Raw genomic sequence first — 144,179 nt, forward strand, 5'->3', positions numbered from 1 at the left:
AAAAAAACCTTGAAAGCAGTCAGAGAAGCAATGTAGAACAAAACAACTTACATGTAGAACAAAAACAACTTGAATGATGCAGATTTCCCTTCAGAAACCATGGAGGCCAGAAGAAAATGTTGCATTTTGCAAGTGATGAAATGAAAAAACTGACAACCCAGAATTCTATGTCCAGTGAAAATATCCTTCAAAAATTAAGGGAAAATCAAGATATTATCAGCTGAAGAAAAACTAAATGAATTTGTCATCAGCAGACTTAAGAGAATGGCTGAAAGAAGTTCTCTAAACAGAAAAGAAATGCAGAAGGAAAGAATCCTAGAATATCAGGAAGAAAGAAAGAACAATAGAAAAAGTAAAAGTTAAAAGTAAATACATTTCCTTCTCCTCTTAAGCTTCTGAATTATGTCTGATGGTTGAGGCAAAAATTATAACACTGTCTGTTGTGACTCTAAATGTATATAGAGGAAGGGCACCTGGGTGGCTCAGTCGGTTAAGCATCTGACTCTTGATCTCAGCTCAGGTCTTGATCTCAGGGTCGTGAGTTCAAGCTCCACATTGGGTTCAACACTGGGTGTGGAGCCTACTTAAAAAAATGTATGTATGTAGAGAAAATATTTAAAAGAATTTATAAGCAGGGGAAGGCAAAAGGATATAAAGGGATTTAAGTTTTCTATACTTCACTTGAACTGATAAAATATTGACATCATTAGACTATAATAAATTATGCATATATAAAGTAATAGCTGGAGCAACCATTAAAAAAGCTACAAAGAGATACACCCCAAATACTATGGTCCTAGGAGAATGTACAGAATGATTTTAAAATAAAAATTAAAGTTAAGGGCACCTGGGTGGCTCAGTCGGTTAAGGTTCAGTCTGCCTTTGGCTCAGGTCATGATCCCAGAGTCCCAGGATCAAGTCCCGCATCGGGCTCCCTGCTGAGCAGGGAGTCTGCTTCTCCCTCTACCCTTCCCCCCTGCCCATGATCTCTCTCTCAAATAAATAAATCTTTAAAAAAAATTAAAGTTAAAAAAACCCTCTATAGATGAATAAAAATAGAATTCCAAAAATTGTTCAAGTAATCCACAAAAAAATCAAGAAAAATAAACAGAAGAATAAGAAATAGAACAAATAGAAAACAAAAAATAATATGGCAGATTTAAGTCCTAATATCAATAATTATATTAAATGTAAATGATCTAATCAAAAATCATGAGATACCACTTTATAATTGTCAGAATGGCCTAGGATCAAGCATTGGTGAGGATGTGGAGAAAAGGGAACCCTCATGCACTGTTGGTGGGAATGTAAATTGGTGCAGCTACTGTGGAAGATAGTATGGAGATTCCTCAAAAAATTAAAAATACAATACCATATGTTCTAGTAATTCTCCTACTGGCTATTTACCTGAGGAAAACAAAACACTCATTCAAAAAGATATATGCACCCCCAATGTTTATTGCATCATTATTTACAATAGCCAAGATATGGAAGCAACCCAAATATTTATTAGTAGATGAATGAATAAGAAGATGTGGTATATACATACAATGGAATATTACTCAGCCATAAAAGAAGAATGAGATCTTGCCATATGCAACAACATGAATGGACCCAGGAAATATTATGCTAAGTGAAATAAGTCAGACAGAGAAAGACAAATACCATATAATTTCACTTATATGTGGAATCTAAAAAAAAAAAAACAAAATAAAAACAGAAACAGAATCATAAATACAGGGAACAAACTAGTGGTTTCCAGAGGAGGAGTTGGAGCCAGGTTGGGGAAATAGGTGAAGGGGACTAAGAGTTACAAACTTCAAGTACAGCATAGGGAATATAGTCAATAATATTGTAATAACATTGTATGGTGACTACACTTATCATGGTGAGCATAGCATAATATACAGAATTGTCAAATCATGATGTTGTAACCTGGAACTAAAAGAACATTGTATGTCAACTATACTTCAATAAATAAATAAAAATAATTCAAAAATGTAAATGATCTAAATCCATCAATTGAAAGAGATTGGCAGGATGGATTAGAAAATATGACCCAACTGAATGCTGTCTATAAGAAACTCACTTAAATATAACTATATTTATATTTCAACCTATTATATAGGTTGAAAGTAAAAAGAAAAAGACGTATCATGCAAACATTAATCAAAAGAAAGCAGAAGTGGCTGTAATAATATCAATAAAGTACACTTCAGAATGAAGAAATATACCCACAATAGGCATATTATGTAATGACAAATGGATTAATCCACCAAAGAGACATAGCAATCTTAGATATGATGAAGGCACCAAACAGTGAGCTACAAAATATGTGAAGCAAAAGGTACTAGAATTAAAAGGAGAAGTAGACAAATCCACAGTTACAGTTGGAGAATCCAATATCCCTCTCTGTACAATTGATAGAACAGCTAGGCGTAGAATCAGCAGGGATATAGAACATCATCAAGCAACAGGATTTAACTGACACTTATAGAACATTTCGCCCAAAAATAGCAGAATACATAGTCTTTTCAATTGCCCGTGGAATATATGCCAAGATAGGGTTATAACCAAATTTCACAATTTAAAAAACTCATTAATCAGACCTATTGGCCCTTTAAATATTTAGATATAACCATTGGGTTTATATTGGAGTTAGTTTATCAAAAGGGAAGATTTAAATTTTATTTTACTTTCATTACGAATTGATGTTGACTGCATCTTATCTGCCACAACCAATAACTCTGTTCTTCCCTTCCCCAATAGGGGGCAGCAACCTGAGACAGGGGAGGCACTCACTGTAAGCAAACCAAAATTATGAAAATCTGGATTTACAAAGATGTTTTCATAAAAGATTGGCCAAAATATTGCTCTACTGGAAGCTCCCCTATTTAAGCCTAAATTCTCTTTCCTGAGTAATACTATGTACATTCTACTTCGTTTATTTATTTGTTTATTTATTCATTCATTCATTCATTCATTCATTTTTTAGAGAGAGAGTGCAAGGCAGCGTGAAGGGGGAGAGAGGCAGAGGGAGAGGGAGAAGACTATCTCAAGCAGGCTTCAGGCTCAGTGTGGAGCCCGAGGCGGGACTCGATCCCACAAACCCTGAGATCATGACCTGAGCCAAAGTCAAGAGTTGGGCACCCAACTGACTGAGCCACCTAGGTGCCCCTGTACATTCTACTTCTATAGGCAATTTCTTACATTAAAGCTCATGTATAGCGGCTGTGATGAAGGTTTGTCATTTACCTTCTCTGGACATGCAAAAAACTCATAAGCACACACCTGATCACCATGGTCACACAGCAGCAAGATGATGGTTGGGCCTTTTACTCAGCAAAGGATGTGGCACATACATCTCATTCCTTCAAGCTCTCAGCCCCTCTCTTGACCAGACTGTTGTGGTTATGAGTGACAGAAAGTGAACTCAAACTTGCATAAGCGAAAGGGAGAAATTTACTGGAAGACTCATAAAGCCAAACTGTTGGCAGGACGTGGCGTCCTGTGGCATCATAGATACCTTTGCTTACCAGATCGTAACAGAGCATCCAGTTTGCTGAATGACTAATATATATATATATATATATTTTTTTTTTTTTTTTTTTTTTAAACAAAACTCCCTGGGCAGCTCATTCCAGGTGTAGACAATGAGGAGTTGGAGCCACCAGTGGACTCAGTAATGTGCGTGAAGTAGTGACTGGCCTAGCACAAGAAATTGCTGATGTTCGCCCGGGAGAATGAAGAGGCCTATCTCTAGGATTGGGTCACACTTAACATTTAACTGCATTCTCTACTCCCTAATGTGGTTTCCTTGTTTTGGGAAAGATAAAACTCCAAACAGGAAGTATCATGTCAATCTAAATAGTGATTTAAATTACGACTACGTATCAAATGAGCTATATCCCAGAAATGTCTTTGGAAAAAAAAATTCCCATCTGGGGAGTTTGCATCAGGATTGAAAAAATGAACAATCAAGACACACACAAGGACCCTTCTCCTTTCTCCCTCGAACAAAGAGAGAAAAAGATAGCCAAATGACTTTTTTTTTTTTCCATTTAATTATGGGAGAAAATTTACCAGTGAGAAGAAAATGCCCTTTGCCCCAGAAAAGAACGTGTCCCTGCACTGGGCATTCTGGGCAACTGCAGAACCAGGCCCAGGCCTCTCAGCGGACTGTTCTGTGGTCAGGACAGGAGAGTAGTCTTTCCACGAAGCAGTCATCCCTCAGATCCGTGCCTGCCCCAATTTCCTCTTCTTTCCTGCTTCTCCATCCCCCTAAGTGTATTTTCTAGGAACATTTCATGAGCCAGGACCAGTGCAGCTGCACTGGCGATTAGCTGCAATAGAAACTCTTCCTCTGGAGGGAGCAAAATAAGTATCTGTCTTTGGTTCTCACCAGGACCCAGCTGGGTGGATCCTTTGGAGCCCATACAGCCTGAGGCACACACTGATGTAATTTTGCCTGTGACATTCAGGCAACACAAGATAAATTTCATCTACTCCTCATCCATTCTCTCTCTCTCTCTCTCTATCACACACACACACAGGCACACTCATGAAAAAGAGAGAATAAGAGCTTGCCCCCCACCCCCCAAACTAGTTTAAGAGGTGAGCTGAACAGCTGTGTGGGGTGTGTTCAGTCCAGATGAACCAGTAAACATCACAGGAATAACAGGTCCCACAAGCATCTCCTCACATAGCCAGTAAATGGAAACTGGTCCCACTCCCACAGAAGAAGAAGACGGTGCCTTGAGTGGGGAAAAATGGTCCTCATGGGCACCGGCTCCATCCACACTAAATGAATCATGAAATTTTATTTAAATGAGTATTAGTTTGGATGGAGCTAAATTATTAGTCGGCCTCACATTCCTGGGTCAAGCCCAGGACCCAGCATGCCCTTCCTCTTATGACGGCTCACATCTGAGCTAACACTTCAGGAAACAAAAGGAAAATCCTGTTTTCTTTTGTAGCTGTCCAAACTAAGAAAAAAAGAAAAAGGTCGAGATGATTTAGAACTGTGTAATATGTTGAGAGTCACTGCCCAATTCTCAAAGAGTCCTTTATTTTTAACAAAGGGGAGTTAGAACATTTCTTTAAAAAGTGACCTCCTCTAATTGATTTAAAATACCCTTCAGATTCAAATTGGAAATTGAGTGTATGCTCAACATGGCTAATGGTATTGGTTCAGTTGGGCAACCATCTGTGGATCCATACTTCACATCTTGCCTCACATTCATTTCATGTGGGTTCACATGTAAAAAAAAACAAACACAAAAACATTAAAAGAAATTGTGAGAGAAATGTTTTTTTATAACCTTCCAGTGGGCAAAGAATATGAGGAATTAAAGGATAAACAAATGACTTTTAAATACATAAAAAGATATTCAAATTCATCCATAATAAGAGAAAGGCAACTGAAACTATATGGAGAAGTGATAGAAGTCTATAAATCCTGTGTTCCATTCTACCCTGGAAATCTTATAAATATTGGCAAAGGTTATTATGCTGGCTTTTCATAGAACATTCCATGGGATGTGGCCTACACCACTTTATTTGGTTATTCAAGGAAAGATTGACTTCAGATGGCTGAGGGCCTTGATTGCAATTTAGATTGTAATTGCAAAACAGGAGAACATATTCCTACTAAATTAATGTTCTATAGAATAAAAATTAAGAATAGTTTTCTAGTATCTTTTTACATTGTATTACTAAGCTAAAATGCAGGCTAAAAAACAGCATATAGAATATACCAATTTTGTGTATATATATATATATATATTTTTTTTTTTTAAGATTTTATTTATTTATTTGACAGAGAGAGACAGAGACAGTGAGAGAGGGAGCACAAGCAGGGGGAGTGGGAGACGGAGAAGCAGGCTTCCCGCGGAGCAGGGAGCCCGATGTGGAGCTCGATCCCAGGACCCTGGGATCATGACCTGAGCTGAAGGCAGATGCTTAACAACTGAGCCACCCAGGCGCCCCCCAATTTTGTATATTTTGTATGCCAAGGAAAAAATTGGAAGAACATAGACCAAAATGTTAATGGTAGTCATCTCTTATCTAGTAAAATTATAGTTGATTTTTAAAATACTTTTCCTGTTATTCTTTTGTATTTCTTTTTCCCAATATTTCTGCAATGAGCACATGTACATTACTTGTATAAAAAAAAATATGCACATTAATTAAAAAAAAAAACTCTCTCCCAGGAAAGAGTGCATGATACATTTCTCCAAGCCAAGACTCAAACAGATTTCTAACAACCACATGGAATAACTTAAAAAGAATGGAGGAAGTGTCTTTATGTTGATTAATTTAAGTGAGAACTTTCTCAACTTGTTTGTCAACTTAGGAGATTAATATAGGATAGAACCACTACAACAAGAAATTAATATAAGATGTAGTGAAATAGTTTCTCAAATCATTAATGTTGACTTCCTAAAAAATCTTTGTAGCACCCGTAAAAGGGACCCTGTGGTTTTAAACAGCTCTTGAACTCGCTCTCTGAGAAATTTAATCTGTAGGCCTGTGTTTAAACGCACAGAATATTATTATGTAACTAAGCAGCTGGGAACATTAATTGTGATTAAAAATAAAAAGGGAAAACACACAGTACACCAAGGCAGGACTGTTTAATGAGAAAAGGGTAACTTGAAAGAAAACAGTATTTGTACAGGGTAATGAAAAATCAACCCACAGACTTATCAAATAAGAATAAGACATTGTATCTCATATTTGACTCAAAAGGTACTGCTTATCCAAAGAAATGATTACGCTGGAATTAATGCAAATACTATCCATGAGCATATACACAGAATACATGTATTATGGACCATTTGCAAAGTGTTTATTTTCAGATTTCACTCCCATTCTTAAAAGCCAAACACCTGTGTCTGTGATTTCTCTTTCCTTCCTCACACCCTCCTTTGCAGGGGTACCCAACAACCTCGTTTCTTGAACGCCATGGGCACTGCCTAAGCCACCACACCTTCGACATGCATTTCCAGTTCAGCCTGCACGTACGAGCCCCAATGTGTTCACATTTCCTCAGAGCCCAGCATCCCGCCTCATACTACAGCGTGTTCATTCAGATACAAAGATGCATGGAGCAGCATCAGGTTTTATGGGAGGTTCTGGGGATGAATAGAAAGATGAATAAAACATTGTCATGGGCTCAAAGAACTTGGGCTGAGCGAGGGACCGACATACCAATAGTTACAAGCCGGTTGGCTTTGGTGGAGAAAGGAGGGGCATGCTTGTGAAGCCAGCCTCAGATTGGTGACCACTTGTTATGGACCCACAGTCCACAAATTCTCCAGCAAACATGAGTGCTTAGAGAGTAAGCGAGTAACATGGATGCATGCATCAGGCTGGCTGTTGGAGCTCCTGCTGGGGCTGAGGTCAGATGGAGAGTACACATTCTGTCCAAAGTCACTCAAGGTCTCCTTTTTCAGATGCCATGCCTGCAAAATAAAATCTACCTGCAGGCCTCATTGGGTTCAGGCCGCCAGTGTATAATATTGACACATCATTTAATGTTTAGTACATGTAAATCCTTGTTCTAGGCACTTTACCTGTGTTAATTCATGTACTCCTCACGACCGTTGAGATTGATATTACGATTTTGCCCATTTTATAAACGGACCGACTGAGGCACTGGAGAGATCCTGTCCCTTGCTGAGATTTTTTTTTTTTTTGAGAGTGCATAAAATTCTTTATTTAGAACAATAAAGTATATGTATATATAATGTAATTTCAAATTCAACCTGTATAAAAAGGGGTCAGGACATATACCTAGTTTAAAAAGTACACATACAGTATATACACATACACATCACATTTTACAACCTTTTTTATTTAATTACACTTCAGTCATGGGGCGCCTGGGTGGCTCAGTTGGTTAAGCGACTGCCTTCGGCTCAGGTCATGATCCTGGAGTCCCGGGATCGAGTCCCGCATCGGGCTCCCTGCTCAGCGGGGAGTCTGCTTCTCCCTCTGACCCTCCTCCCTCTCATGCTCTCTGTCTGTCATTCTCTCTCTCAATAAATAAATATCTTAAAAAAAAAATGTTTAATTACACTTCAGTCATAATAAACTAGAATAGTGTTGACATACATTTACATTACAATATGCAAACTCCAATCTATAACTGAACTAGCAATATATCTATGCATCCATTCAAATGTCTGAATACTTTTCAAGTCCATCAATTTAAAAAATAGTGACAAGTGGACACTATAATCACACATTAATCCTTAGAATATAGAATAGGATATTCTTATTGAAAATTCTTGAGTCTTATAACTGAGAAATCAAGTAATTGAAAATACTATGGTTTTTAGGTTAAACAATTATCTTAATTTTATTTTTAAAAATAACATCATAAGGATGTAGTTGGAGATGGCAGTTATAAATTTACAGTGCTTAGGAAACATTTTAGGATTATGAATCCTAAAACAATTTAGGATCCTGTCCCTTGCTGAGGTTGCACAGCTAGTCGGGTGGTGGAGTTGACGCCAGCCAGTCTCCAGAGCCCACACCCTTAAAAGAAGTGAAGGCACTCTACTGCTCTGTATCTGAACTTTTAACATTTCTTTATTCAGCTTAGCATACAAATGAGTTACATAGTTAATGTTTTAGTGTGCCAAATATTCTTCCATTTTGTTGAACAAACTCTTTTATCTGGGGTATACAGTTTTGATGGAAAAATTCATGTCCATCTATCCATTGTTTCATAAACATAATCACATTCCCTGCTTATCACCATCTTTCTGATCTGAAGGATCCTAATATTGTGTTCCTCAGATGAGAAAGCAGGCCCAGGAAGGGTCTGGTGCTTAATGGATTCCCTCTCTTCAACTCCTTGCCCTCCTTCTGACCCACTGCAAATACCCTTCCCAAGTCTGGGGATTAGTGCTTTCTTCTCAGTCCTCCTTACAGGTACAAACAGGATAATGCTTTCTTTTCAATAACTGCCTGCGTAATGTTTACAACTCTGTGGATCTTTCTGGACAAGGCAATCGGTTATTAGGCCAGTGTCTTCAGAGAAATCCTATTTATGTGAGCTAAAACAAATCCAAGGGCACTCAGGGATTTGGTGAAACGGGCAAAATATAAACTCCCAACTCTTTGATCTTCATTCAAAATGTTTCACTGGACCAGGGGACGTGGCCACATTTTATTCACAGACTTTTCTGAGAACTCTGGACATTACATTCTGTTTTTACTTACGTTAAAGCCAAAATATTAGGAGTCTTGCCATAGGCTATCCATTTTGCCTCCTGGCTTTTGTTCCTACTGCACCCTCAGCCAGGACCTCTCTACATCTACACCCCCTCCCCAAACTCTGGCTCCTACCCAACCTTCCTGACACTCTTCTCATGCCACATCCCCTGACCTCCAAAGTGGTGACGTGTCTCCCCTGTATATATCCCATGCCCGGCACTTAGTATCTATTTTAGTTGCCTATTTATTTCTCTCTCACCTAATTTGTAGTTGGAACTATACTTTTTAACCTTATTTGTACCTAAAATACATACAGTCATACTTACTTCTGAAAAAAGTTGTGCCCTTGAGCTTTTAAAGTTGGCAGTTTATTTTACAATCGCAAGAATGGTAAAAATACCTGGGTTGTGGGCTTTGGCGTTGAACACATGTGGGTTTGGCATCCAACTCCAGTTCTAACGGCTATGTGACCTTGAACTTAACATCTTGAGGCGGTTTCATCCTTTGGAAAGTAAAGACTTCCTTCTCTGTGACGATTAATGCATAAGGGTGCAGAGCTGTCACCTGCCCAAATTCATGCTCAGCTGAGTGTCAGCAGCTATTGTGCTTCTCAAGAGGAATTTAATTTTGTGAAAAGGAGACATTGAATCAAAAAGAGAGGAAGAATGCTGCCAGTTGAGTAGGAATTACTCAATACGTATTTTATGATATGCACTTTACCTACATTGAGATTAATCTGTAATTTATATTCAACATGTTATCTGTTGCTCTCCACCTATTCAATATCGAAATACATCTTAAATGGTCTGAAAATGTATCAGACTCCTTTAAAATGCTCAAATAAGAAGAAATTCAAAAAATGAAAGAGAATGTTGGCACCATCTAAGGGAGTGTCTTTTCTGCCGTGAAGTTAATAGTACAGTAAATGTCACTGCATAAGACCCCATTTTAATCTCTAGAAGACTGGAAACCTCGGCTCATCCAAATTTCTAAGCATCAAATTTAGAACGGCTTAGAGAGTATTTTGAAATTATTTACTTAATAGTAAATTGGTTTCTGAGCCAGTAAAGAATCCAGTAATCCACTTCTTGTTTAAACCCTTCTTTTTAAGACCCTTAGACAGGAACCCAAATGCTTAGTAGCTGATTGCTGCCAGAGTTAACCTGGGAAGATGCAAAGACGATGCTTACTGACAAAGAATGTCTCTAATGAACTCAACTCAGAATCCCAGGAGGAAATGTGTCCCATTTCCTTGTACTTGCCTCTTTTAGATAAGCTAAAAGGCCCTCTAAAGCCACAGAATTAAACAAGAGGATATTCTTTCGGCATCAGTATCAACCGAGACTATACTAACATATACAAGCACACTGCACGTTCACACGGGTATACATTTATTAATCTCTCATTTCTCTACTTGCTCTAAATCAGAAGCCATTCTAGGTGCTGCGGGACCCCAAGATGCATAATACAGTGCAGTTTTGCCCTCAAGCAGCTCCCAGTTTGAGTTTTATTTGCAACAATGTAGTCTTTTAAGCTATCGCTAGTTCACCATTGAAGTGGGCACTAATTCAAACCAAAGTAATTAGGAGAGAGGAGGTGGGGGGACAGAACACCAGAGGCGTGAGTGGGCAGCAGACAGGACCACTGAGAGGGCAGAAGGAAACGGGCATAATCCTGGTCTTGGGAGTCAGACTCGGAGTGCAGATCTGCCAACGAGCAGCAGTGTGCACAGGTGTGGTTTTTGCCGTTAGTATGTATTCGATGCTTGAAAGTTTTTAATTACTAAAACAATCCTTATTTCTTTTTAAAATATCAGATGAGAACACTGATGAAAGTATAGGGCAGAGCTTATCACTGGGAAGCTTAACTAGTATACTAGTTTTTTAAAAATGTAGTATTCCCCCCCTTTTTAAAGATGTTATTTGAGAGAGTGAGCGAGCATGCGTGGGGGAGGGGCAGAGGCCGAGGGAGAAGCAGACTCTGCTGAGCAGGGAGCCCCACGCGGGACTCGATCCCAGGACCCTGAGATCATGACCTGAGCTGAAGGCCGACGCTTAACCGACTGAGCCACCCAGGCGCCCTATAGTAACCCTCAATATGATTTCGGTAATATACTTTACATTAGTACACATTTTGTTAATACAGTTTGGGTCGTGATCAGGATAATGCTAAAGGACAGAGAGTAAAGCAGCGGGCTTTCAAGTCAGCCAGACCTAAAGTCAAATTAGGGTTCTAGCTCTGGACAGCCAGCTAGCTTACCTTAAGGAAGTTATTTTCTCATCATGGGTAAATTGTCAGAGTTGTAAAGGTGAAATGTTTGGGATATGAAGCCCTCACCATAGTGACTGACAGTCCTCAGTATTAACTTCATTCTCCGTGACCCTAAGGAAAGGCACTTCCTAGCTGGACCGGCCCCTCGAGTTGTGGCTGCTCCACGAGCACGCGGGGCTCACCTGAGCTCCCCACCTGGTCTCCAAGGGCGGGGGAAGGGAGGAGACAGTCCCTCTCCCTGCCCCCTGGTGGCTGAAGCTCGGCCTGCAGGCTCCGTGCAGCTGAAACCACAGTCCCTTGGGGGCTCCGACCTGACAGAGAGCACAGCACACTGGGTCCGGGCTGCCGGGGACCACGGGAGTGCCTGTGGCTCACTCTGAGCGGCGTTGTGGCGCCCTCGCCCCCCAGCAATGTCTCATCGATTCTGTGAGCCACGCACACCCAGCCTAAAAATCCGCTTTCTCCTCAAGTAGTCAGCTCCTGTTTTCTGTGAACAAGAACCCTAACCAGTATACTTTTGTAAAACTAATAAAAGAGCAGTGCCATAAAATTATTTTAATAACCTTTTCTCCATGACTGAATATACAATGATAATGGAAGTAACGTATTCTTCCGCTGTAAAGATGGGTGGAATATGTCAAAATCCACCTGTTGAATTTTCTTTAAGTAGTCCTCCAGAGCAACCTGGAAAAGGAGAATAATGGTCATGAGGTCACAGAATGGTTAAGGTTTTTAGAGAAACTAAAGAAAAATTTTAAGTATTAAGGCTATTTTAGTTTCCCTGAGATGGTCTTCTAGGTACTAAGAATTTAAATGAGAATTTTAAAAGGGAGAAAGAAAATAAAGACATCTAAGAAGTTTCTATTAGACCAGTAAAACAGCATCAGAGCTAGTACTAGAAATTTCAAGTCAATTCTGATCATAACTTTTAGAACGTAAATTTATTACAATCTGTTTTACACAAGATGTGTAAAAAATTAGAGAAATTATTGTTTGTCAGGTATTATTACTATATTCTGTAGAAAACAGAAGAGGTGTTTCCATCAAGGACACTGACCACCACCACCACCTCCCCCTGTACGAATGCATTGTGCCCTGAGGACGAGCTTAAGTTGTTTGTTAAAAAAAAATTATTTTGTGGAAAAGTTTAATGGGTCTCCATGTTCTTGTTAGAAAACAATTTGCAACCTGGGAGAACAACCACAGGTCCCTATAAATGTCACCCCACGCTTCCCCCATCACACAAAACTTGATTAAGCTTTCGTGGGGATCGGGGAGTAGGATGGAAAACAGTGGCAATGGACCGTGCTCTTTATTTTATGGTTTTCAGTTATTTTTATTAATTTGTACATTTTAAGTTTATTGCAATAACTTGATTAAACAGAGAAGCCACTTAGTTTTGCACTGCACAATGCTGAGGCACCTCTTGCCTTCTCAGTCCACGTGCACAGCACCCCCTAGTGTCTGCAGGACAAGCTGTGTGATCCCGCAGAGGCCCTGCTCTGGATTCGCTAGAATATCCGGATGAGCCAAAAGACAACAAAAGGGATTGTTATTTTCTCCCAGATTCTTCTCCTACATACACACACAGACAGACAAATGTACGTACAAATTTAGCATCTACATTTTAAACCCTAAACTTAGAGATGTGTACAACAGGAGATCCGTGCACAGCTGCTGTGTGTTGTATTAGCCAAAAACCTGCCAACAATCCAGGTCTTTGACAAAAAAAAAAAAAAAAGCACTAGTCACACAATGAAATGTACTGCAGTGAAATGTGTGACCTAGAAGACATACAGGTATGATCCATTTTTATAAAGCTCAAAACGAAAACTAAACAGTATGTTGTTTAGGAATATATAAAACGGGGAAGAGCCCTTTTGGAATAAAAGCAACAGAATAATAAATTCAAAATTCAGAGAGCTATTTGGGGGAGGCAAGCAGAGGCAGGGGGATGAGATGGGGGAAAGCACACAAGTGTGGTTTGATGGTGACATTCTCGCTCCTGGATTGAGTGGTGAGCTCATGGGTGTTCGTGACATTATGCTTTAACACGTGCACACATATATAGATAGACCATATTCATTTGTACATATCAAATATTAAAACTTTTAGAAGAGAATGAGAAAGAAAAAAACTTTGAAGATATTTTAATATACTTTCACATGTTCTCTCTTTTTTTTGGAAAAAAGAGCTCATGTTATTCATAACGTTCTGTAACATGTGATAAATAGTTAATATTTTGTGATCAACTTTCCATCTCTAAGGATTCTATGTTCATTTTAATAGTTTATAGTATCTACTTATAAGGAATAGTTAATGAAATTAAGGTGCCGGCACATGATAGAATATCATATAGCCATTAAATATTGTATTTATAAATATTTTTAATGATGTCGCTAGATGCTTGATAAGTAGAACAATGACATATAAAGTGTGATTTCAACTATACACAAAAATTCATTGAAAATAAAAAAAGAACAGAATAAGCAGTGGTTATGTCTGGGTCCCGGCATTATAGGTGATTGTTCTCTCCTTCTCATTTTTTTTTTTATATCATCCAAATCTCTGTTCTGAGGATGTAGTTTTTACAACTAGGAGAAAATTCCATTAAAATACAGAAGAAACGTGACCTCCGAATCAGAGCTCAGCTGGACATTCACAAATAAGGATTTGATCCAAAGGAAAGTCTGGCTAATGGTGTGTGTGTACACGTACACACACACACACACACACATAGACCTATGCAGTCTGGTGACTTGTGTACACACACACACACACACACGTACACACACACACGCACACACCCATACAGACCTATGCAGTCTGGTGACTCGTGTACACACACACACACGTACACACACACACACACACACACACACACACCCATACAGACCTATGCAGTCTGGTGACTCCACTCACCTGCCCCAGAAACACAGGCACGGCTGTGACCAAAAGCAGAACGTAACGAACAAAACCCACCAGAAGGGAGGGAAGCAAAAACAAAGTCCCACGCTAAAGAACTGCACTGGGAACCTTACAAAATAGAAAAAGAGATCACACACATCTGTTTCATTAATTCAACAGCCTTCTCTGTTAATCTACTTACCGTCTGAAGAAAAGCAGGAAATGCTCTCACAGGAACACTTTTCTGGAAGGACCTAGCCTACAAAGGAAGACAAAAGGAAACTGGTTTCAAATGTAAATATTTCTGGAAATAAACACTCTGCCTCTAAAAATGATCACAAAGCAACACTACAAGTTTAACAGCACAGCTAGGGCCTCTCTCAAAGGCAAGAAAATAGCTCTCTTGCCAATTAAAATTAATTTCTTAAGCCTAAAGGACTCAGGAAAAAGTACTTTAATAAGAATCCCATTCTTTCTTGCAGACTGGCTTTGGCCTTTTCCAGCTGCCTTATAACATCTTACAACCCTGGCCCTGTAGCTCTGTAGCGAGGGGGGAAGGAAGAAATACTTGCACTCACAAGTCCCGGCACCGCCCTAGCTTAGATGGTGGGCATGTCCTGGTTACGTGAACTTAAGAGCCTCCTAACTGATCTCCTGCCTTCATTCTCAACCTTTTGTTCAGTTCACTCAGGCAGCCAAATGAACGTTCTTAGTCACTATTTTATTTTTACTTTCTTTAACTTAACTCTCTGAGATACACCAAGTCTTATGTCTTCATTTTGGAGTTCCAGGGCCTCCACATCTTGGCTCCAACTTCACCTATTCCACCTAAGTCACTACTACCCTGGACTGTGAAGCCCTGATGCACTCACACTGACGCCCAGCATCCTGCACTCACCACGCCCGCTCTTGTCTCCAGGTCTTCGTTCATACTGCCAGACGTTGCCTCTACTTCCTGACACTTTTACGGCCTGCACTCTGGTTTTACCCTCAGCTGTCTACTAAAATTGCTCTTTTCAAGATCATCCAAGATTTACTTAATCACCATACCCTTCTTTTCAACCTCTCTACAGCATGCAAAACTTTAATATTCCCCTTTCTTAGAATCTTCTCCTCCCTTGGTTTCCAAGAGACTGATTCTTAGTGCACCTACTTCTTTGATCACTAATAAATGGCCCTTCTTCCTAATAAATGGCCCTTATTCCTTTGACCTGAGAGGCGGAGGTGGGCCTCGGGTTCTGCCCTTGGTCCTCATGTCTAGATGTACATTCTCCTTGATACCATCCACACTTAGAGCTTTAACCACAGGTTTTCTATGTGGATGACTCCTAAATCTCTATCTCCAGTTCTGACCTCCCTTCAAAGTCACAATCCAGCCATCTTCAATAGCCTGTCTCCCTAGTGTTCTCGAATCCCCTTAAATTCAGTGATGTCCAACAGCTGGTCCAGAGGCTACTGATCAGCACCAGCACCCCACTGCTTCTTTTCACTGTAGTCTCTGAATGGAACCACCACTACCTAAACTTGAACTCTGCAGCCTTCCCTCTTCCTGATCCTGCCACAACCCAATCTGACATCGAGTCTAGTTGATTCCACCTCTGTTGTGTGTGTGTGTAAATCTATATACACATCTACCGTCTCTACGTCAGATCCTCTTTCTCTCTGTCCTAAATAAGCCTCCTAACTGATCTCCCATTCCCCAGATTTGTCTCAAACACTGCTGGCCAGGTTCTCCCATGTGCAACACGACTGTCCCTGCTCTACTTGATGGTGACAATGAGGAAACATGTCACTTACGATATGCCAGGCACAGTTATGAAGTCTTTATGCTAACCCATTTATCCAAATCACAGCCCTTTGAGTTAGGTACTAATATAACCCTCTTTCCCAGAGGAGGAAACTGAGGCACAGAGGTTAAGATCACATGATTAGTAAATTGCAGAGCTAGGACTGAAAGTGAGGTTCCGGCTCCAGAGTCTGCACTCTCATCTCCCGTGCTCCAGTGCCTCTCCAAAGCCTCCCAAACTCCATACTTCAGTCCTTCAATACTCTTCTCCAAACCTGTTTTCCAGGGCCCTAGTTCACATAACCTACAAACTAGTAGTTTTCAAATGTGGCTGTTTAAAATCATTTGGAAATTTTAATTCCTGGCCCCATCCCAGACTGACTGTATCTCCAGGGGGTGAGGCCTAGGAATCTGTATTTTTCAGGTGCCTTAAGTGTCCATCAACTGGCGACTATTCAGGTTCCAAGGTTCCAACACAGGGCTTTCCTGATTTAATGATTCTGTTGTGTTCTCAGATCTTACCTAAAACTCTGCTAGTTTTAAGTAATTTCTCATCTAAAGTCCCATGTATTTTATCTACACCGTGCTTCAGGAAATTAAAAAAAAGATTAAGATAGACTCTTCGCCTTCAAAAAGCTTACAATCTGATTACCTATTTAATATTTCACAAGTATTTACTGAGTGCCTATAATGTACCAGGCACTTTAGATGCTGAAGAAATACAGCATAGAACCAAAGTCACTTACATTCTATGAGGTGGGGACGCATTAAACAAACTTTTAGTATGTCAGGTAGTAAAAAGTCCTAAGCCAGGTAAAGGGACTAAGGGTGATGGAAAGGGAGGATGTTATTTTATTTTTTTATTTTTTAAAAATATTTTTATTTATTTATTTGACAGAGAGAGACACAGTGAGAGAGGGAACACAAGCAAGGGGCGTGGGAGAGGGAGAAGCAGGCTTCCCACCGAACGGGGAGCCCGACGCGGGGCTCGATCCCAGGACCCTGGGATCATGACTTGAGCCAAAGGCAGATGCTTAATGACTGAGCCACCCAGGTGCCCCGGGAGGATGTTATTTTAGATACAGTGGCCAGGAAAGATCTTTCTGATAAGGTGATATTTAATACTGACTATGGGGTTGGGGTGGAGGAGTTGGGGGGTGGAGAGCATCTTCCAGGCAGATAAACAGCAAGTACAAAGGCCCTGAGATTTGCAGGTAAATGACAAGTCTTTAGGATCCACTGAAGCTCAAAAAAAAAAAAAGGGAGGTGGGATTCACAAGAAGAACCAGGAAGAAATAGCATCATGAGAATCAAGGAATAGTTCCAGGAGAATCGGGAAGGAATAGCATTATTGGAATAAAGGACATAGTTTCAAGAAAGGGGGGGTTGCGTGCGCCTGGCTGGCTCAGTCAGTGGAGCACGTGACTCTTGATCTCAGGGTTGTGAGTTCAAGCCCCACATTGGGTGTAGAGATGGCTTAAAAATCTTAAAAAAAAAGAAAGTGGGGGTGGGGGGAGTCAACAGAAGACAAGTTACAGTTTGAGAAACCATGAAGAACTAACTCTTAGGAATCACCGAAAGTGGTATGCAGGAGAAATCAGGAACCAGTTTAGGTCAGGGAATCAAGGGAAAAAGATTTTAGAAAGTTTCAAGGAGGAAAAAATGTCTGTGGTGTCAAAAGCGGAAAGAGTTAATGTGAATGAGAGTTTTAGGTGCCATTAAACGTGGCAATAAGGAGATTATTTAGTTGTGCTTATCAGAGTAGGCGGGAGGGAAGCGAAATGAGAGCATGATGGACAGTGCCAGGGTGATGCTGGCCTTGAGGGAATGATGAATACGGACCACTTACTCACAAAAGTTTAACTGGGAGGGGGAAATGAGCCACAGAAGGGTCCACAGGCTGCCCAGAAAAGGGGCGAATTATCAGGCCAGCTGCAGACACTGAGACCATGAGCCCCCGGGAAAGGAGCCATCAGCCCTGGCAAGGCAGAGAAACAGCCTGTCCCCTGCGAGCGAGAGCTGGTGGGGGCACAGAGCAGGCAGGGGCTCAGCGAGGAAGCTGAGGAAGGATGTGTTCATCCGCTGAGAAGGAGAAAGTGGGACCATAAAAAACTGGAGAGAGTTCACAATCGTCCCTGAGATAAACCTACTGGGATTTCAGGGAGAAGCGGAATGAAGGCTGGGGACCATAACCACGCTCTAGCAATGGCCACGTCTAGAATGGCTGTCTCCCAAATGGTCCGGCAGAGAGGCTACTTACGTGCTTCAGGTGCAAGTGTGCCTGGCCAGCAATGTCATATATCACATCTCTCACGTTTTTATCCTGGCTCTTCCGTACAAAATCCTCTTGTGAAACCCCGTGCTGTGTGGGAAAATACGTATCACGTTAGGAATCTAAAGGCACACTTTAACTTAGTTCAAGAAAAACAGGTGATAGGATAGTATGTACAGTATAATGCCTGTTCTGCTTTGAACATATACGTAGATGCACGTGTGTGTACACACACACACACACACACACACACACACACTCCTAGAAGAATATGCAACAAGATGTTAATTAACCACCGCTGCAGGTAGAACAAAATTATACAAGCAAGAAAACAAACATATGTATCCCTCAGAGCCCAAAGTGCCTGACTGATAAAATTCTGGCTAACCGGAGCCAAAAGGCAATCAGCATTCATTTCAAAGCAGTTATTTGAATAGATGAAGCAAAGAACCAAGACACCACGGCCCTCCCCGAGTTCCTGAGGTAAATCATGAGAGGAAACAAGTAACAGTCTTACCAGCATACAAATATCCATGGGAAGGAACACCCTTCTTCTGCTTCCATGATAGGGCGTTGCTCTCAAGCAAGTCACAATGCCCTGGGCTTTTCCAATGTGACTTGCAGCATGATCTGCATGAAGATCCTTTACACCTATGATTTCAGAAATTAAGCAACAGGGCTGCTCTTTACTCCTTATATGCACAACAACTCAATAGAAGCAGCTTGGAGAAACCACCTACGCATGGAAAAGCAGGTGCTGATCCTATGTTTTATATCTGAAAAACAGGACTTCTTTGAGCAAAACTGGGCATGAGAACAAGCTGACTGTTTACCAATGAACAGGTTTCCGAACCTCAACTTTTAAATAAAAAAGTCTTCCTCGGACTACAGCACACCGAGAACACATTTGGAATTTTAATCAGCTGTCTTGGAAAACCATCACAAGTCTTCCATTTCTTCTCCTCCATGCAATTTCCATATGACCTCATTTTAAATATACGCCTCACAAACATTCTGCTCTTTGCTCCCTCCTTTCATTGTGTTGGCAAACATGTCACCGGGTGTACAGGCAAAAGAGGCTTGGGAATCTCAATAGGGACTTGTGTTATTCCTTTAGGGTGACATAAAGATATATGACCTTCTTCAAAAGAGAGGCTATTGTCTTTGGTCCAAATAATTTCCTCATTACAATAAGACTTCACCAACTTAAAGTCAGGTGAGGAAAAGTATCAACTAAATTTATTTATTTTTAAGAGGAAAGAAAAAGAAAAATCTCATAAAAACTTTGAGAAATGCAGTGTTATATTTTCTACTCTTTTTTTTTTTTTTTTTTAATGTAGGGAAGTATTATTGACAGGAAGAGTCAGGCCCCAGGCCTTCCAAATTGTAGGAGACACTTAAAAAAGAAAAATCATCTGCAATTACCAGAGTATTAATCACAGTATTCCCATGAGGCAGCTAAAGTACTTTTATGAGAGCCTGAGTATTGTGATTAGTCTGTACTCCAAAGAAAGCTATATATTCCCCTTCTTGTTTAAAAACAAAAAAAAACTTCCTTTATTGGTGGTGCAAAGAAAAACTTCAGTGTTAAACTAATCAGACTGTCAAATAATGAGTCAAGTCTGAAGGGTATTTTCTTTGAAAAAGAGAATTATAAAACAGAAAAAAACTTACCCAGTATTTCTAGTGTTAAGTAAAGAAGAGAGCTCTGTGTGTTTTCAGCGTAATTTTCCAGTTCCTGGATATTACGATATGCTCTGTCATCCAAATTTTTTTCCTACAGTCAAACAAAATGCAAATAAAGTTTGATGAATTGTCAATATTTTATAAAGAAAAGGCACCATTGTTTTTGCCCTAAAGAACTAATAAAGAATAAAAAAATTAGTATATATTGTTTAGTACACAATAAGTTTAAAATTAAAATATTAAAGTCCTACACGTTCAATACTTACAAATCACCCCTCAAAATAATACCTTGGGAATAATGTCAGCGTACAAATCACACAGACATGGGGTTAGTTTAATTTTTCATTCCTTTGAAAGCCCAAGGAATCATGAGAAACAGAACTGAGTTCTCACTTAAGCACCTTAGACATTATCTTCTTAATCCTAAAAACCTCTTCCCAAAAGATAAGGAATTAATGCTTTTTCCACGTGGCAGATGAAGAAACTGAGTCACAGATACATTAAGTAATATGCCCGAGGTCACATAGCTAATAAGTGGTAGGGACAGGATTCAAACCCATATATTTTAACTGTTAAGTCCATGTTCTTAATAAAGAAAAGGTGCCTAGAAGAGGAAAGGAGATCATAACCAGCCCCCACACCCCAAAGAAACCATGTTCAATAAAGTAACAGGGATGATTATGTTACCTGATCACACTATATTCCAGAAACAGAAAAATGTACATCTCAGAGCAAGAACATCTAGCTACTTTTATAATAATACATTTACAAAGACTCTATTGCTAAGGAAACATACTCTTTCCTCTTTTTTTAATCAGAAGAAAATGGCACCAGCAATGATCCCAGGGAAAAAAATTATGTCTTATCTTTTACATTTTTAAAAAACTGAGACTTAATTCACATACCATAAACTATATCCTTTTCAAATGTACAATTCAGTGGTAACGTATATTCACCAAGTTGTACAACCATCACCACGATCTAACCCCGAGATGTCTTCCCCGCCTCAAAAAGAAACCCTGTACCCATGAAGCAGTTACTTCCCATCTCCCCCTTCCCTCATCCCCCAGCAAACCACTCATCTACTTTCTGTCTCCATGGATGTTTATTCTGTACGTTTTATGAAAATGCACTGATACATGGGGCGCCTGGGTGGCTCAGCTGGTTAAGCGTCTGTCTTCGGCTCAGGTCATGATCTCATGGTCCTGGGATCGAGCCCCGCATCGGGCTCCCTGCTCTTCGGGGACTCTGCTTCTCCCTCTGCCCCTCCCCCCTGCTTGTGTGCTCTCTCTCTCTCAAATAAATAAAATCTTTAAAAAACAATGCAGGGATACGATATGTAGTTTTTTGTATCTGGCTCCTTCCGGTTAGCAGGTTTTCAAGGTTCATCTGTGTTGGGAGCATGTATCAGTACCTGTTTTTTTTTTTTTTTTTTTGGTGAAAAAACTTAGATTTAGCCAGCTGGACTCAGTTTAGATGATTCCAATTTTGTTGGCAACATCCAAAGCATCACAGTCAGGAGCCAGCTGAACATGCCTTCTTCTCTCCATCAGGCCCGATCAAGGTGTTGACCCTGGCCAGGTCAATGCAGAGCTTCTTCACAGCCTGTTCGATCTGGTGCTTGTTGGCCTGGACATCCACAAGGAACACAAGTGTGTTGTTGTCTTCTATTTTCTTCACGGCTGACTCAGTAGTCAGGGGGAACTTGACGATGGCATAGTGATCAAGCTTGTTTCTCCTGGGGGCGCTCTTTCGAGGATATCTGGGCTGCCTTGGCAGACACGGTGTCTTGGGTCGTCAGAATGTAGGTGACATGCAGATCTTTTTTGTGACTGTGGACGCCTTTCAGCACCACTTTCTTGGCCTTCAAAGCCTTTGCTTTGGCTTCGGCTTTGGGAGGGGCAGGGGCTTCCTTCTTAGCCTTCAGCACCATCTTCGTAAAAGGGATTTCCAAGGCCAGTACCTGATTCTTTTTAACTGAAGAAATTATTAATAATATTCCATGTATGGATATGCCACATTATGTTTTTATTTACTCATCGATAGACTCTGAGTTGTTCTCACTTTTGGACTGTTATGAATAACGCTGCTATGAACGTCTGTGTGCAAGTTTTGTGTGGACACATGTTTTCGTTTCTCTTGCGTATAAATATAGGAGTGAATTGCTGGGTCAATGGCACCTCTATGTCTAACTTTCTGAAGAACTGCCAAACGGTTTTTCCAAAGTGGCTGCACCATTTCCTATTCCCATCAGCAATGTATGAAGGTCTCTAATTTCTCTGTATCCTCACCAACACTCGTTATTGTTCATTTCTTTTATTACAGCCATCCTAATGAGTGTAAAGGAGTCATTTATTCTGGTTTTGATTTGCATTTCCCTAATGAAAGTCATTTGTAGATCTTCCTTGCAGAAATGTTTACTCAAATCCTTTGCCCAATTTTAAATTGGTTATTTGTCTTTTTATTGTTGAGTTATAAGAGTTGTTTACATATTCTAGATACTTGTTCCTTATCAAATACATAACTTGCAAATATTTTCTCCCATTCCATGGGCTGCCTTTCACTTTCTTGAAATTTTTAATTTTGTTGAAGTCCAATTACCTGTTTTTTCCTTTTATTGCTTAGGCTTTTAGTATCGTATCTAAGAAATCACTGCCTAACCTACAATCCCAAAGATTTATGCCAATGTTTTTTCCTAAGTGTTTTACAGTTTTAACTCTTACATTTAGGTGTTTGACCTATTTGGAATTAGTTTCTGTATATGGTGTTAAATAGGCATCCAAATTCATTTCTTTGCATGTGGATATCCAGTTGTCCTGGCATTATTTGTTGAAAAGGCTATTCTTTCCCCATTGGATTATCTTCACACCCCTGTCAAAAAAATCAATTAACTATAAATATATGGGTTTATTTCTGGACTCTCAATTCTCTGCCATTGATCTATATGTCTATGCCATGCCAATACGCCATAGTCTGATAATTGTAACTTTGGAGCTAATTTTCTTCTTTTTCAAGATTGCTTTAGTGATTCTGGGTCTCTTGCATTTCCATATGGATTTCAGGATCAGCTAGTCAATTTATGCAAAAAGGCAGCTGGAATTTTTATAGGGATTACATCGAATTTAAAGATCAACGTGGGAGACTGACCCCAGTCTTTTACTCTTAAATATCCCTCCCTACAAATGCCAAATGTTATTTTCCATTAAACCAAAAAGTCATCTCTGTCTTTACCTCATAAAAACACAAAACACCTTTGGTGCTTGGGTGTCTCAATCAGTTAGGCCTCTGACTCTTTGTTTTGGCTCAGGTCATGATCTCATGATCTCAGGGTCATGAGATTGAGCCCCCCCCCCCCAACAAGCTCCACACTCAGTGGGGAGTCTGCTTGAGTCTGCTTGAGATTCTCTCCCTCTTCCTCTGCACCGCCCCCCCCACACACGTGCACATGCACTGTCTCTCTAAAATAAATAAATCGTAAAAAAACAAAACAAAACAGAAAACACCTGAAAAATAGATCTTTTTAGTGCCAATTAACTCCGTAGGCCAACTGAGCAATTTTTTTTTAAATGCTGAATCATTATCTCCCATTTTGGCTTGTATTATAATTACTATAGCCTATGGTTATTAATGGGTTGTAGCCAAATAAACTAAACTTAACATTTTCATGACAACAGTATGTGATAAATATCAGGCTGATGAGAACACTGAGCCAACAATGTGTCAGAAAGATTATATAAGTTAGCCCAGGACAGACAGCAATTTGCATGCTTGGTTGGACCTAGAACTCAGTTCTTAGAATGTAGTATAGTACTCCATTCACTAGAACCATCAGACTTTCCTTACTGCCTCTACTATCTGGATAGAGATCCAAATACTAGGTGTACATAAAAGTATGTGCATGACTGGGGCGCCTGGGCGGCTCCGTCGTTAAGCATCTGCCTTCAGCTCAGGTCATGATCCCAGGGTCCTGGGATCGAGCCCCGCATCGGGCTCCTGCTTGGCGGGAAGCCTGCTTCTCCCTCTCCCACTCCTCCTGCTTGTGTTCCCTCTCTCGCTGTGTTTCTGTCAGGTAAATAAATAAAATCTTTAAAAAAAAAAAAAAAATATGTGCACGACTACTCAAGTTTTGATGATATTAAGGAATTATCTGTCATTTTTTAAGGTATGATCATTTATTGTGGGTATGTTTTCTAAAAGCCTTTTTTAAATCTTTTCAAGATACATATACATTTGCAGATTGACTAATATGATATCTGGGGTTGGCTTTAAAATAATCCTGTAGGGTTTAATGAGAGGAGTTGGTAGAATATAGATGAAACAAAAGTAGACATGTGTTCATAGCTAAAGCTGGGTTACAGATACATGAAAGTATATTACACTATTCTTTCTACTTTTGTGTAAGTACGAAAATTTCCATTAAAAAAAAAAACCAAAACCCACAAACCAGTAGCCTGTAGGTGTGCACACATTGCCTCTGCCTGGGTGCTTGTGTTTGCCTGTCTGACTCCAGACACGGGGGCAGGGGGCTGAGGTGGGTGGCACGCAGTGAGGGAGAATGGACAGAATGGCCCAGTCCTCTAAAAGTGTCCTTCCTCCAAAATATAATACACATATTAAGACATTTCCTCCCTGAGGAATTAGCTTACAGATTAAAAAGGAAGAAAACACTTAAGACTTGAGCAATTTCAACTTACTCTTTCATCAATGATTTTCATAAGCCATCTTTTGGTCAGATTATGTCTTTTGACAGTCTAAAAAAACAAGAGTGTTGTAAATTTTTAGAAAGTACTAGAACTGACTTCAGCAGACCTGAATAAAATAAACAAACCAAATACAAAACTAGGTAAGGAAACATTTGTAATAACTCATCACCAGATAAACAGCCATGTTAAAGAAATATCAGGGGAAAAGAAAATGTCCCTAGCAAACATTTCAAAACATTTCCAAGTACAGATGATACATCCAAAACATTTCCACTAGACTTTTTTTCTTATGCTACATGATGCGTCTTGACTTCTATGCTTCTTTACCCCACATAAACGTTTTTCCATAGGATAAAAATTCTACTTAGTGAAAATAACCACTTCACCAAACATGAAAAGAATAACTAAAGGTCTAAAGAAAATAATCCACAGGGCACAGTGTTATCTTAGCCAACAAAGACACTCAGTAGGAAAAAGCACATCTCTCAGATCCTCTCAGATCATGGTCAGCAGTCCCATTCCTCCCAAAGGAAACGAGACTCTGGAGAAATGGGTGATTCCAGAGCCGGGGCAGGGGAGATTCAAGGTGATCCTAGAATATTTTACTGTGCCAGAATATAGAAAGTGCCCCCAAAAGTGATGGGGGTGCACGTTATAAGGACACAGGAGCCAGTTTGAAAGGGCTCCCACTATCCAAATCTGGGCCAGTTTGAACACCAAAATAATTAAGTATAGTAATGAATTATAAACTACTGGAAAAAATAGGAATTCATGAGTTCATAGCAATAATTAATAAACAAATAAATAAACACAGGGGATTGAGAGCTCTTCCTCATGGCAGAATGCCAAGTGCCAACCAGTAATGTTGACGGAGTGCTAGAGTCTGGAAATTATCATTTTGCAATCATCAAAGGTAAAGAGTGAATCAGACAAGAACCATCAATGAATGCTAAGTTTAGGAAGAAACTGATGAGGAGGAAGATACATGCATAGTCTTAAAGTCAATTACTTTGTAAGAGGAATTATAATTATAGACTGGGAAAACCAGGCAACACCTTGACCAGGTAATGAAAATTAACAATGCCAATAAAAGACAGATGGACAAAGTGTGCCTCCAGACATGACACCCTGAGAACATGTTACCTTCACAGTATTCTGGCCAAACACACATAAACCGAATTAGTCATGAGAAAACATCAGACAATACCAAAATGAGGAATACTTTAGAACAGCAGGGGGGAAGGGGCTATATACTCTTCAAAAATGTCAATGTCTTAGAAGACAAAGAGAAGCTATGGAAATGTTCCCGATTAAGCAGGCAAAAGAGACATGACAACTAATACCTGACCCTAGACTGGATCCAATACTGGACGGGGAAAAATACTATCATAGACATTACCAGAGAAACTGACAAACATGGAATATAAATGGAAAATTAGATAGAAGTATTATATCAAAGTTAAATTTACAAAAGTCAATAACTGTTCTGGTTACAGAAGAGCATATCCCTATTCTTAGGAAATACTCATTTAAAGTATTTAGGGATAAAGGGCCATGATGTATATAACTTCCACTCAAGTGATTCAGATAAAAATTATGAGTGTGTAAATGCACACGTTGCATGCACACACACACAGCACACATGCACATGTAAGTGAGCACTGCACAAATCATTAACAAATAGGATAAAATGTTAACAGGTGAATCTGGATATAGCTTATAGAAGTGTTCTTTGTACTATTTTAAATTTTGCAACCTTTCTGAAAGTTTGAAATTATTTCCAAGTAAGTTTTAAAAACATTGTTTCCTTATCAAGTCAACAATGAGGTATGTTTTCATAATAAATAAATATGGTAGTGAAACAAAATTTTAGGACTATCCCATACTCCACCTAAGACTCTAAGATGTCACGATACTAAAATGTAAAAGTTAGCATGCTCATCAACACACATCTATGTGACAAAGGGTGGAAGCAGGGAGCACAGAGCCCATTTTGCTCGGCAGGAACCTAACAGAAGCTCCAAGTGCTGCATGGCCTTGGCTGCAAAGTGCTCTCAGCCCTGCCATTATTACATGGTAGGACTCCCCACAGGTCTCTCCCCAGTCCCAGGAATCAGCCTGGGATTCCTCAGTCATACAGAATCCTCATATTGCTTTATTTTGTACATGTCTAAGTGGAGTGAGGCATATTTGATCTTTGCAACCACCATCAAGCACCATTCCTGGTACATAAAGTACTCAAGAAATATTTAACCACTGAAAGTCAGATTCCTGTTTACTCAAGGCTGAACCCATACTGGCTGCTGTTCCTTGACTGCAAAATATAATTCTTCCGTCTGATTCTGGAGGAAATCAGAGATCAAGGTAAAAAACAAGTATTTAATAAGAAGCTGAAAATCTGCTGAATAAAGTATCAACAATTTTGGAAACAGATGCCAAATAGAATAATAACCTTGGCTATAAACATAAATTCAAACTGCAACTAACATTAATACACGGAGAAATGAAGAAGCCCATACGAAATATATATGTAATCATAGATATGCAACTATTTTGTACCCTAAAAGCACCAATGAATCGCTGTGGCAGAAAAGTGCTCTCTGAACAACACGCTGTCACTCTTTCCCTATCTAATCTTCTAAAAGAACCTGCCCCTCTCCAAAGAACCAATGGAAGGTTTTACTGGACAGTGGCCCAATAAGCATACGCTCCAGCAGAATGGGGAGGAGAGAACATGCAGTGGGGACAACTGCTCTGCACACTACCTGCTTCTTTCAAATATTCATATTAACTTCAACACTGGTCATATCAGAAAGCTGCCCAACAGCAATCATCCAAATTTAAGCGGCTATTAAAATTGGACAAATTGGCACATGTGTAAACATTCTACAATTCAGATACGTCCTCTGGGTTTTTTTTAAAGAGAGGCCAAGAACAAGATAAATTTGTGTTGAAGGAATCTCTGGTCTTCCATGATGTTTCCTGACAAACGCCAGGACCTTCAATGCAAGTCTTAGCATAAACCCCCACTGCACTGATGTTTGTGTATAAAATCATTGTTTTTCTAGGCTTTAGAGAAACTTTTCTTTAAACGGAGTCTCCAAGGTTGAGGTTCTTAAAGTGAGATGAACAGAGGTAAACAACTAATCTAATACTCATAGCTTCCCATCCACTTTTTCTTCTCAGTCCCCAGTTGTGGGGGGCCTGGCTTTCCATCCTTACTGGGGCTCTGTGAAGTCAATCGGGGGCCCAGGAACGGGGTGTGCCTCTGCTGGTGGGCAGACCTGAGAAGAGGTGCAGGTCAGGTCTGTTCGGTGGCTCCGTCACAGAACCTGTCTTTTGGCACTCATGACACTACAGTGGGGACACAGATCATTGACAAAAGACACTTAATTCCCTTCCTTCAGTCATGGTGTAGCACATTTCCAAACTCTGCAGAGCTGTGCATGAAACTATTCGCTAGATCCATCTAGCTACCCAAAGAATTCTCTAGCCCATAGGTTTCCATTCTCTAATGCTTCAAATTCATCAATGAATATGCAACTCTATCAAACTCAACAAGACAGTTTTATATTTGTGTCTGGACAATGGTGAGGGCAAGTCTCCCTTCACCAAAGATCAGTATGTGTTTTTCTACAGCCCACAGTATGGATTGGAGCACTGGAAGAAGGAGGTGCTGGGCAGACAGAACAGACAATTAACCTGCCACTGCTTCAAAATTTGTGGGGCTTAATTTCTACAGCAAATATGTGGAAAATAAATACATCACTTATAACGCAAAGAGACCAAATTCCTTTTTTTTCCTTTAATAAAGAAATTCACTAAAGATCTGTGCAAATTATTAGCAGATGATTTTAAATTCTTTGTCAAAACTAACAGAGCTCTGAACATTACATGATCCTGAGATTATTTTCAGGATAGATTCCCCATCGCCACTAGCCAAACTGTATGCACCAAAAGGTATGCTCAAATAACACTTAAAAATTAAAAGTAGCATTTTGTTTTTACCTTCCATAGCTCGAGGGCCACAGGCTGCTGGGGTGGGTTGTCACAGTATATGTCATCCACTGTTTTTTTCCAAAACGCCATTCTCATCAGTCCAATTGTTTTCTCAGAGACGGAGTCCTTAACCTGTAAACAGCGTTCAAAAACCTTAATAAATGCACTCTTCACAGTCTCAAAATCAGTATCTGTGACTGCATAATCACATAATTCAGCCAAAAACGAAGTTTAGTTCTTTACATTTAATTTTTCCTTGAAGCTATATATCAATTAAATTGTTGTCATTAAGAGTTTCCTAAGTAACCTGCAAATTACTTCCAATATCTTCAAGGTTTGCATTCCAAAATAAGAGATTTCTTCTAGAAATAAATTGTAAGAAAAAAAACGGGGGCGGGGGGACATTTAGATTAAAAGAAATTTGATAGAGGAACCAGTTGCAGTATGTGGAGTTTATCTGAATCCTGATTTGAAGAGAGACAACTGGGAAAAATCTGAACACTGGATGTTTAATGATATTAAGGAGTTATTAAATTTTTAATGTATGACAATGGTATTATAGTTATCTTTTTAATGAGTTATCTTTTAGAGATACATACTGAAATATTTACAGATGAAAAAATTTATCTGAGATGGAGGTGAGGATGGGGTAGGTGGGGATAGAGAAGAAAAATCAAGATTGGCCATAAATTAGTAACTGGTGGAGCTGGGTGATGGGTTTATGGGAATTTATTATAATACACTCTCTAATTCTATATATGTTCAAAGTTTTCCATAATAAAAATTTTTTTTAAAATAAGTGGAAGAGAAGAAAAACAATCTTCATTGGATTAGTGATGGTAAAATTATGTCAAGTGTGGAGATAAACCTAGGAAATAGAACCAGGGGCTTTCTAGAGGAAGCAGGGAAGGAAGTAACATGTATCAAATGTCCAAGAGTGTGAGGCCCTTTACTAGGTTCTGTCCCAGAGATTATCTGATCGCAGTCCTCACCACAAACCCACAGGGTCATTACCAATATACATATTTACAAATAGAGAAATTATGGCTCAAAAAAGTCGTAGTTTATCTCATGCTCTGCATGCTCACAGCTCTTATAATGGAACCAGAAGGGTATGCAAAAGATTATGGGTGAGGGGAGCATCTGACTACAAAGAGGCACATGAGGGAATTTTGGGGGGTTGATAGAATTTTTCTTTTTTCATGACTATGGTGGTGAATGCATCACTCTATGCATGTATGAAACCTACAGAACTGTATACCACAAAAAGTGAATTTTACTGTATGTACACTTAAATAAACTCATTCCTTTACTAAGTAATTTTTTTCTTTTTTTTTTAGAGAGCAAGAGAGAGCACACATGCAAGCAGGGAAGGGGTGGAGGGGGAGGGAGAGAGAGAATCTTAAGCGGACTCCACACTCAGCGAGGAGCCCTACCCAGGCTCGATCCCACAACCCTGATATCATGACAAACATTAAGTTTGTTAGCTAGTTTATTTTTGGAATTGAATTGGTTAAGTCTAAATAGCAGGACAAAGAAATCACCAGCAGAGACCTTATGCCCATCTAAGTTATAACTATTTCTTTATTGTTCAGCATTAAACACATTTTATCACCATTTTTGCAAATAATTTTTTAAGGTATTTTAATACCAGCCTGAGCCAGTTCCACATTGAAGGCCCTCAGTGCAAAAGCAGAGCTTCTGGATTCTGCAGGGAGCAGGAGAGAACATAAATAGCCTTCATAATCTCGTTTCCTATAACAAACAGGCAAAAAAAGACAGTCACTTTTCACTTTCTAAACTGTACACACACACAAAAATGCTGACTAGAATTAACTGGAAAAAAAAAATCGAGGCTTCAATTCAAAATAGGCCTGAAATTTCTTATATTTTATACTTGTTTCCTTAAAATTACAAAAAATGTATCTGCCCCCAATCCCAGACCAGTTAAAAAGAAATAATCTCTATTAATTTATTTGGATTTATATAGTACTTATAATTTTTATTGTTTCAGAATCACTTTGGTTTTAATAAGAATTCAAATGATCTACTGAGGTAGAAATCAAGAAAGCAATACCAGCAAGTACTGGTACGAACTCACAGTTTTTAATACATAGATAAAGACACAGATAAGACATAAAAACAGAAAATAATATGGAGCGTGTGGGTGTGTGTGCCTGGGCGTACACTTATGTGTCCTAGCAGCATCTGCTGAGAGAGCCTAGAAGCAATGATATCCCCCAAGCCCCCAGTATCCGTGAACACACCTAACACCTAGATCTTTGGTTCCTAAGTACCATTCTCCACTGGAAGAAACTAGGGCTCATTGGAGGAGGAACTAAGTCAGGGCTGGGGCAGGGAAAATACAAGATAAGCCAGAAACATCTTCCTGGACAGAAAGTAATGAAATATTCAGAGTGGAGGGACTTGTCAAAATGACAAAGAAACTGGCCTGACAAAGTTCTCACTGACTAAGTCTGGGACAATCTGAGCATCAAAAAAAATAATGATAGGGGCGCGTGGGTGGCTCAGTTGTTAAGCGTCTGCCTTCAGCTCAGGTCATGGTCCTAGGGTCCTGGGATCGAGCCCCACATCGGGCTCAGCTTCTCCCTCTCCCACTCCCCCTGCTTGTGTTCCCTCTCTCACTGTGTCTCTATCAAATAAATAAATAAAATCTTTAAAAAAAAATGATAGTAACAGATTGTAACAGAATGCTGTAAGCCCACACCAATATAAAAGAATGGATGAATAGGAAGAGAAGGAAACTTGACAGAAGTACAATGCCAACTGATAAATCTAGAAGACATGCTGAAAAAATTTTAAATAATCATTGGATAACTATCAAGTAACAATTCAGTCAAAAATCATCAATTAATATCTTAAAATGTTAAATGGGTGAAAGTTTGATAAAAACAGATGTTGACATACCTGTGAAGAATATCCTCACAAAATACATGTTACTAATTAACCTTCTTATTAACTAAATTTACAGGGGAGAAACCCAAAAGATACCTTTTCAACCAAGTAATAAAAGGTTCACACCACAGAAATAGGATAATCAACATCATGTGCTTCCTGAAACGATACTGAGAAAAACACAGCATGGCTTCTGTAATATTCCTGCCAAAAATGTATAAATCACAAGGAACATTAAACCCAACTGAGGAAAATTCTACATAGTAACTGGCCTGTTCTCTTCAAAAACTGTCAAGCTCATGAAAGATAAGGAAAGACTGAGAAATTGTTCAAGGCTGGAGAAGACTAAAGAGATTTGACAAATGTAGCATATGATCCTGGATGCATGAAAATCATAATCGAATAATCAGCAAAATTTGAATGGAGTCTGTGGATTCAATGGTAATACTGGATTGATTTTAATATCCTGATTTTGATGGTTGTACTATAGTTACATGGAAGAGGGCCCTTGTGTGTATTAAAAAATACATACCAAGGGACACCTGGGTGGTTCAGTCGGTTGAGTGACCAACTTTTGCTTTTGGCTCAGGTCATGATCTTGGGGTTGTGGGATCAAGCCCGACGTCAGGCTCTGCACTTGGCAGGAAGTCAGCTTAAGATTCTCTCTCTCTCCCCCTCTCCCCCACTCACACGTGCACTCTCTCTCTCTCTCACTTGCTCGCTCTAAATAAATAAATAAATCTTAAAAAAAATACACACCAACATATTAAGGGGAGGGAATGGGGCATCATGTCTACATCTTATTCTCAAATGGCTCAGAATGTTAACAATGAGGGAATTTGGATGAAAAGTATATTGGAGCTCTGTGTATTATCTCTGTAATTTCTGTCAATTTGAAATTACTTCAAAATAAAAAGTTTAAAACGATATAATCCTTATTATATACATCATAGGATGACTGCCTATCGACAAGGCTACTTTCACGATAATACATTGGAACTTTAATATAACATTATTTCCTATAAAACAGTAATCTAAATAAAGGGGGTCCAACCTCCTTCCATGGAGTTTAGGTACTGAAATTCAGACTACTCCCACATTTCAACTGGTTCACTTTTTTTTTCAGTTTAATTTAATTTTGTTTTTTGAGAGAGAGAGAAAGAATGTGAGCAGGAGGGAGGGGCAGAGGGAGAGAGAGAGAATCCCAAGCAGGCTCCATGCTCAGTGCAGAGCCCGACTTGGGACTTATTCTCACCACCCTGAGATCACCACCTGAGCCGAATTCAAGAGTTGGACGCTCAACTGACTAAACCACCCAGGCACCCCTCAATTGGTTACATTTTGTTGTCTGCCTAACAGAGAACTTAAACCTCTTCTAGTCGCACCCTTCACAATTTCCTCCAACTTCCACATAAACGAAAGGAAGCAATAATGACAAGTAACCCTACTATCACAAAATAGCCCTACTAAAAAAATCTCACCCTAAGTGGTTGCAGCTACAAAATGGACAGTGTGGGCAAAACAGCTCTATAACTTCTACTTTTAAATACATATAGATATATAGATATATTTTAAATTTTAATATAAAAGTCTCTGAACTTCAAAACTGTTTAAAACACTAGGATGTTAATATGAAACAGTGAGAAAATAGTGACTAGGAATAAGACTACAATCTTAATTTCCATTCAAGTAGTTGACAGAAATGATACCGGACACATCTATTTCCTAATTTGCAAAATGAGGCTTGATAACCTGTTTCATATCTCCTAAAAATAATCAATATGTGAAGTACTTCAGGTTTCTTACAGGGAAATGAAAAATGACACACTAGTATGGTAACAACCTTTGGGAAATAAGATACTCTACAGAGAAGGGTTTCCCTGTAAAGTTGTTTTTTTTTTTTAATTTTAATTTAAAATTTTTTAAATTTTGGCTGGAAATTTTTCTAAACAATATTACCAACCTCTTTACACTGAGTAAGATATACTGACTATTTAACCATTTCTTCATCACTCAGGATCATTGTTATAAATACCGATTATGGGTAGACAAGGGTATCTTAAGTAGCCAAACAAGGTCCAGTTATTGGAGAACTGTTCCAGATAGTGAGAAATTCCATACTATGATGGTTTTATACAGCAACAGGGCCAAAAACCTTCCATTCATTCATTCACTGTAACATTTATCCAGTGCCCACTATGCACCAGCAGTGTGCTAGACATTAAGGTATAGATTTCAGTCTGGTAGAGAGAGGCAGATATATGAAAAATAAGCACATCTGGTGTTAGGATTGCTGTGCTAGTTCTAGTTCCATGGACTGTGCCATCAAGGCACAAAAAAGTGGTTCCCCGGTGTGGCTGTGGGAGAATGGAGAACAGGTACACTTTCAGACATCACCACTAGCACCTCCTTACCTCCTTATAGCGCTAATCCCAAGGCCTGAGGCAGCCTTGGGGTTCCTCAAAACCATACCCCCAAGAAACCTAGCTAAATTAGGTTTGAGATAGTCCCAGGAACCTAGCCTCCCAGCAGAGCTCTGCCTGGCTAACCTGAACTTCTGGCCTGGTATCTTTTTTCAGTATTTGGAGGCCTTACATAAGATACATGTCCAAAACAACCCTGCCCAGATCATTTCAGAGGCCAAATCCTGCAAAGATTAATGGACAATCAGAAACTAGAAATTGTAATCTTTCTAAAATCTTTCTAGGGGCACCTGGGTAGCTCAGTTGGTTAAGCTACTGCCTTCGACTCAGGTCATGATCCTGGAGTCCCAGGATCAAGTCCTGCATTGGGCTCCCTGCTCAGCAGGGAGTCTGCTTCTCCCTCTGACCCTCCCCCCTCTCATGTGCTCTCTCTCTTCTCTCTCTCTCTCATTCTCTGTCTCTCAAATAAATAAATAAAATCTTTTAAAAAATAAAATCTTTCTAAACAAAACAAATTTTGGTTTTTATTTAAAAACTACTACAGCAAACAATGAATCATGGAACACTACATCAAAAACTAATGATGTAATGTATGGTGATTAACATAATAATAAAAAAATAATAAAAATAAATAAAAATAAAAACTACTACTGTGCATATGTTATATGCCAGCATTTTTATATACATCGTTGCATTTAATCCTCATAACCAGGCTATAAAGTAGGAGTAGAAATTTACAAATGAGGAAATAGCTGAATCTTAATGTGAGTAACTTTTCCAAGCAATGGACCTAGGATTAATAAACTCAGATCAGGTCTGCCTGCAAAATCCAGGCTTTTTAATAAATCCCTAGAGTCAAAAGCATCCATTCCACTCAAATACCTATATGGACAGTTTAAATATCTGCCCATTTGTAAATATATATTTGAGAAAACTGTCATGTGATACCCTAGAACAGTATGATCATTTTATATACATACTATATATATGTAGTATATATATACACACTATATATGTAGAAATATATACTACATATATGTAGTAATATACATGTAATATATGTAGTATATATACTACATATATATAGTAGTATATATGTAATACAATGATCATACTATTACTTACATATAATAATACATAAGAAATTAGGAAGAGTGAGGGTGCCTGGGGGGCTCAGTCAGTTAAGCGTCTGCCTTCAGCTCAGGTCATGATTCTGGAGTCCCGGGACTGACCAGGGAGTCTGCTTCTCCCTCTCCCTCTGCTCCTCACCTCCTCATGCTCTTTCTCTCGCTCACTCTCTCTCTCAAATAAAATATATAAAATCTTAAAAAGAAAAAGAAAAGAAGGAAGAGTGATTATTCACCTCTAGATAGGGAAGGTAGGCCACTACAGATGTCAAAAATTGCACTAGACAAGTGGATATGGGTGGTAAACATTTTGGCAACTTGTGTCTTTTTATCATCAAAAAATGATAACTTTAAAATATATAAAAATGAATATAACTTTTTAGCAGTTTTGGCTTTTACAAGCTCTTATTGCTCTGATTTCCACTATTGTTATCTTGTTTCAGTTATAAGTAATCAACAAATAGAGTGGGGCAGGAGCATTATTTTTAAAAGTGATAAAAAACAAAATTCTGAAATGCATGGGAATTCTGTTTTGTTACACTACACTGTGCTACAATGAAATTAAAAAAAAATTGGATTTATTAGCCCAATCAAATCCAAGGTAGCTTAATGATCCTCGCACTTCTTAGAAGTTAAGACCAGGTACTTTGAGCATTTCACCACTGTTGTAAATCAAAGGCAGCGGAAGGGCAGCAGGGCCTAAGCCACTGGTCTTTGCAGTCAGGCCCAATTCCAAGGCTGGAGCCTGCCCAGATCCACTGGTCACCTGGTGACCTGATTCATCTAACTCGACTGCACACACGATTAACAGCGACTGCCATGTGCCAAGCCCTTCTGGTGTTACCAGGGTGAACAAAATTGTCATCAGGCCTTGACTTTATGAGACTATTCTACTGATCTCAGGTAAATTCCCTAATCTCTCGAAACCTTCGTATCCTCATCCATTAAATATGATAATAATGGCTTATATTGTACTCACTGTGCCCTTGCTTTGTGCCAGGCATTGTTCTAAACGCCTTAATCCTCAAAACCCTAACTGGTAGGTCTACATTTGTGCGTCACAATTTGTAACGAAGAGTAAGTAAATTACTTGTCCTTTGCATAGTGCCTGACACGTAAGAACTCACTTAGCTAAAAATTACTAGTCGTCTGTCAAATTTTTAAAAGGTGTGCATGCAGTACGTTTAACTAGGTAAAAATTAAGTTTCGGTCAAGGTGACAGACAAAGGAGTTTTGCCACAATTCTGTGACCGGCGTGAAAGTTCCCGTGGCCTCACTCCCCGCCAACCGGAGCGCAGCAAGGCGACGGTCCGCTCGCCCCGGCCGGCCCCGAGTCGCGCCGCGCCCACCCGGGCCCCCTCGGGCCGCTCGCTCACCGCAGCAGCTCCATGCAGTAGCGGTCGGCGCCCGAGGCGCCCGATCCGCTGGCCGCGGCCACGCTCCGCCCGGACCCTGCGGGCCCCGGGAGCCGCCGCGCGCGCGCCCCCAGGCTCCGGGGCGGCCGGCGGCGGCACAGGCCGGCAACGCCGAGCCTCAGCGCACCGCAGGCGGAGCCCAGCACGGACGCCGCCATGACACCGACGCCGCGTGCCCTCCGACCCCGCCACGCCTCCGCAGGTCCACCCGCCCCGCTCTCGGCAGCGGGCAGGCGGCCGGGGTCGCAGCTCGGGGGGGAGCCAGGTGTCGCTGTGGTCCTCTGCATCTGGGCCGTCGCCGCGCTCTTCTGCCTCTTGGGTTCCAGAAAAACCCCGCCTAAATCCGGCGGACCCCGCCCCGGCTCTCCGCCTTCCTTCCAGGTCCTTCTGAAAATGTATTTATCGAGGTAGGAGGATAGAGGATATGTTGTTTGACAGTTTACTAGCTTAACTTAAAACTCTTAAGTATTTATCACGTGGTATGTGAGCCTTCTTTGGTACTCTTACCCGCGGCCTTTCAGGTATTAGAGCTGGGTCTAGTTGCCAAGACCTGCCCTGGTCCAAGCCATCCCTGCCTACATCTGAATCCCAGTGACGCCTGCCTGCAGATTTGCCCGGACTGTTCATGCGGTAACCAGACTGGTTCTTTCTAAAGTGTACATCTCATCATGATCCTTGCTTGCTTGACAATCTTTACTGTGGGTTGGATAACGCCCCTCCATAATATGGCCTCTATTTACTTTTCAGCCTCAATTGACCCTAGCTGTTTGCATTTGTGACTCCACCTCCTTAAACCCGAAGGAGTGTACCCTGTTGCCTGGACCTACGAACTCTAGCCAGTTTACCCCGCTTTAGTTTTACTCCCTGAGACCCCCTCCTCTCTGCAGCCTGTGCAGGACCTCAGTCCCTCCTGCATAATGTTCTCTTTTCCCTCTGGGCTTCTGTCCTTTAGTTCTGACAGACACACACTAGTGTTTTCAGTACCACAATTTAAACCTGATCCGTAAAAGTAAAAAAAAAAAATCACTCATCTACATCTCCAATTCTGATCTCCTGCCCAGCAAGACTTTTCCATCTAGACATCTTGCCATTACTTCAAAGTCTACCTGTCTAAAAACCAAATCAAATTACTGCCCTTCTTATTCTCTTTATTTATCTGAACAGTATTCCCCCTCTCACAACCAGAGGAAACACTTTGGAGTCACCCTTCCCTTTTCCTTCTTCTATCTCTAATGTAGTATAGTTGGTCAGGTCCATTAATTTTTTTTCCTTCGTACTCACATCCATGGCATCATAGCTGATGAGAAACCTGGACTCAGATCCTGGCTCCACTTCCTATCTCTGTGACCTTGGGTGACAGACTTACCTTATCTTGTGCCTCAGATTCCTTCCCTACGAAATGGAAATAATAATAAATCCTACCTCATAAGGTTCTTAGGAGAATTAAATAAGCTAATGCATTTAAGGCACCTAGGCAGTGTCTGGCCCATAAACAGCACTTAACACAAGTCAGCTATGTAGGGAAAATATTACAAAAGACTCTTTAAAAGGAGCAAAAAGGGGTGTTTTGGTGGCTCAGTCCATTAGGTGTCCAACTCTTGATTTTAGCTCAGGTCATGATCTCAGGGTTGTGAGATAGATCCCTGCATTGGGCTCCATGCTGAGTGTGGAGCCTGCTTCAGATTCTCTCTCTCCCTTTCCCTCTGCCCCTTGGCCCCCCATGTGCTCTCTCTCCCTCTCTCTAAAAAACTAAAAGCAAAAAGATTGCTGGGTGTCCTAGTGGGAAGCTAGACATTGTTCAGGTTATTTGATTCTGTGGGGTCTTTGTGCCTTTCATCATCTTTGAGCTATTTTACAATTCCGTAAGTTGCAGGATATTGACAATAATGCAAATAATTCTTGTCCATAAATAAGCAAATTATGCTCACTGTTGATTATTGTTCTATGGATATTGACCAGTTTTGTGTCTGTTAAGCAGATTTACTTAAGCATTCCTAACTGCCTATATAGTATGGTACTTTGATTACTTCTTTGAATTGGTTACAACATCTTACTGGTTCCCACATTAATTAATGAGTTAAATGAAAAAAAACTTTTTTTTTAAGATTTTATTTTTGGGGCTCCTGGGTGGCGCAGTCCGTTAAGCATCTGACTCTTGGTTTCGGTTCAGGTCATGATCTCAGGGTTGTGAGATCGAGCCCTGCATCAGGCTCCACACTGAGCATGGCATCTGCTTGAGATTCTCTCTCCCTCTCCCTCTGCCCCTCCCACTCATGCTCGCTCTCTCTCTCTCTCCCCCCTCTCAAATAAATAAATACATCTTTTTTTTTTTTTAAGATTTTATTTATTTATTTGACAGGGAGAGACACAGAGAGAGAGGGAACACAAGCAGGGTAAGTGGGAGAGGGAGAAGCAGGCTCCCAGCCAAGCAGGGAGCCCGATGCGGGCTGGATCCCAGGACCCTGGGATCATGACCTGAGCCGAAGACAGATGCTTAACGACTGAGCCACCCAGGCGCCCCTAAACAAATAAATCTTAAAAAAAAAAAAAAAGATTTTTAAGTAATCTCTGCACCCAACATGGGGCTCGAACTCACAACCCCAAGATCAAGAGTCTCATGCTCTACTGACTGAGCCAGCTAGGTGCCCTTTAAATGAAATTTTTGACATGTGATCATTTTATATCTGTATGAGAGTCGTGGTTATATAATCTTGTTAAAAATTGTTCTTTAACAACTACCATTAGATATTATTAACTTCTCTTCCATTTTATTCCCAGTACCTAGTTTCACATCTTTCTGATGGACGTATTTCATTTGTTTCCTTATCTCCAAGTCAGTCAGTCTGTATTGAAAAATACCATTTTTCTAGTAATCACAAATTAATGCAAATCTAAGTAATACATACTATGAGCCTATAGATATATAAACCTTAAGGCAGAATTCCAAATAATGGCAATAGAGGAAAAATTAAGGACTTTTAAAGTTATGCTAACACCCTGCCACCAACTAACATTTATAAGAACATCTATTATTTGCTAATCTTGAAATTTTTTTTTTTTAAAGATTTTATTTATTTATTTGATAGAGAGAGAATGAGAGACAGAGAGCATGAGAGAGAGGAGGGTCAGAGGGAGAAGCAGACTCCCCGCCGAGCAGGGAGCCCGATGCGGGACTCGATCCTGGGACTCCAGGATCATGACCTGAGCCGAAGGCAGTCGCTTAACCAACTGAGCCACCCAGGCGCCCCTAATCTTGAAATTTATTTTTTTAGAATTATGAGCACATAAAATATTTCCTTAGTTTAATTACTTTGTATCAAAACCAATATACTTGAAGTATGCCTATACTTTTATTCAGTCAAGGTTACAATCAAGGCAGAAGCTCAATGCTTAACCCCAGAATTAACATTTACAAATAAATGACCACAGAGCACAATTTGTTAACTTGGCCTTTAGCCCTGGCATTTGCTCACTATAGCCTTTCTGAGTATATGGTGATTATAACTGTGCCATCTGTGTAATTATGGATGAAATATAAGAACAGTTCTTTCCAAGCTTTAGCCCAATAAAAATTGTCCTATGGTTGATTGCTATATTTTAAAGAATTATGCCTTATTGTTCCAGAATATTGCTCCCCCTCTCATCAAGAAGTGAGTTTCTTTCCTTATGTTAAGAGTCAGTCGGGCATTTTGGCTTTTACATGACACCTTGAGCATCTAAACGGTCTGAGAGGGTCTACACCAGATCACAGCTGGTTAAATCTCCCAGAATAAGACTACTTCACACACTTTCTCCTCCTTCTCCAAGGCCCTCAGGGATCAACTGACTTCTTAGTCCATTTTGTTTTGTAACATATTTTTCATTTTACACACACACACACACACACACACACACACACATTTGCCTATATTTTCCAGATTTCCTTTAATGATATATATGTAATCATTAAAGAATATATATATATGTCTATATATATATACAATTAAAGTATATAAAGTATACATATGTATGTAGGGGAAAAATCATGCTAAAACCAGTAATTCAGACAGTTACTGTTTACATTTTGGTATTAGCTCTAACCTTTTTTGAACAAACTTTTTGCTTGTTTTTAAATATTGCCTGTACAATATTATTTGAATAGCCAAACATGGTTATAAACATTTATTATGCTATTATTTCATTTATTTTAAAACATTTATTGGAAGTTTACTCTGTTCCTACACGGTAGCAGTTGCCCGAATTCCAGAGTGAGCAAATAGACATGCTTCATGTCCTCAAAGAGCTTATTCTTTAGTAGTAAAGATATTTACCCCAAAATCATCACAAATAAATATGTAATCATAAAATGTGGTAACTGCTATTATGTTAATAAGGATATAAATTCAGCTGCTCAAATAAAGACACAAAGTCACAGTGCTGTAAACAAGGTAAACATCCCTCTGTCACATAGCCATTTGGGTGTAAGCAGTCTCAGATTGCATGAAGATCCCAGAGACTTAGGCCCTCTCAGTCTGGTCATTCTGCTATCTGAGGAGTGTAGCCCTCGCTGGTATATCCAAAATGACTCTCTAGTAGTTCTCTATGGCAGCCAGTAGCAAGGGTGAAAGGATAAGGGGCAAGACGCCCTTCTCTTTAAGGGAGAAGTCATTTTTGTGCCATGGCATATTGCAAAGTATGTGCTTCTTTAAGCATTAACTAATAAACTTGCAGTGAGTCTAATTTCAAATTTCAGAGTGGCGATGAACATAAACAATATATTAGATATCTGCAAAACAATTATGTGGTATGAAAATGTCTGATTTTGTTTGGTGACAGGATCACAGTTACTGCCAATATTTTTGTGCTTCGTTGCCTGTATTCATAATTGAAGAAAATGCTAAATTTTAGTTAGCGTTCACACAACTACAGATGTGATTTTTTTCCCATTCTAGTTCACAGGCTCCAAGAATTCTATCCACAACTTCTTTAGGTTAAGAACCTCCTGCTTGGGGCGCCTGGGTGGCTCAGTCGTTAAGCGTCTGCCTTCGGCTCAGGTCATGATCCCAGGGTCCTGGGATCGAGCCCCGCATCAGGCTCTCCACTCCGCGGGAAGCCTGCTTCTCCCTTCCCCACTCCCCCTGCTTGTGTTTCCTCTCTCACTGTGTCTCTCTCTCTCTGTCAAATAAATAAATAAAATCTTTAAAAAAAAAAAAAAAAAAAACCTCCTGCTTTTGCTCTGCTACCTGCTGTATTTATTATATGGAAGCATCTAAGCACTGTAAGGATAAGTGTTTTTCCTCATTGTAGGGTGTTATGATGTTGCTTTCTTTTTTCCATTAGTTAAAAAAATTTTTTTTGCCCTTGGAGTAAGGGAATGAAACTTTCAAGATCTCAAGACACTATCAATTAAAAGCATCCCTAATGTCTTATTTTTCCACTTTCCCGTTCTTCTTTGTATAACCCGAAGAGCATTGTGTTAACCTGATTTTTAAAGATCTTTTTATGTGTTACGTGTTAAGGGTTTGTTTGGTATCTCACTGAAATGCTGTACGTTGCAGACCAAACTCTGCTTATATCAGGGGGATGGGACCATTGCATCCTTAGCCATTGTCACAAAATCCGTGGCGTGGTAATTTAAAATGTAAAATTGTAACATACATATGTTTGAAACAGAAATGCAAAGCGAAAAGCTGTGAAATGTCTCGTGTCTTTCGTTCTCTGTATTTATGCAACTGATTTATCAGTCTGTTACTGAAGTGTGAGTTTAAGGACTCGTCTCCAGCCAGTTTGCATCTGTAATCCACCAAGATTCTGGCAGCTGCCACCTCAGTCTCTTCTCTGTATTATCAGTTTGGTTTCAATAAACTATCCAGTAATAATGAAGACAAAAAAAAAAAAAAAAAAGAACCTCCTGCTTGGGGCACCTAGGTGGTGCAGTTGGTTGAGCCTCTGACTCATGGTCTTGGCTCAGGTCATGATCTAAGGGTCATGAGCAAGCCCTGTGTGGGGCTTGGTACTGAGTGCAGAGTCTGCTTAGAGTTTCTCTCTCCCTCTCTCTTTGCCCCTCCCCACTATGCACTCTCTCTCTCTCTCAAATAAATAAATAAATCTTAAAAAAAAACAACAACAACAGGGGGTGCCTGGGTGGCTCAGTCGTTAAGTGTCTGCCTTCGGCTCAGGTTATGATCCCAGGGTCCTGGGATCAAGCCCCACATGGGGCTCCCTGCTCCGAGGGAAGCCTGCTTCTCCCTCCCCCACGCCCCCTGCTTGTGTTCCCTCTCTCGCTGTGTCTCTCTCTGTCAAATAAATAAAATCTTTTAAAAAACCAAAACAAAAAAACCTTTTACTTTAAGGGAACACCCCAGAATTTGCACATATCACATCTGCCCATATCCCATTGGTCAGAATTTAGTTTTCTACAAGGGAAGCTGGGAATTCGTTTTTGTTTTTGTTTTTTTTTTAAGATTTTATTTATTTATTTGACGGAGAGACAGAGAGGGAACACAAGCAGGGGGAGCGGCAGGCAGAGGGAGTGTGAGAGGGAGAAGCAGGCTCCCCGCCGAGCAGGGAGCCCGATGTGGGGCTCGATCCCAGGACCCTAGGATCATGACCTGAGCCGAAGGCAGCTGCTTAACCAACTGAGCCACCCAGGCGCCCCTGGGAATTAGTTTTTATTCTAGTCGGCCATGTGCCCAGTTAGAAATCAGGGGTCCTATTATTATTGAAAATGAGGAGAGTGGATATTGGGGTGCCACTAACAAAAAAAGAACCTTACACTATGAAAGAATTTAACAGGGAGTCTTAATCCAGATTATGGAGTCAGGAAAATATCTCTGAGAAAGTGACAGTTAAGCTGAGATCTGAAATGTAATTAATAATAATAATAGTGACGACACTTGTTACTTTCTGAGTGCTTACCAAGTGCCGGGCATTCTTCTCGTTTGCTACCAGTATTCATTCAATCTCACAACAACCATACTCACTTTAGGGTGACTGTTGAGTTTTTAGCGCTGAAAGTCCTGCCTCCCCGGAAACCCCTCAGTCTGGGGCAAACTGGATGGTTGTCACTGTGTTGGTACTGTTGTTACCATCCCGATTTTGTAGAAAAGGAAACCAAGGCATGAAAAAGTTAAGTTGCCCCAAATTACTCAGCCAGTAACTGGCAGAGGCAAGATTTCCATCTAGGAAGGCTGCTGCAGAATCTACCTGCTTCACTACTGTATTAGTTTGCTAGGGCAGCAATAATAAAGTACCACAGACGGGGGAGGGGGATTCTTAAACAACAGAAATTTATTTTCTTACACTTCTAGAGGCTAGATGTCCAAGATCAAAGTCTCAGCAGGGTTGATTTCTTCAGAGGCGTCTCTCCCTTGACTGGTAAATGGCCCCCTTCTCCCTGTGTCTTTACATGCTCTGTCCTCTGTGTCTGTGTCCTAATATTATCTTTTATAAGGACATCAGTCATTGGATTAGGACCCACCCGAATGACCTCATTTTACCTTAATTACGTCTTTGAAAACCCTATCTCTAAATAACAGTCTCATTCTGAGGTACTGGAGGTTAGGGCTTCAAGATATGAATTTGGGGCGAACACAATCCGAGCCCATAACCACTGTTACAGTCTGCTACCAGGCACAGGTATGTGGGGGGATGGGGGTAGTGTTCCACGAGAAAGAACTGCATGTGCACACACCCTGAATCAGTAAGGGTCTAGTGCATTCAGAGAGCGAAAGCCTGCGTAGCTGGCATTTACTGAATGTGCAGGAGGGTAGGCCAAGTGAAAAGTGGAGAGGTAAGCAGGAACCGAGGGATGTGGTATGTTGTCGGCCAAGTTGAGATTTGAGGATTTTAGCTTAAGTGCACAAAGAAGCTCCTGGAGGGATTAAAACAGCGGGGTTGGGCATAATCCAACTTAGATTTTAAAAGACAGCTCTGCCGTGTCTGTCTGGAGAATAGACTGGAAACAGGGAGACTGGTTAGGAGCTTGTGGCTGGAGCCTGGGCCAGCATCGTGGGTGACTTGGACAGGCGCGGTAGTGGAGATGGAGAAAAGTGGGTGGATATCATGTGGGTGAAGGTAGCACCAGCGGAAATTGCTAAGGCATAGGAGGGTCAGGGAAGGGGTGCATCCTGCTTCCTCTACCTGGCAGAACCCTTTTTGTACATGTATCCACATTCCTCCCTCGAGGAGCCAGGCACCACCCTCAGCCCACAGAGGTACATCTTATGAATGAACCTAAGCATGAAATTTCCACTTTCATCACCAGTGAGTGGTCCAGGCCAGTGCATGTTTCCCTGCTCTGGCCAATGGCACTTATGAAAAAGTCTGCTATGGGGCTTCTGAGAAATTCTCCTCACTAATTAAGGTACAGTAAACCACTTACGAAATATTCTTGCCAAAGGTTTAACATAAATCTAGTCAAGCATCTAAATCTAATTTTGAAGTTCACAAGAAATACAAAGACAAGAGGAACAAAATAAATGGCATCATGAGGAAATATATCAGAATGATTCAAAAGAAAAACACAATGCAATGGAAATCAAATTGAGGGAATATTCTAAATGAAAAGGGACCAAAGAAACATAAAAACAAATGCAGTGTATGAAACTTGATTGGATTCTGGTATAAAAAAGATGAGCTATAAAATACATTTTAAGGACTACTGAGGACATTTGATCTTGGACTGAATGTTAAACGATACTAGGGAATTACTGTTGCTTTTTCTTAAGTGTGCTGTTACTGTGGATCTATAGGGGACATATTTATTCTTAGGAAATATAGGCTGATGGGGGGCCTGGATGGCTCAGTGGGTTAAGTGTCTGACTTCAGCTCAGGTTATGATCTCGGGGTCCTGGGATCGAGCCTCATGTCGGGCTTCGTGCTCAGCGGGGAGTCAGCTTGGCCCTCTTGCTCTGCCCCTCCCCCTGACTTGTGCCCTCGCTCTCTCTCTCTCTCTCTCTCAAATAAATAAAATCTTTAAAAAAAAGAAAAGGAAATATAGGCTGAATCATGTAGGGGTACAGTGTCATGATGTCTGCAACTTACTTTCAAATGGCATAGGACAAAGAGTGAAGGAGAGAGATTAAGCAATTGCGGCATGTGGCAAAATGTTATCAGTTGTTGAATCTAGGTGGAGGGTATATGGGTTGTCATTACTACTCTCAGCTTTTCAGTATGTTTAAAATTTTTCAAAATGAAGAGGTGAGGGGGCAGAGAGACGCCAGGAAGACACCTACCTCTTCTCCCTCTAGAGGTCGTCAGTTCTGAATGCGACACCTGTAACTGAAAAGCAGCCGCCGGCCGCCATGTGACCATGACCATGAGGGAGAGTAGCGTGCCCATCTGGCTGAACCGCTGCCCCAGCTCTGGGGCCCTGCTGACATTAGCAAGTAGCTGCATTTTCAACCAGTGCAGCTTCCTTCCTCCCAACTCTCTGCTATGTGAAACAATCCATATTCCTTACTACTTAAGCATTTTGGGTTGAGCCATTATCTCTAGTAGAGACAGGAAAAAGCCTAAACACAGCGTAGTTAGGGAGGCAGCAAGGAAGCCTGGAGACCATGGTGGTAGAGGTATAAATCATAATTTGTATGCAGTTTTATTCTTTGCTTATTAAAATATAACATGAATTTTCCCGTACCATTAAGATTTACTTACAGACATTTTATGATGCAGAGATTTACTTATAGACATTTATGGTGCGGAGTAAGTAATATGTTCCTGTGGTAGGTTAAATAGTGGCCACAGATTTTCTTTTTTTTTTTTTAAGATTTTATTTATTTATTTTTTGACAGAGAGAGACAGCATGAGCAGGAGGGGCAGAGGGAGGGTGAGGGAGAGAATCTCAGGCAGAGTCTACACTGAGCACAGAGCCTGACTTGGGGCTCTGTCCCAGGACCCCGAGATCATGACTCAAGTCAAAACCAAGAGCGGGACGCTTAACCGACGGCGCCACCCAGGTGCCCCTAAATAGGGCCACAAATATCTTGCAGCTACTCTCATCAAGAGGTAGAGTCTGTTCCCCACCCCTTGAAGCTGAGCTGGGCTTTTTCTGAAGCACAGTTAAGTCAGTGTTACATTAGTTTCAGTCGTACAACAACATAATTCAATGATTCCCAGTGGTTCTCACCACGGTATGTGTAGTCACTATCTGTCACCATACAACATTACAATATTATTGATTTTATTTCCTATGCTGTAGTTTTCATCTCTATGATTCATTTATTTTATACCCGGAAGTTTGTACCTCTTAAACCCCTTTATCTATTTCACCCATCCCCCCCCAGTGACCTCTCCTCTGGTAACCACCAGTTTGTTCTCTGTATTTAAGAGTCTCCTTGGTCTTTTGTTGTTGTTTACTTGTTTGTTTTGCTCTTTAGATTTCACATATAAGTGAAATCATGTGGCGCTGGTCTTTCTCTATCTGAAATCTGAGCTGTCTGACATTTGCTTTGACCAATAGAAGATAGCAGAAGTGACATTGTGCAAGTTCCAGAGCGTTCCAAAAAAAAAAAAGCAGCTTCTGCTTTCCCTGTCTTGAACACTTCTATGAGTCCTCCATGTGAGGAAATTGGTCTAACCTACGAGAGGATTAGAGGTCACAGGGAGGAAAACAAGAGCCAAGACCAACTGGCAGCCATGTGAACAAGGCCAACTTGGACCTTCGGGCCCACCACATCTCCCAGCTGAATGCTACCATGTGACTGAGGCTAGGTAAACAAGCAGAAGAACCACCCAGCCAAGCCACAGAACCAGGAGAAATATTAAGTCATTGTTGTTATGTAGCAACTGATTATTAAAGCAATTTCCATGGTATAAAATATTTTAAATATAAAAATACACAAGTGAGGACTCAAAGAGATATTTGTACACAGATGTTCTTTGCAGCATCATTCATGATAGCCAAGGGGTAGAAGCAAACCACATGTTCACTGATGAATGGATAAAAAATATGGTCTATACATACAGTGGAATATTATTCAGCCTTAAAAAGGAAGGAAATTCTGACACAAGCTATAATGTGAATGACCCTTGAAGACATCATGCTAAGTGAAATAAGTCAGTCACAAAAGGACACACACTGTATGATTCCTCTTATATAAGGTACCTGGAGGAGTCAGATTCACAGAGAAAGAATGGTGGTTGCCAGGGCTGTAGGGAAGCAGAGGGCAGTTATTTTCTGATGGGTACAGAATTTGAGTTTTGCAAAATGACAAGAATTCTGGAGCTGGATGGTGGTGATGGTTGCACAACAGTGGGAATGGACTTAATGATGCAGAACTGTACACTTAAAGATGGTTATGATGATAAATTTTATTATATATATTTTACCACAATTAAAGATACCAGTGAAAATGTTTCTCCGACCCATTCCATATCTGCCCATCTCCTCACTCCCCCATAACCCCTAGGTAACCATTATCATTAGTTAGTATGTATCCGTGGTAGTTTAAAAACCATGTCCACAAATTCTATAGTACTCCTTGCTCGGAGAAATTAGGCTTAATTTCCCTCCCCAGGAGCATGAAGTGGATTTGCTTCTAACAAATAGAACGATATTCCACTTCTGAGATGAGGTGATGAAAGGTCTGCATTTTGCCATCTTAGGATCCCCACCCCCACCCCACCCGTCACTTGCTCTGTGGGAAGCCAACTGCCATGCTTGTGAGCAGCCCTAAGGAGAGGCCCATATGGCCAAGAACTGAAGCTTCCTGCCAGCCATCACGAGTGAGCTTAGTAGTGGATGTTCCAGCCCCTTCAGATGACCGCAGCCCCAGCTGACGCTTCCTTGCAGCATCATATGCAAATATGAATATGAATATAGATTTTATTCTCTCCCCCACCTTTTTACATAAAAGATAGTATATTGTTCACATTATCATAATTTCTCTTATAGGTATTTCCATAGTGAGTTTTACCATTTTTTATAGGTACATACTGGTTAATTTAACTAGTCTTCTAGTGGTAGACAATTGTTTTTCTCTATTCATTTCCTATGACAACCGGTGTTTAAATTATTAGCTTTGTACATTATTTTTGCATGCAAATGCATAAATAAATTCCCAGAAGTAGAATTTCTTTTTTTTTTTTAAAGATCTTATTTATTCATTTGACAGAGAGAGGGACAGGGAGAGAGGGAACACAAGCAGGGGGAGTGGGAGAGGGAGAAGCAGGCTTCCTGCTGAGCAGGGAGCCCGATGCGGGGCTTGATCCCAGGACCCTGGGATCATGACCTGAGCCGAAGGCAGACGCTTAACAACCGAACCACCCAGGGCCCCCCCCCGAAGTTATAATTTCTGGGTCAAAATTATGGTTTTGATAGATGCTGCTAAGTTCCCTTCATAGGATTTATGGCATTTTGCACTCTTACTAGCTGTGAAAGAACCCAGTTCTCTGCAGCCTTGCCAAAAGATTGGACATTTTTGCTAATTGGATAAGTAAAGTAGTATTTCCATTTAGTTTCAATTTGCATTTCTCTTATTAAGAGTGAAGATGAGGGGCATCTGAGTGGCTCAGTAAATTAAGCATCTGACTCTTGATTTTGGCTCAGATCATGATCTCAGGGTCCTGGGATCCTCCCCCCCACCCCACATTGGGCTCCACACTCAGCAGGGAGTCTGCTTGAGGATTCTCTCTCTCCCTCTCCCCCTGCTTACTCTCCCCTCTCTCTCTCTCAAATAAATAAATAAATCTTTAAAAAAAATTCTCTATCTCCCTCTGCCCCTCTCCTCCCTCCCTCTCTCCCTCTCTAAAAAAAAAGTGAAAATGAGAATCTTTTCATAGTTTAGAATTATTCTTATATCCTTTCCTATGAATTGTCTTTTACATTTTACATCTTTAAACATTTTAACTTAAAACACGTGTCATTTATTTGTCAATATTTTAAAAAGGACATATATATATATATACACATTTTTTTTAAGTAAACTCTATGCCCAACATGGGGCTCAAACTCAACCCCAAGGTCAAGAGTCCCACACTCTACCAACTGAGCCAGCCAGGCACCCCTATTTGCCAATATTTTGACATAGAGCCAAAGCCTTTTCTTTGAGCCTGGTGCCCTCACTGGGGATCCTTGCTATCTCTTTTTTACATAAATCACACCTATAATGTGTTATCCACAATTTCAAATTTCAACTTCTTTAAAGTGGCATGAAATCTTAAAGAGTCTTGAAAAGGACATCCGGTACAGAATTCTTCCATATTCTTTTTTTTTTTTTTTTTTTTTTTTTTTTTTTAGTTTTGGGGTAGAATTTAGTGATTCATCAGTTCCCTATAACACCAGTGCTCATTACACCAAGTACCCTCCTTAATGCCCATCACTTATTTACCCCATTCCCCCATCCACCTCCCCTCCAGAAATCTTCAGTTTGTTTCCTATGGTTAACAGTCTCATGGTTTGCCTCCCTCTCTGTTTTCATCTTATTTTATTTTTCCTTCCCTTCCCCTATGTTCATCTGTTTTATTTCTGACTTATTTCGCTTAGCATAATACCCTCTCATCCCATCCACATCGTTGCAAATGACAAGATTTCTTTTTTTTTTTTTTTGATGGCTGAGTAATATTCCATGGTGTATATATACCACATCTTCTTTACCCATTCATCTGTCAATGGACATCTGGGCTCTTTCCATATTTTGGCTACTGTGGACACTGCTGCTATAAACATTGGGGTGTATGTACCCCTTCTAATCACTATATTTGTATCCTTTGGATAAATACCCAGTAGTGCAGTTACTGGGTCATAGGGTAGCTCTATTTTTCACATTTTGAGGAATCTCCATACTGTTTTCCAGAGTAGCTGCACCAGTTTGCATTCCCATCAACAGTGTAAGAGGGTTCCCCTTTCTCTACGTCCTCACCAACATCTGTTGTTTCCTGAGTTGTTAATTTTAGCCATTCTGACTGGTGTGAGGTGGTATCTTATTGTGGTTCTGATTTGTATTTCCCTGATGCTTAATAATGTTGAGCATTTTTTCACTTGTCTGTTAACCACTTGGATGTCTTCTTTGGAGAAATATCCGTTCATGTCTTCTGCCCATTTCATGACTGGATTTTTTGGTTTTTGAGTGTTGAGTTTGATAAGTTCTTTATAGATTTTGGGCATTAGCCCTTTATCTGATAAGTCATTTGCAGATATCTTCTCCCATTCCATAGGTTGCCTTTTAGTTCTGTCAACGGTTTCCTTTGCTGTGCAAAAGCTTTTTATCTTGATGAAGTTCCAGTAGTTCATTTTTGCTTTTGTTTCCCTTGCCTTTGGAGACGTGTAGAGCAAGAAGTTGCTGAGGCCAAGGTCAAAGAGGTTGCTGCCTGTGTTCTCCTCCAGGGTTTTGATAGATTCCTGTCTCACATTTAGGTCTTTCGTCGATTTTGAATTTATTTTTGTGTATGGTGTAAGAAAGTGGTAGAGTTTCATTTTTCTGCATGTTGCTGTCCAATTTTCCCAACACCATTTGTTAAAGAGACTATCTTTTTTCCATTGGATATTCTTTCCTGCTTTGTCAAAGATCAGTTGACTATAGAGCTGAGGGTCCATTTCTGGGCTCTCTATTCTGTTCCATTGATCTCTGTGTCTGTTTTTGTGCCAGTACCATACTGTCTTGATGATTACAGCTTTGTAATAGAGCTTGAAGTCTGGAATTGTGATGCCTCCAGCTTTGGTTTTCTTTTTCAACAGTACTTTGGCTATTAAGATACCTAGGAATAAACCTAACCAAACAGGTACTCTGAAAAACCCAGTACTTTGTTTGTACTCTGAAAACTATAGAACACTTAGGAAAGAAATTGAGGAAGACACAAAGAGATGGAAAAATATTCCACACTCATGGATTGGAAGAACAAATATTGCTACCCAAAGCAATCTGTACATTCCGTGCAATCCCTACCAAAATACCATCAACATTTTTCACAGAGCTGGAACAAACAATCCTAAAATTTGTTGGAACTAAACTGTCATTTCATAAGCTTTGCCCACTTTTCTACAGGTTACAGGCCTTCCATACTAATTTATAGGAGCTCTGTGTACATGAGGGAGATTAGCCCTATGTCTGGGACATAGATCACAACTTTTTTCCCAGTTTGTTTTGGCTTTGACTCTTCTTGTAGAATCTTCCCATGTAGAAATTTTAGAATATATTTTTATATAGTCAGACTTAATATTTATTTTTATGGCTTCTGGATTTTGAATCATCGTTATAAAGACCTTCCCATTTAAAAAACTTTTTAATCTTTGTTTTCTTCTAGTACTTCTATAGTTTTAATTTTTATATTTCTTTGTCTTTCTTGGGTTTTTTTTGGAGGGGATAAATGTTGCAAAGACATGGATCCAACTGTTTTCTTTGTATCTTTCTAGTTGTCTTGACATCATTTACTCATGGGTCCACCTTTTCCCCTTTGACTTAAGATGCTTCCTTTTCCATGGAATGAACTAATGTATGTATTTTGTGTCTATACTGTTCCACTTGTCTCGCTGTTAATATTCTAGTACTGTACTCTCTTAACTATTGCATAAAATATATTTTCATATATATGTGGTAATACTGGTCCTTTCTCATTGCTCTTCTCCCTTGCCAGTGTTTTCATGGCCATTCTTGTTTATTTTTCCATTTGACTTTTAGGGTCAGTTTTTCTATTGAAAAAATTCTGAAAGTATTTTTATTGGAATTATGTTAAAATTATATCTAACTTATGGAAAATAGGTATTTTTATCATATTGAGCCTTCATAAACATTTTTTTGAAGATTTTATTTATTTGAGAGCGAGAGAGAGAAAAGCAGACTCCCTGTTGAGCAGAGAGCCCAACTCAGGGCTCAATCACAGGACCCTGAGATCATGACCCGAGCTGAAGGCAGACGCTTAACCAACCAAGCCATCCAGATGCCCCCATAAACATTTTTGATGGCACTATTATAACTTACCTTACTGTTAGATTTAACAGCATTGATTTAACTGTGCTCTTATTTGATCCTTATGTTTTCCCCAATTTTTGATTTTATAAATAATTCTTAGATGAACCACTGTAGTTTAATCTTTGTCCATATCTGTGATTTTATTACCTTGTGATAAATTCCTAGAAGTAAAATCACTAGTCAAAGGCTGTGAACTTTTGGGGCACCTGGGTGGCTCAGTCGGTGAAGTATCTTCCTTTGGTTCAGGTCATGATCTCAGGGCCCTGGGATCTAGCCCTGTGTTGGGCTCCCTGCTCAGCTGGGAGTCTGCTTCTCCCACTCTCTCTGCCTCTCCCCCTGAGCTCTTGCGCGCTTGCCCGCACTCTCTCTCTCTCACTCTCTCTCTCTTAAATAAATAAAATCTTCAAAAAAAAGGGGGGGGGGCTATGAACTTTTGAGATACCTGACATTGCCAAGATTCTTACCAAAGAAATTATGTACTCCCACAAAATGTGGATGAAAGTGATAGATTTATTAAATTTTTAAAAAGTCTTGGTACCCTAAAATGTAAAAGATGTTATCTTGCTTTTAATTTTCATTTATTTGATTATTAGTGAGATGGGACATTTTTTCTTTACTACATATTTGTATTTGATTTTCAGTGATTTATTGTCAATATCCTTACTCATTTTTTTGTTAAAAACCTAGTAGCTTATTTCAAAGTATAATTTTTTTCTTACCCATTTTTTTGAAAGATTTATTTATTCATTTGAGAGCGAGAACGTGCGCATGCACGTACATATATGCGCACAAGCGGGGAGAGGGGCAGAGGGAGAGAATCTTCAAGCCGATTCTCTGCTGAGTGCCTGATCCCACAACCCATGAGATCATGACTTGAGCTGAAACCCAGAGTCGGGTGCTCAACCGACTGAGCCACCCAGGTGCCCCTTTCTTTACCCATTTTAATACTGATGGTCTTAATGTTTTTCTTTTTGATTCGTATGAGCTTTTATATATTAAGACTATCAAATCTATTAAGTCTTATCATATTTGTGTCAAATACTTTTCCAGTTTGTTATTTTTAGTTGTTTATAACATGTTTTGTTGTGTACAATTTTCTTTATTTAAAAGACATATATAGGCACTGACTAAATAATACAGAAACATGTATAGTAGAAAGTGAAATTTCTCTTTGCTTTCACTTCTGCTAAGGGATATGTGTGGTGATGTTTTTTTGACATTCAAAATTTTAAGCTTTTTTTGTTGTCAAATATATGTAACTCTTCCTTTGTCAATTTCTTCCATCAGTTTATGCTTAGAAAGACCTTCCCATACTGAAATCAGAGATGAAGGGGAGCCAAAGTGAGTATGGAGAAACCAGTAGGTGGGATATTGAGGTTGTCTGGGCAAGAGATTATTGTGGCTTGGACTGGGATGGTGGTAGTGGACATAAAAAGAAGTGGACAGATCAATATATAATTTGGAGGTCAGCTTGCTGACAGACTGATGGGAGGAAAGTAGTGGAGAAAAGAGAGAACTAAATACTGGTTCCTGAATTTTTGGCATATGCACCTGATGGAATGGGGTATCTTTTTCATTCCTGAGCTGAAGAATGTCAAGTCTTTATAGGGTGATTGAGGACATTTTGGTGCATGATACTTTCCCAATGCTATTCATTGACATGTGATCCCCTTTTGCAGGGTACTTAAATACAAGCTGACATATCCCTCAACTCTCTGTGGCTGCCCTTGGTCTATTTTATTTTATTTTATTTTTTCACCTGCCATGTTTTAATGGGCCTGCCTACTTGGTAGAAATGTTCTTTTGTGTTTACAAAGTGTTCTTGAGTTTGTCTCGTATTCTCATTGATGACTCCTACCTGTGTACTAATATGGGTCAAGGTTTTCCATTCCCTAGTCAGTGGGAGCTGTTTCGGGCACTGGAGGATCACAAACAGGGGCGGGGAGGTACTCCTCAGTGCTTTCTGCTGTTATCAGATTGTTGCAAGGAGGGCCCTCAGGCAGTTCCTGAGGGCTGGTGCTGCATAACTCACCACCTCCTTTTATTTCAACATAGGGGTCATCAAAGGAGAACCTAGTTTATGAGTGTGTGGCCTGGAATAGCTAGTTTGGAACTCATCAGTAAAAACACAGTCAGCAGGTTTGTTGTTGTTGTCCTTATTGTGCTGAACAGTGCCCAGTGAAGCTTCTAGTCCTCCTTGAACTCCACAAACAGGTTCGGAGGACACCATCATTTCAGTACATCACAGCAACGTCAGAGTCCCTACCGTAGGGGCATAAAGAAAGGTCTTTGCCACTGACCCCCCACCCTCTATAGTCAGTCCGATGCTTGCGTCTGACCGCTCTCCCTTAATGACCCAGGGAAGCGCTCTCTAACTCCCTGCCGAAGGGACACACACCTAGTTGTTTTTCTGAGAGTGATAGTGGCTTCCGTGGAGCTGTGCTGTGCACGTGCTTCCTCCCGATTCTTCTAGCAACCAGCAGAACATGCCAACAGAGGGAAAGGTTCATTCGAGTTAGAAATTGTGGTCCGCGGTCTTTGAACAGCTTTTCTGGGCAAAACTAACTGATCCTTCTAGGGAAATAAGCAGTCTCGGTCTTTCAAAAATTACATTCTAGCTGATCCACAATTCTGTTGCATAATCAGAGGTCACACCTGCAGCCAAATTAAATATGTTTGTCACTAAGGATATTTCCATCTGGCAAACAAAATACCGTGGTATTATACTGCTCCCTCTTCCTGGAATGTCCTTGTGTGCTGTATCTTCAAGGAGGCCATTTGGCCGTGTTCCCAACTCCCTGGCCTTTGACCAGCCACCTCCTGCTTCTGCAGACTCCCAGGAGAGCTATGTGGGGGCACAGTGCTGGCAAGTGAACACTGGTTTTTTTTACACTGTTTATACGAGCCCCGCTGCTGAGCTTGTCTGGATCACTTCAAAGACAAAAAGAGACATACCCAACAAAAATGGTGGGACCCAAAACCTAGATCAAAGTGCTGAAGCTGCCGTCCAGGCTTTCCTGAGGCTGAGGCTGCAGGAAGAGACTCCCTAGCTTATCCTTGTCATCAGGATCCCAAATGCCCTTTTCCCACCTCATGAACTTCTACTCATTCTATGAACCCCAGTTCAGAAGCCTCTTCCTTTCTGAATTTTCCTTGACCACAGCCGCATCCGAGAAAAATGAGTGGCTCCTTCATTTGTGATCCTGTTTGTGTTTCTCTTTGATCACTTTACTAGGTCTTGCTGTGGTAATCTGTTTATATGGCCTTCGTCCCAGACACCAAAGGTAGACTCTGTCTTAGTCCTCTTTTTATTTCCAGCACCTGGCCAAGTGCCCAGCACTGCGAGGTGCTCACCGTAGTGTGCTGAAAGCCACGTTTTTTGGCACCAGAAACAAGGCACCTGGTTGTACGGCGTGTGCAGGGCACAAACAGGCCGGGCCAAGGGGGTGAGTGGGGCTGCTGTGGGCTGGTTGGGGCTGTCTCTGAGGAAAGGGGGTCGATTTTTTTCCCCCCAGAGTCACAAGCTAGCAGGGCTGTATGAGCCCAGAGGGGGGACCTCCTAAATTGCACCAAGATACTACATAGACTTGCAGTCTTCCTAACTGCAGACCCAGGCAAACCAGACCCAGCAGAATGGCAGAATGTGAAGAAATTCAAGCTTGAAAGGAATAGTTTCCCTTGTGAAAAGTTTCCACTACTCATCGAATAGGCAAGCCTTATAGTTATCTGATTTTAGAGAACTTACCGTCAGGTATGGATAAGAGGAATTTGAATGCATTGTGCTTTCAATGTAGTGGACCTATCCTCAAATAAAATTTTAAAAATGTACACAGTTATACAATTTTAGACCTGAAAGTTACCTATTGATTTTTTTTTTTTTTTTTTTAGAATTTAATACTGTCTATATGCTCAGTACGGACTAGGTACTAGAAACTGTAATAAAAATTGGCTGATGTCAAATACCTATTTAGTGGCAGGTTTTTCATTTGCTAAAAGAGCATCTACCGTACAATTCCATCAGAAACAAGAAGAGGCAACGTGGTCACTATGTTAGTGCAATTGGAGTTTTATCCATCTCGCTCTTTGGTTCCCACTGTGACCTTATATTGCCAATTTTTCAATGCAGAAGCTGTCATTTCTTTAGTTTTTTTTCCCCACTTTTCTATGTTCACGCCCATCTACTGAAAACAGACAGCCAGCCATTTGGGGGATATCATTGCTAGATTGAGAACACCTTGAGGAAAGGAAATAAGTCTCAAACTTACTTGTTTTTCTCCCGTGGCTTTTATAGCATACTAAGTAGTTGTTCAATAGATCTTTTTAAAATGAAAGGAATGAATGAAGGCACTAATGAATGAATAAATAGGAGGTAACGACAAGTAACAAGAAGCCTTACACTTTATCTGTGATTTTTATTTAAAAATTCGGAAACGTCAAAATATTAAGATTTTCCAAATCAGGGTGGTGGATATATGAGTACACATTATGTTACTCTCCATGATGCTTTTCATATTTGAAAATTCCTACAATATTTTGAAAAACCAAGATGAATGATAGGTGTGATAGCAGTATGACAAAAGTGCCTTTCTTCAAGTATCTCATCACTTAATTAGGGAATTGTTCCAAGTACACATGATTGCCGAAGTGATTGGGCTGTACATTTTTAGGAGTTGACTGGTAGGGGGGAAAAAAGGCAGCAAATAACTCTGAAACTAGAAAAGCAGGAATTACGCTACTTGTCCAGTTGTCAGGGCATCCTAGGAATCAGCAGATAAGCACTTTGGAATATTTTAATACATATCCAGCCTCTATGAATTATGAAATATGGTCAAGAAGAACTGCATCAATCTAGGCAACATGGTGTTAGCTAGCTAAATACCTGGGGGTTGGTAGAAATCCTGTAGAGAATTCTGGCAAAATATCTTTTCATCCTTCAGGTCAATTCTACTCTTCCTCTTCTCCATCCTACTCTCTTCCTGGAAGGCTGACCTGTATGGACCACATCAGTGGATGCTCATGATTTCTGCCTTCTAGTTGGGTTCAGTTAGAAGTCAAAGGGAAGAAGGAGGAAAAGAGGTCAGATTGCTTGATCCCTTTGTTCCCCCTTTTTTTTTTTCCTAAAGATTATTTATTTGAGAGAGAGAGCATGCATGCAAGTGTGGGGAGGGGCAGAGAGAGAGAATCATCAAGTAGATTCCTCACTGCACACGAAGCTTGACACGGGGCTGGATCTCACAACCCTGAGATCATGACCTGAGCCAAAACCAAGCCGACTGAGCTATCCGGGCACCCCCACTTGTTCCCTTTCTATAAAGTTGCCTCCTGCTGGCTATGTCTCTTGACTGAAGGTCATTGCTCCTCTCTGATACAGAGTGGCAACTCTACATGACTCTGTGACTCTCTGTAGATAGATAGATGATAGATAGATGATAGATAGATAGGTAGATAGATAGATAGATAGATAGATAGATAGATAGATAGATAGATAATCTTTGCCTCTTAGGTCCAGTAACCATCTTTTCTCATCCCTGTGGACTTATGCATTAAGAGCTCATATACACACACCTTTGAAAACAGTCCCTTCATATTTAAGACACCCCAAATTAGCCCCTTCTGAGTGTACCATCTATTTTCTGTTTGGACCCTGATTGATCAAGGGCCTGGACTATGACATCCAAGTTTTATGTCCTCCCCAGTAGTTAGCACCCAGGCTTCTGTCCTTCACTTAGCAGATGCCAGAAGAGAATTTTAGAGAATTACCTGTAAATACTAACCTCCTCTCCATAGCTGGTGTCCTCAGCTCTTTCTAAATCCTTTCATCCTCTTCTTTCCTACCATGAAGTTATGGAAACAAGTGGTAAATGACTGCAAAACATTTGAAAATATGTTGCTAGCATGAAATAATTACAATCATCCTTTCATCAATTCCATTTTTGATCACTTTTGGTCTCTTTGCCATCTTTGTATACTAATACATTAATATATAAAAATTATAATCAGTGGGGGGAAATCTAAACATTCCATCTACTATGTAATGATGCAAAGGGAATGTGTGTGATTTGTTAATTTGAAATATCATGGAAAGCAACAAACAATAGAAATGGTAAGCATCTGGGATAATGTCCCTGGGCCTGGGCAGGGATGTCTGGTGATATCTGAAACTCTTTAAGGCCTTCGCACATACTGTTTCTTCTGCCTGGAATACTCTCCCTTCCTCTCCCACTCTTCATCTGGCTTATTCCTATTTATACCTCAGCATTCTGCCTAAATGGCACAACCTCAGATAAATCCCTGATCCCAATCTAAATTAACCTCCAACCTCCTATTAATTTTCTCTTATAGAACCCAGTTCTTTTCCTTCTTCATACTTATCACAATGTAAGTATATATTTATTTGTGTGTTCATTGTCCAATGTCCATCTCACCCATGAGGACGGAACCAGGTTTGTTTGGTTTCCCCACTATATTTGTAATTCCTGACATAATACCTGTTAATATTAGGGGCCAATCTATATCTGTGAAATAAAGGAATGCACAAAGTTCTTAGGAAGAACCATGCATTTGTGAATCATAACTCCATTTATACTAGTTATCAAAGGTGAATTATTTGCTTGCTTTAAGCTCAAGAGTGTACCATAATGAGGACTATTGGATATCGTTCTTTAGATAAAATAAATGTATTTATATATCTGTTGTAGATTTGCATTTTGTGAGTCATATTTTGTTCCAGGAAGCCAAAAGTCCAGCCGACTTTGCATAAATAGTCTTTAAAAAAAAAAGTTCTTAAAGTTATAAGTGACTAGCTTTGTAATTAGATGTACTAGGCATCTTAGGGGATGCCTGCTGTTTTTGCCTGCACAGCTTCTTTTCCCCCTTCCTTAGGTTAGAGAACCAAGGACCACCAAGTATGGTCTCTTACGGATTGTGCACTGCAGCGGGTCCCATTCATATAGACATTAACATGAATCAGAGTTCTGAAGCTGTACAACTTTGTGGCCCTGATATAACTCTTTTCTTTTGGTAAATGCTCCTCATCCACTTAGTTAGTCCAACCTGTGGGTCTGCTTCCTTGCCACAGAAGTAGACATGTGATCTAGGCCAGTTAGTCAAAGAACTGTCTCAAGAAACCACCATTGATTATTGTAGGACTAGGTTCATGACCAAGGGAGCCAACCAGCATTCTTTGGGGGATTATGTGAATGGTAGGAGAGAAAGAATCTCTCCTGGGATACCTAATATTAAGAAGCATGAAGTCTAGGGCTGCTAGTGGTTCTTTTGCCACATAATAAAAGCTTACCTGCAAATAAAGTCAACATAGAGGAAAGGAGAACTGAAAGAAGGAGAAAAGGAGACAGATTACTGATGATAAGGGTTGATCCCCAGCTCTGCCGAAATTACTCATGGGCTTTTTGGTTAAGGGAGCTAATAAGTTCCCTCCCTTGCTTAGGAGAGTTTGAGCTGAATCTCTGTCACTTGCAACCCCAAGAGTCCTGGCTGACACAGATGCATAAGCGAAACCATAAATCAGGAACTTGGAACTTGTTTTCTGCTTAACAGAAAACTACATATGCTACTTTTGACAATGGTGTCATTTCTCTGCCCACAGCCCTCCAATGGCTTCTCATCTTACCCAGGGAAGAAGGCAACTATCCACACATGACCCGTTGGTCCCTACGTGGTCTGACCTTATCTCCCCCCACTTTCCTTCACTTTGCTCACTATGCTTCAGGAACTCTGACCTTGGCAGTCCTTACACTTGCCACTCATGTGCTCCCACCAGAAGGTATTTGTGCTTGTTCTTCCATCTGCCTGGTCTATGCTTCTCCCAGTTACCTTCTTGACTACATTCTGTTCTCTTTTCATACGTAAACTTCCCTCATCACTCCATCTAAAATCTCACTTTCCCTCTTCGGTATTAGTTTCCTAGGGCAGTCATAACAAAGTACTACAATCTAGGAGGCTTAAACAACAGAAATTTATTGTCTTACAGTTCTAAAAGCTAGAAGTCTGAGGTCAAGATGTTGACAGAGTTGGTTTGTTCTGAAGACCATGAGAGAGAATCTATTCCATGTTTCACTCCTACCTTCTGGCTGTTTGCTGGCAATCTTTGATGTTCCTTGGCTTGTGGAAGCATCACGCAGATCTCTGCCTTCATCTTCATATGATGTTCTCCCTGTGTGCATATCTCCGTGTCAGATTTCCCCTTTTTATAAGGACACTAGTCATTGGGTTAGGGCCCACTCTAATGGCCTCATCATGACTTGATCATCTGCAAAGATCCTATTTCCAAATGAAGTCACACATTCACAGGTACTGGGACTTCAGTTTTGGAGAGGACACAGTTCAACCCATAATACCCTTCTTATCTTGCCTTATTTTTCTTTATAGTATGTATCACTGTCTGACATATTATAAACTTACGTTATAACCATTTAATGTCTCTCTCTCCCAACTAGGATGTAAGTTCCATGAACATGTGGCTATAATGTTATTTAAAACAGTGCCTAAGTATATAGAAGGTATGCAATCAAATATTTGGTAAATGAGTAAATACTAAACAGGAAAATAGATTCTCCAATTTTAAAATATTAAAGTCTGAAACTCTGTTTGCATAGTCAAGAATTTGAAGAAACTGGGGCACCTAGGTGGTGCAGTTAGTTAGGCGTCCGACTCTTGGTTTCAGCTCAGGTCGTGATCTCAGGGTCCACGCTCAGTGTGGAGTCTGCTCAAGACTCTCTCTCTGCCCCTCCCCCCACACTTTCTCTCTCTGTTTCTCTAAAATAAATAAATAAATCTTTTAAAAAAAGAATTTGGAGGGGCGCCTGGGTGGCTCAGTTGTTAAGCGTCTGCCTTCGGCTCAGGTCATGATCCTAGGGTCCTGGGATCGAGCCCCGCATCGGGCTCCCTGCTCGGCGGGAAGCCTACTTCTCCCTCTCCCGCTCCCCCTGCTTGTGTTCCTGCTCTTGCTATCTCTCTCTGTCAAATAAATAAATAAAACCTTAAAAAAAAAAAGAATTTGGAGAAACTAAGACTTCTCCAGTTTCTTTAATGTACATATTTGGAGTCTAAGACTCACTGGAGATCTATCCAAAATCTCTATCACAAACTAACAAATACCATTACTTTGAAAATAGAAGACTGGGTAGAAACACTCGGTGGAAGAATGGAATTTGGGAGTGGTAGGTTGAGAGAGGACATGTAAGAAGTGGTAGAAGTTGAATGAGGTTAAAACTGGTCAAGTTATGGCAAAATCTAAAAGTAGTGATCTTTATGCCTGACTTCATGATAAAAGTATGCCAGTGGCCTTCAGTGGAGTTACATTGTGTTCATTACACATTAAAAAGCATTTTTAGGGGCGCCTGGATGGCACAGTCAGTTAAGCATCTGTCTCTTGATTTCCGCTCAGGTCATGATCTCAGGGTCGTGGGATTGAACCCCGCATGGGGCTCTGCGCTCAGCGCTCAGCGTGGAGTCTGCTTGTCCCTCTCCCTCTGCTCCTCCCCCCACTTGCGTGCGTGCGCTCTCTCTTTCTCTCTAAAATAAATAAAATATTTAAAAAATAAATAAAATAAAGATAAAAAGCATTATTTAATATGAAAACAAATTTTGCCTGTTGCAGATATTAGAAGTGGCCCCTGTGGCATTTATTGTGATGTATTATCTGTAGATAATTTTTTTTTAAGATTTTATTTATTTATTTATTTGACAGAGAGAGAGAGATAGTGAGAGCAGGAACACAAGCAGGGGGAGTGGGAGAGGGAGAAGCAGGCTTCCTGCCAAGCAGGGAGCCCAATGTGGGGCTCGATCCCAGGACCCTGGGATCATGACCTGAGCCGAAGGCAGACGCTTAACGACTGAGCCACCCAGGCGCCCCTATCTATAGATAATTTTATCAAGTTGTCTTGCTATTATCTGTCTTTCATCTGATGCCCCCACTAGACTATGAGCTGAGGGGCAGGAGGCTCGGTCTTTACTAGCCCATAGGCAGTCAAAGGACAAGTGGTAAATTAAAAGAAAATATTTGCAGCATAGGCACACAAAAAAGAATTAAGAGCCCTTACTTACATAAGGCTTTTATAGATCAGTAAGAAGACAAATGACCCAGGGGATCAAAGATAGTGCAGGTGCCATATAAACATTAAAAGTTGCTCAATCTTGCCAGGAGCCAGGGAAATACAAATTAAAATAATAACAAAATTGAATTTTTGCCCATCTGCTTGCCGAAAGTTGAAAACTTCCAGGCTGGTGAGGGTGTGGATAATCAGACACTTTGAAACTTTTGGGTGTGGGACAGTATATGGAATGTTCAGGTTTGAAATACATTGACCTTCTGACCCAAAAATCCCATGTTTAGGAAAAGAGTCCACCCTCAAAATGATACACATCAATAAGACTCCAGAATTTCAATATAGGAAAGACCTAGGGGTGCCCATTTGGTTTTAAATCAAGAATATGATATTTGTTGTACTTTTGAATTTATGGAGTAAAATTCCTGCTCTCTATAGAATTAATTATTAATTAAATAGCACAATCAACATTTAATCAAAAAGTAGAGGCAAGGGATATAGTCAGATTCCTTGAAATGCTGTCGTAGGGATTTAGTTGTGAATATTTAAAAGAATAACTCTTCGGCCTCCATCATTCCCTCACTAACCCAGTCTCTCACCGAAAGGTGAACTTAAGTGAGAAGTGGGAAAGGCAGGGCGTGCACCCAGGGCAGTAAATCTCTCAGCTTTTGTCCCCAAATGTCACTCTCTGCTCTTGCCATCCCTGGTTGTTTCTGTTTGTAATGAGAAGGGGAAAGTGCGACTTAGAGCAAAAATTTGCCACAACCACTTTCTCATATTAAGGGAGTGGCTTCATGTTCTATATTTATAGCCAGGGAAAAGACCAGGTAGTAGGCCTCTTGGAATAGAAAAGATGGGACTCCTCTGACTAGGAAAGAAGTTATTTTTATCGTGTCAACTGCTCTGCATAACAAAGTGAGAAGAAGCTGGACATCTCCTAGAGTGCATGAGGAGAGGAGGGTCAGGGAAATGGGTGAGATTTGAGGGGGTTTGAGAGCGAAGGGGAGGCTCAGCCAGCCCAGGGCACTGGAGGCCTGGGAGTTTCTCTGATGCTTCCTCCCCAGTTTGCAGCCCAGCTGGGAGCCGCAGGATGCATGGTTGGCGGACAGCCTCCAACTTATACCTCCTTCAGGAGCCACTCTAGCTTTTTTTTTTTTAGGAGGTGGGGAGGGGTCCCGCTCTTTTCAGGGTAGCTCCCAGCAATGACTGAGGCAGGCCATGGAGAAGGCCTAGACATTTCGGCCTTTACCGTGTGGGCTGTGCTTTGAGTGTCCCTGATTCCGGCCAAGCCTTTGTCAAGTCAGCCTGGGTCAGAGGCCGCCCCCCCCCCCACCTCCCGCCCCAGCCCTGCCCAGGCAGGCTTGCCTACCCTTTGTCTTCACAGCTTTTACTCCCCCAGAAGCCTTTCCCATCCTTTCCCTGTCTCAGCACCTGCTCCCAGGAGAGCCCACCTGGCACAGCCCTCCTTTGCAACTGCAGACGTTTCACACCAGTGGGGATCTTCAAGACACCAAAAGGAACTTTCTCTCATTTTAATTTCAAGGTCAGAATTTAAAACCGAATAATTGCCAATCTGTTCTCTGCCACACAGTCACCATTTAACCTTGACTGATGACCGATTTTTTCTGAGCAAACAATCACAAGCTCCCTCCGGAACATATTCCTTTTCTTTCTTTTTCTTTTTCTTTTTTTTTTTTTGTTGTTGTTAAAAAGAAATGGAAGAAATTCCAGAGGGAAAAGACCTGACAAATATTGCTACAAAACTTTCTACCTTTTATGGACAATAGACTTCTAGTCTTAGAGTAAGAAAAGATCTTGAAGTTCCTTCCAATTAAAGTCTGTCACTTTGCATGGGAGCATTCATCCACAGAGCCCTTGAAAATTGTCATCTAGATCTCTAGTTACAGAAGCGGACAGCAAACAACACAACTTTGCAACCATCTTAGTAAAAACAGTTAACCTTCCAAGTAATTATAACTATGTTTGCTTTATTCAGGATTACCGTCATACTTGGTGGTAACATCCACCTAGAGAAACTAGCACTTAAGTTATTCAAGGAGAACAAAAAGTTTGATCTTTAGGATCTTTTTTTTTCTATTGGATACATTTTCCTTTTCATTGTTTTCAATTTACCAACTGCATTTTTTTTCTTTTTTTTTTTAAGATTTTATTTATTCATTTGACAGAGAGAGACACAGTGAGAGAGAGAACACAAGCAGGGGGAGTGGGAGAGGGAGAAACAGGCTTCCCGCTGAGCAGGGATCCCCCTGGGATCACAACCCAAGCGATGGCTGAAGCTTAATGACTGAGCCACCCAGGCGCCCCTACAAACTGCATTTCTTAAAAAGACAACTCAGCTTTCTTTTTCAGAAAAGCAACACCAAAGGCCACTTGGCCTTTCTGATCTATGTGCTGGGGAATTTGTATTCATTAATTCAATACAGGGTATTTTTGTGGGGAGGGACATTCTTTGTTTTGTTAAGAAGAAAAAAAATTACTTTTAAAAATGCGTAACCTTAAAAATAACAATAAATAGTTATTACTTGTTTAATAAGCCTTTAAATATGTTAAGGGGGGAAGTTGACATTCAAAATGATTTTTCTGTGTGTTTGATAGGGCAATATATTTGTCAATTCCTTTTGTTCTCTAAACGCTTGGTTCTCTGCCCTCTTTTGTGATCTCTGCTGAAATTACATCTGCGCTTGGCTCTTTCTCCTTTACAAAAAGGAGAAGCTCAACTTCAGACCCAGTTGCTTGACCTTCATTTATCCACTTTCCACCCCAGCTGGCGTGGAGCAGATGAGGTTACAGTGAGATTTCTCAGCCTCTTAGGAAGACCCTGGTCCCTAGACCTTTCTCTGCTGCTGCTTTGAGGAACTCTGTGCACCATCCACCCTCTCTCTCCTGTGACCCACTGACCCAGTAGTTCCCAGGGCACGATGGCTAATGATCTAAGTCCAGCTCTACCTGGTTTCTGTTGACACCATGGAACAGCTAACTTGTCTATACGAAAGGGTAGTTTCAGCTACAAATTACACACAGATGGGTATCGCACAGAGGCGATCATCTGAGTGAACGGTATTTCCTTATGTGTCCTTGTATGTATGTATTACATGTTGGCTGACAGTGATGGCACGTGTGTTCATAAGCGCAGAGTTCAGGATATTTCCACACCTATAATATGTATGTGTAAATGTTAGTGTAACCCATATCATAAATGGAAAATTGTTTTCCTGTTTAAGTCTTAAATAGTTTAAATGGGAACTACCCAATAAGATTAATTCCTGTTTTTAGTAACAGCTCAGGATAAAAAGAGTTCCTTTGTAAGGAGCTTGTGATCTAAACAAGACTTATCAAACCAATACCTATAAAAATTAGTAAAGAAAGGGCACCTGGGTGGCTCAGTTGGTTAAGCGACTGCCTTCGGCTCAGGTCATGATCCTGGAGTCCCTGGATCGAGTCCCGCATCGGGCTCCCTGCTCGGCAGGGAGTCTGCTTCTCCCTCTGACCCTCCCCCCTCTCATGCTCTCTCTCTCATTCTCTCTCTCTCAAATAAATAAATAAAATCTTTAAAAAAAAAAAAAAAAGTAAAGAAAGGGGTGCCTGGGTGGCTCAGTCGGTTAAGCGACTGCCTTTGGCTTGGTCATGATCCCAGGGTCCTGGGACCCAGCCCCGCATCGGGCTCTTGCTCTGCAGGGAGCCTGCTTCTCCCTCTCCTCCCCGCTTGTACTCTCTCACTGTCTCTCCTTCTCTCTCTCTCAAATAAATAAAATCTTTAAAAAAAAAAATTAGTTAAGAAAAGCCTAGGCCTCAGCATTTGTGTGAAAAACTAGTCTTAGAATTTCCCCTTTGTTACACTTCCCCAAGTTAGGATTATTCAAAGTTTTTCTTTACACACTGGAAATGGATAAGACCTGATGATCATCATCCTTAATTCATTATGTATTACTAAATAATAATGTAGTTTCCCAATTACTAATTAAATATTCTTGGCTTATGGTAAGGAAAAGGAGGAGGAAGAGAAGCAGGCACAGAGCTGGAAGGCTATCTGGCCCAGTCCTTACATTTATAAAAGGCCTTGAATTTAGGCTTTTGACGTTACCTCCAAAGGAGATTATACAAAAATATGCTGATGGGATTGAAAGAAGACACCCTCATCCAAATTTAAAACTGAGATCCCTGACTAAACTATATCGCCTTTAATGTACTATAGATTTTAAAAATTAAATCTTTAAATTATCATGTGACTAGCACAGCTGTTTTTTGTTGTAATTTTTTTTGTGTTACAGTCATCAATTGTTCCAAATGTGAACATTTAAAACACCACAATTTTTATTTATTTTTGAGAGAGAGAGAGAACGAGCTGGGGCGGGGGGGAGCAGAGGGAGAAGCAGGGAGCCCAATGCGGGACTTGATCCCAGGACCCCGGGATCGTGACCTGAGCAGATGCCCAACCAACTGAGCCACCTAGGCACTCTTAACACCACAGTTTTTAATCCTTTTAGCAATTTTTAAAAAATTAATATACTGGGAACCCCCACAATAATGGAGGCAGCCTGGATCCCTCTCTGCTTTTGAGAAGTTCTGCAATTATTTGGCTAGAATGCAAATATTTCCATGAGGTAGCAGGAGCATTTTCATATAAGCCTAAGAAACTATAGACTAAGCAATCCAGAAAATAGGAAATTATAGGAAAGAATAAATTTTATGTTTCAAATGAAAACTCATTACATACTCTTTTTTTAAACATTTATATTGGATTTTAGGGACTTTGAGTATTTCAGTCTTACTGTTCCAACATATTAATACATATTAAGATATATAATATCTGCACCTTTAAAGCATACTTTCTCAGTGTAAAGTCACTAACTGCCTTCAGTAAATTTACAGAACTCGCATGTGTGGGAAGCTGTGAATATTCAACCAGAGTAAGTAAGCTATATGCTGAACAAGAGTTCTTGGACACCCGAGGCTTGGAATGCTAAAATAAAACCTGATGGATAGAGGGTCTTTGAAAGATAAGTCTTAACAGCGATGTCTTAAAGGAGAAAGGAGTGACAACTAAAACAATAAGAAAGTCAACTGTCATGAGTTAGAAGGGAAGGTTAATCCTGGGTAACAGGTCAACAGAGGTCGTTATCTGAATTATAAATATCCTGAAAAGGAACTTCTTCTTGTTTGCCCCGTTCCCGCAACTGCATTGTCTCCTGGGGAAGCATTTATGGTTAGTTCAGCAAATTCAGCGTAGAGTCGTGGAGACAACCATTTTTTAACAGACATAACAAACCGTTATTTAACAGACTGAAATATGAAGGCATATGTCCAGTTGGAGGTGGGAAATTAGCTCTTTGAGACCAATAGGCATTGGTCTGGCCAAGCGCATTTACAGAAGAATAAGGGAGACAAGGATACAAAGGGCACCAAAGGTGGAAGGAAGGTTTGAGTCTGAATTCCGTCTCTGCTGCGGAGTTAGTGTATTCCTGCTCCTCGGCAGGCAAGTGCCTGAGGCAAAAGCACAATGAAAGGAGGAGGGCTCTGGCGCCTGGGGCGCTCAGTCGGTTAAGCATCAGCCTGCAGCTCAGGTCATGATCCCGGGGTCCTGGGATTGAGTCCTGCATCAGGCTCCCTGCTCTGCGCGGAGCCTGCTTTTCCCTCTGCCTCTCTCTCTCTCTCATGAATAAATAAATAAAATCTTAAAAAAAAAAAAGAAAGGAGGAAGGCTCCTATCGTCAGCCCAGAACTCTAAGAGCTAAAATATAAGCTAGTGAGTAACAATGGCACAAGCTGTAACTTTGTTGGACTCCACAGAGGGCAGGTAGAGGAAGATTTTTAAACCTGCAGTGGTATTCCAGGAAGAGCAGAACAGACACAACTAATGGTTTGTTTCACGGTGACCTGAAATATACATCCAGAGAAACCCCGTGAATGGTCCCGGATGTGCTCCGCATATATAATCTCAGGAACTCCTCATAGCAGCTCTGTGAGTTGGAGATTTTTACTCCTATTTTACAGAGAAAGAAACTGACCTCAAAAAGAGATATCAAGTCATTTGCCCAAGGTTGGGTGGGAAAGTTGGGCTTTAGATCCATCTGACTCTAAAAGTGATGCTATTTCTACAGTATCTTTCTGTGTCATTCTTACTGTTACTTTAACTACTGCTTGTAAATTGACTTGATCTCCCCTTTCTTTAAGGGAAAGTACACAGGCTTGAACCTTGGAATCTTTGTTGATCCTTCCAATCAATCATTCCACTGCTATTTATTGAGCATCTAATAAGAACTAGACATTGGGGTTAAAGAATGAATGAAATACAATTCCCACTCCCAAAGAGCATAGAGTTCATACATGGACTCAGTCACTAAACTGTATAGGATTCATTTCTCATCTATCTTTCCCCGTATTTCTCTTCTGAGTCTCTGGTACAGGCCCTCTCTGCCTGGACAATAGTCTTATAAGTGGTCTTTCTGGGGATGGCTGGGTGGCTCAGTTGGTTAAGCTCCAATTCTTGGTTTCAGCTCAGCTCATGATCTCACAGCCGTCCTGGGATGGAGCCCCGCATCAGACTCCATGCTTGGTACAGAGTCTGCTTCAGATTCTTTCTCCCTCCCCCTCGCTCTCACTCTCTCTCTAAGAAATAAATAAAATCTTAAAAAGAAAAAAAAAGTGGTCTTCTGTGTTACTAGCCAGGTCATGGGAGATCTACTCAGAGTTGTAGGCAATGTAAAGAATTTATTTATTTATCTATTTATTTATTTATTTGGGGGAGGGGGGTAAGTGGACTCTGTGCTGAGCATGAAGCCTGATGTTGGGCTTGATCCCACGACCCCAAGATCATGACCTGAGCCGAAACCAAGAGTCGGATGCTTAACTGACTGAGCCACCCAAGCGACCCAGGGCAAAGAATTTTTTTAAGTAATAGGGAGACATCCAGAAACTAGCAACAGTGAGAAACTGCAACCATGCCTAGGGCCAAACTACTCCAGAGCTGCCTCCATGGAAGGAGGCAGCTGGGAAGCGTCTCTTTCTTCTGCCCTTCTGATCTTTTGGAGCCCACGCCCTGCTCCAACTCAGAAGCCAGATGACCAAATGGAACCAGGACTGCAATCACAGGGGCCAACTGTCCCGTACAGAGAAGTAGGGAATGGATCAGGTAGGGGCAAATAGAGAATAGGCAGCTCTCTCGCTATTCATTCACTCAACAAATATGTACTGAATGTGTAGTCCATGACAGGTCCAGTGCCTACAGAAAAGAACAGAACAGATCTTTTCTTCATAGAGCTTACAGTTTGGTGAAGGCCACTGAGAATGAGCCTAATTCAAACAGAAGGAAGAGCTGTGAAGAAAAGGAACACAGGTCAATAAGAGGGTAGAAGGAAGGAAACTGAACCAACTTTGAGAGCCCCGGAAGGTTTCCCAGAGAAAAGGACAAGAGCTGAGAGATCAAGGAGGAGATTAGAGAGAGAAAGGACTGGAGAGAGCTTAAGCAGAAGAGAGGGAAGGGTGAGGTGCCAATGGTGGGAGGCAGCAAGGCTCATCCAGAAACAGAGAAGCACAGAGTGGAGGAAGGGGGAGCGCTAGAAGGACCAATGGCCTCAGTGAAGCTGGGAGGGGGCCAGGGCAGATCATGGGAGGATTAGTGGGCCAGGTTAAGGATTTTGGTTTATATCCTGATAGCAAGTGGGATTCTTAGTAACAGAGAATTCTCAGCAACAGAGAATTTTAATTCAGGAAGGAAATGAGGATGGGGTGGCTACAGTCAGATGTCAGAACTGGTTTGGAAGATCACGCTGGCTACAACACAGAGACTGAATGGGCGGGTGAGTGGAGACCACCTCTCGGCTACTGTAGAAGTCCAGGTGAGAGAGAATGAGAGCATGACCTGTGATGGTGGCCATGGAGACGGAGGGCAGTGAAGACAGGAAGAGTGATTTAGGAGCCATAACAGGACTTGGCAGTGCATTGGGCATGGGGGGCAAGGGAGAGTGAAGTGCCAGGATGACTCCTAGGTTTCTAACTTGAACAAATGATTAAGGTATTCACTGAGCTAGGAAAACATGGTAGGCCACGTTTGGGGATTATTACAGGTTGAATTGTGCCCCCTCAAAAAAGGTGTGTCAAAATCCTAACCCCCAGTACCTCAGAATGTGACCTTATGTGGAAATAGTATCTTTACAGAGGTAATCACGTTAAAATGAAGTCATTAGGGTGGGTCCTATTCCAAAAGGATAGATGTCCTTATAAAAAGGGGAAATTTGGACCCAGAGACATGCACAGAGAGAAGACCATGTGAGACACAGGAAGAAGACCATCTATAGGTAAAGGCATGCCTGAGGCTACCAGAGGCTGGGAGAGAGGCATGGAACAGAATATCCCCCATTGCCCTCAGCAGGAACCAACCCTGCTAACATCTAGATCCCAGACTTCTAGCCTCCAGAACTATGAGACAACAAATCTCTGTTTTGTAAGCCACCTGGTGTGTGGTACTTTGTGATAGGAGCCCTAGGAAACTAACATAGGAATGAAAATCAGAAATCTGACTCTGGACAAACTGAGTTTAAGGGGCTATTTGAGAAACAACATAACAAGGTAGTTAAAAGCATGGACTCTGGAGCCATCTGCCTGGGTTTGGACCCAGGCTCTGCTATTTACCAACTGTGGGAGCACACTCAAGTTAATGTAAATCTGTTACACACAGCCCCCTCGTATGTAACTGGGAGTAACACTACCTTTCTCCTAGGGTTGTCATGAGCAGAAAATGAGCTGATCATAAAGCACTTAAAATAGTGCCTGGCACATAGTAAGCATTATGGAAGAGTTTATTTACACAGACAATACATAAAGCCTCCCAGTATTGAATAGATTTGGTAATAGAGTCTGGAATTCAGAAGAGAGTTCTCCATTTTAAAATTGGGATTCAGTGGCATTGTAACTGAAACGATAGGGAAGAACACAATGTACCTAGAGAGCGTGTGTGGGATGAGAAGAAGAGAGGGCTTCTGGACAAGTCTTGACACCTCCAACATTTATGGCTAGGAAGAGTATTGAATCATCAAAGGAAATAGAAGAATGTCTAGAGAAAGCCACAATGAAATACCATCTCACTCCTATTTAGGATGGCTGTTAGGGACTGATTTGTGTGTGCCCCCCCCCTCAAATTCATATGTTGGAGCCCTAACCCCCAATGTGACTGTTTGGAGATGGAACCTTTGAGATCATTAAAGTTAAATGATGTAATAAGGGTAGAACCCTAATCCAATAGCACTGATGTCCTTAAGAGGAAGAGACACCAGAGCACGCTCTCTCTGTCTCTTTCTCTCTGTCTCTCCTTGCATGCACAGAAAAAAGGCCATGTGAGGACAAATGAGAAGTTGCTGTCTGCAAGCTAGGAAGAGAGGCCTAATCAGAAGCCAACCCTACTGGCATCTTGATCTGGACTTTTAACCTTCAGAACTGTGAGAAAATAAATTTATGTTGTTTAAGCTACCCATCTGCGGCATTCTGTTATGGCAGACTGAGCAAACTAATACAATGACTGTAATTTATAGAATGGAAAATAATGTGTTGGTGACAATGTAGAGAAATTGGAACCCTCGTACGTTGCTGGTGGGACAATAAAATGGTACAGCTACTGTGGAATACAGTATGGGGGTTCCTCAAAAAGCTAAACATATAATTACCATAGGACGAAGCAATCTCACTCCAAGGCATATATCCAAATTAATTGAAAACAAGGACTCAAACAGATACTTGTATGCCAGTGTTCATTGTAGCATTACTCCTAAGAGCCAAAAGGTGTATCAACGGATGTAGTATATTCATATAATGGAATGTTATTCAGCCATAAAAAGAAATGAAGTTCTCCTACATGCTAAAATATGGATGATTCTTGAAAACATTGTAAGTGAAATAAGCCAGGCAGAAAAGGACAAATATTATATGATTCTACTTACATGAGGTATCTAGAGTAGGCAAGTTCATAGAGACAGAAAGTAGATTAGAAGCTACCAGGGTCTGGGGGAGGGAGAGATGGGGAGTTATTTATTAATGGGTACAGAGTTTCTGTTTAGGGTGATAAAGTTTTGGAAAGAGATAGTGGTGATGGTTGCACAACATCATGAATGTTGTTAATGACACTGAATTGTATATTTTAAAATGGTTAGAAACAGGGCGCCTGGGTGGCTCAGATGGTTAAGCGTCTGCCTTCGGCTCAGGTCATGATCCCGGGGTCCCGGGATCGAGTCCCGCATCGGGCTCCCTGCTAGGCGGGGAGCCTGCTTCTCCCTCTGCCTCTGCCTCTCTCTCTCTCTCTCTCTCTCTGACTCTCATGAATAAAAAAAAAAAAAAAAAAAAAATTAAAAAAAATAATAAAATGGTTAGAAACACAAATTTTATGTTATTCATGTTTTACCACAAAAAATAATAATAATAGCTAGAGAGTTTGGAAGAAAGCGAGAGTGTGGCATCATGGAGCCAAGGAAAAGAAAGTTTACCGAAGGAGAAAGTAGTTAAGAATGTTAAGAAAGGTGAATAACTGGGGCACCTGGGTGGCTCAGTCGGTTAAGCCGCTGCCTTCGGCTCAGGTCATGATCCCAGGGTCCTGGGATCGAGCCTCGCATCGGGCTCCCTGCTCAGCGGGGAGTCTGCTTCTCCCGTTCCCTCTGCCTGCCTCTCTGCCTACTTGTTCTCTCTCTCTCTGTCAAATAAATAAATAAAATCTTTAAAAAAAAGGTGAATAACTGAAGTGATCCACTTAGCAAGAAGTGGTCAATGGGAAAGATGGTGGTCGGAGTCAGACACAGTGGGTGGAGGAGTAAGGGAAAGAGGAGAAAATGTGGATGGTTGTAGCAAAGTCCCTCAGGAAGTTTGATAAGATGAGAGAACTGAATATGTTTGATGTTGATGGGAAAGATACCGATTAAAAAGACCAGTTACAGAAGAATGAAGGGATCATGTAAGGGCCAGGTGCTCAAGGCAGAGCCACAGAGTCCAAAGCAAGGGTGTGGTGACTGGGCTGAGGAGGGAGAGGAATTGCCCCTAGAGCAAGAGGCAGAGAAGGAGAGAGGAGGGTGATGAGAAGTTGAGGGGATTCAGTTCTCTTGTGAAGTGGAAGGTGAGATCCACCAGCTGGGGGCATGAGATGGGAGGGCAGAAGTTGAAAACAGTGGAAAAGTTCTGAAGGCTTCATGTGGGAAAGTGGACAGAGGAGCAGAGGTGGGTTGTCTGGCAGTGCTAAGGGCTGGTTGTTCAGTCAGCCGTCTGGGATTTCTCTCGACCCAGTTTGCCCTGGAGTGTGACTTTCTCCAGCACTGCTCAGCTTTGGAGTCAGGTATGGAGAGAGCACAAGATAAAGGGGCCTGCCCTGGGTTAGGCTTTTCCCAAATGGTACAAAACAAAGTGCAGGAAAATTGAAGGCTGAAGAGGCGAAAGCCACGGGGAGGTTCCAGAGGGCCTAGGGCTCTGGAGATGGAGGGGGGTGGCCTGCAAGGTGAGGGGCTAGGAAGTAGAGAGCATCCCTGTCCACCACACACACCTATCACAGGAGCATTTTTTTGTTTTGTTGTTTTTTAAAGATTTTTATTTATTTGACAGAGAGAGAGAGACAGCGAGAGAGGGAACACAAGCAGGGGGAGTGGGAGAGGGAGAAGCAGGCTTCCCGCTGAGCAGGGAGCCCGATGTGGGACCCTGGGATCATGACCTGAGCCAAAGGCAGACGCTTAACGACTGAGCCACCCAGGCGCCCCACGGGAGCGTTTTTAAAGTACAATTTCAATCATGTCCCTCCCTTGGAGTCCACCAACTCAAGTAAAGGCTGAACTTGTATTAAAAGCCTTCCCCAGTAGGGCCCAGAGACCCTGCTTTAGACATATCTCCAAAACCTTCTCTATCATCTTCTGTCCCTTCTGCTCTTCTTAGAATACCTTCCCAGTGGCGAACCAGATTGGACCAGAAATTCTCCACTGCTTTCTCACCTCTGTGCTGTTGCTTATGTACTTTGCTCCCTCAGGAATGCCCTCCCCATGACATAAATCAGCACTTTCTCATTGTTCCTGTGGAATTTAATGCACATCTCTATTATAGCCCTTGTCATATCTTATTACAATTTTTCGTTTGCATTTGTAGAGGGTATCTGTTGTGCTCATCTGCCCAAGATCCCTTCTTCCATGGCTCCTCTCCTTTTTTTGGTAGCAGGTCTGCCCTGCAGTTAGAGAATTGCCCTTCCTTCACTCATATGGATCTGACATGGCTCCCAAATGTGGATCCAGGACCATCTGGCTATGATTATGAGCACATGACCCAAACCAGGCCAATCAGCATCTTTCCTCAGGATCATATATGTGGAAAGTGAAACGGTCTCTCCTTGTTTAGGTCTGTCAGCTGAGATGATGTAATCCAGAAGTTGTCTGTGGCCGATTTCCACACCATGATTTCTAACCACTACCACATAGAGGAAGCCCAACTGAAATGGGGGGGGGGGGGCGGGGAGAGGAAACCCAAGCCAGGATCACATTATTTGACTGATACCACCTGATGCCACCCGCCTTCCTGGAACTCACCATTGTACAAGCCATACAGGTGCCTTTTTTGCTTAAGCCAGCAGGAGCCGGTTTTGTTTACTTGCCCCCCCAAAACAGTCTCAGCAAATATACATGTTGTCTCCTCCGCTAGACTCTACGTGCTCAGCTAGACCCAGACTTTGAATCACAGCATCTAACATAAAGGGTGCTCAATAATATGACATAAATGTTGAAATCCTAACAATCATTCCAGGTCCAATTCAAATCTCATTTCCATCTATAAAACATTTTTTGACCCCCCCAAATCAAGTAGGATCCTTCTCAGAGCCCTAAAGCAATTGCCCGTGACTCCCAATGGCACGTTATAGATTTTGCTTCTTATTTTGGTTGTGTTCTTGGCCATCTCTCCCTACCAGATAGTAAGTACATTGGATGCGGGGCTCAAGGATGTGTAGAAGGTGCTCGATAGAAGGTGACTGTTCTTAATTGCACTCCCCTGTACCAGCTGAACAGAGGCAAAAGAAAGATGGGTGAGAGTCAGTCTCTGCTCTGAGGCACTTGAAGCACACATTCAGCAAATAATGTGAACTGCCTTGGCCTGAATAGAAAACGAATAGAGAAGAAAGTAAGTAGCATAGATCCTTACAGAGAAACAGAGCTCTAGACTGAGAGCAAAAGATATTTTTATCAGGAAGTGTTCGAAGAATGCAGAACAAGCTCGGAAACATTTTATAAATAAATCAGGAACCAAATATCCTGGAAATATAAAGCCACTCATAAATAAAGTCAAACACAGCATTTCCCCAAACATAAATTAGCAACCGCAGGAGTCAGTAAATCCTCTTTTCATTGTCTCCAAATTTCTTTGCAGCTAAATTAGGGTAGGTTAATCCGATCCTCTGCATGTATCTAACCCTAGGTAAGCACAATGGCTATAAAATGCCCTGCTTCTCCAGAGAACACCGATGAAGCTTAATTGTTTGAACTATTCCAGCTCTATGTTAAATATGGTGGCAGAATTTCATTCAACTCTGCATCCCCCGTGCACCACCACCCCTGAAACTTTCAATCTGCATATACTCTGGGAAGGGAATATCCGTTGAATGAATGGTGAGCAACTCAAATCAAATCTTCTCCCTCAGGCGTGCTCCTATCCAACTTCCTCACATTGTTTCCTCTTCAGCTCCTTCAGAGGTTTAAGAGTCCAGCCCTGGACAGCCAAATCGAAGCAAAAGTTTATGCAAGAATCCAGAAATCTCTGGACAGCCTTAGGGGAATCAGGCAAAAGGCATCTAGGTAAATATGCCCAAAGTGATTATGTCATCTCAGCAGTAATAACATTGCTCAGTGTCCTCAGTCACCTGAAAGCTTTCCTCGTGGCAGTTAAGATCTGGAGAGACCAGCTGGCTGGCTGCTCAGTAGGGTGTCACCACAAAGTGGCTTTACCAGGGTGAAGCACCAGAGGCTCAGGGCCTCAACTTTTCTGCATTTGATTAGAAATTTGATTAGACGTACTTTTCAAGATAGGTGTATTAGTCAGGCATTCTCCAGAGAAACAGAACCATGAATGGCTTGTATAATAGGATACATAGGAGATTTATTATAGGAATTGGCTCATGTGGTTATGGAGGCTGATCTGCAAGCTGGAGAACCAGGAAATCTGGTGGTGTACTTCTGTCTGGGTCCAAAGGCCTGAGAATGGGGGTTGCAGAGGGGTCAGGGGTGGTGGTGAGAAGGATGGTGTAAGTCCGGGGTGAGTCAGAAAGCTCAACAACCAGGAGCACCAATATCTGAGGGCAGGAAAAGATAAATGTCTCAGCTCAGCTGAGAGAGCAAATTCATTCTTTCTCTGCCTTTTTATTCTATTCAGACCCTTAGTGGATTGAATCATGCTCACCTCATTGGTGATAGTGACCTTCTTTACTCAGTCTACTGATGCAAATGCTAATCTCTTCCAGAAACACCCTCACAGACACACTCAGAAATAACCTTCTACCAGCTATCTGGGCTTCCCTTAGCCAAATGAAGTTGATAAAAATAACCATCTTAGAAGGGTAATCAAACTCTAGGAAACCAAGTTGCACGCCCCCAGAACACTTCCCAATGGGTCAGAGACTCAACTAACCTGAAATTCAGTCTTCTACCCTAATGAAGTAAATACAAAAACTTTATGCACAAAAAGGTCAGGAGATTTTTCTTTTCCTTTTTCTCTTTTTTTAAGATTTTATTTATTTACCTGAGAGAGAGTGAGAGAGCACAGAGGGAGAGGGAGAAGCAAGACACCGGGATCATGACCTGAGCCGAAGGCAGATGCTTAACTGACTGAGCCACCCAGGCGCCTGAGATTTCTTTTTCTTATAAGAAGAGGGGATTGGTGAGGCGCCTGGGTGCCTCAGTTGGTTAAGCGTCTAGCTCTTGATTTCGACTCAGGTCATGATCTTGGGGTCCTGAGATCGAGCTGCACATCAGGCTGTGATGTACAACTGCATGTCTGCTAGAGATTCTCTCTCTCCCTCTCCCTCTGCCACCCCTAAAATAAATAAATCTTTTTTAAAAAAAGAAGAGGGGATTGGTATGTTATACTCTATGACATAGTTTGAATTTTTTTTTACAATAGGCATGTTTTACTTTTATACTAAAATGCACATTTTTAAATTATGACAGCAAATAATTCATCTGTGAGACCAAATTTTGGTTCTATGAGGGTAGAGACCATGTTTTATTTTGCCTTGGCACTGTACTTTTAGCAGATAGCACAATGTCTAAGACACTGTGTGTGCTGAATAAATATCCAAATAAGCTTCTTGACTCTTGTCAATCTATTCTAATTTAAAAAGTGGTCACAGTCATGTAAATCAGGGAAAGGCTGATTAGTTAATAGATGATCAGAGCCTGGAGACACTGTAGTCCACAGGTTCCCAGCTTTCAGATAGTGCCTGTTAGTGGTTTGTGAAATCGGTGTAGTGAGTCATGACTGGCATTTAGAAAAAATAGAATAGAATTCAGTAGGAAAAAAAAAACCAGTACATTTAATGAGGGTATTGTTTTGTGAAATTTTGTTTCCGTTTTGCACATACGGTGTGGTGACGTAAAATGTATTTCTTAACTCTGGGCTGCAGGCAAAAAGTCTGAGAGCCACTCGTCTAGTCTAAGTTACACACACACCCTGCTCCCCAGCCATAACAAACCACTTCCAGTTCGCCAAAACATCACGCTGGTTTCTCTTCTAGAGGACCTGGGACTTATCGCTCCCTTACCTGAAATGTGCTTGCCTCCTTGACTGCCTGCCCGCCCTCCACCCCACCCCCGCTTCCTCTTTGAGATCCTGCTTAAGTATCTTGCCTATGAACCCTCTGTGACCCTTCTGAGCAGAGCCAGACCCCCTGCTGGGGGTTCCGCCTCCCCTGCCCCCTGATTCATCACAGGGCTGGGCACCAGACAGGTGCTCACCTCTTCCCCTAGGGTGGGTTCCCGAGAGTGGGGACTTCGTGGCCCTTCCCTCAATGCCTGTGGCACTTGGTACATGACTGTCAAGTAATTATAAGGAAAAGACTTTATGAAGAACAGAGAGGTTCTTTATGTAATGAAATAGAATAGCATCCAAATTTTTCAGCAGTTGCCGGTGTGTGTGTGTGTGTGTGTGTGTGTGTGTTTGTGTGTGTGTGTTTGGTGGCAGAGAGTAGCTTTGGAAGAATACAAAGGAAACTAGTAACAATGGTTGCCACCTGGGGACAGGCAAAGAAAGGAGACTATTTCACTATCTGCCTCTTGATTTTTGTGCTGTGTGCATGGGTTACCTGTCACTAAAATTAATAAATATTCCTCCAAAATGCCTTTATAGGCAGTGAATATAAGAAAGTCAAGATTTTAAAAAAACAAGATTTATGGCTTCCAAATATCCCACATATAGAAAGGCATAATTATTTTTTCTCAACTGATTTAAAAGGGGGGAAAAAGCCTTTATTGTCTGTGAAGCGGAAAGATAAACCTAGACTTTTTCTGATTTACCACAAAAAAGGAGAAGTTAAATCTCCTTCTAGCCAGGAGAGCAGCCTGGATGTAAGAGGGAGACTGGGGTGGATGGAATTGCAGTTTCCCAGAAATAAGCAAACCTCCAGTCTTTATGGGAAACCACAGGTCCTTAGGAAGGCCTGACTAATGAACACTCAGCGCTTGTCAAAGAAGGCAATGGTAACAAAGGATAATCTAAGCTAATTTTGTAACCATTTGGAGAATAGGATTCTTCTTCCAGCAATCCTCTGATGGAGCTCTCCAAATTCTTTACCTCATTAAAATATTCCTTTATATAAGCCTAATTATCAGAATTAAAAGAGCTGCTTATTACAGACCTGGGTTTCTATGGCAACAGTAAAATAAATGCCAAAGTGTCTGAAGCATCAAGAAAAATAATATACACTAATAATAGGTAGCCCTGTGAATCCTTTTAATAAGACAACTAATTGAGAACCAGCTACTCTGCATGTTGCAACAAGAATGACTGTGGAGATCTGCAAACTTCTTAAAACCCAGCCAAACATCCTCTGTTTAAGTCACGGAAAGGATTCTGAGTTAAAAAGACTCATGGCTACTTTAGAGATATCATTGAGGTGTCCCAAGCCTATCTGTTGTGAAAGAAAAGATCATTTTCCCTTTTATATTACATCACATTACAAATCTGTCTCTTACATTCCACCCCCCCCCACATCCCCCCTCTTTCTGTTTGCTTAAGTGCCTGCTGAAATCTGGCAGGGATGACCCTGGCCCTGGGTCAGGGCCTGCCCGGTGGCCCTGTGTGAAAGCACCAGGGAACTTGCTCCCTTCTGCCACATCTGCCATGTTCCTCTCCTCAGAATGGAGGATGAGCTCCAAAGAGGGGGCCCCGAGATGGGCCCTTTCGGATTCATGTTTTCAAACACCCATTCTTTTCTTGAAATAAGCCATTTTCTTGACTTATTGCGAAACAGATGGCATAATCCTTTGTATTAGTTTGCTAGGACTGCTGTAACAAAGTGCCCCAGACCAGGTGGCTGAAACAACAGAGATTTATTTTCTGACAGTTCTGCAGGCCAGAAGGCCAAGCTCAAGGTGTAGGCAGGGTTGATTTCTTTTTTTTTTTTTTAAGATTTTATTTATTTATTTGACAGAGAGAGAGAGAACAAGTAGGCAGAGAGGCAGGCAGAGGGAGAGGGAGAAGCAGACTCCCCGCTGAGCAGGGAGCCCGACGCAGGGCTCGATCCCAGGACCCTGGGATCATGACCTGAGCCGAAGGCAGCTGCTTAACTGACTGAGCCACCCGGGTGCCCCAGCAGGGTTGATTTCTTTGGAAGCCACTCTCTTTGGCTGGTAAGTGGCCGTCTTCTCCTACCTGTGTTTCCACATTGTCTTCCCTCTGTGAGAGCCACTGTCCAAATCTCCAGTCATAGTAGATCAGGGCCTACTCTAAAGACCTCATTTTAGCTTAATTACCCTTTTAAAGACCTGTCTCCAAATACAGTTACATCCTGAGGTACTGGGGGTTAGGACTTCAACATATGAAATTGGGAAAGCAGAGCAGAATTCAACTCATACCAACAAGAATGCTTCTTTAAAATGTGACTTTGCTGTCATTTCCATTAAGGTGAGCACCACCCAATATAACTGTTGTCCTTCTAAGAGAAGGGGATTAGGACACAGATACACAGAGACGGCAAACACCATGTGAACATGAAGATGGCCATCTACAAGCCAAGGAGAAGGTCCTCAGAAGAAACCAACCCTGGAGTGCCTAGGTGGCTCAGTTGGTTAGGCTCTTGATTTTGGTTCAGGTCATGATCTCAGCGTCGTGAGCTCCACCCCCCCCCCCCACAAGACCGTAAGCTCCTTGTACTTTGGAGTTCTGTTGTTCTTGTGCATCATCAGCGTTAAATAAATATTGCCTGTTATTGGGCCTGTTTTTCAAGGCAAGAGAAGAAAGAGAAGCCAGAGAAAATGGTAAAGGATCAAAGAAATATGAAAGAGCCAGAAGAATGTTTGTGTCATGGAAGCCAAAGGAAAAGAAAATCTTGGTAAGAGATCTTTGGAAATCTCAAGGAGGATGAGGACTGAGAAATGGCCATTGGATTTGACAGTTGGTAATTCAAACAACTCACAGCATGAGAGCGGCTGGGATTGGTGGCAGGGAAGAAAAGAGTGATCACTGAGAACTTTACATTTTTACCATATATTTCTACTGCTTGCTACATTTTACCAGAAGAATATATCTACGTGTAAAAATTTTCTTAACATATAATTATTTTTAAAGAAAGAAAGTTAAATCCTCTCTGAGCCCTCTACCCCTACCTTTTGGAAATATGCACTTCTAGGAGTTTGGTGCACATTTTCCTACATTGCTGGGGAGTGCAAAATGCAGAACCCCTTTGGAGGGCAATTTGGAAAAAGAAAAAACATCAAAATTACAAATGCAGTTAATTATACCTTAATCAAGTTTTTAAAAAAAATATTACAAATGCATAAACCCTTTAGACATACTCACACACATGCAAAATGATACTATGTACAAGGATATGCACTGTAGCTTTATTTGTTATAGGAAAAGTCTGGAAATAATCCAAGTGTCTTCCAATAAGGGACAGTTAAATAAACTGTGCTACAGACATACAATGGAATCTCATGCTGCTATTTAAAAAAAAAAAAAATGAGGAAGCTCTTCTTGTACTGATATGGAAAGATTTCCAAGATAGATTAAATTAAGAAAAAAAACAGAGTACAGATGAGCTGTATGCTCCTTTTATGTAAGCAAGGAGGCAAGAGAAGAACACATTTATAAGTATATGTATAAGTATAATATATATTTTTAATTTGCTTATATTTGCATAAAGAAACTGGAGGGATAAAAAGCAAATAGAATTGGTTATCTGGAGAGAAGGGTGTAGATAGGGACAGAGCATCATTCTAGATTATTTTCCCATTTATATAAAATGTCATTAGATCCTTAGAACAAATCTGAGGCAAGTATTATTATCCCCATTTTACAGACGGAGATTAGAAAGACCAAGTTACTTGCCCAGTTTACCAGTTTACACAGCTGGTAAACATGGAGCCTGATTCCAGCCTAACTCTGCCTGACTTCATAGTCCATGCTTTAACGTGATTCAGACTGTTCCCTGAATAAACATGTGCACCTGGTCTTCAGATTTATGATCTAAAATAAATCATATTGAAGGCAGAATAATCAAAAGTAATAGCCAAACATATTTTAAGGTGTTTATGCAAATAAAAGGGGCTAGAGATTGGGAGATATTTTTTTATTGGTGGGGTGAGGAGAGCTGGTTTTACTGGTGGTTTGTGTTTGTTTATTTGTTCCTTTGTTGGCTTCCTGGCTTTTTAGATGTCTGTTTTGGAAGCAATAAGTGGAGGAGGGGATGGAAAGATGATCTACTTTATGTGGTACATACAATTCCCTTAGGCAAGTAATTTTTTGCTGAGGTTTTTGAAGTTTAGCATTTATGCTGTTTAGCTCCAGGATATGTAGTCCAAGAAAGACTGGAAATATAGGAAGGGAAATAAAAGGTGAAGAAAAGGGGCTCCTGGGTGGCTCAATTGGTTGAGCGTCCTAATCTTGGTTTTGGCTCAGGTCATGATCTCATGGGTCATGGGATCAAGCCCCACTTCAGGCTCTGCACTCAGTGGGGAGTCTGCTTGAAGATTCTCTCCCTCTGCCCCTCCCCTTTGCTCTCTCAAATAAATAAATCAATCTTAAAAAAAAAAAAAAGGTGAAGAAAAGTACCTTCCTGGTTAAGACTTCTGCCATCACTGCTGCAATTCTCCTCGGTAGGAAGGATTTACTATCTGAGCATAAATGAAAAGTCTGGAGTTCATCCATCAGCAAGAAGGTTTTGGCTCCCAGGTAAGTTATACTGTGTGTTCTAGATCTTTTCTTAACTAATCGTGCCCTTTTTTCCATGTCGTGAGGAAATCTCTCTTAATCCAGAATCCGTTTCTAAACGGAAATATCCAGGCCTTGAATCAAGTAGCTCTTGGTCTGAGCAGTTCACATCCTGAAGTCCATGAGTCACATGTTCATGGTTGTTACTTAAGTGTAAGACCTGGAGGTATAAGTCCTTCAGAGGGCTTCTAATTAGAACTCTTTGGATGGCAAGGATTTTTTTTTTTTAAGTTTAGTGATAAAAAGGGGACTCCCCAGAACCCATAGCAGAAAGTAGAGAGTTCTCCACTTCTCCATTCTCTGGTAAAGATGGAATAATAGAGTAGCTTAAGCTTTTCTTCTGGAGGTGACTCCTGTCCCCATCACAGGGACTTACAATGCAAGGACCACACAAAATGGTTGCCCTAGTTCCAAACCACCTTATGAATGCTTTGCCTTTGTCTTGCAGCAAAGCTGACTTCTGGGCTCGGCCCACAGGTCCTCAGTCCTCCCAGCATAGCTAGACCAGACCTTGTGGTGCTTTTGTTCTGGAGACCAACCCTCACCTTGGCTCATGACAACTAAGAAAAGATGAAGCAAACTTAGCCATGACACCACTAAAGTCAATACAGAGTAAAACTTTCCTTCTTTGCAGTCTTAAGGAGAAGTAAGAACCCCTGTGATCTGCAACACTTGAAAGAGAATTAGCACTCCCTTAGTAATGGAATAACCCTCAACAATGAGATCCCCCTCAACTGTCAGCATCAAAGCGAGAATCTGAATGTGTTTCCTGGTGACATGGTGTATTGGCTGGGTGGTGTCTCACTGTTTTCATGCAGGGATGCTCCATTCATTAGTTTTACCACATATTCACTCATTATTCATTTACTCATTCATTTGTACTTGCTGAGCCAGATGGCGTATTAGGCACTGGGCTTGCAACAGAACAAGACAGAGATGCAGTCCCTGCCCTCAAGGAGCTTACAGTCCAGCTGTGGTTCTCTCCCTCATCACTCATCCGCTTCAAACTCCTCCCTCTTATCAGATCTCCATGCTTCAGAGCCACAGCCCTGTCTCTCCGGTCTATTGAAGTGCTAGTTATCGCCTGAGATCTCTTAGCGTTTATCAGCTTCCAACCGAAGGAAGTAGTGAGGTCTAAAAATCATCATCATTATATAGTTTGAAATACTTTTCTTATTTGGAAAACAACTCATTTGAGTTTCACAACATATCTGAGCTGGGCAGAAATTATTCTCTTTTTTTTCTTTTATTTTTTAAAAAAGATTTTATTTATTTGAGAGAGAGAGAGCGAGAGAGAGCACAAGCAGAGGGGAGAGGGAGAAGCAGGCTCCCTGATGAGCAGGGAGCCCAACGTGGGACTCCATCCCAGGACCCAGGGCTCATGACCTCAGCCGAAGACAGACACTTAACCAACTGAGCCACCCAGGCGCCCCTCTTTCTTTTTTTATATAACAGCTTTATTGAACTGTAATTCTCATATCATACAACTTACCATTTAAAGTGTGCAATTAGTGGCTTTTACTATATTCATAAATTTGTGAATACAGCCATCACCACAATCAATTTTAGGAACATTTTCATCACTCCAGGAAAAAAAAACCCATACCAGCTACCTAATATACTAGTTTACTTTCTGTCCTTATAGATTTAATTATTCTGCACATGTCACATAAATGGAATCCTATAATAATCTGTTGTGTCTGGCTTCCTTCACCTAGCATAATGTTTTTATGGCTCATCCATGTAGTAGCGTGTTTCAGTACTTCATTCCCTTTTATGGCTGAATGATATTCCATTATGTGGATATTTCATATTTTATTTATCGATTCATTAGTAGATGGTATATCCCATTTTATTTCATTTTATTTATTTCATTTAATTTTGTGGTGCATTTCATTTTATATGTGAAGAAACCAATGCAAATAAATGGCTGGGCTGTTCAAAGCCAGGTCTCCTGGCTCCCGATCCAGGGCTCATTCCCTAAAATCCATTAGGTCCCATAACTTAAAAGTACACGTTCATTTCTACTTTTTTTTTTTTTTAAGATTTTATTTATTTATTTGACAGAGACAAAGCGAGAGAAGGAACACAAGGAGGGGGAGTGGGAGAGGGAGAAGCAGGCTTCCCACAGAGCAGGGAGCCCGATGCGGGACTTGATCCCAGGACTCTGGGATGGTGACCTGAGCCAAAAGCAGACGCCTAACGACTGAGCTACCCAGGCGCCCCTCATTTCTACTTCTAAAACACATCTATCTATGAAATTCTGCAATAGGGAATGACGCTAAGAAATGCAATGTCACCTCGGTGGTCCAGGCAGCCACCTCACTATGTGCTATTGCCATTTTAGGGTTTTTCCCAATTTCCAGGGAAAAAAGAAAAAGAAGTCAATAAAAAATGGGTCTCTGTAGAACATAGTTCTCACTGTTGCCCCGGTCCCTTTCTCTGATTCTGTCTCTTCTCTGTAGTTGTCTGTGAGCAATTCACAGGTCATTAGAACGGGCCTGTGAAAGCTGAGAGAAAGAGAGAAAGTTCCTGATTAAAAAGAAGTACATCATGGGGCGCCTGGGTGGCTCAGTCATTGAGCATCTGCCTTCGGATCAGGTCAGGATCCCAGGGTCCTGGGATCGAGCCCTGCATCGGGCTCCCTGCTCCTCGGGAAGCCTGCTTCTCCCTCCCCCACTCCCCCTACTTGTGTTCCCCCTCTCCCTGTGTCTCTGTCAAATAATAAATAAAATATTTAATAAAAAAAATTAAAAGTACATCAGAAGTCAACAGCCATCACCACTCAACTTCAGGTGCCAAGGCACAGACTCCAGAATCCACAGGCCACATATGCAAATGTTATGAAATTCATCCCATTTATTCTTGTTTACCACTAGTTTTGTACACTTAGATGAGGCCCTCGGTGGGGCGATATCGTAGTTGAGACTACTGTAATATAATAATTATTTCTGTATACAGAGATTTTATTTAATTTTAAAAGAAAATAACTTTTGGGGCGCCTGGGTAGCTCAGTTGGTTGAGCATCCAACTCTTGATTTCAGCCCAGGTCATGATCTCAGGGTCTTGAGATGGAGCCTAAGCCAGGCTCCAGGCTCAGCAGGGAAAGGAGGGGAGTCTGCTTGGGATTTGCTTTCTCCTTCTGCCCATTCCCACCTCCCCCGCCCTGCACTTTCTCGTGCTCTCTCTCTAAAATAAATAAATCTTAAAAAAGAAAACAACTTTAGACAAAACTTTGACCCTATAACAAAGCAAATCTGTCTAGCTTTAAGTCAAATTCCAAGAGTAGCCAACATCTACTTTTCAGCAGCTAGCAAGAGCACCCTTAATGAGCCACACTGACATTTCTTCATCCCATATGGTGTAAAACAAAACCAATCTAGACTCCTTGACAAGCTTTACATGGTCATTTGAGTTTTACAAACAGTTTCTCTAATAGTATGCCAAAATCATTAGTTTTGTATTCTTTCCAGATAGCTTTACTGTAACATACGGTAATGTTTATCCTGGTACTGAGTCTTCTATAAACAGTCAACCAATGCTCTACAATAGAAAAACAATCTATATGCAAATGAAACATCCCACAGGTATTTTTTTGTTTTGTTTCGTTTTCAGTAGGCTCCATCCCCAGTGTGGAGCCCAACATAGGGCTTGAACTCAGGACCCTGAGATCAAGACCTGAGCTGAGATTGAAAGTCAGATGCTTGACCAACTGAACCACCCAGGTGCCCCACAACCCACAGGTTCAAACCTGGATATACTAGAGAACAGTCTGTATATGTTAATCACAACACTGTGAAGATCCATTCAGGCTGCTATAAGAGAATGCCATAGACTGGATTGCTTATAAACAACAGAAATTTGTTTCCCGCAGTGCTGGAGTCTGGGGAGTCCCAGACCAAGGTGCTGACACATTCAGATTCTGGTGAGGACTCACACCCTGTTCACAGATGGCCATCTTCTCGCTCTGTCCTCAGATGGTAGAAGAGAGCAAGAGAGCTCTCTGGGGTCTCTTGTAAGAGCACTGATCCCATTCATGAGGACTTCACTTTTATGACTTAAGGCCCCACATTCCAAAGGCCCCACCTCCAAAAACCAGCACATTAGGGATTAGGATTTCAACATATGAATTTGGGGGGGACACAAATATCCAGTCTATAGCATATAGCAAGGATAATAAAGTTGAATAAATTAACTCGGAAGCATCAAAATTAAATGCCAGCCTCGTAAGCCAGACTAAGAGAAGGAGGCTGATAGAAACAAGAGAACATTGTCAGAACTTACTATGCAGAATACCAGGTTGATGTTGCAACCTCAGTGAGTTTTTTGCAGTTCATCTCTCACTTCCTCTTTGTCTCCAGCTTTCCTCTCTTCTTGGGAGATTCCTATTCCAGGATCTCAGTGAACTAACCAGCTTAAATCTGGGTAGATCTCCCAGCCAGGACTGTTTCAGTCAATAGTGGCCCGCTGCGCCTCTTATGAATATTTGTATGCTAAGAACTAATTCTAAACGTATTCTGATTCCAGTGCATCTCCTATACTAATGTAGTGCTCTGTCCTGGGGACATAATGAGTCCCACAGATGAGCCCTTCTGGTCAGCAGACCTCCTTCAGGGGAGGGAGCTCCAAAGGAGAGGAGTGGGGGGTGGGTGAGTGTGTGTCTAAAATGAAAAACCTGGGGGTGCCTGGGTGACTCAGTCGGTTAAGCGTCTGCCTTCGGCTCAGGTCATGGTCCTGTCGGGCTCCCTGCTCTGCAGGGAGTCTTTTTCTCCCTTTCCCTCTGCCCCTCTACCTGCTTGTGCTCTCTCTCTCTCTCTCTGTATCTCTCTCAAATAAATAAAATCTTTTAAAAAAATAAATAAATAAAATGAAAAGTCTGGTCTTTCCCTCCTGTTGTGGGGGAAGAAAACCTCAGTTCAGTCTACCTCCTGAGTGTTTCTTTTACTATCCACACAAAACACTTCACTTCTGACATTTCTGGTCACCAAATGTATGTGTGGGGGTGGTTTCCCCACAACAGCAAGCAAGTCTCCAACACCAGCTAGGTGTCTTACGATTTGACTCAATTCTGACACTGTCTACCCAGAGATACACAAACTCATTTCAGAGGCCAGTTGCAAGCCCAGGTTATTACCTGTGCTTCTGACCTACCAACTGTAGAGGGAAGTTCCAACAGCCCCTGCCTTGGGTTTGTTTAATTTGCTAGAGCAGCTCACAGAACTCAGAGAAACACATCTACTAGTTTACTAAGGGTTATGATAAAGGATACAGGTGAACAGCCAGATGAAGAGATACATAAGGCAAGATCTGGGAGAGTCCTGAGCACAGGAGCTTTTGTCCCCATGGAGTTGGGGTGCATCATCATCCTCCCAGTATGGATGTGTTCACCAACCTGGAACCTCTCTGAACCCCCCATCCCCCAGGACTATTGGGATTTTATGGAGGCTTCATCATGTAGGCAGAATGTGTCATTAACTCCATTTTCAGCCCTTCTCCCTTCTCAAAAGAATGAGGGAAAGGGGCAGAGTGGAAAATTCCAAGCTTCTAATCATGGCTTGGTGTTTTTAGTGATCAGCCCTCAACCTGGAACCACCCAGTGTTGCCTTCTTAGAACAAAAGACACTCCTATCACCCAGGAAATTGCAGGGATCTCAAGAGCACCATGTCACGAACCAAGAGCAGAGACCAATATATACTTTTTATTATCTCACAGTGTCCCACCATAACTTCTGAAAGAGACTGGAAGCAAAACATCAAAGCATACTAATACAGGACTAGGGAGAATGCAGCCCTGATTTGGGAGGGTCTTTCATCTGTAAGGGTGAATAAACCAAGAACAACCAATAAAAGTTGAAGAATACTACACATAGCGTGATTACATTGACTTAAAATCTCAAAACTACATGTCCCCAGGGATATATCCAAATTTGGAAATAAAGACATGGGGATGACAAAACACCAAATCCTGGATAGTTGTTACCCTTGGGTGACAGAAAGCAGTGCTTTCAGGGAAAGACAAAGGAACTCAATGATATTAGGAGTTTAATTTCTGAAGCTGAGTGGTGGGTACATGAGCGTTCAGAGCACCATCTGTTCACAATGGAGTTCATTTTTTTAAATTTCTGTCTTAATGACTAATAAAATAAACACTGATGGACATCACCACATAAATGAGAGCTCCTTCCAGTCCTCAATTCGTCTGTTTCATGTGCCCAAGTAGTCTTTTTTTTTTTTTTAATTTTGGTAAAATATAGATAACAAAACTTACCATTTTAACCACAGTGGTGTTCTTTTCAAGCTACGGCTCCCTGTGACAGGTGAATAGGGAATGGTATCAGCATAAGACAGAAACCCAGTTGGTTCATAGGCAGTTTTTCCAGTCTGTTAATATTTTGATGTGATCAGGGCAAACCTTCTCACAAAGAGGAAGTGTTCATCATATTTGAGGACCCTAAGGAAAAAGGTGAAAATCCCACATCCGTGCCTTCCTTGAGTGGATATAGTGGCTGGTTTTGTGGTTTCAAGAACCTCTGCATTTCCACTACCTAAAGCAGATGAGAAATTATGAAAACCCTCTCCTTATGCTTAAATAGATTCAAGAAAGCTAGATTGATCATCTCTTTTGGAAGATGATTAAGCTGCAAAAAAAGGCCATGTTTTGGGGCGCCTGGGTGGTTCAGTTGGATAAGTGTCCAACTCTTTGTTTTGGCTCAAGTCACAATCTCAGGGTTGTGAGATCGAACCCCACATCAGGTTCGTGCTCATCATGGAGTCTGCTTGGGTTTCTCTCTCCCTTTCCCTCTGCTATCCCCACCCCAACCCTGCACGTGTGCTCACTCTCACGCTCTCTCTCTCAAATAAATAAATAAATCTTTTTGTTCTTTTTAAGATTTTATTTATTTATTTGACACAGCGAGACACAGCGAGAGAGGGAACACAAGCAGAGGGAGTGGGAGAGGGAGAAGTAGGCTTCCCACTGAGCAGGGAGCCTGATGCGGGGCTTGATCCCAGGACTCTGGGATCATGACCTGAGCCGAAGGCAGACGCTTAACGACTGAGCCACCCAGGCACCCCAATAAATAAGTCTTAAAAAAAAAGAAAAAAGAAAGTCCATGTGTTTGGCTGCAAATGCCAATGAGGAGTGAAGTGTGCCAGGGTGCCATTAGGATGGTTATCATTTTTATCAGGGCTCTGCTTACAAACTTCTTAAGGTTTTGAGTAACCTGTTCTTAACTCTGTTTTTCCCATAAGCCTTTTTATTTTTAGTGCACGATTTGGCTAGATATGAGGTTTTTCAAAAATACAGAAGAATCGTTTTTGCTCTCTACATATACTTGTGTGTTCTAAATAATTTTTAAAAGTAAGAAAAGCCTGTGAAGTAGGAGAGTAACTTCTTTTCTCTTTTCTGGGCAGATGTCAACCCAGGGATTAGGCAAATCAAAATAGCTTAAACAATAAGGAAAATATATCATTTCATACAACATAAAGTTCCAAACATAGGGTGACAAATGTAGAGTGGCATAATGATGTCTTCGAGGACTGAGTCATTTCCATCCTCCTCCTCTGCCATCCTCAGCGCTTTGGCGTTCATCCCCAGCTTGTGCCTTCTGCTCACAAGATGGTGGCCGTAGTGTTAAAGCTCACAGTGTCATACAATTGTGTTCAAAGGCAAAAAGAAGTTTTTGCTTTAGAATCTTTTTTTATATTAGGGAGAAAACTCTTTCCAGAAGCCCACCTGCAAATTTCCTTTCAGGTTTCTTTGGCCAATGTAGGATCCCATGGCCAAGCCCTAGCTGCAAGACAGGCTGATTAATGAGTACCTGGCATTTTCAGCCTTTAGAGAGGGAGGCAGCTCTACCAGCAAGGAAAACACAATGGGAATGGCTCTTGGGTTGGCAACAGCACTGTCAGCCAAGGCAGTAGGTAACTAGACAGGTCTGTCTGCAGACAGAACCTATGCTTTGCTCCATGATGTCACTTTTAAGATTCTGACAGCTCTTAAATGGCCTTTTCATCACAAAGTCTATAGTGTACCACACCCTCAAATTCACCCTACCTTTCTGCCTCCCATCTTCGCACATGCAGTTCCCTCAGCCTGGGACTCTGTCTCCTTCCACATCTGCTTTTAGACATAGAGTCCACTCTTGAACTTGCCACTCAAACACCATGTCTCAGGAAAGCCTTCCAAATAATGGATCATACTTTGCAATTCTTCCCTCTGGTCTCCCATAGCCCTAGGAAACTCCCCACACAAGGTCTAGCACAGGGTCTGCAAAGGCTCAACAAGTCTGGTGAATTGAATTGAACTGTTTCGCCCTCTGAGCCACAGAAGGAAGTGTAATAGAAAACAAGTTTCTCTTCATAGTATAGTATTTGGGGGGATTTGAGTGAAGAAATACGGCACAAAAGAGCTACCCCAAAAGTTTAACATTGTCTTTTTCTGTTTTACACTCTGTTTTAATTATAAAAATATTTCTTGCCCAAATTATTTAGGAAGTTTACCTAAAAGCAGTTGTTTTCCTCTCCCAAATTATTGGAATGACTGTTTTAACCCTTCCAAATTCTTTAACTTCTAAGCACTAGTCTTTATCAATTTTTCAACTGCTTCTTAAAATTAGCAACATGGTAAGAGTTGTTGAAGCTGGATGATAGGTGTATGGTAATTCGTAACAGCAGTCTACTTGTGTGTATGTTTAGAATTTGCATAAGTAAAATTAAAAATTAACTGTTTCTCCATCTTTCAGAACCATTGAAGCCTATGGCTATGTATTTAGTAGAAAGTATAGTAGACATTCAAATATTACACATGGGAAATTAGTTTCCACTCAATTCAGACACAAAATCTGCAGGCCCTTTGGTAGGGTTTTCTTCTTTCCTTCCCCAGATTCAGTGAGTCATGAAGCTTTATCCTTCCATTTACTTTCGGCAAGAGTGCCAATGCAGTATCTGAGCATATGCCAGCTCATCAGTGATGTTAAAGTTCTTCATTGTTGATATGTACTGATTTTCTTTTGATTAGGGACTTCTGTGGCCATGTTGGGTCCTTGTCAGGTGGGTTCCAAATGTGATGGTTTCACGTTTACTTAAGTAAGCTAGAGAACTTTCATTTAAAAAAAAGAAAGAAAGAAAGAAAGAAAAAGAAAAACTTTTGACTCAGCTGACACCAAATTTTGGCAACAATAATTAACCAGCGGCAAAATTAACCAAAATTCTTTTAGGTGAGATAACAACGTCACTGTTCAAGTGATCTCAGTAAATGTCTATTTCAGTTCAGATAAAAGGAACTACAGAGGTTGCATTTTATCACATTTTTTTGTACAAGATATACACAGTGTATAGACTTCCTCCCTTGTTTCCTCTTTGCAAAGTTCTGTCTGTTCTCCACAGCTTAGTTTAAATTCTGCCTCCTCTATGAAACCCAAGATTGAGGTCTCTATTATAATAAAAACAATTTTTATTACAATCTTAGCCAACTTGTATCGAACTCTTATTATACCAGAGGCAACAGGCTGAAGAGCAATTATCCACCTACTCACCAAATTCATTTGGGAAGAATATTAAAAATAGAGTCCCAAGTCCCTCCCCTAGAGATCCTAGTTTGGGAGCTCTGAGCAGAGCCAGGGAATTTGCACTTTCCTAAGGGCCTTCTGGTGATTGTTTGGCCCAGCTAAGTTTGGGAAACCAGGTGGAATGGAGACACCATGGGCCCTGGACACCCATTGTGGCCTGCAGACTGTGAAGGTTCATTGGCTTCCTGTAAAATCCGCTGCTAAGTAGCTTTTATCCTGCTCGGGCTTCACGTATATTGTTCTATTTGCTTCTTGCAACAACCCCATGAGAAAATTATTATTATCATCTCCACTTTATGGTAGAAGAATCAAAACAGAGGCTGAGGGAGATGCTGGCCTGCCCAAGACTATACGGGCAACAGTGGCAGTAAACCCAGGCGTGCCATGTCCCAGAGCCAACCAGTGTTGTCAGAGCCACATGCTGAATGTGCACACTCTGCCTTTATTAATCCTCTCTTTATGTGAATGAGCTTGTTAAAGTTAGAGACATAAAGAGTTAAGTTGGTTGGCTCCTCTGTATCATGGTGGGTCAGCATGGAGTTGGGACAGTTCTCAGCTTTGCAGCCAGAACTTCAAGGTTTCCAGTTCATGCAAACTCTAGCGACTAATTGCTTAACCAAACTCCCAGGAGGCTGACTGACCACAGGTGTAATGCCAGAATGTTCATGAGCAGGAGGAGGGCACCTACCTGATCATCAGCCCAGTCAAGGGACCAAATCACAGGTCGGAAGATAGTTTGGTAAATCTGGAATCAGAAACAGGAGTTGGATGCCGTGGGGAGATATTTTCATCCTGCTAGGCTAACCAAACAGATGACTGTTTCTGCAGGGGAGGGATACATCAGTCCAGCAAATAGGGGTGGGGGTCAAGAAATGGAGCTCTCATCAGCCCTCCTAAGAAAACACTGAATAAAAGGCAACAATTCTCACCCTCTAGTCTTCTTTTAAAGCAAATCTCCATAAGCACAATTTGTAGAAGTATTTTGGTTATAAGTATCTAAAAGCCCAACTCAATCTGGCTTAGGAAATGTATTTGCTCACAGAACTGAAAATCTAAGGGCAGAAGACGTGGCCTCACCATGGCCAGATTGCGGTTCAGATCATTTCTTCCTCTCCATATATTATGTAATTCTCAATCTCCACATGGAAGCAAGATGGCTACAGCTACTGCAGCCACAAGGTTCAAGTTCAAGTACAACACAGAAAAAAAAAAAAGAGCCTCTTTATAGTGGCTTCAGTTTAACTGGCTTAAATTAGTTGCTCACCTTTGAACCAATCATGAGGCAAGAGGAATGTGAAATGCTGCTTGGCGTGGGCCTACCTCAGGTACTGTTCCTCTTGAGGCAAAGGTGGAGCCCCAGACACTTCATGTCTCGTGGAGGGGTGGATGCCCAAATAAACAAAAGGTACTCTTGCTGAAAAAAATGGGGAATAGATGTAAGTAGACAAATATCTACTCAACTATGGCTCCATGCCCGATACAGTTAAGGTATCAGTTCACAATGTTAGTTTTCTTCTGACAATAACCACGTTCCAGGCATGCCTTCCTCAGGATACACCCCGCAGTCAGCTTCTTTGAGCTTGGGGTCTCCCCCAAACCATTTCTTACCACGGAAACTTCTGCAGTGGACTAAACTTTAACATGAGTGGTTTCGTTTCCCCAGCATTATTTTAAAAAGAAGGGAGCAGGTGAGCTCACCCAGCCTCTGAAAAAGACCAACACCATCCAAAAGAGACAAAAATCTCAACAAAAGGAGGAACTTGCCCCCTGAGAACACAGAGTTACCAGAACAATGAGGACGTGAAAATTAGGGATTTCAGATCCTCAGAGACACGTTCAGCATCAGCTCCAAGCTGGAATTGCCTGGGAGCTTTTATGAGTCCAGTACCCACTGCTCCCCAGACCACATTTAACTGCTCCCCGGACTTCACTACCCCCCAGGTAAGTCAGAATTTCTTGGGATGCAAACATCAATATTTTTAAAGTTCCCAAGTGATTCCAGTGTGCAGCCAAGGTTGATTTCAGCTCTCCAGTAGGGAATCCCATTCGTGAAATGAAAACAGAAGGTTATAAAACAACAACACATGATTGTAAGAAAGAGTCCGCTAATGATGCTGAAAATAAAATACAAAGCATTGTTGACAGAAAAAGTTAATAATGACCTGAATATCTTACTGGAAATGACCTTGAAGGCAGTCTTTTCAGATGAGCCATTTCCCAGCACTCCTTCAGCTTCTTTCCTCCCCCCTGCCCTCCCTCCCTCCCTTTCTCTATCCCTAATCCTAGGCCCTGTAAGTACAGTCAAAAGAGCACCATACAAAAGTCTAGCAAACAAGAGCGACAAAGAAAGTTTCCAGGAGACCAGCAGCTGCAGGTCACAGGAGTTCTGTGAATGTGTGCTCTCTTTAACTGCCTTGGCTCCCCTCTGCCTGAGCCTTGGTGGGATTCGAACTCAGGGCCTGGGAGGCGCACCTGGAACTTTCAGTGAGGGTACACACAGGGAAGCCTTGGAAGAAGGAATAGTTCGGTAGACATCTCACTATGCCTTCATCTGCTCTTTTCTCCTCCCACACCTCCCTCCTAGGAAGATAAAATCTGGCTAAAATGATCAGTTAAGATAGCTTGAAAGGGGAAAATAGACTCAAGAAAGCCACCTGCAGAGTGTGAATGAAAGGGGGCCCTCCATCCCATGCATACCCCCTCTCTGTCCCTGCCTGGCCCCAGCAGCTTCAGGGAGGGCAGAGAAAGGCTAACCCTTATCCTAGGGGCAACCCAGCATTTGGATGACCCAGGTGGGGCTGGCAAACCCTCCCGCAGAAAGACAGCAGTGAAGAGCTGCCATTTTGGAAACAAAGCTGGGTTTGACTTCCTGGCTGCCACTTACTCGTGTGGGAGCTAGAATGCCTTGGGTTTGAATTTCAGGTCAATGCTTGAGGCAAATGTCTTCACCGAGACATTCAGAGACTCAGTACCTGTTCTGGGGGTAATATCACCCACCTCCTAGCGCAGGGCTAAATATTAAACTGGGTCATGTAGAGCCCCTAGCACAGGCGAGATACTCAACAGATGGTCAGTCAGTCTGCCCTTCTGAAAGAACCCCTACTACCAAGTCTCAGTTGCCAACCGGAAGCTGCCCTCTCGCTAGGAGCTAGGAGCTGAAACACACAGGTGATATCTGTAACATTCTCCAAACTATTTTATAAGCATGTGCTCTTGCTATGCACATATGTTTCACATATTTACAATACCCCATGGATATCTATTTTTAGGGGTGTAAAAACATCTGGATTTACACAGCTTCCCCCAGATGTGTTTCTATACATTGGATTTAATATTACCCACAACAAAAGGAGTGAATTTCGTTTGGGAGGGACCATTAGCACTTTGAGTCTACAAAGACCCTCAGAAAAAGATAGATCTGTCCACCAATAAACTTGCATCTGAGGGATCTTGGGCTAGGGGGATCTTGCTGTTAGCATATTCATGTGCATGAGACTTATATCAGACGTTCCTTGCAATCATTTTTTATTTTATTTTATTTATTTATTTGACAGAGAGAGAGACAGAGAGAGAGCACAAGCCGGGGGAGAGGCAGGCAGAGGGAGAAGCAGGCTTCCCCCTGAGCAGGGAGCCTGATGCGGAACTCGATCCCAGGACCCTGGGATCATGACCTGAACTGAAGGCAGACACTTAACCGACTGAGCCACCCAGGCGTCCCCTTGCAATCATTTTTTAATTGAACTTTTTATGTTGAGGTAACTGTAGATTCTCATGCAGTTGTAAGAAATAATACAGAGAGATCTCAGGTATCCGTTACCAGTTTCCCCCAATGGTAACTGTAGTACAAGATCAGAATCAGGATATTGACTGTGAAAGAGTCAAGATACAGAACATTTCCATGGCCACAGGGATCCCTTTTGCTGCCCTTTTATAGCCACACCTACCTCTGTCCCCTCCTTAACCCCTGGCCACCACTAATGTGTTCTTCTTATCCATAATTTCATTCTTGTCATTTCAAGAATGTTGTATAAATGGAACGATAGAGTATGTAACTTTGGGGGTTGACTTTTTTTCACTCGGCATAACTCTCTGGAGATTCATCCAGGTCATTGCTTATATCAATAGCTTGTTCCCTGGGGCACCTGGGTGGATCAGTGGGTTAAGCATCTGACTCTAGATATCAGCTCAGGTCTTGATCTCAGGGTCATGAGTTCAAGCCCCGAATTGGGCCCTGCACTGGGAGTGGAGCCTACTTAAAAAGTAAATAAATAAAATATATAAATATAAAAAATTTGTTCCCTTGTACTGCTGAGTACTATTCTATGGTATGAATGTACCACAGTTTGTTTAAACACTCACACATTGAAAGATGCCTGGGCTATTACAAATAAAGCTCCTGTAAACATTCATGTATGGGTTTTTGCGTGAACATGAGTCTTCATTTCTCTGGGATAAATGCTTGGGAGTGCAATTGCTGAGTCATGGGATAGTTGCATGTTTAGTTTTAAAAGAAATGGCCAAACTGTTTTCCAGAGTGGTTGCGCCATGTTACATTCCTACTAGCAATGTCTGCATGATCCAGTTTCTCTGAGACCTCACCAGACTTTGGTATTGTCACTATTTTTTGGTTTAGCCATTCTGATAGGTGGCCAGCATTATTTCACTGTGATTTTAATTTGCATTTCTGTGATGGCTAATAATGTGGAACATCTTTTCATGTGTTTATCTGCCATCTGTATTCCTCTTTGGTGAAATGTCTCTTCATGGGTTGTACCCATTTTATAATTAGATTTTTTTTTTTAGTGTTGAGTTCTGAGAGTTCTTTATATATTCTAGATACTGGTTCTTTGTGGAATGTGTGGTTTGCAAATATTTGCTTCTGTCTTGTAGCTCCTCTTTTTATTCTTTTAATGGGGCCTTTCTCAGAGCAAGTTTGTAATGTTGATGAAGTTCAATTTAACCATTTTTCCCTTTATAGATCATACTTTCAGCGTTAAGTCTGAGAATCCTAGATTCTGAGATTTTTCTCCTATGTTCTATTCTAAAAGTTTTGTAGTTTCACACTTAAGTCCATGAGTTAATTTTTCTGTAAGATCTGAGACATAGGCCAAGATTTGGGAGATTCTTTTTGCTTGTTTTTGGCCCATGACGTCTAATTGTTCTAGCACCATTTGTTGAAATAAGTTTATCCGGGCCGCAAGGCATGGGATGATGGGCGCCGCCTTCCTTAGGGCACAGCATGGCCGTTCCCCTGAGGGGATGCCACTACTGGGGCCCTACACAGGCACGCTAGCTCCCAGGCCCTTCTCCAGGAAATTTCCTCCTCTCCCTCCCTCCTTGGAACCACAGGCCTCACCCACCTCCACCTCTCCAGGGACATTCCGCATCACCTGTCACTTCACTGGGCTTCGGCTTTCCTGGGAGACTGGAGGAGCCACTGGTTTCAGGTGCCTCTGGGCTTCCCACTCCACAAGAATCCCTCCAGCCATAGGCACGAGAGCGTGGCTCCCTGCTTGAAGGGAAGAGAGAAGGGGCGCCTGGGTGGCTCAGTCGATTAAGCGTCTGCCTTCAGCTCAGGTCATGATCCCAGGGTCCCGGGATGGAGTCCTGCACTGGGCTCCCTGCTCAGTGGGGAGCCTGCTTCTCCCTCTCCCCCTGCTTGTGCTCTGTCTCTCTCTCTCTCTCAAATAAATAAATAAAATCTTAAAAAAAAAAAAAAAAAAAAGAAAGGAGGAGAAAAGGACACCCAGAGAAGGAAGAAACATACATGAATACTTCAATATATTGTCACAGAACTATTTTATGTTCTAGTTTTTACTTGTGATGATTGCCTTATTAATAAGATAGGAAGAAAAAAATCAGTGCTTGCTTTTATTAATATTTTTATTTAACAAACACTTATATAGCAGGTGTCACATACCAGGTGCTGCCCAGAGCTGTTTACAAATACTGACTCGTTTAGTTCTCATAATGACTTTTATCAGGTAGGTAGGTCCTATCATTGTCCCCATTTCACAGAGGAGGAAAAAACTGCGACACAGAGAAATTAAGTAACTTGCTCCCTCGGGGTCACACAGCTGATAGTGGCAAAGCCAGGATTTGAATGCAGTTTGTCTTTAGACCTTGCAGTCCTAATTCAATGGTAATTACTGAGAGCTCCTCTTGAGAATTGAATTTTTTAAATGTACTCATCTTCATAATTAGAAGCTCATTTGCCTTTAGCTTGACCTTTATGATCTTTTTTTTTTTTTAAGATTTTATTTATTTATTTGACAGAGAGAGAGACAGCAAGAGAGGGAACACAAGCAGGGAGAGTGGGAGAGGGAGAAGCAGGCTTCCCGAGGAGCAGGGAGCCCGATGCGGGGCTCCATCCCAGGACCCTGGGATCATGACCTGAGCCGAAGGCAGATGCTTAATGACTGAGCCACCCAGGCGCCCCAATGATCTATTTTTTTTTTTAATTTACATCTAATTAGCCAATGTAGAGTACATCACTAGTTTCAGATGTAGTGTTCAACAATTTATCAGTTGCGGATAACACTCAGTGCTATTTTAAAGATCACGTCTTCACTCTCTAAATCAGTCTTTCATGCCATTGACTAAAACACTTCATCATTTTGAAAAATAACCTCTTTCATCTTTTCAGAGGATAGCTTTCCAGGAGAGCTTTCTGCCCGATGCTATCAGAGCCATTATTTTTCTTATGTAGCATTTGTCAAGTTGCTGCAATTTATAGATGGGGGAAGCAAGGTTGAAGTGACACAGCCAAGAAATAAGTAATAGCTGGTTGGTTTCACAACTAATACCACTGTTAATAACTAATACCACCTTTGCAGGTGAGTCGGAATTTTTCAAAACACATGTGAAATGTACGTAAAGGACTCTAGAAACAGAAGGTATGGTTGTCTGTGGTCTCCATCCATGAGAAACCCTAACACAGAAGCATTCCCACCAGCCTGACCCTGACACCACCGCAAGAACGTCCAAAGCCAGTCTTGGCCAAATAGGTGGGCTAGAGAAGCGGCCCCAGAGGAGAGGAAAGGAGAGGAGTGACCCACTGTCACTGCCCAAGTGCTTCCAAGCAGAGGCTGCACCAAACCTCTTAGAGCAGGAAGTTAGGTGACGCACATTGTTCAGAAGCTTCAGCTCGATCCTCCAATTCTAGTAGCTGTGGCTTGACTTTCATGCCTTTGCGGTCAAGGCCACCTCAACTCCAGCACTGGGGTCTCCAAGGAGAAGTCAAAAGTGACAGCTAAGCCTGCCCCCTGCCCCCACCCAGCGCCTGATCACTTTGACCCTAGGGCTGCAACAGGGCCCCCGAAGGCCCAACTGTGTGGCTGATGTCCACTTTGTGGCTCATTTTTGCTGTGATATTTTGGGATCCCAATTGTGTTTATACCTTTTGAGACTTTATTATTTACTCCCACAGAACAGTTGTTTTTTTTTTAAGATTTTATTTATTTATATGACAGAGAGAGAGAGAGAAAGCACAAGCAGGGAGAGAGATACCAGGACCCTGGAATCACGACCTGAGCCAAAGGCAGATACTTAACTGACTGAGCCACCCAGGCACCCGTCCCACAGAACAGTTTTTTTAAGCTTTAGTTGGATGCAAACTCCTCAAGGACAGAAATTTCTGAATTATCTTTGTCATCCCAGGACTTGACAGAGAGAGGCCGGCACAGAACTCCACAAAGGTGTGCTGCACGGAAGAAAGGTAGCCAGTCTTCCTGTGTGACCTGGAGGGGACATTTGGATAGGTTCCTTTTCCTGTAAGTATTTTTCCCATAGGTAAGAGTATAAGGCATATACAATTTGCAGTCCTACTTTTGTTTTCAATGAACATGATATAGGCATTTTCCTGTGTGCTATAGTCTGAATAACTGTGCCCCCCACCCCAAATTTATATGTTGAAAACTTAATGCCCAAGGTGACGGTATTAAGAGGTAGAGCCTTTAGAGGGTCAGTAGGCCGTGAGGGTGGAACCCTCATAAAATGGGATTAGTGCTCTTATAAAAGAAACCCCAGAGAGCTCGCTTGTCTCTTTTATCATGTGAGGGTGCTATGAGAAGTCTGTGACCTCAAGAGGACCCTTACCGACCATGCTAGCACCCTGGTCTTGGGTTAGCAAGATAAATAAATTTCTGTTGTTTATAAGTGACCTAGTCTCTGGTATTTTTTTGTAGCAGCCCAAATGGACTAAGACACTGTATTACCACAAATTCTTCCCATTTTTTTTGTGTGTGCATGTGGTGTGCGTGTGATTGATATTAATATTTGTGTGAATGTACCCACATTTTCTAAGCCTTTTTTTTTTTTTTTTTTTTTTTTGGTGTTCAGCCTTTAGATTATTTCCTCTTATTAACTATTGTAAATAAAACTGTGGCCAGCCCTTTCATCTGCATTTTGGCCTGGTTTCTTAGGATTCCCTGAACTGGAATTGCTGGGTTAAAGGGAATAAACAGCTTTTGCTAATTTGATAGTTTAAAACACGTCATCTTGTGGTTTTAATCTGTATTTCTTTCCTTGTTAATGGTGCCAAACATTTTTCTTTATCTTTGTTTACTAACTGTATTTCCTCCTTTGTGAATTGTCTGTTCATGTCCTTTGTCCATTTACCTGGTAGGGTCTTAATGTTCCTCTTACCAATTTGTATAAGTTTTTTTCCATTTTAAAGATTCTAACCCTTCTTATATTTGCTGAAAACAATTTCCCTCTTTCTGTGGCCTTGGGTTTTAATGCTATAGTGTTTGTTTATTGATATAGATATTTTCTAATTTTTTATAACTTATTTTTTCTATATTTTTAATAACTTTCTCCCATACTTCTATTTTTTTTTAAGATTTTATTTATTTATTTGAGAGAAAGAAAGAGTACGCATGCAAGAGAACACAAGCAGGGGAAGCGGCAGAGGGAGAGGGAGAGGGAGAAGCAGGCTCCCAGCTGAGCAGGGAGCCCCATATGGGGCTCAATCCCAGGACCCCAAGATCATGACCAAAGGCAGACACTTAACCGACTGGGCCACCCAGTCGCCCCCCTCCTGTACTTCTATTGTTTCTAACATTGAAATTCTTGAAAGAGAGGCCCGTACCCACCAGGTCGCTTTTTGAAACTCCACTCTCTCCAAAATCCACCATCATCCAGCTATTGAGTCTAGGACTCTTTACAAGCTGCTCTCTATAAAGTCACCAATGACCTTCTACCACCTTTTAAATCTTGTGGCCCCCACCTGACCCCTTGGAGGCATCTGGAAGGTGGAGAGCACCTCTCCTCTTGGCCTCCAAGGTGGACCCTGTTAATTGCCTCCTCAGCACCATCTGCCCTTTCTCATTGGCTGCTCCTTCTCAGTCCCCTTCACCAGATCCTCCTAATCCTCCCATTTCCACAGGTTCTGAGAGATGTCTTCTCTTGTTCATTAAGCCTTATTCCTTAGGTGATTAATCTCATTTAGTCCTGTGGCTATACATGCCAACTCCATGCTGGTGACTCCCAAATTTCTATTGCCAACCTGAACCTCACCCCTGAACTCCATACTCCAGCTTCCTCTGCAACATCTCCACTTGGCTATCTAATAGGCAACCCAAACTTAACATGGCCACAAGACCAAAGTCAGATCCTTGATTTAGTCTCCTAGACTCGTCCTCCCTGTCCCAGCAAACGGCAACCTCAACCTTACAGATGCTCACACTAGCTTTGGAGTCATCTTTGACTCCACTCTGTCATACCCTAAAGCCAGTCTATTGGCAAATCTTATCAAATGTATCTGGAATCTAATCACTTCTCACTTCTGCCAATCCAAGACTCCATTATCTCTCACCTGGGCTACTGCAGTAGAATCCCACCTGGTCTTCCTGCTTTCACTCTTGGCCCTTGTATCATCTGTTCCCCATACCACAGCCTTTTAAAAGTAAGGTAAATCATATCACACCATGCTTGGAAACCTCCAATAAAGTCTTTACCATGTCCTATTAAGTCTGTACCTATTGTCTCCCACCCCACCTTTTTGACTGTCTTCTCCCTTGCTTACTCCGCTCCAGCCAAGTTGGTTGTGTGATTCATTCAAGATAACCAAGCATGTTCCCACCTCAGAGAGTGCACACCTGTTCTTCCCTCTACCTGGAATGCTCTTCCACAGCTACCCTTGCTGCCTCATCTGCTTCAGACTCTACTCAAATGTCATCTAATGAAAGAGGCCTTCCCTTACTCTGCTTTATTTTTCTTCATAGCACTTATTGTCACCTACATATGATGTATCTATTTATTGTTTATTGTCTATCTCCACTGACTAGAATATGGCTCTGTGGTAGAAACCTCAAAGTGGTTCCCCATGATCCTCACCTTCCAGTATTCATGCCCTTATATAATCCCCTCCCCTTGAGTGTGAGCTGAACCTAGTGACTTATTTCACAACAAATACAATATGGAAAAAGTGACTGGACATCACTTCTAAGATTAGGTTACAAAACACTAACTGTTATCCTGTTTCTTACTTGACCTCTGGCCCAATGGAAAGGCCCACATTGCAATGAGTTGATGTCTCTGGCTGACAACCAGGAAGACGTGAGGCCAACAACTACATGAGTGAGCTGGGAAATAGATCCTCCCCTACTAGACCTTGAGATGACTACAGCCTTATGAGAGACCCCAAGCCAGAGGCACCCAGAGTCCCCAAGTCATGTCCAAATTCCTGATCCATAGAAACACTGAAATAATAAATGCTTGTTGTTTTAGGCCTCTGAGTTTTGGAGAAATGTATTACACAGCAATAAATGACTAAAACAAGGTCCAGTGGAGCAGGATTCCTATTTATTTTATCCACATTATCCCCAACATCTAGAAAATTGCACACAGTAGCTACTCAGCAATATTTCTAAATGAATGACTGAATTTCAGTTGTGCTAGGAAGACAGACTGTTTTGCTCTGGACAATGTGGTGTGCCTATGCGAGTACTGGAAACTACTTCAACCATTTTATTACCATTTGTTAAACCACCCTGAATGCAAAGCCAACACAGAGTGGGCAGAGACAAGAAAATACAGTCACAGAGTCAGAAACCCAATGAACACACCTGCCCTACTTGTAAATTTTTTGGTTACTTGAGCAAAATTTAAACTAGCTTGGGCTGACTTTTCAATAATTTGAAATGAAAAGCATCCCAACTCCTACAGTTTTTATGGCATCATTCTCTCCCCTGTCCCCAAATGTTCTTCTTTATCTCTTTTTTCCTCTGCCTACACCCTTAGTGGTAGAGATTACAGTTGTCTACCCAGTTTCCATTCTCCCTTCTTCTCTAACAAGAGAATCCTGATTTAGTGAGAGCAGTAAGGGGTCTAGCTAAAGAACTACATTTCCCAGCCTCCCTTGAAGATAGGTCATGTGACTAAGTTCTGGCTAGTGTAAGCAGAAATTATGGGGTGGGTCTTCTGGAAAGACTTCCTTGAAAGCAGGCTCACTTGGCTGCCCTCTTCCGCTTCCCTGCTTCTTGAAATGTGATGGTGGGACCTAATGTGGCCATTTTATGATTGAAGCAAATTTGAGGATGAAAAACACACACTAAATATGGTGGAAGAAAAGAGAGGGCCTAGCTCTCTAATGAAGCCAACGTACTAACCCTGAGAACCCCACCTCAGAACTTCTGTGATGAGAGAAATAAAAATCCTAATTTTGTTCCTTGTTTTTTCTGTTATCAATAACATAAGTGACATAACCCTTAAATATGAACTTCCCCGGAGTCTGTCCTCGTCTTCTCTTTTCATGCACACACTTTTCCCAGCTCATCTCATCTACTCCCATGACTCCAGGAAACATCTACATAATAAAGACTCCTAAACTGATGCCTGCACCTCCTGCCTATTTCCCAAGCTCTAGACCCGGATCCCAACTAGATGGCCCTATAGAAGCATTTTGGGGATAGCGTGGATTGTGGAGTCAGGGAGGGATAGTTGCCAACCCTGACTTCATTACTCTGAGTGACCTTGGGTGAGCAACAGCATCTCTGAGCCGTAGTGTTCTTATCTGAGATGTAATGAACCTAATACTACTATTCCATAGGGTTTTTAATAACACAAATCTATGTAAAACGGTGCTTGGCATATAACCAGTGCTAGATACCTTTAATTCTCTCGTTTCTATCACCCATCCCCACCCTCCACCCATATCCACTATCTTCTGTCTTCTTACCTTCAGTTAAAAGCTTCACCAACTGCCCAGCCTCCCAAGATAGAAATCTTGGAATCTTCTTCAGCTTCTCTCTGTCAGTCCCCATCATTCCCTCATAGCCAATCAGTGACCAAATTCTGTTGATTCTGTCCTAGAACCGTGACCATGCTTTTCTATCTCCATTATTACTCTTATTTCTATGGCCAATCATAGGCTCTCTACAACTGAACCTCCCACCCTTCTGTCAGAATTGTCCCTTTGAAAAACAAAACAAAACAAAACAGGACCTTGTATCAGCATAGCTTATGGACCTTTCCTGAATTTTCTTGCCTACGGAATAAAATCCAAATTCAACAAATGGTCATCCAAGACTGTCTCATTGCATCCCCTTCAGCCTCTCACTCCTCTTTCCCCAGGTACTCACCATTCTCAGGCCCTTTCCCGACTCTGTCTTCACATCTCTTGGGATGTGTATGTCCTGCCCTTGGTCCTTTAAACCACACCATCACCATCGATATGTGGCTTAATAACTAACTATTTGAAAGTTTAAACTTTTCTCCCTGCACTTCCTCCTCTTCCTCCCCTCATTCTAAAAGGTTCTGTCCTTCGTATCAGGGGAGGTTGGGCAGGTGGATAGCAGAGTTGGCTTGGAGACACTTGGAGACAAGCCTTCCTGGCTTGTATATCTCGAGCCCTAAGCCCATTGAGCTGAAGAGGTGAGAGTGTGCATCTGTTGGAAACAGGGCTAGAGGGAGGTATTTCCCCAAAACCAAGAAGAGATGCCTGAGCCTGGGGAGAAGAAAGAGGTCTCTGGGGCCCCAGCAGCAGAGACCTTTAACCTGCTTTCTAGATGCACCAGAGGATGTTAAATGCCATTTCCACTTGGTGGAAATACCCATGATACACCAGGGAGAAGGGATTCAACGGCCAGGGTTTTGTGCCATTTAGACAGTGGTGCAGGGGACTGCACGCCCTGCAGGCTGAGTAACACACCAGGATTTTAACACAGCTTTGGGTGCAAGGGCAAGCCCCAGGAGGGACCAAGACTGAATTTCCTACAAGCCTTACAAGATGGGGGCTGAGGGCAAAATGAAGTTGAATGATAAGAAATCGTGAAATGGGATAGTTGGTGCCCTGAGTTACCTACTTGCTTGAGAAGCAAGCCTTGACCCATCCTCTTGGGCTCCTGCCCTGCTCCTCCCCGCTTGCCCTCTGATCTCTTGTTCTTGTCTTTCTGCCCCAGATCTCTGGTTCTCTAGACCTGCTGTCAGGAGTTTTTGCCAATCCTCACAACTTCTCCTGGTTCTCTGGACTTTGAGTTTCCTGCAGAGCTATTGACTCCGCCAGCAGCTAGTTCCAACATGCCCCCCACCCAGCCAGGCCAGCCTCTGGCCCCAAAGGGTAGGAGCAAGAAGGGACACAGCACAGAAAGCTTTTTTTCCCTCTTCTCTACCTGGCAGAATGTTACTTATCTCTTAGGGCTTTGCTCAAATGTCACCTCCCGGGAGCCTTCCCTGATCTCCCTAGGCAGGGTTCCCTCCCTGGGTTTCATAGCATTTTGCTTATATCTCTGTGCTTTTCATGATGCATTATTATTTATGTATTTATAGTGTGTCTTTTTCACCTTGACTGTGAACACCTTGGGGGTAGGAACCATGTCTCGTTCACCTGGCACAATGTCAGCTGCAGAATAGGGCCTCACAAGTGCTTGTTAAATGCCACTTCTCATGCAGTCCCCCAGACTCTCACACATCGTTCTTTCCTGTTCCTCTGTATGGGGCAGAGATGCGTTTGGCTGCAAGTCACAGAGAACCTGACTACAGTGGCTTAAATAGAGATTTATTTTTCTCATGCAGCAAGAAGTCTGTAGGTAAGCAACTCAGGCCTGCCAGAGACGAAGCTTCTTCCTATCTTCCTATCTGGCTGGTTTTAATGAGTTGGTCCTCGGGTGGTTGCTATAGCTCCGAGCATTACATATAAGTTCTAAGCAGGAAGAGGTAGGGAGGATGGAGAGCCAAGGATGTCCCTTTCCATCGGGAAAGCACAGGTGTTCCCAGAAAACTTCTATTTACATCTCATTGGCCAAAACTATTCACATGACCACCCTGAGCTGCAAGGGGGGCTGGGAAGGGAGGGGAGGGCAAGGGAGAAAGTGGAGGGGCAGGGGTGTGAATGAGAACATCCTTGGGCCTCACCCCAGGCCCACAGAACCACAAATGTTGGAAGTGGAGCCCAGCATTCTGTGCTGTGACAAGTCTTCTAAATGATTCTGATTCCGCTGAAGCTGGAGAACCATAGTCATATATTATGGCCAGTTGTATGGTAGGGGGAAAAAAATCCTAGGCTAGAATTGAAATCGCCCAGATTTTTACTTTAATTTTTGCCACAGGCTAGCTGGGAGACGTGAGTTTTCTGATCTATAAAATGGGAATATTAACGGTTGCCCCGACTTCATTCACTGAATTGTTGTGAAGAACAATTTAAATATTGCAGATGAAAACGTATTAGAGGGCACCTGGGTGGCTCAGTCGGTTAAGTGTCTGCCTTCGGCTCAGGTCATGATCTCAGGGTCCTGGGATTGAGTCTTGTATCGGGCTCTCTGCTCTGCGGAGAGCCTGTTTCTCCCTCTCCCCCTGTTCTTCTCTCTCTCTCTCTCTCTCTCTCTGTCAAATAAATAAATAAAATCTTAAAAAAAAAAAGAAAATCTATTGGAAAATGTAAGTCATTGGACAGTGGTACTGATTTCTGGAAATGTAGAAACTCTCAGGTCACAGTTTATGCAGCTGACGTCTTCAGCAGAGTACAAATGCCTGGGAAAAGCAAAACTATCTGCGAAAAGTAAGAAGAGATCGAAAAATTGTGACAGTAAGGGACAAAAATAGAAATTGAAACCACAGACGTTCAAAATACACTGTTATCAAAAACAAATGTTTGCAGCAGCCCCAGTTGTTGCTGCTGCAGGTGGTTTCCATGAGAGGAAAGAGGGCATAACGCGGTTTCAAAACAAATGCTTTGGAGGATAATGCAATGGAGCATTTAAGGGAAAGCGTTCGTAAGAAGATACAAAACAAATGTCAGGGATTTGGTGTTCTACCATTCGGATGCACCAAGCAGAGCGTCCGTCCCTCACTGTGTTCAGACTTGCTCCCCCAGTCCCTTGTTTATTCATTCCACAGCAGTCGCCCGCAACACAGACACTGAATGGTTTTCACCGGTGAATTTGGACAAGTCCCCAGCTGCTCCCGAGGCACCAGGAAAGTCAGTCAGGTGGACACACGCCTTCAGGTGAGCTTCTCAGGTAAGGACATTGCTGTGACCCAGATGGCAGAGCCGCGCCAACGTCAGGAGACCGGCCGGTGCACTCAGGTGAGAAGCACAGCGTCAAAAAGGAAGTGTAGACAACTCTGAATACACTTAAAAACAATGAATTGTACACTTCACATGGGTGATTCTGTGACATGTGAATTGTATCTCAATAAAGCTGTTAACAAAAAAAAAAGCGGGGGGGAGGCGCCTGGGTGGCTCAGTTGGTTAAACGTCTGCCTTCAGCTCAGGTCATGATCTCAGGGTCCTGGGATCGAGTCCCGTATGGGGCTCCCTGCTCAGCAGGGCATCTGCTCCTCCCTCTGTCCCCCCCCCATGCTCGTGTGTGCTCTCTCTCTCTCTCAAATAAATAAATAAAATCTTAAAAAAAAAAAACAGAACAAAACAAAACAAAAAAATTTTAAAAAAAGGAAGTGTTTGCAGGAGACCCCGTGACCCAGAGGCTACGCAGCAGCTAAGAGACGCTGTGTGTGTAGGTGTCAGTTAAATTTGTACAAAATGTGAAGCCAAGGTTTATTTATTGATTTGTTTAACATATGGGCCCCAACACGCAAGTGCTATGATAAGAGAGTTTGTAGAAGCAAAATCACAAAGCCACCTGCTTCTTGGTGCTGGGGAGAGAGGGTGGCGATCTGCCTATGAAAAGCTGATGATGTAACTATCTGAAATTGGTGGTGCCCTGTAGCCAAGCTCAGTTCAAATAAATAGGCCAATGCTGGGGCACAGATTGGAAATATTCAGCCACTTTCGGCTTCCTGAGGGTGTTTTAGTTCATCAGTGAGCCAAGTAGAGCCTCACCTGTTTCTCCTCCTTCCCCTTCTGTGAACCCCTCACGACCTCCCTCACCCCTGCAGGTGGTAGTAGGTGGCCAGGACAGCCGTAATTCCATATGTGAACATATTTCCTCAGTTGCGTTTTTCTCCTTCCTTCCTAGGGGACTGTTCTGGTTATGGCTGCTCCCAAGAACAGGGATTGAAATGTAGTCAGTGGGACAGGGTGTTTCGGGGTTAGGATTCCTGGGGTCAAGTGCAAGCCCTACCACTCACAAGTCAGTGACCTGGTAAGTCATTTAACACCTCTTGATCCCATCCCTTCTCTGGTATTCCAGGACTTTGCTTCTGAAATGACCCCCTCTCCCCTGCAGCCAAGTCTCAGGTTCTCTACCGCGCCATTCTCATCAGCAATACCAGCGGCTAGAACTTCTCACGTAGTAAAACTCCAACATAAACACAAAACCTCCCTGCCTCCCCATTCGGAGAGACGGTCTTTAGTTCCGCCCCAATCCTTTGCTCTGTTCTCCTTCACAACAAAATTCCTAAAAAAGAATTGCTTAGTGTTGCAGACTGAATTGTGTGTCACCCCCCACCCCCAGAATTAATATGTGGAAGCCCTAGCCCCCAACACCTCAGAAGGTGACTGTATTTGGAGACAGGGCCCTCAAAGAGGTTTAGGTTAAACCAAGGCAGTCTGAGTGGGCTCCAATCCCAATCTGAAGAGGAGACTGGGACGCGGACAACAGAGGAAGAGTCCATGTGAGGACACAGGGAGAAGGCAGCCGTCTGCAAGCCGCACAGAGAGGCCTCGGGAGAAGCCAATCCTGTCAGCACCCGGATCTTGGACATCCAGCCTCCAGAACTGTGAGAAAATAACCGTCCAGCGTTCAGGCGACCAGTCTGCCGCACTTTGTTATGGCGGCCCAGCAAACTTAGACACTTAGGCCTCTGTCTCTGCTTCCTCTTCCCACTGTCTCGCTTTCTTGTGACCTTCCTTTCTCTCATCAGAATTCCGTAGCCACCAATCAATCCCCCAGAACTGTTCCTCCGAGGTTACCACTGACCTGACCGCCCCCGCCGACCGCCACCTTGCGGCTTCCAGGGCCCGCGTCCCTGTCCTTCATCAGATTCGGCTTCTCCGCACCTGGTCACAATTTCCTTCTGAAGGCTTTTTCAGCACTTAGATTCCAGGTCACCTCGCTCTAATTTTTCACTCTCCTAATTGGCTGCTACTTCTCAGTCTTCTTGGCTGAATATTCCTTATCCTTTTTTTTTTAATGCACTTATTTATTTATTTGAGAGAGAGAGTGGAGGTGTGGGGGAGAGGGGAGTGCAGAGGGAGAAGGAGAATCTCAAACAGACTCTCCTCTGAGCACGGAACCAGACACAGGGCTCTATCCCAGGACCCTAAGATCATGACCTGAGCCAAAATCAAGAGTGAGACACTCAACCGACTGAGCCACCCAGAAGCCCCATCCTTCTTTCTTCTATATGTCCGAGGCCCAGGCCCAGGCCTCAGCCCTCTTCTCTGTTTATAGCCTCTCCCTGCCCATTCCATCCAGTTCTGTCTTTAAATATTAACAAGCTGGTAAGTCACACCTTTATGTCACCAGCCCCCACCTGTCCCTTTAGCTCTGGGCCCAAATAGTCAATTGCCCAAAACATTTCCCCCCTTGGTATCCAAAGAGCATTTCAAACTCAACATGTCTGAAACTCCAGGGTACCAACTCTCATGTCCTGTCACATTTAGAATGAGATCCAGACTTCTCATCCCTGCTTGCAAGTTTCCTCATGACCTTTCTGACCTCTTCTCCTTCCCCTGCTCCCCTTCCTCCTCACCCTGCAGCCCCACTGCTGGACCTCTCTGCACACTCATGGTGGGCCTTCACACTCACCGTTCCTTTTGCCTCTGTCACAAGTCACTGGCTAGAGCTTCACAGAGCTTACTTGCTCCTTTATTATCATTCAGGGCTTGGCTCAAAATCCACCTCCTTGAGAGGCCTTCCTTGACCCACTGTCTTACATATCACTCTCCTGAAGGTTGTAGAACTCAGTCCTCTCAGGTTACACTTACAACATTTTAATGAGCTCATACTATAGTTCCAAGCATTATATTAAACGCTTTATATGCATGATCTCATTTAATCCTCAGAACCACCTAATAGAGACAATCTTATCATTCCCATTTATAGATGAGGAAACTAAAGCTAAGAGAGGTCAAATCCAAGGTCAGATAGCCTGCACTAAGGTCTGATTCCAGAACTAGTGCTCTTAACCATTAGATACAACTGCTTCTCACTTTAAATACTATTCTTAATTATGGACGATATGGCCTCCATGCTTGATTGGTTTCAATTGCACTTGTGTTTGAGCAGGTAAAGTAACTCAGGTGTATCAGTGTGTGTGCTGGGGAAGGGCTTATTTTCCAAACTCTGGCTTTAAACATTCAGATGATACGAAACGCAAGTTAGGTAAGGACAAATTCAAACATGGGTCTGGACCTCTGTGGTTCTTGCTTATATAGACTTATTAAAGAAGATGAGAGTATTTTGTCCTTAACCTTGTTGGTTTTTTAGGCTCAAGTTCTGAGAAGCTATTAAAGTTTTTAAGCTTTAGGTTTTTGCTTTTTAAAAAAAATCCCATTTCCACAAGGTGATTAGAAACAAAACCATTAAAATAAAATCCTCAGAAAAAGGTCTGTGTGCTGGTGAAAATAAACATTTATTGAATACCTCATGTCCCAGACACTTTTCTGATTGTATTGTCTCCCTGAGTTGATATTATTTTCCCCTCTTTTGTAGTTGAGGACACCGTGGGACTCGGTAAGTACCTGTCCCGATACAGAGCAGGAACTCCACAATTTCCTCTCCCTTCCTTACCAGAGAGCACATTCTCCAAAGTCGTTTTGCCTTCCCAGCATGCAACACAATTGATTACCTGAGGCCCATTCTGTGAGACCTGTTCTCAGGGTCTGAAATTTAGTTCCATGTTATGATAAACACGAAAAGTTATTTCCCAGGGACCTATATGCCTTTCGGGAAGTGTTGCAGAAACCCAAAAGACTGCAAAGGAGTTTAAAGTTCTGGGACGCTTGGGTGGCTCAGTCGGTTAAGTGCCTGCCTTCTGCTCAGGTCATGATCTCAGGGTCCTGGGATCGAACCCCATGTCAGGCTCAGTGCTCAGTGGGGAGTCTGCTGGAGGCTCTCTCTCTCTCCCTCGGAGCCCCCCACCCCCCACTTATGCGCATGCACACTCTCTCTTAAATAAGTAAATCTTCAAGATAAATAAAAATAAATAAATAAAGTGCTGTGGCCAGTCCTCTTCAACTCATAGATCTGTGGGTCAGCTCAGGTAACCAACAGATACCAGGTCACACCCGATTCTCAGTGACACTGTGTAGTTCGAGAAAAGTGCTATTCCTCCGGCACAAAATCTCTTCTGCCTCCAGTCTTTGCACTGGCTCTTCTGGCTGCCTGGGCTACCTTTTCCCCTCATGCCCTTCTGTTCTTGCTGCTCGAGTGCAACCTCCTCAAAGAAGCCCGCCTGACCATCCTATCTCCCCACCAGTCTCTCTCTACCTCTTTACCCAGCTTTGTTTTTCTTCGCAGCACTCATTACACTATATGTTTACTCGCTTATTGTATCTCCTCCACTAGATGGAAGCTCCTTGAGGGCTGAGACTTTGTTTTGTTCGCTATGGTGTCTCTGGTGCCCGGCATAGAGGAGGTGATCATTAAATAATTACTGGACGACTGGATGGATGCTGTGAACACAGCAGGCCTGAATGAATGGGTGGATGGTGTTCAACCTTTACAGGTCTACATATTCATGTCCTCCCTCTGTCTGAGCTACAAAGGGAAGAAATGACTACTCCTAAGAGGAGTAAAGCAGGAGAAGAGGCCCCAAAAGAATAGAAATCAAAAACCCTCCCGCCTCAGATTATCAACGTACTTAGGTCTTTTGCCAAAACCACAAACAATCTGGACATTTAAGACCACAAATTAATCTTGCAAAGTGTAATAGATATTTAAGGTGGTTAATTCCAGGAAAAAGAATAACCCAATAAATAAGTTTTCCTTAAATAGGAAGACTATGTAAGCGGTGTGTAGCTTATGTAAGTAGCAATCATATTATTTGAGGCATCCTTTTGAGAAGAGCAGAAAGAAACGTGCTGCTGAAGCTGTCCCCATAATACAGCAATTCATGGTTACAGACCCCACCTCAGGCTGCCTCTGGCACATGACGACCGTTGGGCAGTGACCTAGAAGTAGCTCGTGAGTGAAGAGGTAGCTTGGCAGCAGGAGCCGTAAGAGATCTTTGCTCACAGACTTCAGGTAACCACTGCAACTGCCCTAGGACCGGGTTGGGTCTGCCCCACGTGGCCGGTCCCTTCAAGCTTTGTGGCTCCTAGGGGCTGGGATGGTGTATGGAGGGACATTCTGTATCATGTATCTAGGCCACATGCATTAAGGGATGGCTCACTTTCCTCCCTTTCTGTGGTACAGTTAAGTTTCAATATAATTTTTAATAATTGGAGACTTATTTGTGCATTCACCTAGAAACTAAAAAAACCTTTAAAGTCAGGACTTTACAGGAACTGGAGAAAGCACTGTGGGTCTGGGAGGCTGTCATCGATCACTCACAATTTGGCCTGTGACACCACGGCCCCCAAGGGCTCTTCTCCCCAAATACTGGCTGCTGAGTGGGGTAGACCCACCCCCCCTTCTCCTTTCTGGTACCTCAGCCAGAACACAGACTCTTTTCATTTTAAGGATTTTGTTTCTAATCACCATGTGGATAGAGGGTTAAAAAGATGAATATGCAAGAGTTACCAGGTTCCAGGGTCTTGGAAAGCTATAACACCTATGGCCCTGGTATCCTTTCTGACTTCTTCCTGAGATGGTAATGGCAGCCCAGTTAGATTTCTGTTTTCTGTTTTTATTTCAGAAAGTAGAGGTCACCAAACCTCTTGCTTCCTTCTGTTCCAGGCTTTCTGGAGACCAAGAGAGACCCTTTCTTTCCTTCTCTTAGATAATAGATTTCACCGGAATTCCATGTGATTGTTCTTTGTAAAGTGCAATTCAACAGAAATGCTTCTTTTTCAAACATTTCACAACATGCTGGAGGGATGGTAAAAGCCCAGGGGACTGTATTTGCTGGTGGACAGATTGTAAGTTACCTGAGTAGATTTCACTTTTAGATTCTTCTCAGTACAGACTGGTCTACTTGTTGCTTTGTTGTTCTGAGGTTGCCCTGAGTAGCCACCCAATGGGGTTCCCCATCTGTGGCTTGGTAGGAAACAACATTCTTTAGCAGCCCTGACGCCCCTGGCAGGGCAATGGCCACAGCCTGCCTTTGTAAGCAGGACACGGGGGTATTAACTGTATTGTTTCTGGATGTTGGCATAAATGTGGTCCTGCCCTGTAGTCCTTCAGAACAAAACTTGAGGTTGAATCCCTTTTGTTGGGGTAGATAAGGGAGTGTATTGAACTCCATGGAAAACGGACAGGAGGACTCTGACAGATGGGGAAAGGGTCACCCCCACAGCAGGGAGTCAGCCTGGACGTGGGTACTATAGCAACCCACTGAGAATTATCCTGCGAACTAAAGGGTGGTTGGATTCGCTGGGTCTGCCCAGGCAGGGAACCTGGCTGGGTCTTTGTCAGGCGACAGACGAGAGGCTGGTTAGCAGCTGTGTGATTTGACAGTTTGGTTGTGCTCAGACAGCTGACGCTGTGGAGATGACTCCGAGGCTCACTGCATGTACGGATGTAAACCAGTGGCACAGCAAGGAGGGAGGCAGTGGGAGCGACCCACCCCCGGCTCAGGCAAAAAGCAGCGAATTTCTGTGTGTGTAAGCGCCTGTAGAAAATTTTAAAACAATAATAAAACTAACTAAAAGTCAGTCTGCTTTTTATTATTTTCATGCTCCAGCAGCTGCAAACAATGTACGGTGATCGAACACTTCCTCATAGGGGCAGACTTCTCCCACGCTCCCTCCTCCACCCCCTTGGTACACTACTGGGATAAACAAACACCAGGTAGGAAGATTACAAATCCTTGAGAGAGTAAACAGAAAGCAAATGACCCCTGAGATAAGATAAGAAGTTTTTTTATGCCCCAAATTCCACTTTGTGGGGTTTAGAGAAGGTTGATCTGTCTGCCGTGGGCCTTTCTGTTGCTTAGCTTTGTGTTTTGGTTATCTATTGCTGCTTTTCAAACCACACCAACATTTAGTGCCTTAAAACAACAATCTCTTATTTGCTCGTGATTCTGTACTTTTGACGGGGCTCAGTGAGGATGGCTCATCTCGGTTCCATGTGGTGTCTGCTGGGATTGGAACTTCCTAGAGCACTTTCTCACTTGTATGTTTGGTACCTCAGCTAGGATGAGCTAAATATTTAGGGGCTGGCCAGGCATGTCTCTCTTTCCATGTGGCCTCTCCACATAGCTAGCTTGGGCTTCCTCACAGCATGGTGGTCTCTTCTTATGTGGCAGCCGGCTTTCCCCAGAGTGCAAAGCAGAGGTTGTCAGGCTTGCTTAATGCCCGGTCTTAGAGATCCTAGAACATGATCTCTGCCACATTCTATTAATCAAAGCAGTCCAGGGCCAGCCCAGATTCAAGGGGAAGAAAAAACAGTCTCCACCTCATGATGAAAGAAATATTGTGACCCTTTTTGGAAGCATCAGCTACCTCACACTGTTTTCTCGATCATAACAAAGTATTGTATGCTTTCACATTTTGCCTTTAACAGTTGATAAACCTTATCAAATTGGAAAAAGTAGGTCTCAATTTGACTTTTTAAAAATTAGACCTTTAGAATTATCATGCCTTTGTTCTGAATGGGAAGATGGTCTCTTCGAGGATACCTAAGAAGAAGGACGAGATTATGGAGCTCCAAGGATAGCAATAACATTTGAGAGAAAATATGAGGGTGTGCCTGATTTGCCAAAACCTAAATTGTAAAGCACACTTAACTCCATGAGGTTGTCCAGTCCAAGTTACAGCCTCAGTCTACCTCCTGAGAAAAAGTAAGATGGCCACCATATTTTGGTCATTACTTCTGGGTATCAGACAAATCACTGCACTTCGATTTACATCCTTTAAAACCAATATTGTTGGAAATGGGCTGACCACAGGCTTCTTGGGAAGGTCAGAATGTGAGAGTCTTTCAGATACTGTAGGATATACCTGTCAGTGGTTTCTATAAATTTCACCCTGGGTCAGAGAATTGCATCTCAGTCAAAACAGGATCCACATGAGAGCAGAGATGCATCAACATGACTCCCTCGCCTCTGCCAGACACAGTTAATCCATCTATCCGCATACAGAGCTTTGGTTTGGAAAGCATTTTCCAGCCCACTGTCTCATTTTCTTCTCACTATAAATAACCGGTGAGCAGGTTGGCCCCGTGTGAATGCCAACGGTTTGCAGGTATGTAAACAGTAAGACAGAGGTCATCACCTCCCCGGGTCACATGGGAGCCTGGATGCAGAGACCGGGGAAGAAGCAGCTCTCCATGCTCTCCTTCCTCCAGGGTTCTTCAGGTCTGCTGGAGGACAGGGCCCTCCAGGCCACGGACCTCTCTGCCTTCGGCTCTGGTCTCAGGGCCCCTTCCGCCTTGCCTGCTGTAGGTAGGATCCTGAGGCTGTAGGCAAGTTCAGTCAGCTCCCCGTGTCAGTTACCACAGGGTGATGGGGCCTGGCTCAAAAAGGAGGTTAAGTGGGCCAGCACCCCTGTATCTGGAGCCAGACTTTCTTTCTCAAGGCGGCCAAGAAGCGGACCTGCCTTTACAGGGCCACGACTAAGGCTTTACCCCTACACTGGCCTGAACGGGCCCCTTGGGGTCTTTGGCCTCCATCACTCTCAACGCCCTTAATTTTCCTCTCACAGCAAACACTGCTTTCCGTCCCTCTGTGCCCCAAACGCTCGGCCCCTTACTCGGGCAAAGGGTCGTTGGGGTCAGGGCTCTTCCTCTCACCCTTCCCGTTCTTCCTCACACTCCTGCGGGTTCCCATTTCTGCTGGCCCCCGGCCCTCCCGGTCACCCCAGTGCCGGCACCCCACCCCCCCAACACACACCCCCTTCTCGCCCTCCCTTCCGCTCGCCCCTCTTCTCGCCCCCCGGCGCCCCGGCTTTTGTTGCCCGGGCTTGTTTCTAACTTGAGAGCGTCGCCCGGCTCGGCGCCAGGTCACGTGCGTTAGTGACAACCTCTCGCAGGGCGGCCCCGGGGCCCCCGCGCCGCCGATTGGTGGGGTCGGGCCTGGCGCGGCCCCGGGGCGGGGCGGCCGCCCGGGCGGGCCCGACGGGCGGGCTCAGCGGCCGATCAGCTGTTCCGAGCGCAGCACAACAACAAAAGGAGCGAGCCGGGCGGCCGGCGGCCAGTGGTTCAGCAACAGGACAGGCGGAGCGGCTCTGCGCCCCGCGCGCCGCGCCCGCCGTCCGGGGAGCCGCAGCTACCTCAGCAGCCCCGCGCCCGTGCGCGCCGGGCCCCGCCGAGCGACGCGCCCGCTGCCTTGGCCGCCCGTCTCCGCTCGTCTCCGCTGCCGGTCGGGCCCACGTAAGTGCGGGCGGGGCCGCCGCCCGGGGCCGCTCGGGCCGGCCGGCCGCCCCCCGCGCCTCCCGCCTCCTCTCCCGGGCGGCCCCGCGGCCCCGGCGTGCGGGCGGAGGCGGACGAGCGGGGCGCTGGGCGGCGGGTGGGTGTTTGGTTTCTGCCTCCTCCCGCGAGCGTGGCCTGTTTTCTTGGCCGCGGCAGGACCTCCTCCTCTTTCTCCTCCTCCTCCTCACTCCCTTCCACTCCTCCTCCTCCTCCTGCCCTCGGCCGTTGGACTGGCGTCGGGGGCTCCGGGCTCCAGGAGGAGCCACCGCGGCGTCCCTCTCCGCCCGCTCGGCGGCCCTGCGCTCCTCGCCTCCCCCGCCGCCCTCGCAGCAGCGGGTCGCGCCCGGAGCACCGAGGGCCCTGCGGCGCCGGGAACCCTCCTCTCTTCCGCGGCCACCAGCGCCCAAGTGCCCTGGGCGTCCGCCTGTCCGCTGCATGTCCCCTGACCCTGCTTGATCTTACACCTCACTCTTTGAGGCTGCACCTGTGGAGGGGGCGCTGTACTTGTCCGTCAAGGGTAAAATCCTAACCGTTTTGCTCCCTGACGCCGACTGAGCGCTTACGCTGTGCCGTGTACTCTGCTGCGGGCTTTACGTGCATCAGTTCTCCCAGCTGCTCCTCGCGGAGACCCTCTGAAGGAGGCTGTATTACCCGGTGGATAGGAAACCCGAGGCCCAGAGAGATTCAGTTCTTTTACTCGAGGCCACACAGCCAATTAAAAGGAAATGGTGTCTTCCCTTTCAAAGTTGCAGATGAATTTTATGTGGGCATTCCTCGTTTTGTATTACATTTCCTAATTTCGTCTTTTCATCAGCATCTATGTTGATTCCAGTTTAGGAGAGGTTAAGGAAGAGCCCCTTTCCATCTGTAACCCCCAAGTATTTGGGCATCTGTTGCTAAAAGAGCCTTTTCTAAATGCAGAGTAGTTTTGGAAAAGGGGAGGAGAAAGTGACCCATGGGGTCATTGAACAGAGGTAATAACGAGGTACCCTGAAATCATTTGCTTGGTAATTGAAATACATTGTTCATTGCAGATGTGAAAATCCCTGGGAAGTGTTTGATTTTAAGTCACAGCCACTATAATTCTGAACTGGCAGCATAATTTTTAAAGGCCCCTGCCTGGAACCGGGACCTCATTAATTTGTATGACCAACGTCTCTTTTGTTTTTTCATCCTGTCTTTTGTTCTTTTCTGAGAATGCCTGCTCACTCGGTTGCTCCCTCATACTTCTCTTGGGAATGGCTCTACCTTAAAAATTGAAGGTTAACAGGCTAAGAATGACCACTTACTGCTGTCTTTGTCCACTGTCATTCACCGTTCAGGGCAGACAGTGGTGGGTCTCTGGGAGAATAACCCCCTGTGACCAGTGGAATAGGCTGAGTAGAAGCAGAACAAGCAAAGACAACTTTCTTGGCTTGGTTTTTTTGCAGTTTAAAATCAATTCTAAATTACTTGAACCAGCATATTTATTTTTCTAAAATAGAGAGGGTGGGATATAAAGAGAAAAATCATTTTGAGGCCGCTTTTCAGTGAAGATGTGTTAGGTTAGTCACCTGATATTTTGAGTGTCAAGAAGCCACAGCCGTACACACAGTTAAAGTTAGATCATCAAACTTGTGGGTGTTTTTTTTTTTTTTAATTTAAAAATGTTGTTTCTGGAGCCTCCTACTGGCAGCCAAAACCCACTGAAATGCACTGTTCTCTGAAGTTCATAAAAGCAGAGCTGAGGCTGGAAGGAGCCTGAGCAGTCGTGTGCAGGGAAAAGTGAGACCCTTGGAAGCACACAGATTTACACTCTGATGCTCGCTCCAACCCTGACCAGCTCGGTCACTTTCGAGCAAGTTAGTTAATGTCTGAGCCTCAGTTTCCTGTTAGTAAAATGTGACAAATAAGTACCTCAGCTCTCTGTCACATACAATAAGTATTCAGTAGGTTGTAGCTCTAATTATTATATAAACATTTTGCAGATAAAGACATTCAGACCCAAAGATACTAAGTGGCTTATAGTCACACCGCTGGCTTGGAATGGACTTAAGTATTCCAAGTTATATTTAATATTCTGAGTTAATATTTACTGGCTGCCTGCTCTGTGTCGGGCACTATTCTGAGGGATACACGCTTAATCCTCACATTGGCACTTTCCTCCCCATTTTAGGGATGAAAACAACTGAGGCACCTAAAGTTTACTAAATACCTTAAGTTCACACAAGTTGCAGGTCGCAAAGCCAAGATTTCAAACACAGCAGGGTAACTCCAGAGCCACACTGCCTGTTGGTTGTTTGTGTGTCTCAAAAATAAGAAAATAAATTATACTAACAAGCTCTTCCAGACTAGCAACGCCTTTTCTAAGTTCACAAACTAGAATGCTCTTCCCCATAAGTATTAAACTTAGCTACCTTTCTCTGCCCAGAGCATTTCTAACTCATGTAATAATGTGAAAAACATTAATGATAAAATGTTAAGTAACAAAGCAGGATACAGTATTGTGCATTCACTAGACTTCCTGATAAAAAGAAACCTTATGTGGAGGAGAAAATGCATAAAATGCTAACAGTGATTGCAGCAAGGCAGTGAAATAATTATTCTCCCTATTTTCTAAACTGTTTATAATGTAGTTTTGTTTAATTTTTATAATGAAAAAGAGTGTGTGTGTGTGTGTGTATCTGTCTGTCTGTCTGTGAGTCTGTGAGGTATTTTGCGCCAGGAGAACAGGGACAAAGCTGCCTTCTTGAAATGCTGTGGCCCAGATACTTTGTTTCTTTTCTCCACTGGGGTGAGACTGCCCTGGTAGATTGGCTGAGGTTGGTTAGTTACTGTGGAAAGCTTGCAGATGCCCCAAACAATAGCAGTGCCACCTTCCCTGGCCTTCTTTGACCCTACCTCTTTGCTAAATTCCAGAATTGTATTTGTAAATTTGTCCTCTTAGGACACATGCTTTCTCTGGAATTTTCACTTTGGTTTTATCATTGCCCTAGAGTTGTAAATATCAAAAAGTCCATGACCGGGGCGCCTGGCTGGCTCAGTCAGTAGAGTGTGAGACTCTTGATCTCAGAGTGATGAGTTTGGGCCCCACGTTGGGAGCAGAGTTTACTTTTAAAAAAAATTAAATTAAAAAAAAATGTCTGTGGGGCACCTGGGTGGCTCAGTCATTAAGCATCTGCCTTTGGCTCAGGTCATGGTGGAGCCCCACATCGGGCTCCCGACTCAGTGGGAAACCTGCTTTTCCCTCTCCCACTCCCCCTGCTTGTGTCCTCTCTCTCGCTGTCTCTCTCTCTCTGTCAAAATAAATAAATAAAATCTTTAAAAAAAAAATGTCTGTGACATGTAGTGAGAAGTGAAGTCTGAGGCTCTGCTTTGACTTACAGCTCCACATAGAACTAGCCCCATTAGGAGCCTCCATTCCTGGGCAGGAGCGAAGGTGAAGGATAGCAGTGACTGGGTAGGGCCAGTCTCTGGGTAATTGGGAGGTTAGGCTATCAAGATTTTTTTTATTATTATGTTATGTTAGTCACCATACAGTACATCATTAGGTTTTGATGTAGTGTTCCATGATTCATTGTTTGAGTATAACACCCAGTGCTCCATGCAGTACATGCCCTCTTTAATACCCATCACCAGGCTAACCTCTCCCCCCTCCCCTCTAAAACCCTCAGTCTGTTTCTCGGAGTCCATACTCTCACATGGTTCGTCTCTCCCTCCGATTCCCACCCCCTTCATTTTTCCCTTCCTTCTCCTAATGTCCTCCATGCTATGCCTTATGTTCCACAGATAAGTGAAACCATATGGTAATTGACTTTCTCTGCTTGATTTATTTCACTTAGCATAATCTCCTCCAGATCCATCTATGTTGATGCAAAAGTTGGGTATTCATCCTTTTTGATGGCTGAGTAATATTCCATTGTATATATGGACCACATCTTCTTTATCCATTCATCTGTTGAAGGGCATCTCGGCTCTTTCCACAGTTTGGCTATTGTGGACATTACTGCTACGAACATTGGGGTGCATATGGCCCTTCTTTTCACTACATCTGTGTCTTTGGGGTAAATACCCAGTAGTGCAATTGCTGGGTCATAGGGTTAGGCTATCAAGATTTTAGAGATTTTTCTAGAACTGCGTTGTCCAGTAGAAATATATAATGTGAGTTATATGTATGTTTAAATTTTCTAGTAGCCACATTAAGAGAGAAAAATAGGTGAAATTAATTTTATTAATACATTTTATTTATCCTAACATATTTCAAAATTACTTCTTATTTCAACATATAATTAATATAAAAATTATTGAGATATATTACATTATTTTTGAGGGAGCACTAAGTCTTTGGAAATACATTCTGGTATATTTTAAACACATCACATCTTAATTCATATGTAAAATTTTCATTGGAAATAGTTAATCAGTTGTTCAGAACGTACTTGAAAGTTTCCAAAAATTGGCTCAATTGTCAGCTTTCAAATTTGAATTTGAAATGGATTAAAATTAAATAAAATCTAAAATTCAGATTTTTGGACAAACAAGTCATATTTCAAGTGCTCATTCACCTGATGTGCCTTGCGGCCACCTCACTGAACAACTTTAGCATGTTGGGGGCTCTCCAACAGCTCCTTGTCCTTTCTGACTCCTACAGAAAGCAGGACCAAAGGAACCTTGAGAAGTTAGTCCAACGCCACTTCTTCATTGTGCTAGAGGTCTATAGGGAGAGTAAAGAGGTGATCCAACACAGTCTCCCCATTTTTCCGGTGGTGAGACTGAGGCTCAGAAGGGTTAGATTGTTTAGCTCCAGCCACCTATGGTAGAGAGAGAGCCAGAACCCTCTCCTGCTGGTGCCCAGGCCAGCCCTCCTTCCACCTCTCCCCAAACTAGTCTTTGTCCTTCCCACGGGGCCTCAACAGGTGTGTCATGTAAATACGAGCCCTGACTCAGGACAGATGAGAATGAGCTCTCCCCTTGCCTGGCTGAGCTCCTGAATATTCTGCCCACCCAAGGTTGGTTGCCCTTGCCGGAGATATGGGATATCTCAAGGCAGCCTCTGACTTCAGGAAACCAAAAGAAGATGGACTTGTGCTGCCCTGTGGAAAGTTCCTCCAGAGGCACCTTTCCTGTGGCAGAGTTGTATATGTTCTAGGCATAAGCTGGCTTCTATCACATAGGTTTGGAGCTGTAGCCAGAGGGGGAATAGTTTGCAGTTGGGAACCCACAGCTGCCCAGCCACAATGGCACCAGCATTGTTTTCTGCCTTGTAGCTGCCCCTTAACTGGCCCGGGCCCCAGTGACTTACCCTCATGTGGCATCACAGTTCGGGGACAGGTGCTCATTCAGAACGAGCAGGGGTTTTCTGTGGGGTACTCTGCTTTACACCCTGCAGCTCTGGCTTCCTGGCTGATACAGGGCCTGAGGCCAGCCCTATACTCTGGAAAATTGGGATTATTCTCTCAACTGGTCCAGCAGACACTAGATTGTACTTGGGGCCAATATATGCCTTCATAATTTAAGAGAAATGGGGGGAAGATTTTTTAAGTATCTTTTTTTCCCTCCTAGCTTATATGCTGAAAACCTTTATTTACATCAGACTTTGTGATAGCTCATCTTTTAGGCTATAACTATGGCACTAGCGTAGGTCAAGCAAACTACACAAGCCCGCTTTTCTTCTAACTTCTCTTACGTGGAACATAAAGCTGAATTTGAATTCTGTACTAGAGCTCCAGCCTTCATGATTTGGCCATGCTGCTTTCCAGAAGGGTTTCTGGAAGACTGGTTATGCAAGTAACATTTCCTGTTTACTCTCTTTTAATAATTAATGGCTGATGATGACGGATTGTGACCACAAAAGTGTTCAAATGTCATTTATTTGAACACATTTGTAGTACTACACCTTCCTAGTAGCGTGCCAGACAGTTGTAGCAGTCCCATTTGCACATAAAGCATTCAACCGAGAGTCTCCTCTACTACAGATTATAACTACATTTATAGCTAAAAATGATGATCATTTTGAAAGTGAAGGGTCAAGAGTCTGAAGTTATGGATTCAAGGCTGCTGCTCATGAGAAAGAGTATCATTTATTTATTTTTTTTTTAAAGATTTATTTATTTATTTATTTGAGAGAGAGAATGAGATAGAGCATGAGAAGGGGGAGGGTCAAAGGGAGAAGCAGGCTTCCCGCTGAGCAGGGAGCCCGATGCGGGACTCGATCCCGGGACTCCGGGATCGTGACCTGAGCCGAAGGCAGTCGCTTAACCAGCTGAGCCACCCAGGCGCCCGAGAAAGAGTATCATTTAATGGATGCTTTTTGCCATCCCTTGATGGTTTCATCTACTCATGGTTTCTGTTACCCCCTTTGTGTTGACAGCTCCCAAATCTGTGCCCCCAGCTGAGACCATGCCCTTGCACTCCAAAGCCCTGTATATATTCAGCTGCCTAGTAGACAACACCAAGCACATGACTTGCAGATTCCCAGATTCAGCATGTCCAAAGTGCCCAACCTCCACCTTCTGCAGTATGGCTCTTCCACTAAATGGTCCCACCACCACCACCCCCACTGGCTTCTGGTAGAGGGTCATCCTTGACTTTTCCCTGCCTGTACGTAACTTCTGGCTTAGAAGGTCTTATAGGATCTGGCTCCTGCTTAGCACCCCAGCCTGCTGTCATGACCGTCATCTGGATCTTGAGTCGTACAGAAGGGGCCACATTCTCACTCATCGATAGGCTTCCTGCATTCTTGATCTTACCCACTCAGGACCAAAGTCATTTACTGCAGGAGTCCTTCCTGACCACTCCCTGCCTAGATCTGGGGAACACCCCGTTCTTTTTCCGTGGCATTCATCACACTGGGTTGTTAACACTTGCCATGGGAGGGCGGGATTCACTCCTGCCTCCCCTGTGCTTAGCACTCTGCCTGATGCACAGTAGGTACTCAGTAAATATTTGTAGAATAATAGTTGACATTGACTGAGAACTTTGTGCCAAGTGCCTTGCTAAGTAGGTTGCCTGCATTATCCCATTTCACAAGAGTAGGATCAGGGAGACCGGCAGGGAGGTAGCGATCGGCAGAGTCCAGAGGGACACCAGCTTGGCTTCAACTAGGCTGAAAGTGGTGGCAAGGAGCGGGCAGATTTAAGGCACATGTGCAGCTAGAGTCAACAGGACTTGGTGAAAGTTTGGTTGAGGGCTTGGGGAGGGAGCAGAAGGAGTAACTGCTGGGTTTTTGCTTGAATAAATGCTGGGCGCTGCTGCTTGTTGCTGAGAAGGGGAAGGAGGACAGTGTATGTGGGTTTGTGGGGGGGAATTAGAAGTTCTCTTTGGCATGTGTTAGGTTTGATATGGCCATCAGGTAATCAGGGAGAAATGGTTATATAAATCTGGAATTCTGGACTAAGATCAGACAAGGCTGCAGTTCCTCACTTGGAACTCACCGGGGGACGCCTGGGTGGCTCAGTTGGTTGAGCATCAGACTCTTGATTTCAGCTCAGGTCATGATCTCAGGGTTGTGAGATCGAGACATGCGTTGGGCTTAGCATGGAACCTGCTTAAAGAGTCTCTCTCCTGGGGCGCCTGGGTGGCTCAGTCGGTTAAGCGTCTGCCTTCAGCTCAGGTCATGATCCCAGGGTCCTGGGTTCGAGTCCTGCATCGGGCTCCCTGCTCAGCGGGGAGCGTGCTTCTCCCTCTCCCACTCCCCCTGCTTGTGTTCCCTCTCTCGCTGTCTCTCTCTCTGTCAAATAAATAAAATCTTTTTAAAAGATTCTCTCTCCTCCCTCTGCCCCTCCCTGCTCCTCTGCTTGGTGTGCTCTCCCTTAAAAAAAAAAAAAAGAACTCACCAGAACTCCATGAGGTAGAATATTGCCAACTGAAGTAGCATGACTTCTCTCTCACATGGAGCGCAAACAGCAGAGCCAGCGTTTGAACCCGGGCGTGTTGACCACAGCACCTCCCTGCCCGCCGCCACACGGTGAATGGTTTCCAGGGCTAGCTGCTGTCCTCCTCAGTTTTCTACAGTGTAAATTTCTCTGTGCCAACTGTACGATTATGCTGTACTTACTGATTTTTAAATGGAATTAGGTATGCTTACAGTCATATAGAAGAACAGAACAGAAGAGAAAATGAGCCAAGGAAAGCTGGTGGTCATCCAGGACTGTTGCAGGCTTCCTTCGGCAGCTTCTGGGCGGTTGAATGTCATACAGCAAGACCGTTAATATCTGGTGTTTGCTCTTCTTCTTATAGAAAAGCAGTATTTCAGCTTGAACTACATGAGTCAGATTTATCCCTTATAAAAGCACAGATGTGAAAAACAACCAACTCCCTCCCTTTCATTTCACATTGATTTACAGGTTGCATTTGAGTACTCAATTCATAATGGTTTATCAATAAAGAGGTACTGCGTTTCTTGTGTGTGACACCTGTGGGAGGGGAACGGCTGTAGCTACAGGCTAAGGCTTGAGCTTTCTTCTAAAGGGGTGTGTGCGTGTGTGGGGGTACACGCTTTCGAAACCACACACACATATTGTATAAATATATGCTGATTGGAAATAACCTTTTTTTCCTATTTTATTTTAGGGATAATGACTCTTCTTGCTCTCGCCTAAGTTGAATAAGCACCTTGTGCACTTTAATCTCCTGTCGTGCCATCAGGCTGACTGAAGACAGTATTTTGAAATCTCAGCCGTAAAGACATCCCGCCAAAGTCTCAATCTTGCCTTAACCATGTTCCAGAGACTGAATAAAATGTTTGTGGGTGAAGTCAGTACTTCTTCCAACCAAGAACCAGAATTTAGTGAGAAAGAAGATGATGAATGGATTCTTGTTGACTTCATAGGTAAGGTATTCTTAGCTGTTAATCATCACAGCAAAAATGGAAAACCCCGCGTCTCAGTTTTTACAAAAGTAAACCAGTAACTCTGAAGGTTTTGAAGCCTGAAAAGAATTTGTCTAAAAAAATTGCAGGCAACATCCTGTGCCAGATGATCAGTCAGTGAAATTGATTGACGTCAGATCTTCCAGTTTGGCAACTCTCCTACGCTGTTCAGATCAGATGCACTTTAATAGGAAATCCTGTGCTAGATGAACAGTGGCCCACATTGCTCATCACGTTTACTCAGCAGGATAGATACAGTCTTCAAAACCATTCCCCAAAGCCGCCGTAATCCATCTGATGCAGGGTTACACCACACTACACACACACTGGGTGCTCAGAAATCATTTTATAATCATTATGAGGGAATATAAATGGTTCTGTGTCTCACCTAAACGAAAAGAGGAATGTGAACATCAGCTAACAGTATCGTCTCTTCTTTTTCTGTGCCCCGAATGTGATACCATCGGGATACTCCTGTTCCCGTGGGACCGCATCAACGAACGTGGACTATGATGTAGACGCTTGCGCTGGTCTCTCAGCACCGGGAGCCAAAGCCGAAGCCATCAGTGAAGAGTCACGTACTGAGCACCCTCCAGTCTTTTCCTGTTTACCTGCATCTCTTGAGTGCTTGGCTGATACAAGTGATTCCTGCTTGCTCCAGTTTGAGTCCTGTCCGATGGAGGAGAGCTGGTTTATCACCCCTCCCCCGTGTTTTACTGCAGGTGGATTAACTACTCTCAAGGTGGAAACCAGTCCTCTGGAAAACCTTCTCATTGAACATCCCAGCATGTCTGTCTATGCCGTGCATAGCTCCTGCCCTGGTATCGGTGAGGCTAGCTGTGGGACTGATGAATGTCCTGACCCAAGTAGCCCCAGGTATGTTGCGAGTGCAGTTAACCCTTGAGCAACATGGGTTTGAACTGCATGGGTCTACTTACACACAGAAGTTTTTCGATAAGCAGAGTACAGGCCTGTAAATGTATTTTGTGTTCCTTATGATTTTCTTAATAACATTTTCTTTTCTCTGGCTTACTTTATTGTAAGAATACAGTAGATAATACCTATAACATGCAAAATATGTGTTGATGATTGTTGATGTTACTGGTAAACTTCCCAATCAACAGGAGGCTCTTAGCAGTTAAGTTTTGGGTGAGTCATAGCTTACACATGGATTTTCAACTGCACAGGGGTTGGGGCCCCTAACCCCTGAATTGTTCCGGGGTTAACTGTATTTTACTCTGTCCACAAGCAGTCTGTTTGGCATGCAGTTTATTTATTTCTACTACAAGTCAAAGCTGATTTTTTAGAAGATGCAAAGTAATCTTGTTAGAGATTTATGAAAGCACGTGCATAGTGCACAAGGTAGTGGATGGTATGAAAAAACATGTTCATTTTAGATTTTCAAAAAAATTCATTAGAACATGGCCCCAATTATATAATGGAGAGCTGTTGGATTTATAGTACTCTGCTAGTGACAGAGAAGAAAAGACGCATTTCTGCTATGTGTCTCAATGTAACTGGCACTTTATACATGGAGTTATTTGGGGTATCAAATTCAACAAGAATCATATCTTTTTTTTTTTTTTTTTTTTTTTTTTTTAGAGAGAGCGTGCGAACAGGGAGGGGCAAAGGGAGAAGGAGAGAGAATCTTAAGCAGGCTCCCCGCTCAGCCCAGAGCCCGACGCGGGGCTCGATCTCACAACCCCGAGATCATGACCTGAGCCGAAATCAGGAGTCAGATGCTCAACCGACTGAGCCACCCAGGCGCCCCAAGAGTAGTATATCTTAAAATAAAACTCTTATTTTCTTCCAGGTAGTCTTAGCTGGGTCACATCAAATGGCACTTAACCTCGAAAACTTGACAAATCTTAAACATGAAGCAGAATAGCAATTTTACTGAAACATGTTGCCCAAAGAGTTGTTTCCTGCCTTACAGAGGAAAGATTTCGTACCCAAACAATATTTTCCTGTTATGTGGAAGTCCTAATTGGTCTGAAAGGCTCTGTTTGAATGGCAGATAGGCTGAGGGCCTGGAAAGGTTCAGGGCAAATGCCTGGTCAGTAAAGACTGATATGTTCCAAAGCAAACTTACAGACATTCTATGGCCTTTATCCAGAGAGTATATTCAAGATTGCTTCCACCTGCTAAAATAAAGCCCGTGGCCATGTTAATCACCCCAACGTCTGGCTATTCACAGTGCATGTTAGTGGAATGTGCCTATGGCGTTACGGTATTTGGGGGATGCTGGCCCTAATTCCCTATATACCTGTCAGCACTACAGGTGACGTGGAATCTTTGGAGCAGTTCAGAATGTTCCTGTAGTTAGCCCTGTAATCCAAAGGGCCTCTTTTTAGATTATTTGGGCTCTAACTCAACTAAGTGGATCATTGTATATATCTTCTGCTATTTCCTGTTTGCCAAATACAAACAAAACCCAGGCAGCTCATTCATTTAAGTTTACCAGAGTTTGCTGCACTCACAACTCTGAATACTGTAAGTAATTTTGTAATCTTCTATGAGGATGAACATATCCTTTACCAAACTGAGAAACAATTTGCTTATATAGTTACCTGGCTTTATACTGGGTAAGATCTTTGATGGGAAATGTTACTTTAACTGGTACTTGATTCAGCGCTTTAAGTTTATCAAGAGATCAGTGTTTCAGGCATTCCAACAAAAATTTAAAATTTCTCAGACATGGTGTTGATTAAATTGCCTTATAGTTGATTCAAATTAAGTTCTCAGAAATGCTTCCCACCTGATTCTGATCCCCCCTCTGTGGAATTCCACTCAAGAATTTAGCATGATTAATAGTCACTTTAAACATACTGATATTTGTATATTTACTTCTCAGTGTTTAAAGTGTGTGTGTATATGTACAGCAGCTTTGTAAATAATACTATTATTCCAGAAGTAGTACATGTGCACTGCAGAAAATTAGAAAAGGCAAAGAGTAAAAATTTGAAAAGACATTCGCACGACCCAGAGATGAACACTGTTAACCCCCTCGGGCACATCCTTCTAGGTCGTTTTTTTCTCTCTGTGCCCACCGCGTGCACATGCATGAGTGAGCACACACACACACACACACGCGCACACACACGAACACGCAAACACATTCTTAACCCAAATGGGATCAAGCTGTATATACTGTTTTATAACCTGCTTCTTTAGGCAATGATCTGTACCTTTTTCTTCTCAATAAAATTTCACTTCATCTACTACCCATACCATACTCCGCTTTCTGCACTAGAGTCCAGAATATTTCACCTCATTTGTCCAAACCAGCATCTAGTCCAGGACCATGCTCTGCGTCTGGTTATGTGTTTGCAGTTTTGTGCAGTCAGAATGATCATTTTTTTTCTATCTGGTTTGTTTTTATATCTTGTTCTCTGTTTTGATATAACATATAGGAAAGTTAAACAAATATGTACTTTTCCATATAGATAGGATCAAAAGAACACACTTCACTTTCTATGAATTCGTTCTGAACATAGGAAAGTACTGCAAATTATCACAGTTTTATAATAACTAAAAAAATTTTAGCATCTTTATTTCTGGATTTCAAATTCTTATTTAAAAAAAAAAACCACTAAACCAAGATAGATCAGGTGTTACCAAAATTAGGATAGCTATTTAGTAAATATCTGTATTTTCTGAGTAGGAAATAAATGATGTCTTTAAAAGTTAGATAGCTTCCATCCTGTCTATCCTTGGGGATATTACCATAAAGCATGTAAGAGGAGGGTGTTTCATAATTTCAGATGGGCTTCAGAGAGTGTTTTATTATATTTTGGCCTTTGTAAGTATTGTTTATGAGGTTTATGTGCTATCATAATCTCAAATAATACATGTGCCTTTAATGACCCATAGTAAACCAGTTTTAATTACAGAAAATGCACCATGTCCTAACAGTAAAATTAAATAGCATTTTAAATCTTACTAGTGATTTAATAGTTCACCATTTAACATTTGTAGGGCCAGGAAAAGCTGCTTATAAGACTCACGGGCACAGAGTAAGTATATTCCCTTTGAGACTGTGTAATATGTGTTATCAGTCTGATCAGGAAGACTAAGGACTCAAAATGCCCACCTTTTAAAAACTGCTGCTGTCTTTATATTAACTTCTTTCTATCAGCTTCTTAATGTGACCCCTTTTAATTCTATTTTTTAAAAAATCTTAAAAAATAATAGTGTTTTCCTCTAGTGATTACAGATACAATCTATAACTGCCCTTGTTGTATAAAATAACCCTCTTAAAACTCCTCATGTCATGTGTTTATATAGCTTATATCTATCCTATTAGATAGCTTTTAATGTAGAAAACAGAATAATGATGTGGTTTGTAGCCATATTTTAAGATGTGTTCTCCACAGGTCTTTGTGATATTACTATGCAAAGGCCATCCCAAAATGTGCCCTGTTGCGAAATCAATGAAAAACTTAGAGTTGTCTTTTATAATAAACAGGTAGCTTTTTATCCAGAAATATGCTAAATGAATAGAATTTTCTTATGCATATTTCTTTTAAATATAGATTTAAAGCTAGTTTCCTGGAACATTTACTTATAGACAGAAAATGTGTGTGAAGGTGCAGTTAGCGTAATGCATCAGTATCGACCCTGCTTCCTAACCACAGTCTTTGGAGTAAAACCTGTATTAGAATCTTGGTTGCGTGAGGTAGTAATTGTGACCTTCACATCACTGAGCCTTAGCTTTCTGAGCAGTAAAATTTGGCAATTAAAATATTGTCCTTTTAAGATTATGGTGAGAATTAAATACATTAGATTTGCAAAACAGTTGGCAAATACAGGTATTCAATAAATGTTAGTCCCCCTCACAGAAAAGCTTATCTAAATGCCGTTTGCTGCATAATTGAAATTCACTCAGAATGTTAAAGCACTTTTTAGAAAAATGCAGTCTACCTAATTAACCATCTGTGGATTGTATGACATATCTCTATGAAAAATGGGCTTCTCCTTTCTATCATTATCAGTCAGTGTGGTCACGATGTACAAACTTGTCAGCCATGAGACACTAAGCTCTCATTCAGCCATAAACAAATTAGTGTGGCAAATTGAATCACTAAGTACCTTTTTCAAGTTCATTAATAACACACTCTGTTACTTAATACATCCCCGTGTTTTTCCGTTTCAGGGTGGAGACTCAGGATGAAATGGGGCAGCACATCCATTGCTACGTTGCAGCTCTTGCAGCTCATACAGCTTTTCTGGAACAACCCAAGAGCTTTCGCCCTTCCCAGTGGATAAAAGAACATAGTGAAAGACAGTCTTTGAACAGAAATAGCCTTCGTCGCCAAAATCTTACCAGGGATTGCCACTCTAGGCAAGTCAAGCACAATGGCTGGGCTGTCCATCAGCCCTGCCCCCGTCAGTACAATTACTAAGAATTTCAAGATTGGTTGGATTCTCTTGGTTTGTGCATATGTGTGTGGACGTGTGTGGACGGACAATGAAGATGCTGTTTCTTTACAGCCAACTGATGACCAATCACAGTTTTATCGATGTGTTTAGACACTATCTTGAAAACCAGATTTATATGCTGTGTATCACATAATGCCTTGCTTTTAACATTTACGTTTTTGTAAATTTTTTTCAGAGTATTTTTGGAAACATATCAATACAGTTACAGTGTTTGGTGTTTGGGGATGTCTTTAAATCTATTAAGGTGTACATGAGTTAGCATTCTAAAGACATTTCTTCCCAAGTATGAGAATAGGCATCTTTCAATTTCATTTTATTTTGTATTACTTAATCAATATTTTGAGTAAGCAAAAATTTATTCTCAGGGTCGGCCATACACTTTATTGACCAGTACTTGATAATCTTTTCTGTATATAACGAATACATTTTTACACACTAACATGAGCATTAACAGGTGATAGTTGCCATGGATACAATGGAATTATGGCTGAACTTTCTCTTGAAAGAAAACTTGATATATTTCTGTGTGTATAGGTTTGGTTTTTTGTTTGTTTGGTTTTTGTTTTTTTGTTTTTTTTTCCGGATTAGCCATGCAGTTCATTTTGGAATTCAGGTACATATCAAGTGTTAGCGAACAGTGCATTCGGTAATTCCGACGTGAGTGTGTGACGTGGTACAGAGACATGCAAGTATCGTGGGACAAAAGCGCTCATTTCCCACGCAGAGGGATTCAGTTAGATCTGTGAAATTGTATTTGGAAAAATGTATGTCTACAACTAACCCGTTAGTCCACTATTTAACTCGTTTGGAGTCTTTCCTGTCAGCTGTCAACTCAGAAGTACTCGTCCGGGCACTTTAGTGACTTCTTATCGGTGACTGTCCAAGGGAAAAGAGGTAGGCTTCGTATGGCTGATACGGTGATCCGTCCTCTGCCATGGGGCCTGTCCTGCCGGGGGCAAGCAAGGCTGAGGAGGGACTCCTGGTGATGTCTTTTCCCAGCGTCTAAAGGAAGAGTGATAGGTTGGCTCCCTTGAGTTTCCTTTTTTTGTTTTTTTTTTTAGCTGGGGCTTCAGGCAGAATCTTTAACCACTTTGGCCTCTGTTTCCTCCACCAGCGGGGGAGTAGTAATATTTACCTCCCTCACAGTTGTGAGGACTGTGTACTGATGGGAAGGGGGCTGTCCAGAGCCGAACCTGGTGTGAAATTCCAAGGGCCTCGCTACTGAATCTGATGATGGGGATGGGGCCTGCGGCAGCTTTTCTGCCACAACTGTTCTTCAGAGTGTTGGTGCTAATGAGGCCAGGGTTCAAGGCTCAAGTCACACAGAGGCCAGTTAACACAGAGAAAAATCTATTTCGTACCTCCAGCCGGTCACTTTATTTTTTAGCAGTTGTGATGGGTTTTGCTGAGCCATCCACATTCACCGGGTCCTTCTCTAACTAAATTAAACATACACAATCCAAAGCACATTCTACTGACAGAATGGTAGTATCCCCTTTGTAATCAAATAGCTTATTTTTCCATCTCCTCTGCAACCCTAATTAAATAAATACATGTCTATATAAGGTTTTCAAGGGAAAAAGCCTATAGTTATGTGAAGTATTACATTTTTCAGTAACCCTGTAACAGCTCGGTGCAGGGAACTATGGGAGATTTTTTTTTTTTTTTTAATGAAGAGCTGTGCTCTTTTCTGCCTAGACTGGGATGTTTGGAGTCAGAGGAGGTCAGATAGCATCGTGAGATGGTGGTAGTAGGTTGTTCTTCCACTGGCCATGATGAAGTGCCAGGAATGTCTCTTTAGAACAAGAGTCTACATCCCCCTTCTTTCCTCGTTCCCTTTCCAGTTCCACTACCCCTTTATTTATTTGTTTTCTAATTAGGGGCCAAGTCTGTAAAGTTTTGTCAAACTGAGCTAGAAGTTATTTTGTTACTATTTGTGTTTACGAGAGTTGAGAGGTTAAGGTAGAGTTTTCATGAAGGTGTGTATGTTTTACACCATATCTGTTATGGGCCATATGTTGGTAACTTGAAAATAGACCAGCTAAATGTTTTCTGGATGTAAGCCTCTCAATACATGGGGGTCTCTTTTTTCATACATTACATGCAAGTTGTTAGTACCTCACAAACTACCGAAGTTCAGCCATGAGAATTTGTTTGGCAGCGTGAACAGATTCGTATATAAAATAGCAATGGTCTTTTTTTTTTACTATTATTTTTTCAAATTTCCTGATACCTGAAATACATTTACATCTCTATCCGTTATTGACTTTTTGTTTGCCTTATATCTAGACCAGTTTTTTATGGTTTATACCTGGAAAGCAAACACTTTCAGTCTTGGGGATGTTTTCTTAGGCTAACCATGCCATCTGTCCTATCAGACTGTGGTTTCTGTATCAGTATCTAAGGTTTCTGCCTGAAATCGGCACATGTTAGAACTGAAGAAAGTGGTTACACAATTCATCCTTGATCATTAGATGTTTGTTGGGCACCTAGTGTGTGCAAGACACAGACCAGTAACAGCAGAATGCTGTTGACCTGGTAAGTGTTGTTTGAAACATGGCCAAAATGCAATTTATTATAAGTTTATTATTTCTGCTGTTGCAAATATTAGTGGTTTACATTGTGCTTTCGTGCATATTTCTTAAAGCTTCAAGAAGGCAGTGAGAAATCAGACCCCTCTGAATTTAGTGCTCTGACAGCTTCCAGACTGATATATAGAATGTTACTTGGAAGAATTCTGGAACATGTGCACACAAGCAGTGCTTCATGAATGAGCTTCTTAGTTTTTAAAAATGCACCATGTTCCTCCAAGTTTGTGTTTTTGTTAATAAAACATTTTATAATGTGTTTTCTATGTTTATTACTTTTTCTTTCTCAACTAATTATGTATTGCACTGTAAGTTGAACATGAACCATCCATTATTTATCTTCTGTGGCAATGCATTTATATGGTTGGGTGGGTGGGGAATTTTTTGCAGAAGGTGCACAGTGATTGGATTTTTGACTTTCTACTCCAGCGAGCTTTCTCTACATTAATTTCCTGTACAATTTCCCAGTTCCCAGGCAGGCTGTTCCTGCTGACATACCTTCTCTGTTGTATCAGTACTTTGATTCTAGTGAGAAGACAGTTTACTTAAAACTTGAACGGGCCGTTCAGCATCGCCTATTGATTTTACTTCTCCAATCTGTGTAGTACACTGGTTTGTCATCTTTACATCTTCATTGAATCTGAGTGTCTTTGCTATTTCTGTTCCTCCTCAAGGAAAGATACTGTCTTTCTATACTCTTAGTAGAAAAGAGCAAAAAATATCTTATCCTCATTTTCTTTGAATTGGAAACAAAAGAAAGCAAAAAAAAAAAAAAAAAGAAAAGAAAATGAAGGATTCCAACTGGAAGATAGACATTTAAGTTTAAATAGATTAGTGGAGAAAGTTTAAGAGTTTCCAGGTATTTTTGTTCTTAGAATCAGTAAAAAGACTGCTCCTTGTACTGGAGATACTAGCCTATGTTTGTAATGTTACCTTAAAATTATCTTTTATTTTATAAGGCCCATTCATACTGGTTAAATTCTATTAAAAGTTGGGCTACTCTCTCGGATGGCTTCACTGCCATCAGCCATGTTGATGCATTATAACTGGCATCCTTATCTACTTATTTTAATGCTTACAATTTTATATGAAATGCTTTATTTAGAAAACCTACCTAACACAGTGGTGTCAGCCTTGCCATGTACCAATTTCACTTGAAATATGACACCAATTACAGTGGTTTAGGGTGGAGAAAGAGGTACTAGAAAGCATACAGATAAGGACATCGTTTTCTATTTGCAACAGTATCCTTTATGTGGGAGGGGACGTTACTATTCAAAGGAAGGCAGCTTAAGTGGATGTTTTGTGTATCATTTAGAAGTTTCCTTACAACATATTTTTTAATTGTATAATTATTAAATGCCCCATTTAGCTCTGTATTTGCCTGAAGTTTTAATATTTGTTTTCTAGGTGGACTTCTAAAAACCAAATCAGGACTTGGGGAGTTCGATGTGTGTGTATCCAAGCTTGATGTGTATGAGTGGTTTTGCTTGCTTTTTGGTTGTTTTCCTCCAGAGGTTTGGAACTTTAATCAATAACTGTGTGTGTTATTTTTTTTAAGTGGCTTGGGTTTGTTTCTCAAGTATAATTGTGAACACATTGGCTTTTCCAGGGCAGGGCATCAGTTACGGAGCCTGGAGAGGATGGTGGATTGTACTATGTGCCTTCTTGATGTATTTCTGGACACACATTTTTTTCAACTTGAAAACTCAAAAGGGACATTTGGTTAGATTATATACTGTACATCATCTATGCATAAATGGCAGCTTGTTTTCTTGAGCCACTGTCTAAATTGTTTTTCTGTTTTTATAGAAATTTTTATACTGATTGGTTTATAGATGGTCAGTTTTATACACAGACTAAACAATACAGCACTTTGCCAAAAATAAGTGTAGCATTGCTTAAACATTGTGTATTAATACCAAGTCTTTGTATCTGGGTTCAGTGGTGCATTTTGCACTACTTGAGTTGTGGTTTTTAATCTGTCAATAAATAAAATATTCTTCAACTTCACATTCGTCAGATTCTCTTATTTTATCTTTATGGTCACAGTCTTAAAACTAGATACAACTTAAATAAATTACTTGCTGTTTAATAGTTTTACTTGCCCAAAAGGTGTGTTTAATATGCACTTTAAATATTGTTTTTGGGGCACCTGGGTGGCTCAGTCATTAGGCGTCTGCCTTTGTACTGGCCAGAAGGTTATTTGTTGCAGCATTCTCTGTAAATGCAACCTAAAACCACCTAAATGCTTATACAGAAGAGAATGATTGAAAATATTATGGCACATCCACAAATAGAGGTCTATGCACATTAATCCGGAAAAAAAAAAAAAAAAGAGGATGAGCTCTCTGAACTGATCTAGAATGATTTCTCAGACTCTTAAGTGGAAAAAAAAGCAAAGTGCAAAAGAGTACACTAAGCTACCCTTCATGTAAGAAAGAATATAAGAAAACACACATTTGAGGGCGCCTAGGTGGCTCAGTCAGTTAAGCATCTGCCTTTGGCTCAGGTCATGATCCTGGGGTCCTGGGATCAAGCCCTGCATTGGGCTCCCTGCTCAGCGGGGAGTCAGCTTCTAACTCTTCCTCTGTCCCTCCCCCTGCTCTTGTTCTCTCTCTCTCTCAAAATAAAATCTTTTAAAACTATGGAAAGAGCCTAGGTGTCCATTGACAGGTGAATGGATAAAGAAGATGTGGTATATATATGCAATGGAATATTACTCAGCCATCAAAAAAAATGAATTCTTACCATTTGCAATGACATGGATGGAACTTACGCTAAGCGAAGTAAGTCAATCAGAGAGATAATTATATGATTTCCCTTGTGGAATTTAAGAAACAATGCTTAAATGATACTTAAATACCTAAAACAATACTTAAATATTTCTCCCTCTACCCCTCACCCTGCTCATGCTCTCTCGCTCTCTCTCTTAAATACTTAGGGGAAGGGAGGGAAAAATAAGATGAAATCAAAGAGGGAGACAAACCATAAGAGACTCTTAACTCTAGGGAACAAACTGAGGGTTGCTGGAGGGGAGGAGGGGAGGGGGATGGGGTCACTGGGTGATGGACATTAAGGAGGGCACTTGATGTAATGAGTATTGGGTGTTATATGCAACCGATAAATCACTAAACTCTACCCCTGGAACTAATAATACAGTATATGTTAGTTAATTGAATTTAAATAAAAAATTTTTTTAAATCTTAAAAAAGAAAACACATTTGTGCAAAATACTGGAGGAATAAACCTGACACTACAGAGACTGGTCACCTACAGAAGATGGGTAAAGAAGAGTTGGACCAAAGGGAGGAATTGGAGCAGATTCGTGAAGATCAGGGGGCGCCTCATTTCTCTGGGCATCCCTGTTTGCACAGCTCTGACTCTTAGAACCATAGAAATGCTTCCAGCACCCCCAATAAAAAGTGAAAATCAATCAATTAATTGAACAAATAGCAATTAAACTTAACTGTTAGAGATGAGTATATAACCACAGTGGAAGGAAAGAGGAAGGAAAGAACTAAGTCAACTGGGAGTCAGCATTTCCACAGGACATGGAAAGTGAGGACACAACCTCACAAGCACACTGCTCTAATCAGTGAATCTGTTTCTCACAGACGTAGCAGTTAGCAATTCTGTGTCTACCAGGACTGAACCGTCAAGGTCTGATAGAAACCGAGAGCCAGCTTTCTCACAGTACGTGCTGGACACGCCCTCAGGTGACCCCTGTAAGTCACAGCTTTTTTTTTTTTTTAGAGAGGAGACTTTTTTTTTTAAAGATTTTATTTATTTATTTATTTATTTGAGAGAGAGAGAGAGAAACAGCATGAGAGGGGAGAGGGTCAGAGGGAGAAGCAGGCTCCCCGCTGAGCCGGGAGCCCGATGTGGGACTCGATCCCAGGACTCCGGGACCATGACCTGAGCCGAAGGCAGTCGCTTAACCAACTGAGCCACCCAGGCGCCCTAAGTCACAGCTTCTACAACCAACCCCTGCCCCTTCAGGGAGGGCCGAACCTGTTACTCCTTCTCACCGATAGAATATGACGAAGGTGAGGGGATGTTGCTCCCAGGTTAGGTTGCATTCTATGGCAAAGGTAGGGATTTTGCAGACATAATCACAGTCTTAATCAGTTGCTTTTAAGATCAAAAAAGACATTCTCCCAGATGGGACTGACCAATCAGGCAAACCTTTTGAAAGAGTCTAGAGGTCATGGACTTGAAGCAGCAGAGACTCTCTTTCCATTGCTGGATTTGAAAAAGCCAGATGCTATGAATTCTACAGTTACAAAAAAATCCATCTGCTAGTGACCCAGGGAGCATGCGGGGGCAGATCCTTCCTCAGTCAGGCCTGTACCACCACTCTGCCACATAGCTCTTTCTCCCACTTTACCTGCTTCGAGTTACTAGAAACATTCAGGCTGCCACCCTCTTTCTTCTCAGCCACCCTCCCCTCATTCAGCCTAGACCCCCTTCTGTACAATTTGGCCATCCTGATGATGGCATGCTCAACTGAATCTCTTATCTTTCCAACATGCCTGCTCTGCTAATCTCCAACCTCATGTCGACCTCAGTCCAGGACTTTGTTTCTATGCTTGAGCTGCCTAAGAGCCACTGGAGGATATCACACAGTTGTGGGGATCAGAGCCATGAGACACTTCGGGTACAGAAGCTCAAGTGCCACTCTTCAGCCATCCTTCTGTGTGACCCTGGTCAACTCCGTGCACTTTCCCTTCTCTGCTCTCCTCAAGCCTCTAAGTCCAGGGCTATCAAACTTTAAACTGCAAACGAATCACGTGGGAAACCTTAGTAAGAATGCAGATTCTGTGGGGCGCCTGGTGGCTCAGTCAGTTGGGAGTCCAACTCCTGATTTCGGCTCAGGTCATGATCTCAGGGTCATGAGATCAAGCCCCACATCAGGCTCACTCATGCCCAGCATGGAGCCTGCTGGAGATTCTCTCTCCCTCTCCCTCTGTCGCTCTCCTTCACCCCCACCTCCGCTTGTGCACACACATGGGCTTGCACACCCGCTCTCTCTCTAAAAAAAAAAAAAAAATGCAGACTTTGATCCAGTAGGTCTAGTGTGGGGCCAGAGATTCTGCATTTCTAATAAGCTCCCAAGTGATATCCATGCTGTGAGCTCATGGGACACATTTTGAGTAGCAAAGCTCTAGTCCAACAGTTCTCAAACTTGAGTGAGCCTCAGAATTACCTGGAGGGTTCTGCAGCCACTCTGGAAAACAATATGGAGGTTCCTCAAAAAGTTAAAAATAAAATTACCCTACAATCCTTGGAATTGGACTACTAAGTATTTAAGAAAAGGATACAAAAATACTAATTTGAAGGGATACATGCACCCCAAAGTTTATAGCAGCATTATCAACAATAGCCAAGTTATGGAGAGAGCCCAAATGTCCATCGACTGATGAATGGATAAAGAAGATGTGGTATATATATATACAATGGAATATCACTCAGCCATTAAAAAGAATGAAATCTTGCCTTTTGCAATGACATAGATGGAACTAGAGAGTGTTATGCTAAGTGAAATAAGTCAGTCAGAGAAAGATAGATACCATATGTGGAATTTAAGAAACCAATGAACACAGGGGCAGAAAAGAGGAAAACCAAGAAACGGACTATAGAGCACAAACTGAGGGTTGCTAGAAGGGAGGTGGGGGGGGGGATGGGATAAATGGGTGATGGGGATTAAGGAGAGCACTTGTGATGAGCATGGGGTGTTGTGTAAGTGATGAATCACTAAATTCTACACCTGAAATTAATATTACACCGTATGCTAACTAACTGGAATTTAAATTAAAACTTGGAGAAAAAAAAAAGAATTACCTAGAGGGCTTGTTCAAACACAAATCACTGGGTCCCACCTCCAAAATGTCTAATTAATGGAGGATAGCGGGAAGAAAGGCAGGCAGGGGCAAGGGGCGCCCTGTCCTAAGAGCAAGCTACTCTTTTTTTTTTTTTTTTAAAGATTCTATTTATTTATTTGACAGAGAGAGAGACAGTGAGAGAGGGAACACAAGCAGGGGGAGTGGAAAGGGAGAAGCAGGCTTCCAGCTGAGCAGAGAGGCCGATGCGGGGCTCAATCCCAGGACCCTGAGATCATGACCTGAGCCCAGGGCAGTCGCTTAACCAACTGAGCCACCCAGGTGCCCCAAGAGCAAACTACTCTTAAAAGAAAAAAGCCCCCATCCTGTTATTCTACACCACCTTGAAAGGAGCCCTCCACCTTTTCCCACGTGAATAACTCCCTGAAAGGTAGACGAGCTCGTGGACAAAAACCTGATGGGGTGACAGGTGCAGGGAGGGTTAATCAGATGAAAACAATGGCCAACAAGCCCATGAAAACCCCTAGACTTAGAAACTCCCACAGCAACCCTCTCGGCCCCCCTCCCTCTTCTGGAGCTTCCTCATACTGCTCAATAAACTTCGTTTTCCTGCCCACCATTCTCCGTCTGGTCTACCTCTTCATTCTTCCAAGTAGTGTGACCAAGAACCGCGGGCACTAAAGGAAAAGAAATGCCAAAATATAATCAGTAACTCTGGGGTGGGGCCCAATTCTATGACTTCTAGTAATCTCCCAGGTGTGGCTGCCGCTGTTGGTCCAGGGACCCCACTTTGAGACCACCCCCGTAGCCCAGAGCCGGCCTTATCCCTCAGCAGACGACTGTCTCCTCTGACAGAGGCAGCTGAGGCCGACGAGTGAGAAGCCCGCGTGCGCCCCGGGGCAGCCTTCTCTTACTGCCGCAGCCTGCGCGGGACTGACGGATGTTGTTAAGAGGAAGAATACACCTGTCATCAGGCAAAGCATCGAGGGAAGCAGAAATGTACTGTTTTGTGGACATTCTGTAACCATTTTCCTTCTGACAAGAGCATCCCGATTTTCTTCTAGGGACCTACTCTTCCTCCCACTGTGATCCACTTTAGCTACCGACGGCACCAATTACTCCCAGCTCCGGTGGAAAGCGCATGAATCAGGCCTGGCTAGCAGAAATGCGCCACAGCGGTGGGTGAGCCCGGGGATAGGGCTGTGACCCAATCAAGGCGAATGAGATGCATCTGAGGCTCTTTCTGGGCCTGCAGAGAGCGAGCCTGAGACCCATTTCCACCTGACTTCAGTCAAGGAGCACCTGAACCTGGAACTACAGCAGTGACCTCAGCCCACAAAGGGGGGGGGGGGCTAGCAGAGGCAGGGCCGGGCGTGCAGGAGTTAAAGAAGGGAAGGAGAGACAGCCCTGCCTAGTGATGATGCCTTGATCAAGCTCAACCCTTGGACTATTGTGTTAGGTGAGCTAAGATTTCTCTTTTTGCTTAAACTGGTTTGGGTTGGGCTCTCTTAATGCCCTGTTGGCTTCCAGGAGAGAGCTCAAAGGGCTTTTCCGTTAGCCTCGCCAGCAAGGATTAAGCCGGGTGTGCTGGAGAGGAGGAAGGGTGAGTGCTGTGCGTGTGGAGATTGGGCCAGGGTGTGGCTGAGACCTGGAGCAGGGACACGGATCAAAGAGCTTTGTCTATGAAGGCTCAGGCCTCGCTCGTGTAGCAGCGCCAGCGGGGGACTGCTGTGGGCTGCTTGCTGCCTGTGCACGCCAGCCCTGGCGGCGCCAGCTGTCTTGGGGCCGGGGAGCTGGGAGGCCTGGGAGGGACAGCAAGCCCCCAGCCGGCCCCCTCCTCTCCTGTGGCACCTGCTGGCGACTCCAGGGACGGCTGCCCTTGGCTTTCTTGCGGGCCGGGCAGAGGGGTGCTTGGAGCTCGCTCAGTATGATTTGTAATGTCCTAACATCCGGTGTGATGTCCAAAATTTGTATGGGCTGCCCTTGTTTATTTTTATTTATTTTTTTTTAAAAGGTGTTATTTATTTGACAGAGAGAGAGACAGCAAGAGAGGGAACACAAGCAGGGGGAGTGGGAGAGGGAGAAGCAGGCTTCCCGCCGAGCAGAGAGCCCGATGCGGGGCTCGATCCCAGGACCCTGAGATCATGACCTGAGCCGAAGGCAGACGCTTAACGACTGAGCCACCCAGGCGCCCCGCGGGCTGCCCTTGTTTAAATCTGCTTTTCCCACCAAGTAGTCTATTCCCTCTGAATTTTCTATACTTTGCATTTCCCTCACTGTGGAAACTGCCATCTTTAAGGGGCATGTTTATTCTCACTTTAACACCTGCGAGACCCACACGTGTCTTACACACTCCATGGCATGTCCTAGTGTAAGTGACAGTGTTTGTTCTTTCTTAGTGACACATACAACGGGCTTTCTTACAACTGGTGGCATCTTAGATGCGATGAGGGATGACAGAGCTGTCTTTCCCTCTCTGGGCTGCACGCTGCAGCACTCCTAGCACTCCCAGCACTGCTTCACTTCGGGGCTCGGGGCCCTTGGCCACGGGTGGTGGTCCCTCACGGGAGCATCAGTGCCAGGCACACAGCGGACCCTCAACATGGGACCTCGCCTCACGTTTTCATTTGAAACGGGGACAGTTAAGATGCATCCTTCTTACTTGGCTGCCTCCTCTAAACTTGCAGTGTGACCCGCCCAAGTCAATAAGGCTACAGAAATTCTATATCAAAAAAAAATTATATATATATATATAATCTCCCATGGTTCCTCCCTGAATCAGCTCTAGTTTATTTAGAAACTTTTGGTCCAAGCGTAGATTCTCAATGTCTCTGTCATATTTTATTTTATTTATTTTTAAATTCACTGCTCTATTTTTAGACTTTGTTGCTAACTTGATTTGTTTATAATGTTGATTGTGGATAATGAATTCAGATGGGACAAACCTTCTGGAACTCAGAACGGCTGCGGAAGTAGAACAGTGGCCAGTCAGAGGGGGCCTTGTGGCCTGGGAAGAGGGGACCTCATTCTCTAGAGGGCTTACAGGAGCCTCTCTGTCACTGGGATAGACTAAGGGTAGCCAAAAGCAGGGGTAGACTCAAACCCATGAATTCCTGGTCTCTCTGAAAATGATGGAGCAAATCATGGGGACTGCACAAAATGAATGACATTCCGAAGTATTTGATTTCTTACTTGAGAATACATCACAATCAGTAATTATGGGGCACATTTAATTAAGGAGTGAACTAATAGCCATTTTAAAATGCTTTTTATCAAATAATAACACTGGTGTCTCTAGTGGGGTGATAATTTATTTTCAAGTTCTATAAGCTAAAAACCATGTATTCAAAGGAATAGGAATCAAAGGGATTCCTAAAAGAAGTGAGGGATTTATTTCCTCTAGAAGATGAAGAAAAATTAACTTTTTTTTTTTTTTTTTTTTTGCTGTTGAATGATTTGCCTAAAGAGAATGTGTCCCGAAGTTGCTTCAATACACCCTGGCCTGATGGTTTTATATACAATTTAATATTAAACTAAATTAAAATTAGTCTCCTCTGCAGATGGAAGGAATGAAAAGGGAGATGGATATTATCAGTTGCTCAGCATTTACTGAACACCTCGCCAGGGCAAAATGTGGAGAATGAGTCAGAGAGGAGGGCGTTGGGGGGTCCTGTCACAGAACTGATGTGTGTGATAGAGGTGGGGGTGAAGAGGACAGGAAAAGGAGATTTTGAGTTTGCACAAGACTGAGGATAGAAAAAGAATCCACTCTAGTCTATGGACTTCCATGTGGGGCGCTCTTAACGACAAAGTATAGGAATAAAATTATCCATGTCAAAGAAACATTTGACAACTATATTCAAAAGTAGGTCATAATAGGGGCACCTGGGGGACTCAGTCGGTTAA

At 42.3% G+C, this 144,179-nt stretch overlaps 2 protein-coding genes and 2 long non-coding RNA genes across 13 annotated transcripts; 3 read left to right on the plus strand and 1 right to left on the minus strand.

Moving 5' to 3' along the window:
- Positions 1-12,039: 12,039 nt before the first annotated feature.
- NDUFAF6 (NADH:ubiquinone oxidoreductase complex assembly factor 6) lies at positions 12,040-36,891 on the minus strand. 5 transcript variants are annotated; one of them, XM_078072201.1, is made up of 10 exons: positions 36,695-36,817; positions 35,317-35,514; positions 30,508-30,607; positions 28,862-28,984; positions 24,845-24,901; positions 20,139-20,241; positions 18,982-19,115; positions 18,453-18,554; positions 14,609-14,665; positions 12,040-12,183 (listed from the first exon to the last, which is right to left on the minus strand). In XM_078072201.1, exons 2-10 carry the CDS (start codon positions 35,328-35,330, stop codon positions 12,055-12,057), a joined length of 819 nt encoding a protein of 272 aa, XP_077928327.1. In that variant the 5' UTR covers positions 35,331-35,514; positions 36,695-36,817; the 3' UTR covers positions 12,040-12,054. The 5 variants fall into 5 exon arrangements, with proteins under 5 accessions (XP_077928327.1, XP_077928328.1, XP_035941057.2 ...); XM_078072202.1 differs by having other exon boundaries at positions 30,504-30,607; XM_036085164.2 differs by lacking the exon at positions 35,317-35,514 and having other exon boundaries at positions 36,695-36,891.
- A 125-nt stretch (positions 36,892-37,016) lies between these two features.
- LOC144381838 (uncharacterized) lies at positions 37,017-114,857 on the plus strand. Of its 5 annotated transcripts, none has more exons than XR_013447781.1 (5): positions 37,017-37,140; positions 100,355-100,467; positions 108,032-108,153; positions 109,114-109,239; positions 113,900-114,857. It is a non-coding gene; the product is annotated as an uncharacterized LOC144381838 (long non-coding RNA). The 5 variants fall into 5 exon arrangements; XR_013447780.1 differs by lacking the exon at positions 113,900-114,857 and adding an exon at positions 109,324-111,683; XR_013447779.1 differs by lacking the exon at positions 113,900-114,857 and adding an exon at positions 109,631-111,683.
- On the plus strand, positions 52,092-58,982 carry LOC144381839 (uncharacterized). Its single transcript, XR_013447782.1, has 3 exons — positions 52,092-52,144; positions 53,908-53,961; positions 58,963-58,982. It is a non-coding gene; the product is annotated as an uncharacterized LOC144381839 (long non-coding RNA).
- A 2,441-nt stretch (positions 114,858-117,298) lies between the features above and the next one.
- Positions 117,299-136,443, plus strand: TP53INP1 (tumor protein p53 inducible nuclear protein 1). 2 transcript variants are annotated; one of them, XM_036085172.2, is made up of 5 exons: positions 117,299-117,513; positions 126,103-126,361; positions 126,919-127,276; positions 130,379-130,416; positions 131,556-131,696. In XM_036085172.2, exons 2-4 carry the CDS (start codon positions 126,250-126,252, stop codon positions 130,398-130,400), a joined length of 492 nt encoding a protein of 163 aa, XP_035941065.1. In that variant the 5' UTR covers positions 117,299-117,513; positions 126,103-126,249; the 3' UTR covers positions 130,401-130,416; positions 131,556-131,696. The 2 variants fall into 2 exon arrangements, with proteins under 2 accessions (XP_035941065.1, XP_035941060.1); XM_036085167.2 differs by lacking the exon at positions 130,379-130,416 and having other exon boundaries at positions 131,556-136,443.
- The last annotated feature ends 7,736 nt before the right edge of the window (positions 136,444-144,179 follow it).

This window comes from Halichoerus grypus, chromosome 5 (assembly GCF_964656455.1).
Source record: "Halichoerus grypus chromosome 5, mHalGry1.hap1.1, whole genome shotgun sequence".
Classification (NCBI taxonomy): Eukaryota; Metazoa; Chordata; class Mammalia; order Carnivora; family Phocidae; genus Halichoerus; species Halichoerus grypus.

Bases quoted from the DNA above. Each gene is read 5' to 3' on its own strand.
- NDUFAF6 (XM_036085164.2), bottom strand. From the start codon at position 36,891: ATGGCGGCGTCCGTGCTGGGCTCCGCCTGCGGTGCGCTGAGGCTCGGC. The intron at 18,555-18,981 runs GTAAGACTGTTA...TTTCCCACACAG, and splicing joins CCATGGATATTTGTATGCTG to CACGGGGTTTCACAAGAGGA. The intron at 12,184-14,608 runs GTAAGTAGATTA...CTCCTTTTCCAG, and splicing joins TTCCTGCTTTTCTTCAGACG to GTTGCTCTGGAGGACTACTT.
- TP53INP1 (XM_036085167.2), top strand. From the start codon at position 126,250: ATGTTCCAGAGACTGAATAAAATGTTTGTGGGTGAAGTCAGTACTTCT. The intron at 126,362-126,918 runs GTAAGGTATTCT...ACTATGATGTAG, and splicing joins GATTCTTGTTGACTTCATAG to ACGCTTGCGCTGGTCTCTCA. The intron at 127,277-131,555 runs GTATGTTGCGAG...TTTCCGTTTCAG, and splicing joins CCTGACCCAAGTAGCCCCAG to GGTGGAGACTCAGGATGAAA.